The sequence below is a fragment of the Pinus tabuliformis genome, chromosome X (assembly GCF_031772625.1).
Source record: "Pinus tabuliformis cultivar Carrire ecotype Pingquan chromosome X, CPIR1, whole genome shotgun sequence".
Lineage (NCBI taxonomy): Eukaryota > Viridiplantae > Streptophyta > Pinopsida > Pinales > Pinaceae > Pinus > Pinus tabuliformis.
In genome coordinates, this window is record NC_142308.1 from 579,519,816 (window position 1) to 579,663,994 (window position 144,179).

Genomic DNA, 144,179 nt, shown 5'->3' on the forward strand with positions numbered 1-144,179 from the left:
TCTTTTATGGGCAATTAATCACATAATGACCCATCTCATTTTTTTATTTTTTTTTACTGTATGATATGAATTCGATTTGCACCTGTAGCCCCAAACTTCAAACTTCAAATTCTCTTCTCTGTATACTATTCATAGCTCCAATAAACTTGGCTTTGATACCATGTAGAATTTTCTCTATAGATCAGCTAGCTCTAATAACTTGTAGAAATTCTGCAAATTCTCTACAAATCTAGCTCTAAGACCATGTAGAAAAGTTGACTGTAGATTAACCCGATAATGCAATATAACTAAAGCAAAATACTTAATCTACTTCTACAATCAAACTTGTGGAAGCTTAATAGATTTGAGCAAGATCAAGTGGAACACATATAATAGAGAAGCAGAATCAATGCACATGACACACAAAAAAAATTCAGGGGAAAGCCTCAGCTAAATACCCCACTATTTGTATTATCATTACAGGTGGAAATACATCAGAATTATATAAATCCTTAGCTCTCACAGCTAGCCAGCTCTCAGTACAATCCTCATAGATGCTCATAGGTAAACAAGGCTTCTCACAAACCTTCTCCTCTGCCCTCCAAGCCTCCTATTTCCTTGTGATGTTTCTCCTGGGTGATCCTACTGTTACCAAGTGTAACACTGATCACTCACACTCATCTCACACCCTGTAAAATTGTGCAATCATCAAGGAACCTTGTTCCTTCTACATGGATGAGTTCCCTTTATAGGAAAACTCATGCAACTAATATTACAATGTCTCTATCTTTAATCTCAATTGGGTCTTTGTCTGAACTGACATGCATGAGTCATTTATGAGAGAATCCTCAGTTATTTGGAGTACACTAGTTGCATGCATGCATGCAATAACTAATTGAACTCACAATTAGTTCCTCAAACTATTTGGAACTAATTTAACTGGACTTAACTCAGTTAACTGAGCTAACTAATTATAACTCAAATACAACTCATCCTTATCTCCTTAATTAAGGGATAACTTCCTTAATTTAAGGGATAACTGTTGCATGACTTCACAAATACTTATAGCTTGAATTTTTCCAACTAATTAACTCAAGATGAATTAATTAATTATTTTTCAAGGAGCTGGTGTGACTAAATTCGAATTTTAATTCAAGGACAAATCAAAATTGGAATATTCTAAATGCTATTTTTAGCATTTCTTGTTGCTATTTTCAACATAAACCACCTCCACCCTCACGCTACTGTGATCTCACCTTAACTGGTCTTGAGATCACAAAACCAAACTAAGCTTGGATGCCTCAGTATTCCTTTACCATCCGTTGAAGAATTTTCATATCTCCACCCACCTGTTGAGGGATTCCCGAGAAAACCATCTTCACCCCCAACCCTTAGGATTTTCCTGATACCACCTCACTCGGATCCAAAACCTTATGACAATCTAAAGTTCAACCAAGAATGGATCCCATCACACCATAGCTATTCGGAAATGGAAAGGCAAGGATAAAACCATTGTTTAAACCTGACAAAACCCATGCCAATGAAAAATAATGAACCAAATATAGACATGCATGTACCATGCATTCCAAAACCAACTTGGAAATCATACATGCAACCTATTATCTACAATTATTCCCGCTGAAGTTGCTTGATCCAACTTTTCCTTTCTTTATCTTTGCTTTCCTTTGCTTTATTTTCCTTCCTTTGCTTTCCTTGTCCTTCCTTTGCTTGCTTACTTTCCTTCTCCTCTTGGTGATATTCTCCTCTCTGAGACTAATTCCAAAACTGAACTGAAAAAATGATCCCAAGTAATTCTCTGATATCTTTTTAATAATTATGCCTCTAATTTCTTCATTTTCCTTTATTTTCATTCAATTTCCTCCTCACATGCAACTTGCGACCTTTCAGCTCCCTTTTCTCCCATTTTCCTTTATTTTCATAAATAAAATAACAATAATTTCTTTTTTCCTTTTCAAATCCTTTGCCATTGACTTTGCCAATTTCCCCTTAGACATAATAAACAACAAGTCATGCTCACTAGAATAGTTTTCCCAACATTCAACTTGGAAGACATGTCCCATGACCTTGGTATTATTTCACCTTTATTAACTTTATTACATGAACTTTTAACCCGGGGTTGTTACACCAAGTGTTGAACCATGCTCTGATACCACTATGTAATGCTCCATCCCACCCCCTTGGACTATTCCTTACTCATAGGAGGTGTTATTTTTAAGTAACCAGCCTAACCTCCATGGTCTCATTATGAAGATTATGTTATTAAAATCCTTCCTTCCCAAAGATAGAATAATTAACTTTGGATAACACCATTGCCTCCAACTAATTGAGATTAGCTTTCCAACGATATCAATCTTATCTTGATCTGATGCCCGAATCAAAAGTTATGGCCATTTAAAGTTTGACCATTTAGCCCTTGCCATATAAGAAAGGATCTACCATGTGGCTCCTCTACTCACCCATGTGGTTCCACATCATCCATCCTTCATGCCAACATGGGTGTATCTAGGTCCACATAACCCTTGCCACTTAGTGAATCCTCTGGACCCCACTAAGTCTAACCTTCATGAGTAAAACCATTGTTTCACATTATATTAAGATTTTATGGAAATATGGTGTTCCCAAACATTATCATGTTCAAAATATGAGATCCCTAGATATATCCTGACCACCTTAATTGCATCCAATATTGTGTCGTATCCATATCGAGTCCTCGGATATATCCGAACTACCTCAATTTCATTTAGCATTGGATATTATCTAGTGCATCCAACACTCAAACCATTTATGCCAACCCAAATAGCTTCCATTGTGACCAATTATCTAGTCCCATTTTTTTTTCTCACTATACTAAGCCCACCTCAAATAGCGCCTCTCGAAGTATGAAATCTAGGCTTGGCCTGCATTCAGGCCTCACAATATTTACTCAAATTGGGCCCCACTCTATATTTCATTTATGAAATATAGCTTGAGACCAAAATCGGGCTCCAATGCCTCGAGAACCAAAATGGGCCCCACTCTGGATGGCCTTGACTTTAAATTATTTCTAGATGTATTCGACCTCATCCTTGTTTAGTTCTCCCGTGAATTTCATCATGAAAAATTTCCAAGATATCCAGATTCTTGGATATATCTATTTCACTCAATTGTATCATGCCTGGATACTCTTGGATACAAGACTATTTCCTGCACAATCTAGACTTATACAAGATTCTATGGTTTTCCTTTAGCATTTCATGGAATTGGCCAAGCTTCTCCTAAGGACTTGGCTTTGCCCAAAGCTTTCATATTCACAGGAATGCATCTTGATTTCAAGCATAACCAATCTAAGTGCTATCCATAGGAATTTCACACTCACAAAGATGTAGATTTTCTTATTAACACACATCATAACAAGCTAATCATGGATATCAACTCTTTATGATTATAGCTACAACTTTCTCCAAATCCTTCTATAGAATGGATCTAAACACATTACTATTAGGTGCCCTGATATATCACATATTAATTCAATATTAGACCATGAATAAAAAGGCAATGATCAATCATGTACAACAAAAATCCATATTAATTCCTACCATGCCATATTCAATACTTTAACAATAGAACTTCATAAATTCATAAACAACATAGACTCCTTAACAACTATAGCACTCAAACCCCATAATCTCAAACACCATAACAATATAACTGAGTTTATTAAATAGTCATACATAATCATATAAGTATCTTTGAAATTTAAGAAACTTATCAGCAAGTACATGGATTTGCAAGTCCCACAAACCATAAGAATAATCATATAAACCGTGTCATTGAAAATATATAGGAATAAATATTCCCTTATCAACAATGCATAATAGGTTAGCCGAAGCATATTAAAAAACCATGCGTATGCATGTGATGGAATCTTGATCACACAAAGGTCTCAATAACCTTCCTGAGGTAGGACTAATTCACACACCAACACATAGATTTAATTCCTAATAAGGTAACCTACCATCATGGTTATGGCAATAAATTGCCCAAACTAATAAATATATAATTAAATGGCTTAAACTTATGAAATCAGAGTTAGCCCTGAGTTATTCCAGATCACCATTCAGGAACATATCAAATGACCTAAAAATGACTGACAAGGCTACTCCTGAGCACCCTTGCTCCAGAGCAAACAACATAAACATTTGTGGTTCCAAACCATCAATCTGGGAAGACTATTGACATTGTATCAATGAAACCCTAAAATGTCGAGAATGTGTTGAAAAATGAACAAACATGGATATCATAGTGCAGCGGAATCTTGCTTGAATATGAAGCACGTACTGAGTTTGTCTGAGTTATCCTTGAAGCTCACTCCTTTTATTATGAAGCTCACACCATTTAGTTCTCTCTGAAACTTGTCTTTAGCTGGTTACAACATTATTAACACATTAAAATTGATACCGACATTATTTATGTAGCTCACACCATTTAGTTCTCTCTGAAACTTGTCTTTAGCTGGTTACAACATTATTAACACATTAAAATTGATACCGACATTATTTATGTAGTGCTGCAAAGTTGGCAGTATGACTGTTTTAAGTTTTGGAGTTTTTTTTTGTGGCCCAGAGGAACCCAACAGTAAGCCTAACAGGTAACTACTAGTAAACCTTGGGGGGTCTCCTACCTATCCTCGTCTTCGTAAATTGGGTCACAAACATGGGGATTTGATCCCGGGTCTCTCAAGTTTCAACGATTTCACATATCTTGGATAACCAATTGAGCTGCCCCTGGAGACAAGTTTTGGAGTTTTTTATTTATATGGTTATTTTCATTTTTGTTTAGGCATAAATTAATTTGTTTGAGTAAATATTTTTTAGGCCGACATTATTGGAAACGTGTCAAATCCACATTGAGAATGGACATACTTACACATCTCCCTCATATTGAGTTGTAGAATGCGCCTCTCGCCGCAATAATTCCTTTTATTACATGTATAATAATTATTTTTATCCAATCTATTGCATCTTTCTTGTTGCCATCTTTGTCCTATTGATGAGTGTTGTTTGTCCTATTCTTGAGATTCTTTCACCATTTTTTGATTTATCAATCTCTATGATTTTAATTATTCAAGTAATAAATTCTCTTTTTAATTTGATTTGAGAATTTCTTTGGATTCGTTTTGAAGATTTGTGTTCTCCTTCCTAATCACTTAGGTTTAGGTCTATAATACACAAGGAGAGGTATGTAGGCCTAACCACATAAGTAATTTTTTGTTGTTATTGTCTCATGCTACCATTCTTTTGGCTTCACACTTTCGTATACCAAGTTCTCTCCTGAGGCTGCTTCATGGAAACCAACATCCTCATTTGATTTCCATTTACATCAGCTTTGTTCTACTAAACCAATGATCTCCTGTTATCTTTAGGTGAATTGTCCATTCATTTCTCTTGACCCCTTTATGGCCTGAAAAAACACTATAGTTATTTCTTCACCAAGTGGAACTTCTTTTTGGCTTCATTTGGTTTTGATACCACTTGTTAATAGTGAAAATGATGTGAGAAGAGAAATAATAATAAAGAAACACACATGCATAACCCATGTAAGGATGATTTACATTGTAAAACCTCAACTAAGAAAAATTACCTAGCAATACATGTATTATTACTTTTCAATTAAATCTAACCAAACCAACAAATACCACGGGGATTCACTCGCGGAGCAATACTATACCATGTGTGTTCATATTAGGGGATATATATTGAGGGAAAAATGACATAATATATTGAGCCTATAATAGGAGGTAAAGGGTTTTTATATTTTGCGTATAAACAAGAGAGTTCAAAGTTAGTCAAAACATATTAAGGGGAATAAAAAATGTTAATGAAAAAATGGATACCCATAATATCTAGTGAAAGTAAGGGTTTTTAAAATCGAGAAGATGTATGGAGTTCCTATAGGTAGGGGGTTAAATAGAGTGATTTTTAGAGGTATTTTTCAATATGTAGTCAAATTAAGGGTATTGTTTAGTATGCCACGAACACATTCAGAGGTTCATTGAGTAAAGCCCCCGTGACAAATACATTGACCCTTAAGTGAGCCTTACACTAGACTTTGGCACAGTACAATGGAGAATCCCCAAACCTTTTAAAGACTTTTTCTGCCTGTAATTTAACATATGTTCATTACTAAACCACTACCATTGACCTAATAACCTTGACTCTTTCATTTACCAAACATTTAAAGAGCCAATCAAGGCATTCTCATTATTCTTTTCCATAAGAAAATATATAAAATTTCCTTTTAGAATGAATTATTTGAGAGTAAAGGAGCTTCCAAAAAAGATAGATTAACAATTTTGGAAGGCATAAATAGAATGGTTCTTCACTACGACTACACATGGTGTTAAATCCACAAGTTTTTATTTATAACCGTAGGAGACAAATCGCTCCCTCCACTTGTATGGGATGCTAGAATTTCTTTTTATTTAAATTTAATTGATTTATGTTTTGGTCTACATTAAAATTAGGTAATACAATATTTATTTTTATTTAAATTTAATTGATTTATGTTTTGGTCTACATTAAAATTAGGTAATACAATTAATTATTTTTATTTATTTAAAATGTATTTTTACAACCTTGAAAAATGTCCTCAAATGTGAAAATATTTAACTACTCTGATATATCATTTCAATGATATTGATCTGTTGCCGAAGACATATGGACACATCGATTAGTTCGAAGACATCCAAATTTCTGATCATTTATTCAAAAATAATCTTTTATTTATTTTCACAAACAATTCACGAATATCGATATTAGCGAATTGTCATACTTTTGTGGGCATCCCAGCACGTAAGGTCACGCATGGAAGCCATGCACGCACTGATGTGTCAATTGGTCTTCAGTGATACGCGTCTGTTGGTGCCTAACAGACATCAACATCACCTTCGCCATCACCACCAAACATCAACATCACCATGGGAAGAGAGAGAGCATTCGGCCCATCACCACCACGGGAAGAGAGAGAGCATTCGGCCAGGATCGGCCTCATGACGTTTAATGGTTTGGAATATGACGCAGCGGAAGTTATCGCACAGAAAGGTCAGGACTTCCCACATTCTACCACTCAATGTAACTTCTGTATTCTCTTATTAGCTGTAACAGCTCTTTGTAGCCGTATTATTTTTTTTAACCGTAACTTCGGTATATTTTTTATTTTTTAAAGCTTGCCTAGTTACAGTAATTTTTTTAAAGCTTGCACTGGCATTGGACTGATAATTCTTTCATCTCAAAATCTATTTCAAGTGTTTAAGTGCATTTCATGTACGAAATATAGCTTGAGACCAAAATCGGGCTCCAATGCCTCGAGAACCAAAATGGGCCCCACTCTGGATGGCCTTGACTTTAAATTATTTCTAGATGTATTCGACCTCATCCGTGTTTAGATCTCCCGTGAATTTCATCATGAAAAATTTCCGAGATATCTAGATTCTTGGATATATCCGTTTCACTCAATTGTATCATGCCTGGATACTCCTGGATACAAGTCTATTTCCTACACAATCTAGACTTATACAATATTCTATGGTTTTCCTTTAGCATTTCATGGAATTGGCCAAGGTTCTCCTAAGGCCCTGGCTTTGCCCAAAGCTTCCATATTTAGAGGAATGCATCTTGATTTCAAGCATAACCAATCTAAGTGCTATCCATAGGAATTTTACACTCACAAAGATGTAGATTTTCTTATTAACACACATCATAACAAGCCAATCATGGATATCAACTCTTTATGATTATAGCTACAACTTTCGCCAAATCCTTCTATAGAATGGATCTAAACACATTATTGTTTTATTGTTAGTTGCCCTGATATATCACGCATTAATTCAATATTAGACCATGAATAAAAAGGCAATGATCAATCATGTACAACAAAAATCCATATTAATTCCTACCATGCCATATTCAATACTTTAACAACAAAACTTCATAAATTCATAAACAACATAGACTCCTTAACAACTATAGCACTCAAACCCCAAAATCTCAAAAACCATAACAATATAACTGAGTTTATTAAATAGTCATACATAATCATATAAGTATCTTTGAAATTTAGGAAACTTATCAGCAAGTACATGGATTTGCAAGTCCCACAAACCATAAGAATAATCATATAAACCGTCTCATTGAAAATATATAGGAATACATATTCCCTTATCAACAATGCATAATAGATTAGCTGAAGCATATTAAAAAACCATGCATATGCATGTGTTGGAATCTTGATCACACAAAGGTCTCAATAACCTTCCTGAGGTAGGACTAATTCACACACCAACACATAGATTTAATTCCTAATAAGGTAACCTACCATAATGGTTATGGCAATAAATTGCCCAAACTAATAAATATATAATTAAATCGATGAAACGTATGAAATCAGAGTTAGCCCTGAGTTATTCCACACACCAACACATAGATTTAATTCCTAATAAGGTAACCTACCATCATGGTTATGGCAATAAATTGCCCAAACTAATAAATATATAATTAAATCGATGAAACGTATGAAATCAGAGTTAGCCCTGAGTTATTCCAGATCACCATTCAGGAACATATCAAATGACCTACAAATGACTGACAAGGCTAAAACCACATAACTCATTAGCTCAAAAACACCATAGATAGGCAATTTAGCTAGTCACCCATGACTAAATGTGAATCAAGTGTTATTTCATGAACAACATGAGTTTAATTGTTATCATAAGCATAATAGGCATCATATAGCGTGCAATTTTTCATGCATAACCAAGAAATACTTATATGAATATTTTAAAGATGGTTGGCAATTGAGGGAGGGAATTCGACTCTTCACCCAACCATAGACCAACTACACTGCAATATTTCTTGCAACTGACCAACCCCAAGTCGGATTCAAAGAATGGGGAGTTAAGTTCTCAAGGGTATTAACACCAATAATCATTAAAACTAGTAAACAAGAGGAGTCCATTATTCTGGTGGTTTACTAATTACTCCAAAGCAATGAACACCATAGTGACATTCAATTCTTAGAATTCAATCACAAGGACTTATACAAGATTCAAGAAAGGTTCTATTATTTCAGAAACTTGATCTCACTCTAAAGGATGTTTTCTTAGTCTCAAGGAAAGCACCAAGTGAATTAGTATTTCCTGGAGCCTCCTTGGTTAAATCAACACCAATACACATACTAGTCTCACTAGAAAATGTAGGGAATGATGTTCCAATCTCCCCAGAACTCTTTCTGCCTAGTGCTAATCTTGAGCACCCTTGCTCTTGAGCAAACGACATAAACATTTGTGGTTCCAAACCATCAATCTGGGAAGACTATTGACATTGTATCAATGAAACCCTAAAATGTCCAGAATGTGTCGAAAAATGAACAAACATGGATATCATAGTGGAATGGAAACTTGCTTGAATATGAAGCATGTACTGATTTTGTATGAGTTATCCTTGAAGGGTCTCTCAAGTTTCAAAGATTTCACATATCTTGGATAACCAATTGAGCTGCCCCTGGAGACAAGTTTTGGAGTTTTTTATTTATATGGTTATTTTCATTTTTGTTTAGGCATAAATTAATTTGTTCGACTAAATATTTTTTAGGCCAACATTATTGGACACGTGTCAAATCCACATTGAGAATGGACATACTTATACATCTCCCTCATATTGAGTTGTAGAATGAGCCTTTAGCCGCAATAATTCCTTTTATTACATGTATAATAATTATTTTTATCCAATCTATTGCATCTTTCTTGTTGCCATGTTTGTCTTATTGATGAGTGTTGTTTGTCCAATTGATGAGAGTCTTTCACCATTTTTTGATTTATCAATCTCTATTATTTTAATTATTCAAGTAATAAATTCTCTTTTTAATTTGATTTGAGAATTTCTTTGGATTCGTTTTGAAGATTTGTGTTCTCCTTCCCAATCACTTAGGTTTAGGTCTATAATACATAAGGAGAGGTATGTAGGCCTAACCCCACAAGTAATCTTTTGTTGTTATTGTCTCATGCTGCCATTCTTTTGGTTTCACACTTTCTTATACCAAGTTCTCTCCTCATGCCCGTCATGGAAACCAACATCCTCATTTGATTTCCATTTACATCGGCTTTGCTCTATTAAACCAATGATCTCCTGTTATCTTTAGGTGAATTGTCCATTCATTTCTCTTGACCCCTTTGTGGCTTGAAAAAAAACTATAGTTACTTCTTCACCAAGTGGAACTTCTTTCCGGTTTCATTTGGTTTTGATACCACTTGTTAATAGTGAAAATGATGTGAGAAGAGAAATAATAATAAAGAAACACACATGCATAACCCATGTAAGGATGATTGCATAACCCATGTAAGGATGATTTACGTTGTAAAAACTCAACTAAGAAAAATAATCTAGCAATACATCTATTTTTACTTTTGAAATAAATCTAGCCAAACCAACAAATACCATGGGGGATTCACTCACGGAGCAATACCATACCATGTGCATTCATATTAGGTGATATATATTGAGGAAAAAATGACATAATATATTGAGCCTATAATAGGGGGTAAAGGGTTCTTATATTTTGTTGAGCCTATAATAGGGGGTAAAGGGTTCTTATATTTTGTGTATAAACAAGAGAGTTCAAAGTTAATCGAAACATGGTAAGGGGAACAAAAAATGTTAATGAAAACATGGATACCTATAATATCTAGTGAAATTAAGGGTTGTTCAAATGGAGTCGGTCTATTGAGGTCGTATAGGTAGGGGGTTAAATAGAGTGATTTTTAGAGGTATTTTTCAATATGTGGTCAAATTAAGGGTATTGTTTAGTATGCCACGAACACATGTGCTCTGTCAGAGGTTCATTGAGTGAAGCCCCCATGACAAATACATTGACCCTTAAGTGAGCCTTACACTAGACTTTGGCACAATACAATGGAGAATCCCCAAACCTTTTAAAGACTTTCTTTGCGTGTAATTTACCATATGTTCAATACTAAACCACTACCATTGACCTAATAACCTTGACTCTTTCATTTACTAAACATTTAAAGAGCCAATCAAGGAATTCTGATTATTCCTTTCCATAAGAAAATATATAAAATTCCCTAGCTTTTCCTTTTAAAATGAATTATTTGAGAGTAGAGGAGCTTCGAAAAATGATAAATTAACAATCTCGGAAGGTATAAATAGAATGGTTCTTCACTATACCCACACATGGTGTTAAATCCACAATTTTTCTTATATAACCTTATGAGGGGAAATTTGAAGGATGGAAATTTATGTTAAAAGTTTAGAAAAATTGATGAATCTTACTAGTTCCTAATATGAAAATTGCAAAATGTTTAGGGATATTTTTTGTAAAAATACTTAGGTCTATAATAATTTTATAATATTTTATATAATTTTTTTGTGATTTTTTAGGTAAAATAATTTTATACTATAAACTGAAATTGAAGGATCTTTTGTTTTTTGGAAAAAACATGGAAAATTAGCCCACTTGTGAATAACCTTAAAAGACAATTCACTCAATCCACTTAGATGTGATGCTATAATTTCTTTTATTAAATTTAATTGGTTTATGCTTTTGTCTATTTTATTAAAATTAGGTAATGCAATCTTTGGTGACATACTTTTATTTATTTATTTGAAATATATTCTTATTGAGTATATAAACTAATTTACAACCTTGAAAAATGTCAAATGTGAAAATATTTAACTACTCAGATGTATCATTTCAATCATATTGATCTTTTTGGAAGACATATGGACACATCGATTAGCTCGAAGACATCTAAATTGCTGATCATTTATTCAAATCATCCAATAATCTTTTATTTATTTTCACAAGCAATTCACGAGTATCGATATTAGCGATTTGTCATACTTTTGTGGGCATCCCAGCACGTAAGGTCACGCATGGAAGCCATGCACGCACTGATGTGTCAATTGTTCGTCAGTGATACGCGTCTGTTGGTGCCTAAGAGACATCAACATCACCTTCGCCATCACGACCAAACATCAACATCACCTCCGCCATCACCACCATGGGAAGAGAAAGAGCATTCGGCCCATCACCACCATGGGAAGAGAGAGAGCATTCGGCAAGGATCGGCCTCATGACGTTTAATGGTTTGGAATATGACGCAGCGGAAGTTATCGCACAGAAAGGTCAGGACTTCCCACATTCTACCACTCAATGTAACTTCTGTATTCTCTTATTAGCTGTAACAGCTCTTTGTAGCCGTATTATTTTTTTTAACCGTAACTTCAGTATATTTTTTATTTTTTAAAGCTTGCCTAGTTACAGTAATTTTTTTAAAGCTTGCACTGGCATTGGACTGATAATTCTTTCATCTCAAAATCTATTTCAAGTGTTTAAGTGCACCTGTGTTTAATGCAATTAGCAGTTGCTAACATGGGTTCCTAAATTGTTCGTCAATCTAACATTAGATTTGGTCCTAAATCTAACTCTAGAATTTGGGCTTCAAATCTTAAATAAAATGGAATCTAGAAACCCAAGGAAGTAGGAGACAACTTGGCAAATGTTTGGAAGCTGACTAGGAAATAGGAGGGCCTGATTTTAATATTAATTTTAAGATATGCTGTTGCAGTGGAGTATTTCTCTCGTCACGTGGTGGTGGGCTGGCCTCAATATTCTCATACACATTGCTCTTCAATTTGATACCAATTCTTTCTTTCGGGCACACAGCTTATATACCATTATTAAATGGTCCATGCGTGCAAGCTACGGTGGCTCAGTCCGTATATGACAACTTGGACGACTTCTGAGCGGAAGGAGTTACTTCCTCCAGAGATCACACATAACTGCACTTCCCCTCAGAAGTAGTCCAAGTCGGATTGAGCCACCTTAGCTTGCACGCATGGACCATTTAATAATGGTATATAAGCTGTGTGCCTGAAAGAAAGAATTGGTATCAAATTGAAGAGTAGCTTCCATCTCGCCAAGATGATGCCTATTCCACTTCAGATCTCTCAATGCACTTGGCTGCCAATTCTGCTTTGTCTTTTCAATTCTGCTTTGCCTTTTCAATGCATTGTATGAAGATAATAAAATTATTAAAGATACGGTGATAAACAACAAAATATTACCAAGAAATTGCCATTAACCAATGTCCAGGATGGTTAATGACAACTTATGGGCATATTAGGATGTTTTATTGCCATATCAGACAATAGTTTTATTAACTTTCTACCATGACAGTCAAGGCCAAAGCTAGTTCTGGTGGCAAAAACCCAGGATTATACCAATAGGTTATGATTCCAGAGTTTTACACTTCATGCCCTATGCCTACAGAGCTATGATCCCCAGTATTACCTGCTAATCTGATTGCAATTGTCACATTTTCCAGGAAAATGTAGGAAATATTGTGGATGACTCAACCCATGCCTTTGTTGGTCTTGAGTCTCTAGATATTGATGACCGTGAGTAGTCATTGTTGGATCACATGGCAGTGTTTATTCAGACCTTGGAGCTGGAACCTTTGCCTACTATCAAATTCCTTCTGCTATCAAATTCCTTAAGCTTTAGTTTGCAAAGATTGTTTTATCACTGTCTTATAGATTCCCTCAGCTTGGGTGAATTGACCATGCCATAATAATCACTATGGCTACCACAGCATTATTTTGTCACTGGGCAGTGACATATATATCGATTTTCCTTTATAACTGAGGAAAATATTTATCATATATGTCACTGTGCTAATGTTGGAGCTAGGATCTTTGCCTGCTATCAAATTCCTTAAGCTTTATCATATATGTCACTGTGCTAATGTTGGAGCTAGAATTTTTGCCTGCTATCAAATTCCTTAATCTTTAGTTTGCAAAGACTGTTTTATCAGTGGCTTATAGATTCCCTCAGCTTGGGGTGAATTGACCATGCCATAATAATCACTATGGCTACTACAACATTATTATGTCACTGCCCAGTGACATATATGTCAATTTTCCTCTATAATGGAGGATAATGGAGGAAAATATTGATCATATACACAGCCCAATGACATAATAATGTTGTGGTAATGACTATCCAAATAGAAAAACTATTATTATTATCTCTCAATTCACTTTGTTGCCACTTCTTCGCCTTTTCAATGCATTGTGAAGATAATAAAATTATTAAAGATACTCAATAAACAACACAATGTGTACCACTAAATTGCCATTAACCAATGTCTAGGATGGTTGGTTAAAGACAACTTATGGGCATATAAGTACGTTTTGTTGCCATATCAGACAATAGTTTTATTAACTTTCTACCATGACAGTCAAGGCCAAAGCTAGTTCTCGTGGCAGAATTCTAGGATTATACCAATGGGTTATGATGCTAGAGTTTTACACTTCATGCCCTATTCTTGAGTCTCCAGATATTGATGACCATGAGTAGTCATTGTTGGCTCACATGGCAGTCTTCATCCAGACCTTGGAGCTGGAATATTTGCCCTGCTATCAAATTCCTTAAGCCTTAGTCTGCAAAGACTGTTTTATTACTGGCTAGAAAGTGTATTATAGATTCCCTCAACTCAGGGTGAATTGACCAAGTCATAATAATCACTATGTGTACCACAACATTGTTATGTCACTGCACAATGACATATATGATTGATTTTCCTCTATAATAGAGGAAAATATTGATCATATTCCCAATGACATAATAATGTTGGGGTAATGCATGTCCAAATAGAATTGTTATTATTATTATTATTATCTCTCAATGCACTTGGCTGCCACTTCTACTTTAACTTTTCAATGCATTGTGTGAAGATAATAAAATTATTAAAGATACTCAATAAACAACACAATATGTACCACGAAATTGCGTGTAACCAATGTCCAGGATGGTTGTTTAAAGACAACTTATGGCTATATAAGTATGTTCTATTTCCATATGAGACAATAGTTTTATTAACTTTCTACCATGAAAGTCAAGGCCAAAGCTAGTTCTAGTGGTAGAAGCCCGGGATTATACCAGTGGGTTATGATGACAAAGTTTTACACTTCATGCCCTATGTCTACAGAGCCATGATCCCCATATTACCAGTTGCCACATTTTCCAGGAAAGCGTAGGAAATATTGTGGATGAGTCAACCCCCCCCTTTCTTGGTCTTGAGTCTCAAGATATTGATGACCATGAGTAGTCATTATTGGCTCACATGGCAGCATCCAGACCTTGAAGTTGGAATCTTTACCCTACTATCAAATTCCTTAAGATTTAGGTTCAAAGACTATTTTACTACTGGCCAGAAAGTGTGTTAAAGATTCCCTCAGCTTGGGGTGAATTGATCATGTTGAAGAATCTAGGGAAAATAACTGTAGTGTGATTCTTCTTGACTTGATAACAATTTGTGGAGTCTTTCTATTTTTCTTGTTAACTTAATCTTCTTCTTCTTATTAATGCATGTGTGTGTACTTCATCAAAATGCTATAAAAAAGACATAAGAACAAGAACACAAGATGTTGGCTCTCTGGGCCAAAACCTCTCTCCTCTTGAGAGTAAAACCCTTTAGTAAGTTTCTCTTATAGAAGCTTCTTATTGATTAATGCCAAACCATAGACCCTTGACTAGAATGCCCTCCAAGCACAAGTCAAGTCCTTCCTCCTTTTTTCTCATTGTTTCCCGACACTTCCATCTTCGTTTCCCTTCGTCCTCCTTCCAACTATTGTTAGAGCTTGTTGCACTTTCTCTAGAATAGATTGCTTGATGAAACCCTTTTCCTTATGATGATCCCTTCCTTCTCTTCACCAACCAATGAAGTTGTATGACTGTAATGGGAGGGTTGTTATGAAAGAAGAAACAACCTCCTTACCTTCGCACGTGTGACTGTTTTCCTTGTGATGTTGATCTCCTCCTTCTTAGCTTGAGAGAGTTCCTTCTTCGCTTGAGTGAGGGACCTTATAGGCATACTTAGATTTCCCAACCAACTAAGTTATGTGACATTGATATTACTGCTGATATGACCGCAGACACTATCCTTCATCTTCTCGCAAGTGTGACTGTATTTACCCTAGAAGACATCCTCCAACCTTCGCTTATACTTTCCATTACTTGGTTGCACTAGAGGCTTCTCTTCTTCGCTTTCTCTTCACCTTAGATTCGTCTTCAGTACTTGCTAATATCAGAGGAGTAAAAGCATTTTGATGGAGTGGAAAACCTCTATATATAGAGGACTATAACTCCTTTTAGGATGACTAGAAGGCCGACTTGAGGACAATTTTCAGGCCGACTTGTTGAGCTTGCTTCAGATGGCTTCTTTGGTGGTGTAACATGCTTGAGGGAGTTTCTTTGATGGTGCCTTTGCATAGGAGGGGACTTGACTTTTCTGGGAGGTGACTTCTTTGACTCTTATACACAATGTAGCATATCTTTAACGTCTTTACCATAATTATTTTGACCTTTTGACTTACCTATAGTGCTTTAACACGAGCTAGACCTACTTCAATGAGAAAGAAACTCATTGACATATATTATAAAAATAATCTTTCTTTTCTTGAATAAATACAAATGTCAAAAGTACATTTATGAAGACCGAGCCTAGTTACATTTCCTTCAACACTCCCTCTTAACTAGGGAGGTATTCATACAATATTACAAGGTGTTTGGCTATCATCAATTTCTGAAAAATTTACATAAGAGAAACTGGATTTGAAATCCATCTATTATAGCATCATATCAATCAACATTGTCATAGCGCAAGGGCTTGATTAACAACCCCATCTCTTCATTAGATCATGAGCTACAATGCTAGCGAGACCAATGATTTATAGACACCTTCATCATTGTCTCTCAAGGTACATACCCACCCAGGTGTTCACTGAGTATGACCTTCTAGGACTATTCTTATCTTGGGTTCCCAACCCTCAAAGAATATCAGTCCTCTTGCCCACTCTTGTCTTGGATTCCCTACACATCCTCAAAGAGTATCAGATGCGTGATGATTACCCAATCCTCCCATTCTTTCTTCCCAAGTGAAGACAAGAATGTTTCGTCTATATTGTGTCTATATTTCCCTTCATTTAGACTCGTCTAGTGCATGACACTTGAGATGGAAGAACACAAATGCCACTCCTTTGTAATAAGGGGTGATCCAAAACTCCCTCTTGATTAAGGACTTGTTAGAGCTCCCTCTTAACTAGGGACTCTTTCATTCATCAACAACTTCTTCATGGGTCCTTGAGCTGCTTGATCTCCTTCCTTTCTTTGATATCATGAAGTCTTTGTTCAAACTTCTTCTAGGTAGGGCACCATCCACTGATAACTTTCCTTCCTAGTTTTTCATGTCATTTCTTCCTTAGTGGACAGTGTTGGGTAGCAGAGGCCTTGCATAACAATTTTGGGGCTTACAGCCTATAAGTTAGGACAATAATATTGTAAATCTCCGAAATGTAATAGTTCAAGTCAAAGGGTTGTCCACCGAGGAATAATATAGAATAATAGGAAGTAAGTTGGCCTACCCATGGTTCGCAAACCATGGGAATGTATAAATAGAGCGGGGCTCTGAGGGTAGAAGGAAGTTCTTGTTTTTGGGATGAATCTTAGTGCTATGGGTGTGTGAAGATAGTATTTTTTGCGTCTGTAAGTTCAAGTCAAGGGTGTTGGTAGGTAGATAGAGGATCTGTAGTTGTGTGCGGAGAGGCCTGCTAGAGTCCGAAATTGTGTGCACGGACCCCTGCAGGTGAGTGTGCAGGGCAGATCTGGTTGTATTGAAGAGAAGATCAATAAAGATAAGAATTTCTGAGTCATTGTGTGTTTTCTCGCAAATCTGTTTATTTCTTATGTTTTGAATTTATGCATCATCTATTATAATTGTGTACATGGGGTTTTAAGTTTAAATCTTTGCTTAAAGATGGTAATAAAAAGCTCAGATCTGTAATACTTTGGTTAGTAAGAAAGTGCATCAGCGTTGATCTACGTGAAAACCTGATAGCCACACCAAGTGGCACAAGGCCACAGAACGATTCGCAACCCCTCCAGACCACATCAAGACATCCCAAGGGTGCAGAAGCCTGGTTCCAGCACCCTCCCCTGCTACCTCCGGTGAGACCTTAGTCTGCGCTCCACGGGCTGTTGCCGAAAGGGCCACTAGTTGCGAGATTTGTTTCGCTAATAACTTTTCTGAACTTGGGCTAGGGCCCAATAAGCCAATAGACAATGTCTTTTTTCCGTACATGAGGTTTTCTTATCATCTAGCTACTCCTTTTTCATTTGTCCATGCTTCAGAATACTCTTGTCATGGATGTTGCATTGCATATTCTTATTTACATGCTTCGACCTAGTAGCCCATCATGACTTCATCCTGATATTTCTTCAACATTTCTTTTTCTTTTGCTTGATGGCTTCTTCATCACGACACCTTTATAGAGTAGAATCAGTTATCTACATACTAAATATATCCAAGGCCTTCATAAGTGTTAAGGGTCCTTCCTTCCTTTGTCAGTGTTGTCCTGCCTTCTTTAGGGAGATATATTCAAAGTATCTTGTCAGATAGTGATTCTTGGTGATCATGGTGTTCTTCACATGCTTGATCTTTTTCTTCATTTGCTTCTTCTTGGATAAATAGGTCAACCATCTTATTCTTCTTGTGAGAGCATTTCTCTATTGCTTTCTTCCTGGACCAGTCAACGTTTCTTCTTGCTTCATAGTCAACAATATTATACTCCTTATGTGAGCATATTCTTTTGTTGACCTTCATTGCATTGTAGTACATGCCTTCGAGCATGTCCCTCGTGAAAGAGAATCGTTCATACTTGATCATGTTATAGAAATATTACCATGACTCAATAATATACAAATGATAATATGAATAAACTTTGATGCATACATACCTCATCTTGATTCTCCTTTGATCATCTTAGCTTCACTTTGTTGTCCTTAGTGTGGCCCTTCTTGCTTCATCTTAGCTTGCCTGCATATCATCCTTTTCTTGAATCCCATGAATGGGATTCCCGATGAGACATCTGCTTTGGTTCATGAACCTTCTTTTGAAGATTCCATTATAGGATCTTAGAGACCCTTACCTTGCAAAATTTTCTTTTCTTTTGATGATGGAGGTTTTTTAAGATTCTTAATCATGATCAATCTTCTTTTATCATGGATGAGGTCCTATACTAGGTTTTCTCCTTCTATATGAATATCTTGAGCTATATATACCATGCTCTTATATTCTATAAGATATTTCTACCCATGCATTTTTATTCTCATTATAAATGTTACATCTTCATGGGTATCTAGAACTCTATGTACTTCATGTTTCTAGATTCTAGAAGACGTTTCTAGTAATGAAATTTTATTTTATTCCTACATGCTCCTATCCTACTCAAAACCTTCAAAGAAGAGTTGAAGTAAATATTTTGTCTTAGTCATAGTAGATATTAGACAGATCTTCCTTCTTTTGCTTCTTTTCTTCTTCTTTCACCTCTTGAGTGATGTGATTTGCTTCCCTCTTTCTTTTGTTGTTGTTGTTGTTGTCCTTCTTAAGCTTAGGAAAATTCCTTTTGTAGTGTCCATATTCTTGGCATCCAAAATAATGGATTTTGGACATGTCTTTGTTTCTTTTTCTTTGTGGACCAAGTGTGCCAAATTTTCAATTTCTCTTGGCCATGGTAGCAAATGCTTGCTCCTTTGATGCCACATCTTCCTTTCCTTTAAGTATTGTTTCCTTTGTCTTACATAGAGACCAAATTTCATTGGGTGTGGTTGCTTCCTTCTTGGAATATATGCTTCATGTGAAGTTGCCCCAATCCTCCTCGGCATATATGCTTCATGTGAAGTTGCCCAAATCCTTATGTAGAGCATTGAGTACTACAGTTGTCATTTCTCTATCAGACATGACTTCCCCAAGATCTTGAAGTTGATCTCTAATTTCAGAAATTTTCATGAACTAGGGAGTTATTCCTTCCTTTGTTATCTTCATCTTGTATAGTTCATTCCTTAGATATATTACTTCTCTGGTTATGGATACCGAGAACAGCTCTACTAGCTTATCATAAATTTCTTTTGATGTTTCAAATTTGAAGACATAAGGAATGAGAGAGTGTTTGATTGATTCTATTCGAATCATTTGAGCTCTTGTCTCATCCTTAGTGTACTTAGATAAGGCTTGAGTTTTTTCCTTAGTAGGGATAGTGATATTCCATTTGACATGTTCTAGAAGTTGCCCTTTGCTTGATGTGTCACCTTAGCTCTGATACCATGCTTAAGAATCTAGGGAAAATAAGTGTAGTGTGATTCTTCTTCACTTGATAACAATTTGTGGAGTCTTTTTATTTTTCTTGTTAGCTTAATATTCTTCTTCTTATTAATGCATGTGTGTGTACTTCATCAAAATGCTATAAAAAACATAAGAGGAAGAACACAAGATGTTGGCTCTCTGCCAGGGCCAAAACCTCTCTTCTCTTGAGAAGAAAACCCTTCAGTAAGTTTCTCTTATTGAAGCTGCTTATTGATCAATGCCAAAGCCTAGACCCTTGACTAGAATGTCCTCCAAGCACAAGTCAAGTCCATCCTCATTTCTACACTTTGTTTCTCGACACTTTTTTCTTTTGGCACTTCGCTTCCTGGCACTTCATCCTCCTTCCAACTGTTGTTGGATCTTGTTGCACTTGCTCTAGAAGATATTCCTTTATGAAACCCTTTTCCTTATGATGATCCCTTCCTTATCTTCACCAACAAATGAGCTTGTATGATTGTAATGGGAGTGTTATTATGACAACAGAGACGACCTCCTTACCTCCGCATGTTTCACTATTTTCCTTGTGATGTTGACCTCTTGCTTCTTCGCTTGAGTGAGGGGCCTTATAGGCCTACTTAGATTTCCAAACCAACTAAGGTATGTGACTGTGATCTTACTGCTGATATGACCAAAGAATGTCCCTCATCTTCTCTCACGTGTGACTATATTTACCGTAGAAGACAACTTACAACCTTCGCTTATACTTTCCCTTACTTCGTTGTACTAGAGGCTTCTGTTCTTCGCTTTCTCTTCACCTTAGATTCATCTTCCTTGCTCACTGATTTAAGAGGAAAGTCAATTTTGGTGGAGTGGACAACCTCTATATATAGAGGATTGCCCCTCCTTTTAGGCCGACTTGAGGACAATTTTCAATCCAACTTGTTGAGCTTGCCTCAGATGGCTTCTTTGGTGGTGTAATAACATTCAAAAACGTAAAAATTAGTATTTTTAAAAATACAATATTTATTTGAATAGATATAGAATTATGGAGTTTAGATAGATCTATTTAAATGTAAAACTAATAGAAGTTAGTTCTAATTCATAGTATAATTATCAATGAATGTCACAGTATAAATATCAAAGAAAAAATAAAATGGAAATGAAAACAATGGTTGCAAAAGAAACAAACTCACAAAAACCCACATTTTTATCCATTACACTCCATTGGGTTGAGACACATTCTACAGAGGCAATCCATGTATTTATCCATTACATTCCTTTGAACTAACACATTCTACATAGGCACATTCTACAACCTAGGTAGATATAGAAGTATCAATATGATTTAGTCACACCAAGTGGGTGTGAAAACTTTGAGATTTCTAACTTGAGGAATTTGATCATTTTTTAAGTATAACAGATTAGGGTCAATATGAATCTAAAATTACTTCACATTATTTTACAAAATACATCCATGTGATCTAACATTAGATCATATTTTGATGGACCTAAAAATCAATTTTGTAAAAAAAACATTAAAACATGAAAGCAAAAAAATATAGAAATCAAGAACATCCTGCATACCATCCCAAGAAGATAAAATTCATTAGCATAATCAAGGTGTGAAACCCAATCCCTACATTGAGATTATGAAACGCTACATAGTAAGCATTCCCATTCCTAGAGTCTATGATAGGGAGCCACACATATTGATGATTGAGCTTGGTGAGGTATCCAACCTCCTCCAGATAGGCCTTCATATTGGTCAATACCCTTCTCTTGGGAGTCCCAATGTGGATTAGAAACCTGGGAGAGATAAGGGAAGGAGTCCAAGGTGTCCTTCGAGTCCTAGGAGCCTTGAGCTAAGGGGACTTGAGCACAGAATGAAATACCAAGGACGAAGGATGACAAGTGTTGGTAAGTATCTGAGAAGATTTGTGGGATATCTGCCTAGGGCTAACAACATGAGAAAGAGAATTGGTAGAAATATGGTGGTGGGGAGAATGAGCATTAGGGGTGAAAGGGGGCGTGGCACCATCGACATGGGTGGTATTGAGACCAGTTCTCATTCTCCCTATGATTCCTCCATAGTCCCAGAAGGCACTTGCAACCTAAAGCTCCTCACAGAATCCTCAGATGAATTTTCTTCTTCCTTAAATTTTATGTTCTTTGTTATCATTCTCATAAAATAAAGCCTCCCCCAAGTAATCATCATATCCAATGCAGACAATTAATTGGGTATACAAACACATGCTACCCACATTCCTCACCTCACCATACATCTTTGTTCATGAGATTCTTCTTTTCCTACTTTGCATGGGCAGCTCCATTGTCATCGAGTATTGCAACACAATACATTGCCATCAATAGTAATGCGCTCAAAACAATGAAAAAGCTATACAAATGATGAAAAAAATGCATGAACCCATGACACCCCAAAATCTTATCCCATCTACCATATCTTATACTGGGAAGTTGGAACCCCATGGTTGTTGTAAGTATTTTTTTATGGTATATCTTATAGATATTTGCATGCAATCAAATGGTAATGATAGTATGAGCTCCTGCTATGCCTTCCACGTGTGACAAACGTGCAAGTCAAGAGGTACAAATTATTACTAATTCTATATGGTTGTATTTTCTTGCTATGGAGATGTTGTGAGCCTAAACTCCTGTGGTCTCCATGGACATAAAGAAATGGAGTCCTTGTTCTTAGATGCATGGCCATATCATTACTACATGTTTTTAAATTAATTTGTGAGGATTTCTGAAATGGTGGGTACCAAACACAAAAGGGAGTGACCAGCCTTGAATAAATTTATTGGTTTCGAAAGTAAAATAATGGTGGTCGCTACTCGTGAACAAATATATATATATATATATATATATATATATGTATGTACATATATACATATATACATACATATATATGTATGTATATATGTATATATGTATGTATATATGTATATATGTACATACATATATATATATATATATATATATATATATATATATAGATATATATATATATATATATATATATATATATATATATATATATATATATATAGATATATATATATATATATATATATATTTATATAATTTCAAACTTCTGATTTTCCTATATGCTCGTCATTATGACACTTTCCAAAATTATTTGAAAGTTACCAATGACGGGTTTATTTTAAAATAGACTATACTTTATGGCTAAAAAAATAAAAGACGTGTAAACGGGCATCAAATTTAACCCATGCAAGGGGTTCTCCAGTTTTCTTATTTTTTAAGCCTTATATATGTTCTAGTTGTACTCTGTTGACGGTTCTGGACCCACCAACATTCAGGGGATCACCCCAGTATGAAGTCCCAACTAGAACTCACATGGTTTTGTATGGGAGTCCCATCCGGTATGATGGCCCGGTTGCCATTATCTTAAGGATTTTCCTCAACTCTTGCTTGTCGGCATAGGAGAGTGGTTCACTTTGGCTTCGAGAAGTGAGGTTTGCGTGCTTGGTGAGTGTAAGTGTACTTGTGTCAATGGTTCTTTCACTGTGAGGCGAAGAAGGTGAAGATGAGTTCCAGGTTGAAAGGGATCAGTCCCAACTCGGCTAGGAACACACAACAGAAAGGAAATACGTAACTTATAGTGGAGCAGTCCACTCGGATGCGGTAGTCACAACATACAAGGTAAGATAACACGTACAATTCTCACGGATCAGTCTGAATGAGTGCAATGATTGTTACAAAAAGGTTCATGTGGAAGGTCTGTCTGATGTTCGGTAGAGCAGTCGACACGGACGGGACAACATTAACAGCATATACAACACATTTCCATTAATAGATTATCCATTACAACAAAATAATCAGTTTAGATGTAGAACACAAGTTAAAGATGTTGAAAATAATACTGAGAGGGGGGGTGAATCAGTATTATCAAGCAATTTAATAAATCTTCCTTATTTGATCTTTGAATTATTTTTGCATGTCAGTACCATAAAATAATGAGCATGAAAAACAGATAATCACACCAAAGAACACAAGATGTAAGGTGGAAACCCAATGTGGGTGAAAACCACCTGCTGCAATATGTCTCTATCTTCTTTCAATTTAGAAACTTCTTTTACAATGATTTTGTACTGGTGCAGTCCTTTACCAGTACGCAGGCTGCAACCTGCAGAGAGCTACAACTCTCTCTCTTTCTCGTTTTCCAGTCTACTCCTGGAAGGGAGCTACAACCCCCTACTTCTTTTCATAAAGCATCAGATGATCAACAAGTACATAACAGATATAGATTACTACAGATATCAGATCAGCAACAACAGAACTAACCCAGAACACCTTATCAATAGAGAAATTCAATCAACAGAACATCTTAAAACAGAGACGCAGTTTTCCTTTCTGTGGCCTGCGACCAGACGCTGTTAACCTTCTGCTACTCTGCGTCCACCCGCAGATATCCTTCTGCTCCGCTGCGTGCCCACGCACTGTTCCTTTGACTGCTCTGCGTTCTGTTGCTTCAGGGACGCACCCAAGGATACTATCGCGCCGCGTCTTTCGCTACAGAGACGCACCTGAAAACACTATCGCGCCGCGCCCTTCTGCTTCAGAGATGCACCTGAACCTTGATCGCCCTGCGTCCCCACACAGGTCTCTCTCTACTGTACTGCGTCTCGGTGCACTTGCCCTTTACAGTACCTGCGTCCCGGCGCACTTGCCCGTTACAGTATCAGCGTCCCGGCGCACTTTCCCTTCACTGAACCTGCGACCCTTCAGATGTAAATGATATGAAGACTTCAGAACAGACCCAAACAGTCAGATCTACAGATCTGATCATGCGCCATAGAGATCACAGTCCATTAGAAGATTCGCCCTCTTAGATCTGGACTAGATCTCACCAAATAAGATATTCAACCCAAGACACTTGCTCAATCCAAATGAACACCTTTGCTTTATATAGGCAAGCTCCTCCCCAAAACATGGAACAATACCACGAGCCGACACCATAGAAACACAAAACCGTCGGCTAGATACCACACAAGAAACCCCCACGTGCCTTGAAATGTGTGCACTGGGTAGACGCACCCCCTGAACGGCTGGCCGGCGTCCCTGGACGCGGGTTCTGCATGGTATACCTGCGGGGACGCACTTTCTGAACCGATTGTCTGCGTCCTTCTTAATTTTCAACAAACTGAGAGCCTTACCACTGGAGTTGCCATCAAGTACAACATCTGTAACATACAGTCATACCAGAAAACATAATGCCAACAAAAGAAACATGCATTACAAGTGTTAAAGATGAGTCTCACAACAAATACAATACATGTGTGAAAACGTATTGCCCTGTTGATAGGCTTCTGAATTAAGCAAAAGTTCCAAGACACATCATTACACCATACATCACTAACCTCGCCAGTAGGGCGTTGGAGCCACTACTTACTCAAAGAAAAGATTACAAGACTCTCTTAGCTATGTGGGAGGAGCTGAGGTGAAAATTCCTTTCATGTAGAAATGAGGGAGGTATTTATAGCCAAGGGTGAAACTGACCTTTGTGGTTCAACTACCTTCATGATCATTCGACTTCCATGACTTTTCGACTTACATGACTCTATGTTCGACAAGTAGGTCTCTTGGACTTCCAAGTTACATCACATTGATTGACAACAAGCCCATAGTGGAGATGTGGGCAACATGACTCATGACTTGACTCGAGATGACTTGACATGACAATGCTGGTACATTCATGCTGCTACCGGACTGCATGTCGAGCTACAATGCTGCTGAGTGATGGATGTCTTCATGGTGTATCATAGCTTCACCTCTGCATGGCGAAGTGTGCAAAGTCTTCGATGGTCCTTGGTTCACTTGATGAAGCATTTACATGGTGTTCCTTGCTTTCATGCTGGAAGCCTTCACAGGCTCACTTGTTCGCAAAGGCACATGTTCGTTGCATTCGTCCGCTTCACATGCTTCATTCGTTCGTCCATTGGTGAACCTGTCCATCTGCATGTGCTCCCTTCTTTCATCCCTTCATCGTCTTGGCATGTTTTTTGGTGTACATGTACCTGGAGTCACTCATTACGAGATGACATCAAATCCAAAACCTCCTAGTATACCATGACACATGATCATTTGAATGCCGGTGACTGGGAGAGGTAGTAGGGTTGTGATGCGGGATGATGGTTTAAGGGAAATACTGATGAAAATCGCATAAGAGTCACTCAGAGATGGAGATAGACAATCTGAGTTGACAGTGACAGTCTGCGAGGTCTCTCTCGGCTGGGAGGAAAAATTGCACAAACTTTGGGAAGGACTGTCTGGCTACAAGAGGGCAAGGTAGGCATGCTCTACGTATTTTCTGGAACGAACAACCAATAGGGGCTGGACATCCAAATTTACGCAATTTTCCAGAGGAATGGGTTGGGCTGAATGAAGGGTCAGCAGGAAGCGATTGCGAAGTTTTTCTAGGGAACTGCCTGGGAGACTAGCAGCCAAAACTGCTCAACTCCCAGAGGGAACTTACAGTTGGCTGCTGGGTCACTGGCAGCTAGAACTATGCAATTCCCAAATGGAACTATCAGTCGGCTGCTGGGGTCAATGGCAGCTAAAACTGCGTAATTCCCAAAGGGAATTGGCAGCAGAAACTGCACAATTCCTAGAGGGAATAGGCAGTTTGCTGCTAGGAGTTGTTGGCTGGGAAAATTGCACTTAGGACGAGAGGCCGACCTGCTGATCATCTGTGTGCAATTTCTAAGATGGGCTAGCTGATGGGAAGTGGAAGGCCTTCTCATGAGCACTGTGCAATTTCTGAGATGAACAATCAGTCGACTGTCTGGATGACTGACTCGAAAAACTACGTAATTTTTTGAAGGAGACAGGGATGGTCACTTGGTGTTTATTCGGCATGTCTGCGCAATTTCCTCAGTCAGTTGAATGGGGGAGGCCAATGGCCTCTATGCAAATTTTGAGGGGAGTTAGTCATGGGGTGACTGCTCGGTCTGACTGTCCGGGTGGCTAGCATGAGAGTTGATTGAGTTGCTTTCGGGCAGTGCAACTTGAAAGGATTAGGTTGGTGCTTCTGCATTGTTCTGGTTAACATTCAATCGAGTCAAAAGTAGGGTGATGGTCCAGTTGTTACTAAGGAGTCTAGTCATTAGAACTTCAGTAAAAATGACTAAGCGTGTGAATAGTCAAAAGATGCATAGGTGATCATACAAGCACACAGTCGCATGACTTGACGATGAAACGACCAAACCATTCAAATACATGTGTTCAACATGATTGACTGATGATGTAAGAGACAAGAACGACACTTGTGATTTATCATTCATGATCGAGGCGATACTTGCGCGACTGTGAATGTGACTCTGTGTGTGACTGTAACAGATTCTTTCATGGTGAACACAACAGACACATATGAAGCAAAGACTTTGAGCATAACCAGAACATGATCGCAAACATGACTTAGACATCAACATGTAGGGAATTGAATGCAATTAACAAGAAAGGTGAATGTAAAGACTCACACGAGCTCATGGAGTGAACCTGAGTGTGTGCAGTCATCAAGTGAAAATATTCAAGGGAGGCTCTGAAATTGGTGCAGGCCAAAATTTTGGACGGTGGTTGTAACCGCTACAACACTTGGAGACACACTGGTAGAACTCCAGCTTCTTTGTTTTAGTTCATTGCTAGCACAGGGCCTTGGTCTTTCAGGGAGTATTGAATTGTTGTGTAGGTTACTTTAGTTTCCCCAGTTACCCCATGGACATACATGGTTCATCCTTTGCCAACTTAGTCAAACACAATCAAAAGTTCAGCTTCGATCTCAATGTTTCGAATTTGGGAAGGGTAGTTTAGTTCACGAGTTGGAGATTTTCAGAGTATAAGTTTTCATCTCTGGTCTTGCTCCACTGCCAACAGGCCTCGACAGTACCTCGACAGAGTCATGCGGGAACACACATATTGCTCCATTGCCAGTGAGCCTGGTTAGTACCCTGTTGGAGTTGTATGCTTCCCCTCTTTGCGCATGAAGCCTTTTTCTTCTTTTTCCTTTGTATTTTTTAAGAGAACTGTGCATAGACTCTAATTTATTTTTGGGGCAGAAGAGGGATCCCGACTTATTGAGAGAAGAAGAGGTTGTTCCTTCAGAGAATCATGTAAGACCTCTGACATAGGTTTTCTCGTTTAGATTTTTCACCTTATCCATTTCTACTAGTTGGATTAGCTTAAAAACACAGAGAAAAAAGTTGAGTACAGGCATGGAGCTTCCCAGTGTGGACATAGGTTCACGGTTGGATCAAAGCTTCCCTTATAGACGGTTCATATTTTCTGTTAGGACTTCATTGACTGAAAGTTGTAACCAAGCACAAAGAAAATGGAAACAAGACGAGTCAAGTGCTATAGGGTCACAAGTTTCTTCAAATTTCAGCCACATACTCTATTCAAAAGCCATAATGTAGTAGTTGGCAGCACTTATTTCTGGAAACAAAAATAGTAATATATCAAACAAACGAAAAGAATTTGAATAAAAATAGTAATAATAATCAGATGAAATGAAAGCAAAGATAATAAGCAAAACAAACCAAATGAAACAAGCAACAAGCAAACTATGTACATGGCACGGGCATGGCCCAACCTACTAAAACTAGTGTTTGAGGACTTGGCCTTTGACAGGGAGATTATCAATCCTCCCATCAAGTGATTGCAAATGATATGTGTGTGAGCCAAGTTTCTCATGGACCAATGCTGGTCCACCGGGCTCCGCTACAGGAACCTGGTGGCATTCTAGAAGACCTTCAAGTGAAGGTAACACCACTGTTTCAAGTACTTTGTGCAACATGGGCTCGGATGATGGGATGATGGCATGGGGTAGTTGTTTTTATTCTGGGAAGGGTTCAAGTTTCTGAAGTCAATGCATAAGTGGATCTTCCCAAATTTCTTATGTCTAGGATTTAAATTAGCAAACCAAGTATGATGACAAACTTTGCAAGTAATCCAAACACTTAAAATGTTAGTCAATCTTTTCGGTGAAAGGAGTACAAATAACATGTATGTGTTACCTGTTCTTTGTTGTAATGGCTTGTCTTCTCCTTTACCTGGAATCTCATGTTGGATTGTTCGCATGTAGTGGGCACTCAGGTCATCATCTACTTGTGCAGACCCATCTCAGTATTGTTCGATCAAGTGGTAAACAATTAGTTGCTATTGTAGTGTGTAACTTGTACCGAGATTGGTCATCTTCGGATCATGGTGGGTTCCCAGGTTGCCCTATTCGTTCATGGTGTTGGTCGTTCATGTGTTCAACACGAGTGCTTTAGCATCATAGTTTGTGACTTCAGTATTCAAAAAACTTCAAATCATACATGGTTCATTGTTTTGGATGGTTGAGATACACCGGTCCTTGAGCCATTATGTGTTCCTAATTTGCCAAGACTCATGGCCCACAACTTGTCTGTATATGGACTGTTCGGCGTGCTAGTACTGCTACTACTACTGTTGTTTCTACTACTGCTACTATCAGAAAAACAAACTATACAAGTTTCATTATCATCAGTTGGGCAAGGAAGGAGTCCCATCTGCTTGTCTGATGAGGTTGGGGTTCATCATGTAAGATAACACTCCAATGTATTTTCCAAGAAGAAGTTGCCAAACATGAGTTTTTCAAAGGCCAATGGTTCCTTCTCACCATTAAGGGGAGTGACATTGTGTTTCATATACCTCTCCGATAACACTTGGATTTGGTTGCATCTGCCCTTGTACATAAGGCACATGTGAGTCTAGTCCGTGGAAAAGTATCCATCTAGCTTGATGGACTAATCTTTGCTCAGCAGCAGACCATATGCTTCCAATATGTCTACAACAACTATGTTGATGCACTGGTGGACTCGACTGTCATGGGATAGTTGGATGATAATGTCTCTAGTTCACCAATAACTGTTACTGATGTTCTATCAAGTTGGATGATTATCACGAATGTTTCACCCCATCGTGCATTGATCTTCTTAGCAATGGAGAGCGGCATGACATTGGCTTCCATGCCAGAATAAACTAAGCATTTATGGACATTATAATTGAAAACTTTGAATGAAAGCAGGAATGGGGGGCAACCTGAGTTTTCTTCTTCCATTCAGAGTGTATTGAGCACAGTGGATAGTGATCCAGGTGGTGTTATTTCTCCCTTGCTGGTGGAGGCTGCGTTGTCTATTGCTGTTTGTTCCAATGCGTGCAACAGGATATCTTGCTGACTCTGGACTTTGGCTAGCTCGAAAAAACTGATGTTTGCTCGATTTTTCTTCATGTCATCGACTATGTTGTAATCCAGAGGTGGTAGACTCACCGAGGTGTCCGGGGTGGAATGGATGTTCGTGTTGTCTGGCGGAGTGTTCTGCAACTTGCTGCCTATGGACGTACTCTTATCCACCACTGTCTTCCCAGACTTGCTTTGTGTTTGTTGCTTTGAGGCAGCCGGTGGGTCGACCTTCTTTATCAGTTGTCTCACCTTCTCTTGCATCTCCTCAAGTGTAGGGGGAGCCCCTTTACTCCTAAGATGGTAACAATCATTTTTCTTTTGGGGATGCTTCTTGGTGTTCATCTTCGAGACTACTTGCGAGCACTGGTATGCATACACCACATACCCAGAACTTGGTGCGTCATCAAGTACAACCGCTTCGTTATCATCAGTGTCTTCCAGATGCTCCTATATGTCACCATTGGCATCGAGTGTATGAGTACAAACAGAGGTAACAACTCACTTCCAATCTAAACAAGAGTTCTCAGGGTGAAATTCTTCATGGAAGGAACAGTACCTAGGATCATTGCATTGATCGATTTGGAACATAGGCTTTTGTACAAATTTGGAACCGAACCAGTTGTTGCTTGATGAGTCGGTTGATGAACTGCTTGCCTGTCTCTGTCTAGGCGGATGACTATTCGCGAATGTGTCTATCTTCCATTGCTTGAGTTCAGACATCTCAGTGGTCAAGTTCTTGACAAGGCGAGTGAGGGTCTCAGTGTCAATTTCTTCCTTGTCTCTGCCTTTTCTTGCCATTGCTTGGCGCTTTTTGCTTGCATCCTTAGAGTCTTTCATTGATTCGTCATCCTTGATGACTCTAGTGGTGCGAAAGTCTTTCTTAATGGCAATAGCCTCTTTGCAGCTTTCTAAAAATGTTGGCTTCGAAGCTCTCTTGAAAAACTGTGCAATGGTGGTTGGTAGTGCAGACGTGTAATAGTTGAAAGTGATGGATTCATGGGGTTTGTTGTCTGCTGCAAACTTGTATTTAATACGCATAAACCTCTTATTGAAATCTTTCACTTTCTCTTTTCCCTCCATCCTAAGGCTTCCCAATTCTTTGAGTAGCATGGTTGGGGTCCTTATCATCAAAAAACTTTTCAAGGAACATATGTTTGAAAGAACCCTAGTTCTGTATGGAGTTGGGTGGAAGGCTGTGATACTGAGCAGCTGTGTGACCATCCAAGGTACATGGAAACAATATACATGCAACGTCATCATAACATACCTCAAGGTTCTATAGCTATAGGTAGAAGTTGTCTAAATGGTCTTTTTCCTTCACCACACTGTCAGGGTTTAACTTGATGTTCATTCTCTCTGCTCACTTTGGCATGTTGTCTAGAACAGCTGGGAGAGCCAATGGTCCCTGAGTCATCCATTCAAGATTTGGGTCAACCATCTCTTCATCCTCTTCATCTTCTTCCTCTCCTTTGGAATCTAATGGTTTCGGATCTGAGTCTGTTGGCTCGTCTCCACATCCACTTCCTCCGTTTCCTTCCCCTTCGCCTCCTATACCAGAGTTTGATCCCAAGACCACAAGAGTGCCTTGTTCGTCTTCAAAGAATATTGGAGGTTCCTCTCTGTCTTCAATAGCTTCTTACAAACCTTCAAGAGTAGCAAGGACTGCTTCTTCCACCGATGATACAACAACCCCTGTGGGAATTTCTTTTGGCTTGTTAGATGCATGTGGAAGATACCGCACACCTAGGATTAGTTCGACAACTCTCGCGAATTGGTGAGTGATGGGACAAACGGAGAGAAGGTGTTGATATGAAATCTCATGTTAAATCTCGGAGGTGAGGAGTAACCAACTGCAGAGTCATGAGAAAGGGAGTGCGAGTTACTACCTTGACCAAATGGTTGATGAGTGAGTGTGAGGGGAATTTCAGCCATGTACAACTAGGTGCTCTCCTTCTAGCACTAGAAATGTTGACGGTATTCAACCTGCCAACATTCAGGGGATCACCCTGGTATGAAGTCCCAACTAGACCTCACACCATTTGGTGTGGTAGTACCATCTAGTATGATGGCCTGGTTGCCATTATCTTAAGGATTTGCCTCAACTCTTGCTTGTCAACACAGGAGAGTGGTTTGCTTTGTCTTCGAGAAGTGAGGTTCGATTGCCTGGTGAGTGTAAGTGTACTTGTGTCAATGGATCTTTCACTGTGAGGGGAAGAAGGTGAAGGTGAGTTCCAGGTTGATAGGGATCAGTCCCAACTTGGTTAGGAAAACACAACATAAAGGACACACATAGATTCCAGTGGAGCAGTCCACTCGGATGCGGTAGTCACAACATACAAGGTAAGATAACATGTACAACACTCACGAATCAGTCCAAACAAGTGCAATGATTGTTACAACAAGGTTCATGTGGAAGGTCTGTTTGATGTCCGGTAGAGTAGTCAATAGAGACGGGACAACATTAGCAACATGTACAACACATTTCCATTAATAGATTATGCATTACAACAAATGAATTAGTTCATATGTAGAACACATGTTAAAGAAACATGCATTGCAAGTGTTAAAGATGAGTCTTACAAAAAATACAATACATGTGTGAAAACGTGCTGGCCTATTGATAGGCTTATGAATTAAGCGAAAGTCCAAAGACACATCGTTACACCATACATCACTAACCCCGTCAGTGGGGCCTTGGAGCCACTACTTCTCAAAAAAAATATTACAGACTCTCTTGGCTACGTGGGAGGAGCTGAGGTGAAAAGCCCTTTCATGTACAAATGAGGGGGGCATTTATAGCCCAGGGTGACACTAACCTTTGTGGCTGTTCGACTACCCTCATGACCGTTTGGCTTCCATGACTTTTCAACTTATATGACTCTATGTTCAACAAGTGGTTCTCTTGGACTTCCAGGTTAGATCACATTGATTGAAAACAAGCCCATAGTGGAGATGTGGGCAACATGACTCATGACTTGACATGACATAACTTGACATGAAAATGCTAGTACATTTGTGCTGCTACTGGAGTGCATGTTGAGCTACAGTGCTGCTGAGTGATGGATGTCTTCATGGTGTATCATAGCTTCACCTCTGCATGGCGAAGTGCACAGAGTCTTCCATGGTCCTTGGTTCTCTTGATGAAGCTTTAGCATGGTGTTCCTTGCTTTCATGTTGGAAGGCTTGACATGCTCAATTGTTCGCGAAGGTGCATTTTCATTATGTTCGTCGCTTCGCATGCTTCGTTCATTCGTCCGTTGGTGAACCTGTCCATCTGCATGTGCTCCCTTCATTCATACTATTCATCATCTTAGCATGTTTTTTGGTGTACTTGTACTTGAAATAACTCATGACGAGACGACATCAAATCCAAAACCTCCTAGTATATCATGACACATGATCATTCGAATGCCGGTGACTGGGAGAGGCAGTAGAGCTATGATGCGAGATGATGGCTCCAGGAAACTACTACTGAAAACTACGTAAGAGTCACTCAGAAATGGAGACAGACAATCTGAGTCGACAGTGACTATCTGCGAGGTCTAGCTCGGCTCGGAGGCAAATTTGCCCAAATTTTTGGAGGGACAGTCCAGCTACAAGAGGGAAAGCTAGGCATGCTCTATGCATTTTCTGGAACGAACAATCAGCAGGGGTTGGACATTGTAACGACCTATCTATAATATAGAGAACACAAGAATATCATGCATATGATAGCTACATATGCATGTATCGCATGCACCGCAGTAGTATTTATATTCACCCATAAACACCCATATTGCTTAATGCATCATGATTAATGGCCAGATACCAATGATATAAATTTAAAATGTATAATGTAAAAATAATTATAAAGAGATAGATGTTAAAAATTAAGCTAATCTTAAAAGATGGTTATATAATTATATATCTTAGAATATTAATAAATTATATTAATAAAATAATAAAATGATAAAAAATAAATTAAAGATAAGGTACCTAGTATGAACCTAGGACCTTTATATTAAAAACAAACAAAAAAGAATATTAAACCAAAACTCATAATACGTATCAATATACCCTTAAAAACAAATACATATCACAGGACATGGGAAGGGTGTCACCATAAGGAGAAGTGGTGGGTTGCTGGTGGAGGGGGCAGCCACCGCAAAGAAACAACATATAGGGCGTAGGGAATAGTTTTGGAGGGGAGGGGGAGCAGAAGAAAGAACCAAGGGAAGAAGCATACTGAAGAGGGGCGAAATTTATAAACGAGGGTTACCAACAAAAGGAGAGCCTTGTTGTTCTGAGGTTTCTGGGCACGAGGGAATACTTTGCTTCAATTGAGAATCTTAATAGACTGAGTATCGAGGTTATGCCTAGTTTGGCTGGGTGGTTTCGGTCTTTTGGTAACAAAAGCGGGAGCAACTTGAGGCATCATAAACCACAGGAATATAGGTAGATACTCCATACCAAACTGAGTAATTTAGTTATATGAATGTTGGTTAAGTCATTTAAGCTGCAAGAAGATTTGAAGAAAACACATATTATGTATTAGAGCTTTACATTTCTGGTTAGATGACTCAGAGCCTTACATTTGGTATCAGAGTCTATGTGACGACCTATCTATAATATAGAGAACACAACAATATTAGCATGCATATGATTGATACATATGAATGTATCGCATGCACCGCACTAGTATTTATATACTAAATTAACTATAAGTATTAAATATCATGACACTCCAAATAGTAGTCACCCATCAACACCCATATTGCTTAATGCATCATGATTAATGGGCAAATACCAATGATATAAATTGAAAATGTATAACATAAAAATAATTATAAAGAGATAGATGTTAAAAATTAAGCTAATCTTAAAAGATGGTTATATAATTATATATCTTAGAATATTAATAAATTATATTAGTAAAATAATAAAATGATAAAAAATAAATTAAAGATAAGGTACCTAGTATGAACCTAGGAACTTTATATTAAAAACAAACAAAAAAGAATATTCAACCAAAAATCATAATACGTATCAATATACCTTTAAAAAGAAATACATATCACGTGACATGGGAAGGGTGTCACCATAAGGAGAAGTAGTGGGTTGGTGGTGGAGGGGGCGGCCATTGCCAAGAAGCGGCATATAGAGGGCAGGGAACAATTTTGGAGGGGAGGGGGAGCAGAAGAAAGAACCAAGGGAAGAAACATACTGAAGAGGGGCGAAATTTATAAACGGGAGTTACCAACAGAAGGAGATCCTTGTTGTTCTAAGGTTTCTGCATGGGGGAACAGTCTGCTTCAATTGAGAAGCTTACTGGACTGTGTATCGAGGTTATGCTCAGTTTGGCTGGGTGGTTTCTGTCTTTTGGTAACAGAAGCAGGAGCATCTTGAGGCATCATCAAGCATAGGAATACAGGTAGGTACTCCATACCAAACTGAGTAATTTAGTTATATGAATGTTGGTTCAGTCATTTAAGCTGCAAGCAGATTTGAAGAAAACACATATTATGTTTTAGAGCTTTACATTTCTGGTTAGATGGCATCAGTTATACTGACCTAACCATTCATAAAATCTAAGGATGGCAGCGTCGGCTATACCAACCTGATTCCCAGTAGGCATCCGACAATCATCATCACACGTCTATGGGAGTGTGATTCGCATAGCCCTCCCATGACTCCAGGGTTCGAAGGATAAATGGTGGGCAACAACTCCACCCCTCCCAGTGGGACCAGGGTTAACAACCTATCATGGAATCTCTTTGAGCCTTGATTTTTCTGAAGTTTCTGTCATCACGTGGTCATTTTGGTAACGGATATTATCTGCAATCATAAACACTTGTCCATGCATTTATAAAATGTGCATTAACATATTTAAAAACAAATAGCTTATGTATAATTCATACATGTCAACTACAGTATAACATACTTTGCCATATTCTATTGATGTCATTAGCTTTCATATTAAAATGTAATCATTCTTTGAATTTTATCTCATCAATCATATTGATATGCATAAATGAAACAAAATTATAATATCTTAATTTTCATCAACAACAAAATTAATCAAATATTTAAACTTTACCCTGATAACTATAATTGAGTAAGATCAATAACATATTCCGTCTTGGTATCCATGTACTAGTGGAATTAAACAAATATCATGTCATAAAAGTTCATGTTTATATATGGTCATTCTAAAATGGTTTTGAGTTTCTGATTTAAAGTAAAGTAAATATATAAAAAGCATGGTTTAAAGTTCTTCAAAATTGACACAAGTTGTGGTATTTTTGACATATGATCTCCGTATCTTCCCAAGTAGCTGACCCAGGACTATACTTGTCCCACTAGACCTTAACTTGGTCTATCAGACGATTCCTGAGCTGTCGAACCGTATGTTCCAGTATACGTGATGGTTCGACTGATATGATTCCTTCATCTGATACCTGTAGTTCCTTCCATTGAAGGTTATGAGATTGGTCAGCTATGTAATGCCTTAATACAGATACATGAAATACATTATGAACTTTATGCAAGTGAGGTGGCAGTGCAAGACGATAGGTGACAGGTCCAACTCTTTCCACAACTTTAAATGGTCCCCCTCTTCAGTATGTCTCTTCCCTTGGTTCTTTCTTCCGCTCTCGATACTTACCTAGGTGAGGTCAATCGATGATCCAGAAGCTTGATGGCCTAGGAAGGCCACCTCCATTGCACTTGGGAGGGGGGTTTACCTAGCATCTCCCATTGAGGAGAGTGCACGACATAATTTGTTGTAGCAGAGGCTCGCGTTCACACGGCCTCCATTTTTAATGTAAGGCTCTGAGTCATTTAACTAGAAATGTAAAGCTCTAAAACATAATATGTGTTTTCTTCAAATCTACTTGCAACTTAAATGACTTAACCAACATTCATATAACTAAATTACTCAGTTTGGTATGGAGTACCTGCCTGTATTCCTGTGGTTGATGATGCCTCAAGCTGCTCCTGCTTCTCTTAACAAAAGACTGAAACCACCCAGCCAAACTGAGCATAACCTCGATACTCAGTCCAGTAAGCTTCTCAATTGAAGCAGATTGTTCCCATGTGCCAGAAACCTTAGAAAAACAAGGCTCTCCTTCTGTTGGTAACTCCCGTTTATAAATTCTGCCCCTCTTCAGTATGTTTCTTCCCTTGGTTCTTTCTTTTACTCCCCTCCCCTCCAAAACTGTTCCCTGCCCCCTATATGTTATTTCTTTACAGTGGCCGCCCCCTTCACCAGCAACCCACCGCTTCTACTTATGGTGACACCCTTCCCATGTCACGTGATATGTATTTCTTTTTAAAGGTATATTGATACGTATTATGAGTTTTGGTTTAATATTCTTTTTTGTTTGTTTTTAATGTAAAGGTCCTAGGTTCATACGAGGTACCTTATCTTTAATTTATTTTTTATCATTTTATTATTTTATTAATATTCTAAGATATATAATTATATAACCATCTTTTAAGATTAGCTTAATTTTTAACATCTATCTCTTTATAATTATTTTTACGTTATACATTTTAAATTTATATCATTGGTATTTGCCCATTAATCATGATGCATTAAGCAATATGGGTGTTGATGGGTAAATATAACTTCTATTTGAAGGAGTGTCATGATACTTAATACTTATAGTTAATTCAGTATATAAATACTAGTGCGGTGCATGAAATACATGAATATGTAGCTATCATATGCACGCATCGTATGCATGCTAATATTCTTGTGTTCTCTATATTATAGATAGGTCGTTACATACACTCCCCCCAGAAAAATTCATCTCGAAGTTAGAGTTTTTATCTTATATGAATACTTATGATAGCAATTAGTACATTCTTCTTAGGATTGTGTATCGAGGTTAAATTATTACTTAATGTGAGGACACTATAAAATTGGTGTTTTGAATACTTCTAGGTTTATAACTTTAATGATCATGCCTTACTTCAATCAGGTTCCCCAGCTATTACAAAATCATCCTATCCTTCCTAATCTCTTCCACCCCCATCCTATCTGTTCTCCACTGGAGTATGCCATGGCATCAGTTATACTAACCTAACCATTCATAAACTCTAAGGATGGCAGCGTTGGCTATACTGACCTGATTCATAGTAGGCATTCGGCAATCATCATCACACGTCTAGGGGAGCATGATTTCGCACAGTCCTCCCATGACTCCAGGGTTCGGACGATAAACGGCGGGCAACACCTCCACCCCTTCCAGTGGGACCAGGGTCAACACCCTATCATGGAATCTCTTTGAGCCTTAATTGTTCTGAAGTTTCTGTCATCACGTGGTCATTTTGGTAATGGATATTATCTGCAATCATAAACACTTGTCCATGCATTTATAAAATGTGCATTAACATATTAAAAAACAAATAGCTTATGTATAATTCATACATGTCAACTACAGTATAACATACTTTCCCATATTCTATTGATGTCATTAGATTTCATATTAAAATGTAATCATTCTTTGATTTCTATCTTATCAATCATATTGATATGCATAAATGAAACAAAATTATAATATCTTAATTTTCATCAAAGCAAAATTAGTCAAATATTTAAACTTTACCCTGATAACTATAATTGAGTAAGATCAATAACATATTCCATCTTGGTATCCATGTACTAGGAGAATTAAACAGATATCATGTCACAAAAGTTTATGTCTATATATGGTCATTCTAAAATGGTTCTGAGTTTCTGATTTAAAGTAAAGTAAATATATACAAAGCATGGTTTAAAGTTCTTCAAAATTGACACAAGTTGTTGGGGTATTTTTGACATATGATCTCCATATCTTCCCAAGTAGCTGATCCAGGACTATACTTGTCCCACTAGACCTTAACTTGGTCTACCAGATGATTCTTGAGCTGTTGAACCCTACGTTCCAGTATACATAATGGTTCGACCAATATGATTCCTTCGTCCGATACCTGCAGTTCCTTCCATTGAAGGTTATGAGATTGGTCATCTATGTAATGCCTTAATACAGATACATGAAATACATTATGGACTTTATACAAGTGAGGTGGCAGTGCAAGACAATAGGCGACACGCCCAAGTCTTTCCATGACTTTAAATGGCCCCCCTCTTCAGTATGTCTCTTCCCTTAGTTCTTTCTTCTGCTCCCGATACTTACCTGGGTGAGGTCAATCGATAATCCGGAAGGTCAATGGCCTAGGAAGGCAACCTCCTTACACTTGGGAGGGGGGTTTACCTAGCATCTCCCACTGAGGAGAGTGCACGTCATAATTTGTGGCAGCGGAGCTTCGCGTTCGCGCGGCCTCCATTTTTAATGTAAGGCTCTAAGTCATATAACTAGAAATGTAAAGCTCTAAAACATAATATGTGTTTTCTTCAAATATGCTTGCATCTTAAATGACTTAACCAACATTCATATAACTAAATTACTCAGTTTGGTATGGAGTACCTACCTGTATTCATGTGGTTGATGATGCCTCAAGCTGCTCCTGGAGCAAAAGAACGAAACTACCCAGCCAAACTAAGCATAACCTCGATACTCAGTCTAGTAAGCTTCTCAATTGAAGCAGATTGTTCCCCCGTGCCTAGAAACCTTAGAACAATAAGGCTCTCCTTCTGTTGGTAACTCCCATTTATAAATTTCACCCCTCTTTAGTATGTTTCTTCCCTTGGTTCTTTCTTCTGCTCCCCCTCCCCTCCAAAAATATTCCCTGCCCCCTATATGTTGTTTCTTTGCTGTGGTCGCCCCCTCCACTAGCAACCCACCACTTCTCCTTATGATGACACCCTTCCCATGTCACGTGATATGTATTTCTTTTTAAAGGTATATTGATACGTATTATGAGTTTTGGTTTAATATTCTTTTTTGTTTGTTTTTAATATAAAGGTCCTAGGTTCATACTAGGTACCTTATCTTTAATTTATTTTTTATCATTTTATTATTTTATTAATATAATTTATTAATATTCTAAGATATATAATTTTATAACCATCTTTTAACATTAACTTAATTTTTAACATCTATCTCTTTATAATTATTTTTACGTTATATATTTTAAATTTATATCATTGGTATCTACCCATTAATCATGATGCATTAAGCAATATGGGTGTTGATGGGTGAATATAACTTCTATTTGAAGGAGTGTCATGATACTTAATACTTATAGTTAATTCAGTATATAAATACTAGTGCGGTGCATGCGATACATGCATATGTAGCTATCATATGCTTGCATTGTATGCATGCTAATATTCTTGTGTTCTCTATATTATAGATAGGTCGTTACAGAAATCCAGATTTGTACAATTTTCCAGAGGAATGGGCTGGGCTACATGAAGCGTCAGTAGGTAGGGATTGTGCAGTTTTTCTGGGGCACTGCGCGAGAGACTGGCAGCCAGATCTGTGCAATTCCTAGAGGGAACTTCCAGATGGCTACTGGCTCATTGGCAATCAAAAATACGAAATTCCCAAATGGAACTGCCAGTTGATTGCTGGGTTTAATGGCACCCAAAACTACACAATTCCTAGAGGGAACTCGCAATTGGCTACTCAGTCACTGGCAGCAGAAACTGCACAATTCCTGGAGGGAACAAGTTATCTATTGCTATGAGTTGCTGGTTGGAAAAAATGCACAGAGGCTGGGAGGCCGACCTGCTCATCATCTCTGTGCAATTTCTGAGATGAGATGACTGATGGGTAGTGGAATTCTTGCTCATGAGCACTGCGCAATTTCTGATATGAATATTCAGTCAATTGTCCAGATGATTGACTCAGAAAATTGCACAATTTTTTGAAGGAGACATGGATGGTCACTTGGTGGTTGTCCGACCTGTCTACGCAATTTCCTTAGTCAGTTGAACAGGGGAGGTCAATGGCCTCTGCACAAATTTTTAAGGGAGTTAGTCCTGGGGTGACTGTCGGGTCCGACTCTCCAAGTGGCTAGCATGAGAGTTGATTGAGTTACTTGAGGGAGGTACAGCTTGAAAGGACTAGCTTGGTGCTCCTGCATTGTTCTAGTTAACAGTCAATCGAGTCGAAAGTAGGGTGATGGTTCGACTATCAGTCAGGAGTCTGGTCATCAGAACTTCAGTAAAAATGGCTAAGCGTGTGAACATTCGAAACATGCATAGGTGATCATATGAACACACACTCGCATGACTTGACGACGAAACAACCAAACCATTTAGATACATATGTTCAACATGATTTACCAACGATGTAAGCGACAAGAGCGAAACTCGTGATTGATTGTTCATGATCGAGGCAATGCTTGCACGACAGTGAATGTGACTCCATGTGTGAGTGCGATAGATGATCTCATCGAGAACACAATAGACACATACGAAGAAAAGACTTTGAGCATAACCAGAACACGGTCACAAGCATGACTTAGACATCAACATGTAGGGACTTGAATGCAATAAACAAGCAAGGTGAATGTAAAGACTCACACGAGCTCAAGGAGTGAACCTGAGTGCATGCAGTCATCAAGTGAAACTCTTCAAGGGAGGTTCCGAAATTGGTGCAGGCCATAATTTTGGAGGGTGGTTGTAGCAGCTACAACCACTTGGTGGTTGTCCGACCTGTCTACGCAATTTCCTCAGTCAGTTGAACGGGGGAGGTCAATGGCCTCTGCGCAAATTTCGAAGGGAGTCAGTCCCGAGGTGACTGTCGGGTCCGACTGTCCGGGTGGCTAGCATGATAGTTGATTGAGTTTCTTGAGGGAGGTGCAGCTTGAAAGGACTAGCTTGGTGCTCCCGCATTGTTCTGGTTAACAGTCAATCGAGTCGAAAGTAGGGTGATGGTCCGACTATCAGTCAGGAGTCTGGTCATCAGAACTTCAGTAAAAATGACTAAGTGTGTGAACATTCGAAACATGCATAGGTGATCATATGAACATACACTCGCATGACACTCACATGACTTGACGACGAAACGACCAAACCATCTAGATACATATGTTCAACATGATTTACCAACGATGTAAGCGACAAGAGCGAAACTCGTGATTGATCGTTCATGATCGAGGCGATGCTTGCACGACAGTGAATGTGACTCCGATTGTGAGTGCGATAGATGCTCTCATCGAGAACACAATAGACACATATGAATCAAAGACTTTGAGCATAACCAGAACACGGTCACAAGCATGACTTAGACATCAACATGTAGGGGCTTGAATGCAATAAACAAGCAAGGTGAATGTAAAGACTCACATGAGCTCAAGGAGTGAACCTGAATGCATGTAGTCATCAAGTGAAACTCTTCAAGGGAGGGTTTGAAATTGGTGCAGGCCAAAATTTTGGAGGGTGGTTGTAGCAGCTACAACAAACTCATACAAATAGACATGATAAGCAACCAATTTCTCCTTCTTTTCACATGATTCATTTGGTTTTGCATGATCAATACTTATCATATGATATCTTTTTTTATACAAGCATGAGTGTCTGTATTTGCGCTTGTGGGGTGCGTAAGAGAAAGGAGGAGGAAAGGATACCCTTTGCAATCTGTGACCAAATTTGAGAAAAAATAAATCAGAGAGGAAATTTAAAACATAGATATGGAGAATATGTACATATATAAATAAATTGAGTTTACAGTATGAGGCAATCCTAGGTCATGGCTAAAATAAATCAAGTCTTATGACTAGGGCCAAAATTCGGGCCTTCTAGGGTTAGAGTTCAAAAACTAGTCCAATTTGGTGTTTGTTTAACATTGAGGATGGTGTGAACAAGATAGGTTACTAGGTTAGTCTACAGGCATATTTGTTTTATTTTGGAAATTGTGATGTTGTGTGCTAAAGTATCTGTTAAGCTTGGTGGTTACTATAACAGAGGATGTGTTTTTTGTGTGGTGAGTGGTGTGTGGTATGAAACATACCATTTGATAATTTGTAGAAAAAATGACCCCAATAGCCATCCTCATTATCCTCATTTTTGGAGACTTGATTTGCCTTAAGGTAGATACTTTCATCATTTGGTTTTCCTCCGAGGTCGTCCCCAATTTGAAATAGGTCACCATCTGCTCATCGGAAACCTAGTTTAACACAATTGTTGCAAACCCTTTTTCGACACTCGTTTACTAAAAAAAAGGAAAAACAAATAGCTATCAATATCATGTGATTAGGTGGACCAACAGCCATTCCCAGGCATTCCATGGGATGACACGAGGTGCATAAAGTGTAAAAAATAGGAAAAGAAAAGTAGCAAGAACCTTTAATGGGAAGATCCATTGCTGCAAAATTTAGGCAGAGTAGTAGGAGAAATAGTAGTACAGAGAAAACACACTTCCATTTCCAAAGAGAAGATATGGACTCCAATGAATATAGGTATTCTTCCGAACCTGGAAAGGTCATGACCACCTGCTCTCCTCCATCCAAATTGGGTCGACGTCAGATTTTTGGTATAGGAAATCATCGACGAGACACAGCGAGCGGGGTATCGAGTATGCCTGCAAACCAGCTTGACAACCATGGACTGATCAAATAGTCGGTCATCTCTAGAGAAAACGGAAGGTTCGATTGTTAATAGCACGATCACAACAAACAGTAAACTTGACGTAATGTCGGTTACCAAAACCAAAAATTTGCTGCTGCATTTTTTCTTTTCGCGTTCATACATGTCAACGTGCACATTGTAGTAAGGCCTCAACATCTTCAAGCCAATTCAGAGCTCTAGAATTATAGAACTCAACTGCAAGATTGCTGATGATTTTTTTAGAACTTAGATATTATATTAGAGTAGAGATTGCTACATCCAAGGCAGACGATGCAAGCGACCTGTTCTCACAGAATGTGATGAGTGAATTGGCTTGCCATGAAATGCTCTTATAGAATTTGCAAAGTCATTTGCAAAGAAGATTTCCATGGCGTTTAACCTTTGACCGCGTTTTCACATAAAGTTTCGGGCTTTAATTGTAGGAAGCATCGATGGCGATGGTGTCACTGCGTCTTTTCCATCGTTCTCCACACAATTGATGAGCTGGGTATTTGCTGAAACAATTTTTACCTGCCCCAACTTCTTATGTCGCCATACGCGTGCAAACCTTGTGCAACATTCATGGGTAATTTATGTTCCTCAGGCTTGAGACCCACATAAAAAAAAGGGACTCTAAGATGTTATTTATTTGGGTGGGGAAGCAGATAAGAAGGGGCCGGAACAGTACCCAAATGCTCAGATTTTAATTTATGAAGCGAATTTGAAGTGCTCACGAAGCGACAGCCTCCAGTCTCTTTCAGCTGATCGTATTGATGATGTAGGAAATGTGCCACGTTTTCACGGATGATCCTTTCTTTTTGGTTTTGGGTCCGTAAATATTTGCTCATAGAAAATCGGTTGACTCACTCCCATCATGAAGAAATAGTTCATGTCTTGATGGACGACTTGGATCCATCTACTATTACTAGTAGTAGTTACTGAGTCTTCAATTGTGTGTGTCTGTTCAACTAAATCGGGCTGGGGATTTGCGTCCCTTCCCCAAATAAATACTTGCTCATGCAGCCAACTCCAATTTGACCTTATCATTCCAAAATGTAAATCTTCTGTTTTCACATAAATGGATCCTGTCAACGGTTGATCTGCTCGCTTCATTAATACTCGAGTATTCTCGGAACTAATTTTTGTTGTGTAAAAGGTGGTCACAATTTTGTAATCAACTAAGATGCTGACATACCACGCAGGCAAGTAACGTGCGTTTTGATGCTGAAGAATTAGTCAGTAAGGGGATCATTTCGAGCCTTTTAACAGTATGCGATGGCGATTTGAAGAAAAAGAAAACTAGCGTTTTTGAGCTGTTTGACAGTGAAAACTAAATATTTCGACTCCCTTGATTCACAATCCAATTCTGCTGGTGCAATATCTATTCAGTGCTTTATATATGTGTTTGTGTTGTTTGGTTCATATAACACTGTTATGATCTTCCAGATTCATATTGACACATTGGCATTGCAAGTAATGTTGTTGTGACTCTTGCAAGGGTGGCAAATGTATTCCTGTATATCTCGTGTGGAAAACGTGCATGTTCCATGGTATGTTGAATGCAAAGTTGAATAGTTGAACGCAATATGCTGGTTATATGGTGTCAATACCTGCATTGAATGATCAAACCTGCTCTTTTTGCATTGGTCGTTGAGTATGTATGTTAGTTTGGCATAAGCGTTGGTTGGAGAAATATTGGTGGACATGCAGGCATAATTTTTCTCAGAATTTGATTCGAATTCTCTCTGAGCCTGAATACGTAGCATCCATAACGAATTGAACCGTTGGCTCCCAGTGTTGTTCGAAGAATGATGGCTTAATTCATTTGATACACAAACCCTCATCTCTGATGTATTGATATTGAGCTGGTCTCCAAGATTTGTCATAAAAAGGGTGTATTGGTTTGTATAGATTGTACTTTTGCAACGCCTGTTAGCACTCGGCGCAGATATTGTATTGCTTTTGGTAACTAAATATATTGCAGGTCATAATGATGTTCTTGCAGACAGTTTGAGTGGTTCAAACAAGGTTATTGGCACAGTACATGCTTTGCACAATGTCTTGGGAGGTGTATTAAGTCCAAATGCAGCGTACTTGTTTCTTCGTGGCATAAAGACCCTGCATCTTCGTGTACAGCAACAAAATTCAACAACTTCAAGGATTGCCCGCACTTTAAAGGCACATCCAAAGGTTTCTCATTTTCATTGGTATTTTGAAGATTTCCATCCTCATCCATTCCATCAAAGAACTGAGACATTTCTATTAAAGCTACCTAAATACGTTTGAGGCCTGAATGGTATACGATCCAATGGTATGGTGATTGGTTTCAAATACACTTTGAATAGTTCGAATTCCATTTGCAACCGAGATTCTGTGCTTCTGTCCCTATAGTTGGATCTGATTTAATTGCTAGTGCCATTCATATGTTTAAATGCTTTGCCGAGGTTGACCACTGTAAATTACAGTTAAAAGAATGCCCATGACATAGTGTTATAATTATTGAAGTTTTGATAACCATCATTTCTGAAGGATCCAAACAAGTTTGCAGTTGTTGCTGCCCCAATTGTGGCATTGTATATAAAACTCATTATAGTGCATTGATTCCTTGATTCCACTGCTGCATAAAGATTTTGGTGAGCTGATTGTAATCTTTTATGTTGCACACTGATCATTTGCTGACATTCATAAAGGATATTGCTGTGTACTGTGAGTAGATATTACTTTTCTGCATTGAGTAGTAGTTGTGATCAGTTTTTTAAGGTGTAAATCAGACCTTGAAGAAAAAAATGGCCAGAACCAGTGAAGTATTACAACTCCTTAAAACTCTAATATTATCTACTATTGATGACACATTACAAATCAGCAAAGGATCTCTCTCAGAAATTCAGACATGTCTACAAAATGCACAGGAAAAGATCGATTTTTTGCAGCTTGAATCACAGCTACAGCAAGAAGAGTGACATCAAAATAGACACCATTCTGAACCTATTTTTGTTCAAAAAATTGAGACAACCACCCATCAGCAGCATGTTAATAATATTACAGTTCATTCAAATAAAGCAGTAGTTGTATATGTAGATGCAGAAACTCAGTCTGCACTTCCCAAGCCCATCATCAGACCTTGGGAACAGCTTGTCCACAACAAGCACATAACTGGTCTTGGATATGACAAGGACTTGTCCTTTCATATTCCAGACTACACCAAGCCCATTCAGTTTCAGAGTGCTGGATTCATTCATGACAGTTCACCTGCTCTTCATGACAGTTCAGCTTCAGCTGTTCCAGATTCTGCCCCTCTTCCACAACAACAACAACAACAGATCGTGAAATGCCAACACTGTGACCGAGTTGGCCATTTGAAAGATCACTGTTTTGATCTTCATCCATGTAAGCATTGTCATAAAACCGGCCATTCTTCACACAGATGCTTCAGAAAAAAACGTCCTGCAAGAACAAAGATTCATCTTGGATGGATCGCTTCTTGGCAATGGGCATCAACAGCCAAGAAGACATTCCAAACACATGTCAGAACTTGTTCCAGAATATTGAACAGTCTTGCAGTTGAGTTTTCTCCATCATCTCACCTTGTATCGATAGAAATATCTCCCAACAAACTTCGTTTTTCTCAAATTGATAAAATATCAAAATTAAGAATGAGAAATATTTGTGCAAGACACTAAAGGTTGGAGTGCATTGCCTCAGAGACTCCTCAAACTCCTCTCCAACCTCAATAGAAATACTAGTAGTAGCATGAGAAACAACACTTTGCCTAGAAAAACTAGAAGCACAAGTTCATCAAGTTGCATAACTATTGCTTCCCTCATGAGTTACCATGTCCCATGTTTGGCCTTGTTGGTTCACTTCCTTCAACTCTTTGTTCAAATACCAGATCTGCATTGGGATCAACACCCCCAACTCCACTAGACAACTCCAAACTAGCTCCAAGATGACAAAGAACCTCCAAAATTATTGTTGTTGCTCCACAACTCAATGTTGTTGCAAAACTATCCAAGCTCTCATATGCACACAAAAACTAAAAATCAAATGTGTGAGGCAAATAGCATATTAGGCATTCTTTTATAATCTTAGAGGGGCATATTAAGAAGGGAACCTACCATGGATTACTAAAAAACACCTCCAAAAAACACATAGGAATCCCATCAACATGCCCAACCATGTGGATTTCTAACCCATCGATATTTTACAAAAATCGGTTGGTCAAGTATAAAATCGGCTGAACCGGTTGATTTGGCACCCTATCGGTCCTCACCAACCAATAGATCATATTTTTTAGGCTGGTTTGATATCTCAAGGAGATAACCGACTGGTTTGACCAATTAACCAATTTTCGGTGCACGCAAAAAGTAGAAATCAAATGTGTGAGGCAAATAGGAGATTAGGCATTCTTTTATAAGCTTAGGGGGGCATATTAAGAAGGGAAACTACCATGGATTGCCAAAATACACCTCCAAAAAGCACATATGAATCCCATCAACATGCCCAACCATGTGGATTTCTAACCAGTTGATTTTTTACAAAAATCGGTCGGTCAAGTAGAAAATCAGTCGAACCGGTCGATTTGGTACCCTATCGGTCCTCACCAACCAACAGATCAGATTTGTTAGGTTGGTTTGATATCTTAGGGAGCTAACCGACCAGTTTGACCAATTTTCGATTCAACTAGACTGATTTTTAAAACTAGGCATCAGACACATCAAACAAACAAAATAATCCATAACGTGGTGGTGAAGACTTCATCCTCCACTCTTATTGAGAGGAGAAAATCTATTTTTCTCTCATAGAGATACATTTTTATCATATACCTGAAATTATGACATGTCAAAGGATTTTTACCCTAAATAACAAAAAGTAAGTTATGATAATAATGAGTGTTATCGAAACTGGTGATAAGAAAAAACATAATTTCTTAGTTTTTGCAAATTTTTCCATTTTTGCCCCCTTTTTTCCCAACTTATTTTTCAAATCCTTGTTGATTTATTGTTGTACACTATTTTTGAAACATTGAAAATAAGTTAATAACCCACTCAACATCTGTGTCTCCCATAATGGGAAGAAAGGAATAAAGTGTGAGAAAATCATATATGTACAAGGTTAGCACACAATCCTGACTAATGGTCAAAATTACTCAATATATGTAAGATATTGTCCTAAATTTGTCGTAAATTAGTGTGAGTTTTCTTCAATTTCAATAGAAGAAAAGGGTGGTGTAGCCATACTCCCAACATTTCAAAAAGAAATGTTTTCACATCAGTAAGATATTGTCCTAAATTAATGTGAGTTTTGAGTTTTGTTCAATTTCAATAGTAGGGGGGCTTGTAACATTGAAAAGGGTCAAATTTCAAAATGGCTTAACAAATATAATATCATTTGGGTTTGTGAAGAAAGGTTGGGTATCCAATATTACCCACGTGTTGGTCCATTCACCGAAAATATTTCCTAAGGGCCACTAATATCCAATATAAAGGGCCTAAGTCATTTCATATAAAAGCTTATTTTAGTTTGTAGGTGAACTTATGATAGCCACACCACCAAAGCAAGCTAGAATGTTTGTCAAATAAATTATTTTGGTAAGATACTTCCCATTATCACTATGAAACAAACGTGCCCTTTCCCAATATGAGAATATCACAATGAAACTTCCCATTATCACTATGAAACAAACATGCCCTTTCCCAATATGAGAATATCACAATGAAATGTAATCTGGCAAGATACTTCCCATTATCACTATGAAACAAACATTCCCTTTCCCAATATGAGAATATCACAATGAAATGTAATCGGACTACATCACTCAAATATCACTATGAAACAAACATTCCCTTTCCCATTATGAGAATATCACAATGAAATGTAATCGGATTACATCACTCAAAAAATATCCATTTAGCGGAGAAAGACTTTGAACAAAGCAACAACAACTTAAGACAACCTAATTTCATAGGTAAGATGGCACTCGAGGAGAAAAATGTGTCCCTAGGGATTTGAACCTTATTGAGGATTGTGAAACATCCCTTATTTACCATCTATCCAAGAACAACTTAAGACAACCTAATTTCATAGGTAAGATGGCACTCGAGGAGAAAAATGTGTCCCTAGGGATTTGAACCTTATTGAGGATTGTGAAACATCCCTTATTTACCATCTATCCAAGAACCCATAGTGACACAATCTAAAATATTCACCATGAGGTAAATATAAATATGATATCCCTTATTTACCATCTATCCAAGAACCCATAGTGACACAATCTAAAATATTCACCATGAGGTAAATATAAATCTGATCTTGTTATGGGTCCCACAATTTATCATTGCATTTGTAATAACTTAGCCTTGTTTTAGTAAATGGTAAATGGAGACAGTTGTGAACAAACCTAACTATCCCAAGAAGTGGCCACCAAATAGTTAGATTTTGGACTAAAAGAGAGGCCTGAGATACTATCATTTAGATTTTGGACTAAAAGAGAGGCTTGAGATACTATCATTTGCGGGGCTAAAAGAGAGGCTTGAGATACTATCATTTGGGGGACTAAAAAGGAGGCTTGAGATACTATCATTTGGGGAGTAAAGAGAGGCTTGAGATACTATCATTTGGGGGTTGCATGATTTGAAAAACAAATAATTTGTGAAGATAATTGTCTTATCATGTTACTTGATTCATGAAGATGATGTAACACTATTTTGCAATAGAATACCATTAAAATAGTATAATATGACCCACACATAAAATACCCATATATAACAACAAAAATAAATACAATGTATAGAGTTTAGGAGATCAAAGACATTTTCTCATGCTTAAATCTACATGAACATAATGAAATTGGTTGCTATATAAAATATGAATCCCAAGAAACCCATGCATAAAATACCCATATATAACAACAACAAAAAAATACAATGTATAGAGTTTAGGAGATCAAAGACATATTCTCATGCTTACCTATAATAAATCTACATGAACATAGTGAAATTGGTTGCTATATAAAATATGAATCCCAAGAAACTCAATGGGATTGAGGTTGATAGCCCTTGCCAAGCATCCTAGAATAGCCATGGCACACATGGAGGTAGGGGTTGGACTTGTGGCTCCCAAAGATGAATATGACCCATGCATAAAATACCCATATATAACAACAAAAAGAAATACAATGTATAGAGTTTAGGAGATCAAAGACATTTTCTCATGCTTACCTATAATAAATCTACATGAACATAATGAAATTGGTTGTTATATAAAATATGAATGCCAAGAAACTCAATGGGGTTGAGGTTGATAGCCCTTGCCAGGCATCCTAAAATAGCCATGGCACACATGGAGGTAGGGGTTGGACTTGTGGCTCCCAAAGATGAATATTTAGTGCTCATTTTACAAACCAAACCAAACCCATGTTCTCCTTAAGGCCTAGGAAGCAGTGATTTTAAACCATTGGCCAAGGTTCCATTCCCAAGGGCTTTACCAGGAATCTGTAGGGGATCTTGGAGGTAGATGTTGAACTTCTGGCACATGGAGATGAATACCAAGTGCAGTGTTACAAGCCCAATCCCACTCCTTAATTCTAACTTCTCCTTGAAGCTTGGGAAGCAAAGAGCTCAACAACATTGGCCAAAGTTTCATTCCCAAATGCTTTACCAGAAAATAATGAAGGCACATGGAGGTAGGAGTTTCATTCCCAAATGCTTTACCAGAAAATAATGAAGGCACATGGAGGTAGGAGTTAAAATTAGGGCACGTATTTCATATTACATACCCTACCCCACCCCAATGTTCCCCTTAAGGCCTATGGAGTGGGAGCTTAGGCCTGTGGAGTGGGAGCTTGACAACAACTACCTAGGTTCTGTTCCCAAGGGCTTTACCCAACACCTTAGGGTAGCCTTAGGAAACCTTGCGGTAAGGATCAAAATCATGGCAACTCGATATCAGGGCCATGTGTGTTTATTAAAAATTCAAGCCCACCTTCACATTGTGGTTTTTCATGAAATGGTAATTCAATTGCACTTGATTCTACCTGAGTTCAATTGTTTTAAAAAACATGTTAACACAACCAATTATTGTGCTATATTGTCATATGTATCAGGCAGAGACAGTGTTTTGTGCATTGTGTAGGTCATAAAGAAAGCCCCTCCCTTGATAAAGTTCCATTGATATAATTCTATATCAACCAAATGGAGGCATAAAGACAATTTTGTTCTAAACACCCACCCAGAGATAATTGAGAAATTATATATTACCTCTAATGTGAGTAAATTATCTCTCGAAAAAACATCTTTGAAGGACTTACAACCAAATTGTGATCTTGATTAAAGTCTTGTGCTGTAAATTATTTATTTGAATGGATCAGTTCACCTTAAGAAAGTGAAGCCAGCCTAAGTCAGCTGCACTAAAACATGGTGCAGAATTTGAAAGTAAAAGGGATAGTCAATAATAGGCTCAAAACCATGGAATTGTACATTAGGCGTGTTTCTGGAGGTTGTGACATACTCCATATTTAAAGGAAGAAAATACTGGCAAAATAAATGCATACCTGGAAGGATTTGTTGGGATTGTGAGTACTTGTGGTAGTACTAATGGTGTTAAAGGTAGCAATCATTGAAGAAACTCTTTGATAATTGACTTTTTGAATATGACGAAGTGTGATAAAATGCCTAAAGTTACACTTACGACAATATAGAATCCCTCAATTCTGCCTCATTTAAAAGGTCGCAGAAACTATCACTGTACAAAATCTATCAAAACATGTTTTAGCAGAAATTTTTAATAGTCAAAACCCTCAAATATCCAAAAACCATAAGTTGTGTGATTTTTCATGTACAATTTTCCCTAGGCTTGTGCCTTACCTTTTCCTCCAAATGATAACCCTCCAAAGTTCAAATGTTTAACATACATCCATCTTGCTTCTCAATCTTTTAACATATGTTTTAACATATGTTTTGCAATGGTCAAGGCTCTAGATCATTATGTCCATTTCCTTGGGGCCAAGTCAGGGGCAGAGGCTTCTTGCAATAGCCCTAGTAGCCTCAATGTTGGCCTTTTGAGCATTTAATGCCCTTATTCAGGTTTTATGCTCCTACTCATAAAAAAAATGGATTTTGAACCACGACTACATAAAAAATAGTGGATTTTGAACCAGAGACTGGAGGTGCATGTACTCTTCTCTATGTGGAACACAGAATGTGGGCAAGAGCTAACCAGCCATACATTGGGTATTAAATGCCCCTATGTAGGCTGGCCCATCTATGTAGGCAAGAGCTAACTAGCCATACATTGGGTATTAAATGCCCCTATGTAGGCTGGCCCATCTATGTAGGCAAGAGCTAACCAGCCATACATTGGGTATTAAATGCCCCTATGTAGGTTGGCCCATCTATGTATGTCGAGCGGGTCATGGGGGCGCATCCATGTAACTCCGGCGGCCACCTTTGCCTTTCCGGCAACGAATGCGGGACCCACCAACCGCGAGCCCGGGCCCAAAACGCTATTGACTCCAAAACGACCTCGCGCCAAAACGCTATTGACTCCCGTTCGAAAATACTCTGCAACCCGCCTGGATACTCTGCAACCCGCCTGGACGAAACGCAAGAGCTCTGTTCAACCGAGGAATCTGCTTCCCCTCGCAGGCTGGTTCCCGGGCTCCTGGTACATTCCTGGTAAAGATTTTCTTATATGTATATGAAGGATATGCGGAGCATAAATCCATTTAAAATTGTTTTTGGTGCGTTTTTGGCTTCACAAATAATATTAATGAAATTTTGCTGAACATATTCGTATGCAATATTTTACGCCCAGTTACCAAAAAAAATTTTAAACATATAAGAAAATCTTTACCAGGAATGTACCAGGAGCCTGGGAACCAGCCTGTGAGGGGAAGCAGTGTCCTCGGTTGAACAGAGCTCTTGCGTTTCGTCCAGGCAGGTTGCAGAGTATCCAGGCGGGTTGCAGAGTATTTTCAAACGGGAGTCAATAGCGTTTTGGCGCGAGGTCGTTTTGGAGTCAATAGCATTTTGGGCCCGGGCTCGCGGTTGGTGGGTCCCGCATTCGTTGCCGGAAAGGCAAAGGTGGCCGCCGGAGTTACATGGATGCGCCCTCATGACCCGCTCGACATACATAGATGGGCCAGCCTACATAGGGGCATTTAATACCCAATGTATGGTTGGTTAGCTCTTGCCTTAGGTATACTACTACGATAAAACCAAAGCCCTCCCTGCCCCTCGCCCCTTTCTTCATTCGTTTGTGACCTTTCCAACCAAAATGGAGAATCATCTGGTTGTTCCTTGAAATCTTGTTTTTGCTCCCGCCCTACGAAAAGAAAATAGATACTACATTCTCGTTGGAGGAATTTTGTAAACAAAATTAAAACTTAATTTTTTCGAAATGTTAAACTTTTCATGGTAAAAAAAAAGGAATTTTGTAAACAAAATTAAAACTTAATTTTTCGAAATGTTAAAATTCCCTTGTAAAAAAAAATATACGATATTTTAAATTTTCGTGGTGAAAAACAAAATTTTAAAATTTTATTTTCACCTACATTGTATTAATAGTTGTATTTGAGAAACTAATGGGATCTTATAAGTTTTTAGGGGTTGTAAAAAACTATATACAATATTTTAAATATTCATGGTGAAAAAATATTCAATATTTTATTTTGACTTGCATCACATTATAGTTGTATTTGAGAAACTAATGCGTTGTATTTGAAAACTAAAAATTTTTAGTGGTGTATTATACAATATTTGTATTTGAGAAACTAATGGGTTGTATTTGAAAACTAAAAGTTTTTAGTGGTGTAATATACAATATTTTAAATATTCATGGTGAAAAACAATATATTATTTTAAATATTCATGGTGAAAAACAATATTCGATAGATTGTTTTTCACTTACATATTATAGTTGTATTTGAGAAACTAATGGGCTGTATTTGAAAAACTAAAAGTTTTTAGTGGTGTAATATACAATATTTAAATGTTTTTCACTTATATCATATTATAGTTGTATTTGAGAAACTAATGGGTTGTATTTGAAAAACTAAAAGTTTTTAGTGGAGTAATATACAATATTTTAATTATTCATGGTGAAAAACAATATTCGATATATTGTTTTTCACTTATATCATATTATAGTTGTATTTGAGAAACTAAAAGTTTTTAGTGGTATTTAAAAACATTTTAAAAACATTTATGGTTGGCATTTATCATAATAATAAAAATTTAATTTTAAGGTTGTTGTTTCTATACAATAATTTTGTTGTTAAATTTTATGAAGGTAGTGTTTGAGATGTGGGAAGGAAACAAGTGTTCTTAACTTGGTTGCATTGAAAACATTTAATTGTTTTTGTACATTAAGTTGGTACAAATAAAATATAGTATATAGTAAGTAGATTTAATAGTTAAAATAAAGTGTTAGTTTTTTAGAAGTCATATGTCAAATTTTGAAGGAGTATGGTATGTATCCTTGTTTAGGTTAAATATATTCAAATTGTTGAATGAATGGGGTTGTAAGACCCTATGTTTTGAACTTGAGAAAAATGAGTCTTGTCCTAGTCACTTGCATATTTTAGGTTGTCATAAGCAAAGTACATGCTTTTCCTTGAGATGTGAACATTTCATTTTAAGCAATGTGATAAGGTTCTTTCAAAGAGGAATTAAAATAGGGAATGAACATGCACATTTGGGATGCTAGTGTTATGTTCTGCTTCAGGCATGAGTGCACATCTAAGAAGACTCTAACAAGGGCTGAAGAGGTCAAATAATTAGAGAGATTTGGGGGTTGTAGTGTCACTTAGAGGTGTAGACAAGTAAGTTAAGTACCATGACCAGCTGTGAAGCAAAATTAGTACATTTGACAAGCTACATGAAGGAAACTTGGTAGTGGTACTAAGTGAACATTCATTGATTGAAGTTGATACCCTCTCCTTGGCATTACCACTTTGCAAGACAAAAAATAATGTTAGTAAGATGTGTATAGATATGCATGAAAATTTAAGTCTCTAACTAAAGGAAATGTGTCCTCTACTAATTAACTAACACTTCTCCTTACACTTCTCCTTATGTTATTTTTCATAATGTATTTGACCCAGTTGTACCATTTTGGATAATTTTTCAACCTTTCTCATGCACATCTAAGAAGACTCTAACAAGGGCTCAAGAGGTCAAATAATTAGAGAGATTTGGGGGTTGTAGTGTCACTTAGAGGTGTAGACAAGTAAGTTAAGTACCATGACCAGCTGTGAAGCAAAATTAGTACATTTTACAAGCTACATGAAGGAAACTTGGTAGTGGTACTAAGTGAACATTCATTGATTGAAGTTGATACCCTCTCCTTGGCGTTACCACTTTGCAAGACAAAAAATAATGTTAAATAGATGTGCATAGATATGCATGAAAATTTAAGTCTTTAACTAAAGGAAATGTGTCCTCTACTAATTAACTAACACTTCTCCTTACACTTCTCCTTACGTTATTTTTCATAATGTATTTGACCCAGTTGTACCATTTTGGATCATTTTTCAACCTTTGAATTGGATTCCCTATGTATGTGATCAAAGGATATAACCTTGAATATTCTAATTAACTCTATAACTCTAATCATCCACTAATTCAATAAAGAAGTGTTTAAGGAAGTTGAATAATCTAATTAACTCTATAACTCTAATCATCCACTAATTCAATAAAGAATTGTTTAAGGAAGTATAATATTTCAGTTAATCTTTGAATTGAATTCCGTATGTATGTGATAAAAGGATATAGCATATTCTAATTCCTTAAATTCCTTCTGCTATCAAATTCCTTAAGATTTAGTTTGCAAACACTGTTTTATCACTGGCTTATAGATTCCTTCAGCTTGGGGTGAATTGACCATGCCATAATAATCATTATGGCTACCACAACATTGCTTGGAGTGAATTGGCCATGCCATAATAATCACTATTGCTACCACAACATTTCTTGGGGTGAATTGGCCATGCCATAATAATCACTATGGCTACCACAACATTATTATGTCACTATTCAATGACATATATATTGATTTTCCTCTATAAGGGAGGAAAATATTGATCATATATGTCACTGCGCAGTGACGTAATAATGTTGGAGTTGGAATCTTTGCTTGCTATCAAATTCCTTAAGCTTTAGTTTGCAAAGACTGTTTTATCACTGGCTTATAGATTCCCTCAGCTTGGGTTGAATTGACCATGCCATAATAATCATTATGGCTACCACAACATTATTATGTCACTGCGTAGTGACATATATATCGATTTTCATCTATAAGGGAGGAAAATATTGATCATATACATCACTACGCAGTGACATAATAATGTTGGAGCCGGAATCTTTGCCTGCTATAAAATTCCTTAAGATTTAGTTTGCAAAGAATGTTTTATCACTGGCTTATAGATTCCCTCAGCTTGGGGTGAATTGACCATGCCATAATAATCACTATGGCTACTACAACATTATTGTGTTACTGCCAAGTGACATATATATCGATTTTCCTCTATAATGGAGGAAAATATTGATCATATACATCACTACGCAGTGACATAATAATGTTGTGGTAATGACTATCCAAATATAATTATTATTATTACTATCTCTCAATTCACTTGGTTTCCACTTCTATGCCTTCTCAATGCATTGTGAAGATAATAAAATTATTAAAGATAATAAAAAACACAGTGTGTACCACGAAATTTCCATTAACCAATGTCTAGGATGGTTGGTGAAAGACAACTTATGGGTATATAAGTACATTTTATTGCCATATCAGACAATAGTTTTATTAACTTTCTACCATGACAATCAAGGCCAAAGCTAGTTCTAGTGGCAGAATACCAGGATTATACCAATGGGTTATGATGCCGAAGTTTTACACTTCATGGCCTATTCTTGAGTCTTCAGATATTGATGACCATGAGTAGTCATTGTTGGCTCACGTGGCAGTCTTCATCCAAACCTTGGAGCTGGAATATTTGCCCTGCTATCAAATTCCTTAAGCCTTGGTTTGCAAAGACTATTTTATTACTGGCCAGAAAGTGTGTTATAGATTCCCTCAACTTGGGGTGAATTGACCAAGCCATAATAATCACTATGTGTACCACAACATTGTTATGTCACTGCGCAATGACATATATGATTGATTTTCCTCTATAATAGGGGAAAATATCGATCATATACGTCATTGCCCAGTGACATAATAATGTTGGGTAATGCATGTCCAAATAGAATTATTATTATTATTATTATCTCTCAATGCGTTTAGTTGCCACTTCTACTTTACCTTTTCAACGCATTGTATGAAGATAATAAAATTATTAACGATACTCAATAAACAACGCAATATGTACCATGAAATTCCCATTAACCAATGCCCAAGATGGTTGGTTAAAGACAACTTATAGGCATATAAGTATGTTTTATTTCCATATGAGACAATAGTTTTATCAACTTTCTACCATGACAATCAAAGCCAAAGTTAGTTCTGGTGGTAGAAACCTGGGATTATACCAATGGGTTATGATGCCAAAGTTTTACACTTCATGCCCTGTGTCTACAGAGCCATGATCCCTAATATTACCTGTGAATTTGATTGCAGTTGTCACATTTTCCAGGAAAATGTAGGAAATAATGTGGATGAATCAACCCCCGCCTTTGTTGGTCTTGAGTCTCAAGATATTGACGACCATGAGTAGTCATTGTTGGCTCACATGGCAGTCTACACCTAGACCTTGGAGCTGGAATCTTTACCTTGCTATCAAATTCCTTAAGATTTAGTCTACAAAGACTATTTTACTACTGGCTAGAAAGTGTGTTAAATATTCCATCAGTTTGGGGTGAATTGACCATGTTAAAGAATCTAGGGAAAATAACTGTAGTCTGATTCTTTTTGACCTAATAACAATTTTTGGAGTCTTTCTATTTTTCTTGTTAACTTAATCTTCTTCTTCTTATTAATGCATGTGTGTGTACTTCATCAAACTGCTGTAAAAAACATAAGAACAAGAACAAAAGATGTTGGCTCTCTGCAAGGGCGAAAACCTCTCTTCTCTTGAGAGGAAAACCCTTTAGTAAGTTTCTCTTATTGAAGCTTCTTATTGATCAATGCCACACCATAGACCCTTGACTAGAAAGTCCTCCAAGCACAAGTCAAGTCCTTCCTCCGTTTTGCACTTTGTTTCTCGACACTTCTTTCTTCCGACACTTCATTTCCCTTTGTCCTCCTTCCAACTATTGTTAGAGCTTGTTGCACTTTCTCTAGAAGAGATTGCTTGATGAAACCCTTTTCCTTATGATGATCCCTTCCTTCTCTTCACCAACCAATGAAGTTGTATGAATGTAATGGGAGGGTTGTTATGAAATAAGAGATAGCCTCCTTACCTTCACACGTGTGACTGTTTTCCTTGTGATGTTGACCTCTTAATTCTTCGCTTGAGAGAGTTCCTTCTTCACTTGAGTGAGGGGTCTTATATGCATACTTAGATTTCCCAACCAACTAAGTTATGTGACTGTGATCTTACTACAGATATGACCGCAGACTGTCCTTAATCTTCTCGCAAGTGTGACTATATTTACCCTAGAAGACATCCTCAACCTTCGCTTATACTTTCTGTTACTTCGCTACACTAGAGGTTGACTAGAAGGCTGACTTGAGGACAATTTGCAGGTTGACTTGTTGAGCTTGCTTCAGATGGCTTCTTTGGTGGTGTAACATGCTTGAGGGAGTTTCTTTGATGGTGCCTTTGCATAGGAGGGGACTTGACTTTGTTGGGAGGTGACTTCTTTGACCATTATACACAATGTAACATACCTTTAAGGTCTTTACCATAATTCTTTTGACCTTTTGACTTACCTATAGCGCTTTAACATGAGCTAGACCTACTTCAATGAGAAAGAAACTCATTGACATATATTATAAAAATAATCTTTCTTTTCTTGAATAAATACAAATGTCAAAATTACATTTATGAAGACAAAACCTAATTACATTTCCTTCAACACTCCCTCTTAACTAGGGAGGTATTCATACAATATTACATGGTGTTTGGCTATTATCAATTTCTGAAGAATTCACATAAGAGAAACTGGATTTGAAATCCATCTGCTATAGCATCATATCAATCAACATTGTCATAGTTCAAGACCTGAACTAACAAATCCATCTCTTCATTATATCATGAGCTACAATTCTAGCAAGACCAATGATTTATAGACACCTTCATCATTGTCTCTCAAGGTACATACCCGACCAGGTGTTCACTGAGTATGACCTTCTAGGACTATTCTTATCTTGGGTTCCCAACTCTCAAAGAATATTGGTCCTCTTTCCTACACTTGTCTTGGATTACCTATGCATACTCAAAGAATATAGGATGCCAGATGATTACCCAATCCTCCCATTCTTTCTTCCTAAGTGAAGACAAGAATGTTGTGTCTATCTTGTGTCCATATTTCCATTCATGGCCTTCATTTAGACTTACGGTTGTTAGTCTTGGTCGAGTGCATGACACATGAGATGGAAAAACACAAATGTCACTCCTTTGTAATAAGGGGTGATCCAAAACTCCCTCTTGATTAGGGTCTTGTCAGAGCTCCCTCTTAACTAGGGACTCTTTCATTCATCAACAACTTCTTCTTCATGGGTCCTTCAATTGTTTGATCTCCTTCCTTTCTTTGATATCACAAAGTCTTTGTTCGAACTTCTTCTAGGTCGGGCACCATCCATCGTTCACTTTCCTTCCTGGTTTGTCATGTCATTGCTTCCTTCGCGGAAAGTGTCTTTTTGGCCGTACATAAGGTTGTATTGTCATCTGGCTACTCCTTTGTCATTTGTCCATGCTTTGGAGTACTCTTGTCATGGATGCTTCATTTCTTTTGCTTATTTACATGCTTCGATCTAGTAGCCATCATGAATTCATCCCGATATTGCTTCAACATTGCTTTTTCTTTTGTTGGATGGCTTCTTCATCATGATATATTTGTAGAGTAGAATTAGTTATCTTCATATTTCATATCTCCAAGGCCTTCATAGGTGTTAAGGGTCCTTCCTTCCTTAGTCAGAGTTTTCCTCCCTTCTTTAGGGATATATATTCAAAGTATCTTGTGAGATAGTGATTCTTGGTGATCATGGTGTTCTTAACATGCTTGATCTCTTTCTTTGTTTGCTTCTTCTTAGATATATAGGTCAACCATATTATGCTTCTTGTGAGAGCATTTCTATATTTCTTTCTTCCTGGACTGGTCAATATTTCTTCTTGCTTCATAGTTAGCAATATTATACTCCTTTTGTGAGCATATTCTTTTTTTGACCTTCATTGCATTGTAGTAGGCATGTCCTTGGTGAAAGAGATTCGTTCATACTTGATCATGTTATAGAACTATTTCCATGACTCAATGATATACAAATGATAACATGACTAAACTTTGATGCATACATACCTCATCTTGATTCTCCTTTGATCATCTTAGCTTCACTTGGTTGTCCTTGGTGTGGCCCTTCTTGATTCATCTTAGCTGGTCTGCATATCATCCTTTTCTTGAATCCCATGAATGGGATTCCTGATGAGACATTTGCTTTGGTTCATAAACCTTCTTTTGAAGATTCCATTATACGATCTTAAAGACCCTTTCCTTGCAAATGTTTCTTTTCTTTTGATGTTGGAGGTCTTCTAAGATTCTTAATCATGATCAATCTTCTTTTATCATGGATGAGGTCCTATACTAGGTTTTCCCCTTCCATATGAATATCTTGAGCTATATCTACCATGCTCTTATATTCTATAAGATATTTCTACCCATGCATTTTTATTTTCATTATAAATGCTACATATTCATGAGTATCTAGAGCTCTATGTACTTCATGTTTCTAGATTATAGAATATGTTTCTAGTAATGCAATTTTATTTTATTCCTACATGCTCCTATCCTACTCAAAACCTTAAAATAAGAGTTGAAACCTTAAAATAAGAGTTGAAGTAAATATTTTGTCTTAGTCATAGTAGATATCTGATGTATATTCCTTCTTTTTCTTCTTCTTTCACCTCTTGATTGATGTGAGCCACTTCCCTCTTTCTTTTGTTGTTATTGTCCTTCTTAAGCTTAGGAAAATTCCTTTTGTAGAGTCCATATTCTTGGCATCCAAAACAATGGATTTTGGACATGTCTTTGTTGTTTGTTCTTTATGGACCAAATTTTCCAATTCAATTTCTCTTGGCCATGGTAGCAAATGCTTGCTCCTCTGATCCCACATCTTCCTTTCCTTTAAGTCTAGTTTCCTCTCTCTTGCATAGAGACCACATTTCACTGAGTGTGGTTGATTCCTTCTTAGCATATATGCTTGATGTGAAGTTGCCCCAATCCTCAGGTAGAGCATTGAGTACTACAATTGTCATTTATCTATCAGACATGAATTCCCCAAGCTCTTGAAGTTGATCTCTCATTTTAGAAATTTTCATGAAGTAGGGAGTTATTCCTTCCTTTGTTATCTTCATCTTGTATAGTTCATTCCTTAGAGATATTACTTCTCCGATTGTGGATACCGAGGATAGCTCTACTAGCCTATCATAAATTTCTTTTGATGTTTCAAAGCTGAAGACATAAGGAATGAGAGAGTGTTTGATTGATTCTATTAGAATCCTTTGAGCTCTTGTCTCATCCTTATTGTACTTATCTAAGGCTTGAGTTTGTTCCTTAGCAGAGATAGTGATATTCCCTTTGACATGTTCTAGAAGTTCATTCTCCTTGAGAAGTAAATCAGTCCTCTTCTTCAATGCAAGAAATTTATTGGTACCTACCAAGTTATTGCTTTCCTTCCAAAAAGACATTGATGTATATTCAGAAGGGGGGACATGTACTTACTTGATAGATTTTGAGATGTATTGGACTTTATTTCTCCTTAAGACTTTATGGCTTGCCTTCCTAGGATCTTGATGTTCTTCAAGTTGCCTTCTCCAATTGGACTTGCTTGATGATGAGATTTGCTTCATGACCTGTAGCTTGATGTAGGTCCTGCTTCAATCTCCTTTTCTTTGTAGGTGCCTTTATGTAAGGCTCTTCTTCTTGCTATGTAGTCTTCCTTGGTGAATGCTAGGTGATAGGCATTCTTTTCCTTGAGTACACTTGGCTTGATGCTTCAACCTTGTAGATGAATTTCCTTAATGAGTGTTCTTGAGTTGCCCTATCCTTGATGTGTCACCTTAGATCTAATACCATGTTGAAGAATCTAGGGCAAATAAGTGTAGTGTGATTCTTCTTGAATTGATAACAATTTGTGGAGTATTTTTATTTTTCTTTATAGTTTAATATTCTTCTTCTTATTAATGCATGTGTTTGTACTTCATCAAACTGCTATAAAAAAAAAATAAGAACAAGAACACAAGATGTGGACTCTATGTTAGGGCCAAAACCTTTCTTCTCTTGAGAAGGAAACCCTTTACTAAGTTTCTCTTGTTGAAGATTTTTATTGATCAATGCCAAACCCTAAACCCTTGACTAGAATGTCCTCCAAGCACAAGTCAAGTCCTTCCTCCTTTTTGCACTTTGTTTCCTGACACTTCCTTCTTTCAGCACTTTGTTTCCTGGCACTTCATCCACCTTCCAACTGTTGTTAGATCTTGTTGCACTTGCTCTAGAAGAGATTCCTCGATGAAACCCTTTTCCTTATGATGATCCCTTCCTTCTCTTCACTAACCAATGAGCTTGTATGATTGTAATGGGAAGGTTGTTATGACAACATAGACAACCTCCTTACCTCCGAACGTGTGACTATTTTCCTTGTGATGTTGATCTCTTCCTTCTTCATTTGAGTGAGGGTCCTTATAGGCCTACTTAGATTTCCCAACCAACTAAGTTATGTGACTGTGATCTTACTGCTGATATGACCGTAGATATTGTCCTTCATCTTCTCTCATGTGTGATTATATTTACCCTGGAAGACAAATTCCAACCTTCGCTTATACTTTCCCTTCACTGCACTAGAGGCTTCTCTTTGCTTTCTCTTCACCTTAGGTTTGTCTTCCTTGCTCGCTGATTTCATGGGAGAGTGCATTTTGGTGGAGTGGAAAACCTCTATATATAGAGGATTTCCCTTCCTTTTAGGCCAACTTGTGGACATTTTGTAGCCCGACTTGTTGAGCTTGCCTCAGACGGCTTCTTTGGTGGTGTAATAACATGCAAAAACATAAAAATTATTATTTTTAAAAATACAATATTATTTGAATAGATATAGAATTATGGAGTTTAGATAGATCTATTTAAATGTAAAACTAATAGAAATTAGTTCTAAGTCATAGTGCAATTACCAACGAATGTCATAGTAAAAATATCAAAGAAAAAATAAAATTCAAATGAAAACAATGGTTGCAGAAGAAACAAACTCACAACAACCCACATTTTATCCATTACACTCCATTAGATTGAGACACATTCTATAGAGGCAACCATGTATTTATCCATTACATTCCTTTGAACTAACACATTATACATAGGCACATTCTACAACCTAGGTAGATATAGAAGTATCAATATGATTTAATCACACCAAGTGGGTGTGAAAACTTTGAGATTTCTAAAACTTTGAGATTTCTAACCTGAGGAATTTGATTATTTTTTAAGTATGACATATTAGGGTCAATATGAATCTAAAATCACTTCACATTATTTTAAAAAATACATCCATGTGATCTAACATTAGATCATATTTTGATTGACCTAAAAATCAATTTAAAAAAAAAAAAAAAACATTGAAACATGAAAGCAAAAAAATAGAGAAATTAAGCACATCCTGCATACCATCCCAAGAAGATAAAATTCATTGGCAGAATCAAGGCATGAAACCCAATCCATGCATTGAGAATATGAAATGCTACATAGTAAGTGTTCCCATTCCTAGAGTCTATGATGGGGAGCCACACATATTGAGGATTTAGCTTGGTGAGGTGCCCAAAATCCTCCAGATAGGTCTTCATATTGGTCAATACCCTTCTCTTGGGAGTCCCAATGTGGCTCAGAAACTTGGGAGAGATAAGGGAAGTGTTGCACAAAATATTGTCACCATGACATTCTACAATCGGTGTGAGTCTATCACCACTAATACTTTCCTCCTTTGCAAGTCTTAAACCTCAGTTCTTCATGTCAAGCCTTGAAAAATAAGAGAAAGCCCTTAAAAATCTCTAAAACTCTGGTTCCACACTTTATCTTAGCATTACATGTGGTCCCGCACCTATTGATCATGTCCCCTACGTACCTGACCGCTCTGTCTCTGTGTAATGGGTGCGGACCCCTGTAAAAGTCAAAAAGGCACAAGTACATTCTTAAAAACTCACTTTGGGTTATTTCTGGAAGCTTCTAGAGGGAATCTTGAGGTGGCAAGTTCGCTCCTTTAAGGTTCATGCATCCCATACCTTAAGGAGCTAACCCCTTGATGTGAGAAGCTTATCCCTTTGAAGGAGGACTCTATCCCTTCATAGGTGGACCTGTAACTTCCTTCCTTTGCACTATAAAATGGGGCATTGGGCTGGTTACTGAGGAGGTTGAAAACTGAATATTTTTGAGGTGAAATGCTATTGGAATTTAGTCTTCCCAATTGAGCTTGAGAGGAGAGATTACATACCTTTTTTGATCTTATTGGGAAGAGTGTGAGGCTTGTCAAAGTAGAGGAGATTCCTGCTTGGACCCTGGGAGGAGCTTGTACAACATCAAGGCACCAAAGGTTGTAAAGTTCTTCTATTCTTAAAGTTAATACAATCAAGTTTATTTTTATCAATAAGCTATGTTTTATGGTTTATTTCATGGATTCTTTGATCACCATGATGAATATGATTTACTATATTAGCTATGCAGGTGTTATTTGATGTGTGCTTGTTTGTTTTTGTAGGTTCTTGAAAGGAAACTATTTTGGACGATTGGTGCGTGGCTGCTACAAACTAGCATTGGACTTAAGGTAGGGTCTAAAACACCTCTTAGTTTTTATTAATAAATCGCAATATATTTAGAGAAAGGTAGATTTGCTTGTCGCTAGATATTTGTTGATACTAGGGAGATCATTCTTGTCCGCAAGAACGATTTATTCGGCCGAAAAATTGGCAACTCCACTGGGGAAAGAAGGATTCTTGAGCATAGTTCCTTGTCTTGTGTCAAGCTCATTAAAAAATGAATCAAGGATTTTAGAGCATAGTTCCTTGTCTTGTGTCAAGCTCGTTAAAAAAAATGAATCAAGGATTTTCGAGCATAGTTCCTTGTCTTGTGTCAAGCTCGTTTAAAAGTGAAACAAGGGTTTTGAGGATAGTTCCTTTCTTGTGTCAACCTCATGAAAAAATGAAAAAACTCCCTTTTCGAGTCGAGTCTTTCTAAGATCTCAAAAGTAAACCTTCATTCCATCCACCAAGTTGAATGCAATGAAGCTTGGGGAGGCATGTACCTCGTTTTGCGTCATTATGCTGGTGGCATGCGAACCTATAACAAGCATAGTTTGTTTCAAGAATGTGTAAACATGAAACCGAATCCAAGCACAGTTCTCTATGGTTCAAGCTTGTGTAAAAATGAATCTATACCCGATTTACATCTCGTGATTTCCATTTTTATCTGCTAAATTCTGTTAGATGAGCCTTGGTTGTTTTCATTCCATTGCTACCATCTCTTTGGCTGATCATATGCTTTCACTTGGTTGTTTACCCTTCCTGAGGGACCGCATCTATGACTGGTTTTGTTAGCCAGCTTCTTAACCATTACATGTTTTGAGCAGTTCCTCCATTGTCGGAACCAGTTGCTACCCTTTATACCACTCTTTCCTCTAGGACGAGTCCTCTTTAAGCTCTTTTCTGACTCATAAAATATGAAAAGATTGTCGAGTTTTTTCTTTTTAAACTCGTTAAAACGGAATTAAAAGGACGGTCCACTTATAGCTCTTTTCTGAGCACATAAACATGAAAAGATTTTCGGATTTTTGTCATTTCAAGTTCGATATTGGTTATAAAATGACGTGTCTTTGATCTCTTTTTTACTTTTTTAGATTAGGGACACTAATTATGAAAAGTACTCCTTGATCGTAATGGTCAAGCGGTTCTCTCAAGTATTATTTTATACTTTTTCAGACTTGGGGGACACAAATTTATGAAAAAGGACAACCATGGAGTTTTCTTAAGTTTTTCTTCTGACTGCCTAAAATTGAAAAATGCCAAGTTTCTCCTATACTGGACTTGTTAAAATTTAACAGTAAAGGACCTGTTCAATTTTAAACAGGAACGAACCAATCCTTCTTAGGGTTCAAATTTTAAAATAAGTTGGACTCATCCGAAGGATGAGCTTATACCCAAGCAAATGTTATCCTCCTCAAGCCTGTCAAAAATAAAGAAGTACTTACCAGAAATGGTGGGGGAAAAGAGAGAAAAATGAACCTGTTTGTTATACTTTGTGTTTTAGAAAAGCATTTAACCACTCTTGAACACGACACCTTTTTTCACTTGGGTTGGGAAATCCTTTGCCTAACAGTTAATCAAACCATATTGAAAGTCTTCAGCTGGTTTCTGGGTATTAGCTTTGCGTCAATTGTCACCAAACCATCTGCAGTGTCGTTATGTGTTCAAGAGGTCAGTTCGAATAAACCATTCATCTGCAAAATATTTGTCATCCATCTTGATCATCCCTGAGTTAGTCCTTGCCAAATATATTTCTTCAAACTTGATCTATGATTTCGTGTTGTGGGCTTGCCTACGACGGATCTCTTTCTATCGACTTCAACTCATTATCTAGAAAGATGATCTAGAAATCGTCAGTACCTTGGAATTTTCATGCCTCAATGGCAGGTTTCTTTCCTTCAACGATAGGTTGCATCATTGACCTTCGATCAAAGGATTTTATGACATGTTCGACATCAGCTCATCTATTCACATTTCATGGATTGCACTAAGTACTTTGAGAGCCATTGACATTACTGGTGGTTTCTCTCACACTTGTTAATAGTTTACATCATTGACTGGTAATCAAGTGGTTTCTACCATGTTCGACTTCGACACATTCATTCACATGGATAGAATCGTACTAGTTCGGGAGGTAGAAATCAAGACCCTGGATCTAGTTTCCACCATCCAGGCTACGAGGAATTTTGTTATTCATTATAGAGTGGACTATTCATAAATAGATGGCTGCACCTATACTGTGTCTATATATGTCTATACTTGTGATGTATTACAAAATCATTCCTATATTAGAGCAGTTTAGTATGTTTTCTAGTCAGTTTTGATCTGAGTATGGGAATGCCTACCTCAGCGATAATATGTTCACATATATATATATTTTGTATTGAATGTTTTTACAGGTTCCAACCAGGGTGTCCACAGCATGATTTTTGAAATGATAAAGTACTTCACTCTTCTTAGACGAAAAATGCTATCCTCATCTATTACGAACTTCGCACTTTAGGGGGCAATCTGTTGCACAAAATATTGTCACCATGACATTCTGCAATCAGTGTGAGTCTATCAACACTCATACTTTACTCCTTTGCAAGTCTTAAACCTCAGTTATTCATGTCAAGCCTTGAAAAATGAGAGAAAGGCCTTAAAAATCTCTAAAACTCTAGTTTCGCACTTTCTCTTAGCATTACCTGCGGTCCCGCACCTATTGGTCATGTCCCTTGCATACCTGACCGCTCTGTCTCTGTGTAATGGGTGTGAACCCCTGTAAAAGTCAAAAAGGCGCAAGTACATTCTTAAAAACTCACTTTGGGTTATTTTTGGAAGCTTCTAGAGGGAATCTTGAGGTGGAAAGTTCGCTCCTTTAAGGTTCACGCATCCCATACTTTAAGGAGCTAACCCCTTCATGTGAGGAGCTTATCCCTTTGAAGGAGGAATCTATCCCTTCATAGGTGGACCTGTAACTTCCTTCCTCTGCACTATAAAATGGGCATTGGGCTGGTTACTGAGGAGGTTGAAAGCTGAATATTTTTGAGGTGAAATCTGTTAGAATTTAGTCTTCCTAATTTAGCTTGAGAGGAGAGATTACATACATTTTTTGATCTCATTGGGGAGAGTGTGAGGCTTGTCAAAGTAGAGGAGATTCCTGCTTGGACCCTGGGAGGAGTTTGTACAACATCAAGGCACCAAAGGTTGTAAAGTTCTTCTATTCTGAAAGTTAATACAATCAAGTTTATTTTTCTCAATAAGCTATGTTTTATGGTTTATTTCATGGATTCCTTGATCACCATGATGAATATGATTTACTATATTAGCTATGCAGGTGTTATTTGATGTGTGCTTGTTTGTGTTTGTAGGTTCTTGAAAGGAAACTCTTTTGGACGATCGGAGTGTGGCTGCCACAAACTAGCGTTGGACTTAAGGTAGGGTCTAAAACACTTCTTAGTTTTTATTAATAAATCGCAATATATTTAGAGAAAGGTAGATTTGCTTGTCTTGCTTGTCGCTAGATATCTGTTGATACTAGGGAGATTGTTCTTGTCCGCAAGAATGATTTATCCGGCCGACAGGAAGGATTCCATGGTGTCCTTGGAGTCATGGGAGTCTTGATCTGAGGGGACATAAGCAGAGAATGAAACACCAAGGACGAAGGAGGGAAAGTGTTGGCAGGTGTCTGAGAAGATTTGTGAGATATTTTCCTAGGGCTAACAACATGAGAAGGAGAATTGGTAGAAATATGGTGGTGGGGAGAATGAGCACCAGGGGTGAAAGGGGGTGTGGTACCCATCGGCATGGGTGGTATTGAGACCAGTTCTCATTCTCCCCATGATTCTTCCATAGCCCCAGAAGGAACTTGCAACCTGAAGTTCCTCACAGAATCCTCAGATGAATTTTCTTCTTCCTTAATTTTTATGTTCTCTGTTCCCATTCTCATAAAAATAAAACCACCCCCAAGTAATCATCATATCCAATGTGGACAACTAATTGAGTATACAAACACATGCTACCCACATTCCTCACCTCACCATACATCTTTGTTCATGATATTCTCCTCTTCCTACTTCGCATGGGCAGCTCCACTGTCATCAAGTACTGCAACACAATACATTTCCATCAATAGTAATGTGATCAAAAGAATGGAAAAGCTATACAAATTCTGAAAAAAATGCATGAACCCATGAGCCCCAAAATCTCATCCCATCTACCATATCTTATACTCGGAAGTTGGAACCCCATGGTTGTTGTAAGTATTTTGTTATGGTATATCTTATAGATATTTGCATGGAGTCAAATGGTAATGATAGTATGAGCTCCTTCTATGCCTTCCAAGTGTGACAAACATGCAATTCAAGAGGCCCAGATTTTTTTTTTTTGTAAGCTGGGGTGAGACTCTCCGATTTACATGTCCATTATGTACCCCTCTACGGGGGAAGGGTAGCCCAAGATTTGAACCCAAGACTTCCGGTTCGGTGAGACTTCATTTCCACGGCCCTTGCCGCTTGAGCTACCCCATGTGGACAAGAGGCCCAGATTATTACTAATTATATATGGTTGTATTTTCTTGCTATGGAGATGATGTGAGCCTAGACACCTGCAGTCTCCATGGATAGAAAGAAATGGAGTCCTTGTCCTTGGACACTTGTCCATATCATGACTACATGTTTTTAAATTAATTTGTCAGGATTTCTGAAATGGTGGGTACCAAACACAAAAGGGAGTGACCAACCTTGAATACATTTATTGATTTTGGAAGTAAAATAATGGTGGTCGCTACTCGTGAACAAATATATATATATATATATATATATATATATATATATATATATATATATATATATATATATATATATATATATATATATATATATATATATATATATATATATATATATATATATATAATTTCAAACTTCTGATTTTCCTATATGCTTGTCATTATGACACTTTTCAAAATTTTGAAAGTTGCCAATGACGGGTTTAATTTATAATGGACTATATTTGATGAGTAAAAAAATTAAAAACATGGCATGAAATTTAACCCCCGCACGGTGTTCTCCATTTTTCTTATGTTTTAAGCCTTATCCATATTCTAGTTGTACTCTGTTAACGGTGTTGGATCCGCCAACATTCAGGGGATCACCCTGGTATGAAGTCCGAACTAGACCTCACACCGTTTGGTGTGGGAGTCCCATCCGGTATGATGGTCCGGTTGCCATTATCTTAAGGATTTGCCTCAACTCTTGCTTGTTAGCACAGGAGAGTGGTTCACTTTGTCTTCGAGAAGTGAGGTTTGCATGCCTGGTGAGTGTAAGTGTACTTGTGTCAATGGTTCTTTCACTGTGAGGGGAAGAAGGTGAAGGTAAGTTCCATGTTGAAAGGGATCAGTCCCAACTCAGTTAGGAACACACAACACAAAGTACATAGACAGCTTCTAGAATAGCAGTCCACTCAGATGCGGTAGTCACAACATACAAGGTAAGATAACACGTACAACACTCACGGATCAATCCGAACGAGTGCAATGGTTGTTACAACAAGGTTCATGTGGAAGGTCTGTCTGATGTCTAGCAGAGTAGTCGACACAGACATGACATCATTAGTAGCATAGACAACACATTTCCATTAATAGATTATGCATTACAACAAATAAATCAGTTCAAATGCAGAACATAGGTTAAAGAAACATGCATTACAAGTGTTAAAGATGAGTCTTACAACAAATACAATACATGTGTGAAAACGTGCTGGCCTGTTAACAGGCTTCTGAATTAAGCGAAAGTTCCAAGACACATCATTACACCATACATTACTAACCCCATCAGCAGGGTGTTGGAGCCACTACTTACTCCTCAAAGAAAAGATTACAGACTCTCTTCGCTATGTGGGAGGAGTTGAGGTGAAAAGTCCTTTCATGTACAAATGAGGGGGGTATTTATAGCGAAAGGTGAAACTGACCCTTGTGGTTATTTGACTACTCTCTTGACCGTTCGGCTTCCGTGACTTTTTGACTTACATGACTCTATGTTCAACAAGTGTGTCTCTTGGAATTCCACCTTACATCACATTGATTGACAACAATCCCATAGTGGAGATGCAGGAAACATGACTCACAAATTGACTCGACATGACTTCTATGGTCCTTCGATGGTCCTTGGTTCACTTGATGAAGGTTTAACACAGTGTTCCTTGCTTTCATGCTGGAAGGCTTGACATGCTCACTTATTCACGAAGGTACATGTTCATATGTTCGTCCGCTTCACATGCTTCGTTCGTTTGTTCGTTGGTGAACCTATCCTTCTACATGTGCTCCCTTCGTTCATCCCGTTCATTGTCTTGGAATGTTTTTTGGTGTACCTATACCTGCAGTCACTCATGACGAGACGCCATCAAATTCAAAACCTCCTAGTCTACCATGACACATGATCATTCAAATGTCGGTGATCGGGAGAGGCAGTAGGGCTGTGATGTAGGATGATGGTTATGGGAAACTACTGATGAAAACTGCACAATAGTCACTAAGAGATGGAGACAAAAAATTTGAGTAGACAGTGACTATATGTGAGGTCTGGCTCAGCTGGGAGGCAAAATTGCACAAATTTTGGGGGGGACAGTCTGGGTTGTAGGAGGGAAAGGTAGGCATGCTCTGCGCATTTTCTGGAACAAACAGTTAGTAGGGGTTGGATAGCCAGATTTGCACAATTTTCTAGAGGAACGAGCTAGGTTGCATGAAGGGTCAATAGGTAGGGATTGTACAGTTTTTCTGGGGGACTTCCAGGAAGACTGGCAGCTAGAACTACGCAATTCCCTAGAGGGAACTGCCAGAAAGACTGGTAGCTAAAACTACGCAATTCCCTAGAGGGAACTACCAGTTGGCTGCTAGGTCACTGGTAGCCAGAACTACACAATTCCCAGAGGGAACTACCAGTCGGCTGCTGGGGTCACTGGTAGCCTTAACCGCGCAATTCCCAGAAGGAACTCGCAGCTGGCTGCTCAGTCACTGGCAGCAAAAAATGTGCAATTCCTGGAGGGAATAGGAATTCTACTGCTAGGAGTTGCTAGCTAGGAAAACCACGATAAGGCCAGGATGTCAGCTTGCTGATCATCTTTTCACAATCTCTAAGATGGGCTGACTGATGGGCAGCGGAAGGCCTACTCATGAGCACTGCACAATTTCTAAGATGACCAGTCGGTCGAGTGTCTGGATGACTGATTGGAAAACTGTGAAATTTTCTGAAGGAGACAGGGATGGGAACTTGGTGTATGTCTGACCTGTCTGCACAATTTCCTCAGTTAGTTGAACGGGGGAGGTCAATGGCCTCTATGAAAATTTTGAGAGGAGTCAGTCCCGGGTAACTGTCGGGTCCAACTGTCTGGGGGCCAACATGAGAATTGATTGAGTTGCTTGAAGAAAACACAACTTGAAAGGACTAGCTTGGTGCTTCTGTGTTATTCTGGTTGACAGTTGATCGAGTCGAAAGTAAGGTGATGGTCTCGTTATCAGTGAGGAGTTTGGTCGTCAAAACTTCACTAAAAATGACTAAGCGTGTGAACAGTCAAAAGATGCATAAGTGATCATACAAACACACATTCGCATGAATTGACGATGAAATGACCAAACCATCCAGATACATATGTTCAACACAACTGACCGATGGTGCAAGCGACAAGTGTGACACTCGTGATTAACCATTCATGATCGAGGCGAGGCTTGCTACAGTGAATGTGACTCTGTGTGTGAGTGCGACAGATGCTTTCATGGTGAACACAACAGACACATACGAAGCAAAGACTTTGAGCATAACCAAAACACAGTCGCAAGCATGACTTAGACATCAACATGTAGGGACTTGAATGCAATAAACAAGAAAGGTGAATGTGAAGACTTGCACGAGCTCACAGAGTGAACCCAAGTGTGAGCAGTCATCAAGTGAAACTATTTAAGGTAGGCTCCGAAATTGGTGCAGGCCAAAATTTTGGAGGGTGGTTGTAACCGCTACAACTCTTGGTGACACACTGGTAGAACTCTAGCTTCTCTATTTCGGTTCATTGCTAGCACAGGGCCTTGGTATTTTGGGGAGTATTGAATCATTGTGCAGGTTACTTCAGTTTCCCCACTTACCCCATGGACATACATGGCTCATCCTTTGCCAACTCATTCAAACACAATCAAAAGTTCATCTTAGATCTCAGTGTTTTGAATCCAGGAAGGGTAGTTTAGTTCGCAAGTTGGAGATTTTCAAAGTATAATTTTTCATCTCTGGTGTTGCTCCGCTTCCAACAAGCCTAGACAGTACCCCGGTGGAGTCACGCAGGAGCACACACATTTCTCCACTGCTAGTGAGCCTAGTCAGACCCGATAGAGTTGCATGCTTCACTTCTCTATGCAGAAAGCCTTTCTCTTCATTCGCCTTTGTATTTTTTAAGAGAACTGTGCATAGGAACTCATTTATTTTTGGGGTGGAAGAGGGATCCTGAGTTATTGAGAGAAGAAGAGGTTGTTCCTTCAGAGAAGCATTTAATACCTCTAACATAAGTTTTCTCGTTTAGATTTTTCCCCTTCTCAATTTCTACTAGTTGGATTAGCTTAAACACAAAGAGAAAAAAGCTCAATACAAGCATGGGGCTTCCCAGTGTGGACATAGGTTCATAGTTGGACCAAATCTTCCCTTACAGATGATTCGTGTTTTTCGTCAGGACTTCATCAGCCGAAGGTTATAACCAAGCACAGAGAAAATGGACACAAGACAAGCCAAGCGCTGCAGTGTCGGAAGTTTCTTCAAATTTCAGCCACATACTATTTAAAAGCCAGAATGTAGTAGTTGGAAACACTTATTTCTGGAAACAAAAATAGTAATATATCAAACAAAAAAACAACATGAACAAAAATAGTAAGTAGAATCAGGTAAAGAGAAAGAAAAGATAATAAGAAAAACAAACCAAATGAAACAACAAGCAACAAGAAGACTATGTACATGGCACAGGCATGGCCTGACCTACTAAAACTAGTGTTTGAGGACTTGGCCTTTGAAAGGAATATTATCAATCCTCCCGTTAAGTGATTGCAAATGATACGTGTGTGACCCAAGTTTCTCATGGACCAATTTCAGTCCACCGGGCTGCACAACTGGAACCTGGTGGCATTCTAAAAGACCTTTAAGTGAAGACAACACCACCGTTTCAGGTACTATGTGCAACATGGGCTTAGATGATGACATGGGGTAGTTTTTTTTATTCCGGGAAGGGTTCAAGTTTCTGAAGTCAATGCATAAGTGGATCTTCCCAGATTTCTTATGTGCATGATTTAAACTAAAAAACCAAGTATGATGACTAACTTTGCAAGTAATCCAAACACTTAGAATGTTAGTCAATCTTTTTGGTGAAAGGAATACAAACAACATGTATGTGTTACATGTTCTTTGTTGTAATGACTTGTCTTATCCTTTACCTGGAATCTCATGTTGGATAGTTCTCATGTAGTGGGCACTCAAGTCATCATCTACTCATGCATGTCCATCTCGGTACTATTTGATCAAGTGGTCAACATTTGGTTGCTGCTGCAGTGTGTAAGTTGTACCGAGATTGGCCATCTTCAGATCATGGTGGGTTCCCAGGTTGCTCTGTTAGTTCATGGTGTTGGTCCTTCATGTGTTTAGCACGAGCGCTTCAGCATCATAGTTTGTGACTTCGGTCTTAAAAAAACTTGAAATCACACATGGTCCATTGTTTTGGATGGCTGAGATACACTCGATCCTTGAGCCATTATGTGTTATTGATTTTACAAGACTCATGGCCCACAATTTGTTTGTATATGGACCGTTTGGTGAGCTGGTACTGCTACTACTATCACTATTGCTACTACTACTACTATCAGAAATACAAATTGTATAAATTTCATTATCATCAGTTGGGTGAGGAAGGAGTCCCAACTACTTATTTGATGAGGTTGGGGTTGGCCGTGTAAGATAACACTCCAATGTATTTTCCAGGAAGCAGTTTCCAAACATGAGTTTTGGGATGGCCAATGGTTCGTTCTCTCCATTAAGGGGAGTGAAATTATGTTTCATATACCTCTTTGATAACACTCGGATTTGGCTGCATCTGCCCTTGTACGGAAGCCACATGTGAGACCAGTCTATGGCAAAGTATCCATCTATCTTGCTGGACCAGTCTCCGCTGAGCAGCAGACCATATGCTTCAGGTATGTCTACAACAACTATGTTGATGCATTGGTGGACTCGACTATCATGGGATAGTCGAATGATCATGTCTCGTAGTTCACCAATGGATGGTACTAACTTTCTATCAAATTGGATGATTCTCACAAATGTTTCACTCCATCGTACATTGATCTTCTTAGCAATGGAGAGCAACATGAGAATGGTTGCTGCGCCAGAATCAACCAAGCAGTTGTGAACATTATAGTTGAAAACTTTGAATGAGAAGGAATGGGGGGAAAACTGAGTTTGCTTCTTCCATTTAGAGCATATTGAGCAGAGTGGATAGTGATCCAGGAGGTGTGCTTGCTCGCTTGCTGGTGGAGGTCGCGCTGTCTATTGTTGTTTGTCCCAATGCGTGCAGGAGGATATCTTGATGACTATGGACTTTGGCTAGCTCGAAAAAACTGATGTTCACTTGAGTTTTCTTCCTATCATTGACTATGTTGTAATCCAAAGGTGGTAGACTCACCGAGGTGTCCGGGGTGGAACTGATGTTCATGCTATTTGGCAGAGTGTTCTGTAATTGTTGCTTATGGATGTACTCTTATTCACCATTGTCTTCCTGAACCTACTTTGTGTTTGTTGCTTTGAGGTAGCTGGTGGGTCGACCTTCTTTATCAGCTATCTCACCTTCTCTTGCATCTCCTCAAGTGTAGGGGGAGCCCCTTTACTCCTAATATGGTAATGATCATTTTTCTTTTGGGGCTAATTCTCGGTGTTCTTCCTCGAGACTACTTGTGATCACTAGTATGTGTTCACCACATGCCCAAAACTTGGTGCTTGATCAGGTGCAACCTCTTTGTTATCATCAGTGTCTTCCAGCTGCTCTTGTATGTCACCATCCACATCAAGTGTATGAGTACATACATAGGTAACAACTCGCTTCCAATTTGAACAAGAGTTCTCGGGTGAAATTCTTCATGGAAGGAACTTTACTTAGGATTAGTGCATTGATCGAGTTGGAACATAGGCTTCTACGAAAATTTGGAACCGAACCGACTGTTGCTTGATGAGCCGGTTGATGAATTGCTTGTCTGTCTTTGTTTGGGCGGATGACTATTCGCGAATGTGTCCATCTTCCATTTCTTGAGTTCGAACATTTCGGTGGTGAAGTTCTTGACAAGGCAAGTGAGGGTCTCAATATCACTTGCTTCCTTGTCTCTACCTTTGCTTGTCGTTGCTTTGGGGATTTCTTCTCGCATCCTTGGAGTCTTTCAATGTTGATGATTCCAATGGCATACAAGTCTTTCTCAACAACAATAGCCTCTTCTCAGCTTTCTAAAACTGTTGGCTCCGCAGCTCGCTTGACGAACTGCTGAATGGTGGTTGGGAGTGTAGACATGCAATAGTCGATAGTGATGGAGTCATGGGGTTTGGTGTCTACTGCAAACTTGTTTAAAATATGCATAAACCTCTCATTGAAATCTTTCACTTTCTCTTTTCCCTCCATCCTGAGGCTTCCCCCCAGTTCTGTATGGAGTTGGGTGGAAGGCTATGATACCAAGCAACTGCACGACCGTCCAAGGTACATGGAAACAATGTACATGCTACGTCGTCATAAGGTACCTCAAGGGTCTGTAGCTATAGGTAGAAGTTGTATAAATGGTCTTCTACCTTCACCACGCTATCAAGGTTGAACTTGATGTTCATTCTCTCTACTCGCTTTTGCATCTTGTGCAGAACAACCGGGAGAGCCAATGGTACCTGAGTCATCCATTCAAGATTTGGGTCAGCCATCTCTTCATCCTCTTCATCTTATTCCTATCATTAGGAATATGATGGTTCTAGATCTGAGTCTGTCGGCTCGTCTCCACCTCCACTTCCTTTGCTGCCTTCCCCTCTACCTCATATACTCGAGTTTGATCCCAAGACCACAAGAGTGCCTTGCTCGTCTTCAAATAAGATTGGAGGTTCCTCTCCATCTTCAATAGCTTCTTCCAAACCTTCAAGAGTAGCAAGGACTGCTTCTTCCATCGATGATACAACAACCCATGTGGGAGTGGCTTTTGGCTTCTTAGATGCGTGTGGAAGATATTGTACGACTGGGATAAGTTCGACTGCTTTCGCAAACTAGTGAGTGATGGGACGAACGAAGTGAAGGTGTTGATATGAAATCTTGTGTTCAATTTTGGGAGGTGAGGAGTAATCAACTGTTGAGTCATGAGAGAGGGAGTGCGAGTTACTACCTTAAACAGATGATTGATGAGTGAGTGTGAGGGGAATTTCAGCCATGTACAACTGCTTGCCCTCCTTCTAGCGCCAAAAATGTTGATGGTGTTGGACCCGCCAAAATTCAGGGGATCACCTCGGTATGAAGTCCCAACTAGACCTCACACCATTTGGTGTGGGAGTTCCATCTGATATGATTGTCTGGTTGCCATTATCTGAAGGATTTTCCTCAATTCTTGCTTGTCATCATAGGAGAGTGGTTTGCATTATCTTCGAGAAGTTAGGTTCGTGTGCCTGGTGAGTGTAAGTGTACTTGTGTCAATGGTTCTTTCACCTCGAGGGGAAGAAGGTGAAGGTGAGTTCCAGGTTGAAAGGGATCAGTCCCAACTCGGCTAGGAACACATAACACAGAGGACATACACAACTTTCGGCTGAGCAGTCCACTCAGATGTGGCAATCACAACGTACAAGGTAATATAACATGTAAAACACTCACAGATCAGTCCGAACGAGTGCAACATTTGTTACAACAAGGTTCATGTGGAAGGTATGCCTGATGTCCGACAGAGAAGTCGACACAGACGAGACAACATTAGCAGCATATACAACACATTTCCATTAATATATTATGCATTACAACAAATGAGTCAGTTCATATGTAGAACACATGTTAAAGCAACATGCATTAAAAGTGTTAAAGATGAGTCTTACAAAAAATACAATACATGTGTGAAAATATGTTGGCCTATTGATAGAATTCTGAATTAAGCGAAAGTTCCAAGACACATCGTTACACCATTCATCACTGACACCGTCAGTGTGGCGTTGGATCCACTACTTACTCCTCAAATAAAATATTACAAACTCTCTTGGCTATGTGGGAGGAGATGAGGTAAAAAGTCCTTTCATTTACAAATTAGGGGGGTATTTATAGCCAAGTGTAAAACTCACCCTTGTGGTGGTTCGACTACCCTCATGACCGTTCGGCTTTCATGACTTTTCAACTTACATGACTCTATGTTCAACAAGTGGGTCTCTTGGACTTCCACGTTACATCACATTGATTGACAACAAGACCATAGTGGAGATGTGGGCAACATGACTCATGACTTGACTCGACATGACTTGACATGACAATGCTGGTACATTCATGTTGCTGCTGGAGTGCATGTCGAGCTACAGTGCTGCTGAGTGATGGATGTCTTCATGGTGTATCATAGCTTCAGCTCCACATGGTGAAGTGCGCGGATTCTTCTATGGTCATTGCTTCGCTTGATGAAGCTTTAGCATGGTATTCCTTGATTTCATGCTAGAAGGCTTGACAGGCTCACTTTTTCATGAAGGTGCATGTTCATCGCGTTCATTCGCTTCGTATGCTTCATTCATTCATCCGTTGTTGAACATGTCCATCTGCATGTGCTCCCTTCGTTCATCCCGTTTGTCATCTTAGCATGTTTGTTGGTGTACCTGTACCTGCAGTCACTCATGATGAGACAACATCAAATCCAAAACCTCCTAGTCTACCATGACACATGATCATTCGAATGTCGGTGACTGGGAGAGGCAACAGGGTTGTGATGCAGGAAGATGGTTCCGGGCAACTTCTAATGAAAACTGCGCAAGAGTCACTGAGATATGGAGATAGACAATCTGAGTCCACATTGAATGTCTGCGAGGTCTGGCTCGACTGGGAGGAAAATTTGGGCAAATTTTGGGAGGGACAGTCTAGACTGCAGGAGGGCAAGGCAAGCATGCTCTATGATTTTTCCAAAATCAACAATTAATAGGGGATGGACAGCTAGATTTGCGCAATTTTCTAGAGGAACGGGCTGGGCTGCATGCAAGGTCAGTAGGAAGGGATTGCGCAGTTTTTCTGGGGAACTACCGGGAGACTGGTAGCCAGAACTAAGCAATTCCCAGAGGGAATTGCCAGTTGGCTGCTGGGTCACTGGCAGCTAGAACCGCACAATTCCCAGAGGGAACTGCCAGTCGGCTGTTGGGGTCACTGGTAGCCAAAACTTCATAATTCCCAGAGGGAATTGGAAGTTGGCTGCTCAGTCACTGGTAGCAGAAACTGCGCAATTCCTAGAGGGAACACGTAGTCCTCTGCTAGGAGCTGCTCACTGGGAAAAATCTACCGAGGCCGAGAGGCCGGCCTGCTGATCATCTCTACACAATTTCTGAGACGAGATGACTGATGGGCAGTGGAAGGCCTTCTCATGAGCACTATGAAATTTTTGAGATCAACAGTCAGTCGACTGTCTTGATGACTGACTGGGAAAACTACACAATTTTCTAAAGGAGACAGGGAAGGGCACTTAGTGTTTGTCTAGCTTGTCTATGTAATTTCATCAGTCAGTTGAACAGGGGAGGTCAATGGCCTCTATGAAAATTTTGAGGGGAGTTAGTCCCTGGTGACTGTTGGGTCCGACTGTTCGGGGGCTAGCATGAGGATTGATTGAGTTGCTTGCAGACAACACAACTTGAAAGGACTAGCTTGGTGCTTTTGCACCGTTGTGGTTGACAGTCGAAAGTAGGGTGATGGTCCGATTGCTAGTGAGGATTCTGGTCGTCAGAACTTCAGTAAAAATTACTAAGCATGTGAACAGTCGAAAGAAGCATAGGTGATCATACGAAAACACACTCGCATGACTTGACCCTGAAACTACCAAACCATCCCGATACATATGTTCAACATGACTGACTGATGGTGCAAGCGATAAGCGCGACACTCGTGATTGATTGTTCATGATTGAGGCAATGTTGGCATGACATTGAATGTGACTCCGTGTGGAGTGCGATAGATGCTTTCATGGCAAACACAACAGACACATACGAACCAAAGACTTTGAGCATAACTAGAACACGTTGCGAGGATGACTTAGACACCAACATGCAGGGACTTGAATGCAATAAACGAGCAAGGCGAATGTAAAGACACACACAAGCTCACGGAGTGAACCTGAGTGCATACATTCATCAAGTGAAACTCTTTAAGGGAGGCTTTGAATTTGGTGGGGGAAAAAATTTTGGAGGGTGGTTTTAGTCGCTATAACATACTCATACAAACAAACATGATAAGCAACGAATTTCACTTGATTTTCACATGATTTATTTGGTTTTGCTTGATCAATACTTGTCGTATGATATCTTTGTTTATGCAAGCACGAGTGTCTGTATTTGTGCTTGTGGGGTGTGTAAGAGAAAGAGGGAGGAAATGATACCCTTTGCAATCTGTGACCAAATCTGAGAAAAAAGAAAATCGAGAGGAAATTTAAAACATAGATTTGGAGAATATGTACATATATACATAAATTGAGTTTACAAAATGAGGCAATCCAAGGTCATGGCTAAAATAAATCAAGTGTTATGACTAGGGCCAAAATTCGGGCCTTCTAGGGTTAGAGTTCAAAAACTAGTCCAATTTGGTGTTTTTTAACATTGAGAATGGTGTGAAAAAGATAGGTTATTAGGTTAGTCTACAGGCATATTTGTTTTATTTTTGAAATTGTGATGTTGTGTGCTAAAGCATCCGTTAAGCTTGGTCGTTACCATAATGGAGGATGTGTTTTTTTGTGGTGAGTGGTGTGTGGTATGCAACATACCATTTGACAATTTCTAGGAAAAATTGACCTGAATAGCCATCCTCATTTTTGGAGACTTGATTTGCCTTAAGGTGGATACTTTCATCATTTGGTTTTCCTTTGAGGTTGTCCCCAATTTTAAATAGGTCACCATCTACTCATCAGAACCTAGTTGACACAATTTTTTTTTGGAAACTTGGTTTGCCTTAAGGTGGATACTTTCATCATTTGGATTTCCTTTGAGGTTGTCCCCAATTTTAAATAGGTCACCATCTAAGAACCTAGTTGACACAATTTTTGCAAACCCTTGTTCGACACTCATTTACTCGAAAACAAAAAAGAAAAACAAACTCGAAAACAAAAAATAAAAACAAATAGCTATCAGTATCATGCGATGAGGTGGACCAGCAACCATTCCCAGGTGTTCCATGCAACCATTCCCACGTGTTCCATGGGATGACACGAGGTGCATGAAGTGGAAAAAAGAGGAAAAGGAAAGTAGCAAGAACCTTTAATGGGAAGATTTGTTGCTGCAAAATTTAGGCAAAGTAGCTGGAGAAATAGTAGTACAGAGAAAACACACTTCCACTTCCAAAGAGAAGATATGGACTCCATTGAATATTTGTTCTTCCGAAACTGGAAAGGTCACGACCACCTGCTCTCCTCCATCCAAATTGGGTCTCTTTGCCTTCCTGCCTGCATTATACTTAACAAGTTGTAATCCCATTTGATGGCCATAAATTAACCCTAATTACTCTGCACAAGTAAGCAGCGGATGCATTTTCCAGGTGTCAGGAAAACTAGTAATTCAAGCCAAGTATATAAATAGTATTCCAAACATAGCTACTTTTTTGATAGAAATTTCGCCCAACAAACTTCGTTTTTCTCAAATTGATAAAAAAATAAAAATTAAGAATGAGAAATATTTGTGCAAGACACTAAAGGTTGGAGTGCATTGCCTCAGAGAATCCTCAAAATCCTCTCCAGCCTCACTAGAAATACTAATAGTAGCATGAGAAACAACACTATGTATGGCAAAACTAGAAGCACAAATTCATCAAGTTGAATGACTATTGTTTCCCTCACGAGTTACCATGTCCCATGTTTGGCCTTGCTCGTTCACTTCCTTCAACTCTTAGTTCAAATACTAGATCTGTATTTGGATCAACACCCCCAACTCCACTAGACAACTCCAAACTAGCTCCAAGATGACAAAGAACCTCCAAAATTGTTTTTGTTGCTCCAAAACTCAATGTTGGTGCAAAACTATCCAAGCTCTCATATGCACACAAAAACTAGAATTCAAATGTGTGAGGCCAATAGGAGATTAGGCATTCTTTTATAAGCTTAGGGCGGCATATTAAGAAGGGAACCTACCATGGATTGCTAAAAAGCACCTCCAAAAAGCACATAAGAGTCCCATCAACATGCCCAACCATGTGGCTTTCTAATAGGTCAATTTTTTAACAAAAATTTGTTGGTCAAGTAGAAAATCGGCCGAATGATCGATTTGGTACCCTATCAGTCCTAACCAAACAATAGATCAAATTTGTTAGGCTGGTTTGATATCTCAGTGAGCTAACCGGCGAATTTGACCAATTTTCGGTTCAACTAGACCGATTTTTAAAAGTAGGCATCAGACACATCAAACAAACAAAATAATCCATATTGTGATGGTGAAGAATTCATCCTCCACTCTTATTGAGAGGAGAAAATCTATTTTATCTCATAGAGATACATTTTTATCATAGACATGAAATTATGACATGTCAAAGGATTTTTACCCTAAATAACAAAAATTAAGTTGTGATAATAACCAGTGTTATCGAAATTGGTGATTCAAAAAAACATAATTTCTTAGTTTTGGCAAATTTTGCCATTTTTGCGCTTTTTTTCCTAACTTATTTTTCATATCCTTGTTGAGTTATTGTTGTACACTATTTTTGAAACGTCGAAAATAAGTTAATAACCCACTCAATGTCTATGTCTCCCGTAATGGGAAGAAAGGAATAAAGTGTGAACAAATGTCTATTTCTCCCATAATGGGAAGAAAGGAATAAAGTGTGAACAAATCATATATGTACAAGGTTAGCAACTTACCACAATCCTGACTAATGGTCAAAAGACAATCAATCTTTACATATCCTAAGTTTGTGAAAAGTTAAACTCAATTTTAACACAACGACAATGCTTGGAGTCACATGAGCTAGAATCAATGAAGAAAAGGGTGGTGTAGCCATACTCCCAGTCTTTCAAAAAGAATATTTTCATGTCAGTAAGATATTGTCCTAAATTAGTGTGAGTTTTGTTTAATTTCAATAGCAGGGGGGCTTGTAACATTGAAAAGGGTTAAATTTCAAAATGGCTTAAAAAATATAATATCATTTGGGTTTGTGAAGAAAGGTTGGATATCTAATATTAGCCAAGTGTTGGTCCATTCACCAAAAATATTTCCTAAGGGCCACTAATATCCAATATAAAGGGCCTAAGTCATTTCATATAAAAGCTTATTTTAGTTTGTAGGTGAACTTATGATAGCCATAACAACCAAAGCTTATTTTAGTTTGTAGGTGAACTTATGATAGCCATAACACCAAAGCAAACTAGAATGTTTGTTAAATAAATTATTTTGGCAAGATACTGCCCATTATCACTATGAAACAAAGATGCCCTTTCCCAATATGAGAATATCACAATGAAATGTAATTGAGAATATCACAATGAAATGTAATTGGATTACTTCACTCAAAAAAATATCCCTTTAGCTGAGAAGTCATGGTTGAGGATTATTGACTTTGGAACAGAGCACCAACAACTTAAGACAACCTAATTGCACATGTAAGATGGCACCGGAGGAGAAAAATGTGTCCCTAGGGGATTTGAACCTTGTTGAGGATTGTGAAACATCCTTTATTTACCATCTATCTAAGAACCCATAGTGACACATTCTAAAATATTCACCATGAAGTAAATATAAATCCAATCTTATTATTGGTCCCACAATTTATCATTACATTTGTAATAACTTAGCCTTGTTTTAGTAAATGGTAAATGGAGACAGTTGTGAACAAACCTGATTATCCAAAGAAGTGGCCACCAAATAGTTAGATTTTGGACTAAAAGAGAGGCTTGAGATACTATCATCTGGGGGTTGCATGATTTGAGAAACAAAGATAATCGATCTAAAGAGAGGCTTTAGATACTATCATCTGGGGTTGCATGATTTGAAAAACAAATAATTTGTGAAGATAATCGTCTTATCATGTTACTTGATTCATGAAGATGATGTAACACTATTCTGCAATAGAATACTAATAAAATAGTATAATATGACCCATGCATGAAATAACCATATATAACAACAAAAAGAAATACAATGTATAGACTTTAGTATAATATGACCCATGCATAAAATAACCATATATAACAACAAAAGGAAATACAATGTATAGACTTTAGGAGATCAGAGACATTTTCTCATGCTTACCTATAATAAATCTACATGAACATATTGAAATTGGTTGCTATATAAAATATGAATCCCAAGAAACTCAATGGGATTGAGGTTGATGGCCCTTGCTAGGCATCCTAAAATAGCCATGGCACACATGGAGGTAGGGGTTGGACTTGTGGCCATGCATAAAATAACCATATATAACAACAAAAATAAATACAATGTATAGACTTTAGGAGATAGAGACATTTTCTCATGCTTACCTATAATAAATCTACATGAACATATTGAAATTGGTTGCTATATAAAATATGAATCCCAAGAAATCCCAAGAAATGGGATTGAGGTTGATGGCCCTTGCTAGGCATCCTAAAATAGCCATGGCACACATGGAGGTAGGGCTACATGAACATATTGAAATTGGTTGCTATATAAAATATGAATCCCAAGAAATGGGATTGAGGTTGATGGCCCTGGCTAGGCATCCTAAAATAGCCATGGCACACATGGAGGTAGGGGTTGGACTTGTGGCTCCCAGAGATGAATATTTAGGGTTGATTTTAAAAACCAAACCAAACTCATGTTCTCCCTAAGGCCTAGGGCCAAGGTTCCATTTCCAAGGGCTTTACAAGGAATCTGTAGGGGATCTTGGAGGTAGATGTTGAACTTTCGGCACATGGAGATGAATACCAAGTGCAAATTTACAAGCCCAAGCCCACTCCTTAATTCTAACTTCTCCTTAAAGCTTGGGAAGAAAAGAGCTCAACACCATTAGCCAAAGTTTCATTCCCAAATGCTTTACTAGAAAATAATGAAGGCACATGGAAGTAGGAGTTAAAGTTAAGGGTACACCCCAATGTTCCCCCCATGTTCCCCTTAAGGCCTGTGGAGTGGGAGCTTGACAAAAACTACCTAGGTTCCATTCCCAAGGGCTTTACCCAACACCTTAGGGTAGCCTTAGGGCACCTTGAGGTAAGGATCAAAATCATGGCAACTTGATCTCACGGCCATGTGTGTATATTAAAAATTCAAGCCCACCTTCGCGTTGTGGTTTTTCATGAAATGGTAATTCAATTGCACTTGATTCTACCTGAGTTCAATTGTTTTAAAAAACATGTTAACACAACCAATTATTGTGCTATGTGTTTTGTGCAGGTCATGAATAAAGCCCCTCCCTTGATAAATTTCCATTTGTATAATTCTATATCAACCAAACGGGGGCATAAAGACAATTTTGTTCTAAACACCTACCAAAAGATAATTGAGAAATTATATATTAATTCAAATGTGAGTAAATTATCTCTCGAAAAAACATCTTTAAAGGACTTACAACCAAATTGTGATCTTGATTAAAGTCTTGTGCTGTAAATTATTTATTGGAATGGACCAATTCACCTTAAGAAAGTGAAGCCAACCTAAGTCAACTACACTGAAACATGGTGCAGAATTTGAAAGTAAAAGGGATAGTCAGTAATAGGCTCAAAACCATGGAATTGTACATTAGGCGTGTTTCTAGAGGCTGTGACATACTCCATATTTACAAGAAGAAAATACCGGCAAAATAAATGCATACCTGGAAGGATTTGTTGGGATTGTGAGGTCTGAGAAACTATCATTGTACAAAATATGTCAAAACATGTTTCTGAAAGGTCTGAGAAACTATCATTGTACAAAATATGTCAAAACATGTTTTAGTAGATTTTTAATAGTCAAAACCCTCAAATATCCAGAAACCATAGGCTATGTTATTTTTCATGTACAATTTTCCCTAGGCTTGTGCCTGGGCTTTTCCTCCAAATGATAAACCTCCAAAGTTAAAATGTTTAACATACATCCATCTTTCTTCTCAATTTTTTAACATCCATTTTGCAATGGTGAGGGCTCTAGATCATTATGTCCATTTCCTTGGGGCCAAGTGAGGTGCGGATGCTTCTCGCAATAACCCTGGTATCCTCAGTGTTGGCCTTTTGAGCATTTAATCCCCTTATTCAGGTTTTACGCTCCTACTCATAAAAATGGTGGATTTTGAACCATGGCTACATAGAAAACAATGGATTTTGAACCAGAGACAGGAGGTGCGTGTACTCTTATCTATGTGGAACACTAAATGTGGGGCCAATATGCGTTGAAGTTAAAAATGGAACATAGCACCGTCAATGGACTGAAGATCTGAAGTTGGCATATCAGGTATACTACTACGGTAAACCAAAGCCCTCCCCGCTCCTCGCCCCTTCATTCATTTGTGGCCTCTCCAACCAGAATAGAGAATCATCTCGTTGTTCCTTGAAATCTTGTTTTTGCTCCCACCCTATGAAGTTTCTGCTCCCACTCTATGAAAAGAAACTAAAATAGATATGGAATTCTCGTTGGAGGGATTTTGTAAACAAAATTAAAACTTAAATTTTTCAAAATGTTAAAATTTTGATTGTAAAAAGAATATACAATATTTTAAATTTTTTCAAAATGTTAAAATTTTGATTGTAAAAAGAATATACAATATTTTAAATTTTCATGGTGAAAAAAAATTCAATATTTTATTTTCACCTACATCGTATTATAGTTGTATTTGAGAAAAGTTGTATTCGAAAAGCTAATGGGATTTTATAAGTTTTTAGGGGTGGTAAAAAACAATATACAATATTTTAAATATTCATGGTGAAAAACAATATTCATATTTTATTTTCACTTACATCATATTAGTTGTATTTGATAAACCAATGGGTTGTATTCGATAAACTAAAAGTTCCTTAAAAACATTTAAACAATATTCAATATTTTATCTTTAAACATTATTCAATATTTTATTTTCACTTACATCCTAATATAGTTGTATTTGAGAAACTCATATTCAATATTTTATTTTCACTTACATCATATTATAGTTGTATTTGAGAAACTAATGGGTTGTATTTGAGAAACTGAATGCTTCTAGTGGTCTTTAAAAACATTTATGGTTGGCATTTATCATAATAATAAAAAATTAATTTTAAGGCTATGGTTTTGTTCTTAAATTAATTTTATTAAGGTAGAGTATGAGATATGGCAAGGAAACAAGTGTTTTTAACGTCGCATTGAATTATAACTTGGTCGCATTGAAAACATTTAATTGTTCTTGTATATTAAGTTGCTGCAAACAAAGTATAGTATATAGTAAGCAGATTTAGCACTTAAAATAAAGTGTTAGTTTTTTAAAAGTCATATGTCAAATTTCGAAGGAGTATGGTATGTTTTTTTATTTAGGTTAAATATATTCAAATTGTTGTGTGATTAATCTTGAGAAAATGGAGTCTTGTCCTAGTCACTTGCATAGTTTAGTTTGTCATAAGCAAAATACATGCTTTGCCTTAAGATGTGAACATTTCATTGTAAGCAATGTGATAAGGTTCTTTCAAAGAGGCATTAAAAGAGGGAATGAACATGCACATTTGGAATGTTAGTGTTATGTTCTTCTTATGTTCTTCTTTAGGCATGAGTGCACATCTAAGAAGACTCTTACAAGCTTTGAAGAGGTCAAATAATTAGAGAGGTTTGGGGGTTGTAGTGTCACTTAGAGGTGTAGACAAGTAAGTTAAGCACCATGATCAGTTGTGAAGCAAAATTAATACATTTGACAAGAGACATGAAGGAAACTTGGTAGTGGTACTAAGTGAACATTCATTGATTGAAGTTGATATCCTCTCCTTGGCGCTACCACTTTGCAAGACAAAAAATAAATGTTAAATAGATGTGTATAGATATGCATGAAAAGTTAAGTCTTTAACTAAAGGAAATGTGTCCTCTACTAATTAACTAACACTTCTCCTTATAGTTATTTTTCATAATGTATTTGACCCAGTTGTAAGCCCACTCCCATTTTGGATAATTTGTGAGCCTTTGAATTGAATTCACTATGTATGTGATCAAAGGATATAACCTTGAATATTCTAATTAACTCTATAACTCTAGTCATCCACTAATTCAATAAAGAAGTATTTTTCATAATGTATTTGACCCAGTTGTAAGCCCACTCCCATTTTGGATAATTTGTGAGCCTTTGAATTGAATTCACTATGTATGTGATCAAAGGATATAACCTTGAATATTCTAATTAACTCTATAACTCTAATCATCCACTAATTCAATAAAGAAGTGTTTAAGGAAGTATAATATTTCAGTCAATCTACAACAACCTTTGAATCCCCTATCACTTGTAAGTTTAGATTGTCAAAGTGACACAATTAAAACGACTAACATAAACGACTACTTTGTATTATTGGAGTACTTGTTATGTAGTTGTATTTTTGTTCCTAGACTAAATTAGTCATTAATGTTAGTCATTTTTAATTGTATTACTTATTTGTTATTCATATATTTTAACCGAGGTCTAAATTAGTCATTTATGTTAGTTGTTTTTAGTTCAGTCACTTAAGATCATTTAAGATTGCTCATTCTTAGTAGTATTTCACTCAGAAAAACACAGAAAAGCGATGATGACTAACGTTTTTAGTCACCTAGTCACCACTTTCATCATTTTCTACTACTTTCATCATTTTCTACTAGTAATGTTACAATAGTTTACATTACCTTCTTTAAGGTGAGTGGTGAGTGACTACCATTACCAGTGACTACCATTATGGTTAATATTACTTATCATCTAGAACATTGAGGAGGGAGGAAATATCAAATCATTAGAAAGGTACCAACTTTCCCAGACTGAATGCTTAATATGTGAGATTAATATTACTTATCATCTAGAACATTGGGGAGGGAGAAAATATTGCTCATTCGGAATAGTATTTCACTTGGAAAAGCTACAATGACTAACGTTTTGAGTCACCTAGTCACCAATTTCGTCATTTTCTACTAGTGATTTCGTCATTTTCTACTAGTGATGTTACAATAGTTTACATTAAGTTCTTTAAGGCACAAGTGATGTGACAATAGTTTACATTAAGTTCTTTAAGGCGAGTGGCGAGTGACTACCATTATGGTTAATATTACTTATAATCTAGAACATTAAATAGTTTACATTAAGTTCTTTAAGGCGAGTGGCGAGTGACTACCATTATGGTTAATATTACTTATAATCTAGAACATTAAGGAGGGAGGAAATATCAAGTCATTAGAAAGGTACCAACTTCATTATTAATATGTGAAGTTAATATTACTTATCATCTAGAACATTGGTGAGCGAGGAAATATCAAATCATTAGAAAGGTACCAACTTCCTCAGGCTGAATGCCTAATATGTGAGGGGAATTTATTTCTCTTGAATATCATGCCCACAAATATACACCTCGAATATTTATCAAAACCCCTTGATTCTATATCAAAGTTGAGGTGTATTTAATTATAAAAACAATGCTAATTAAATGTTGCATAAAGAAGCAATTATTAAATTAATAACAAGTTCTTCTTTGTAAATTAAGTATGTGTTTAAATTATAGATTAAGTATGTGTGCTAAATTATAGCAATTTAATCATACATTTTGGAAAAGAAGTATCAATGAATTGAGCACCACAATCCATTTTTTTCGCAAGTTCCCCATTTGTGAGGGTACACCATGGAGGGCTATGGAGGGCTATGTCCAGAATAACACTCGAATAGGGCTAGGGTTGTGAAGACTTTACATCTAGGGGAGGGCACATCACTCGAATAGGGCTAGGGTTGTGAAGACTTTACATCTAGGGGAGGGCACATGATCGCTATTCAAGACCCCGTAGATCACTACAGTGCATTTATAATTTCAATTCAATTTATATTTAAATATTTAAGTATGAAACTATTCACTCGACATCTAGGGATACCTTGAGAGGGCACATGATCGCTATTCAAGACCCCGTAGATCACTACAATCCATTCATAATTTCAATTCAATTTATATTTAAATGTTTAAGTATGAAACTATTCACTCCTCAAATAGAATGATTAAAAATAATTGAAATAAAACGTTAATTGTGGTAATACCATTCCATTAAGTATTCAATTCAATTTATATTTAAATGTTTAAGGATGAAACCATTCATTCATTCACTCCTCAAATAGAATGATTAAAAATAATTGAAATAAAACATTAATTGTGGTATACCATTTCACTAAATATTTATTTTTAAAAAATTTAATACAATTCAATTTTCATAATACTGTATTTAAACATAAATTGAAATAATAATTTACATTTTTAGATATTTTTAATAAAAATACTTCATATATATATATATATATATATATATATATATATATATATATATATATATATATATATATATATTATTTAAAAATATTTATTTAAATAATAATTAAAAAATATTAATCCATTTTTTTCATTAATCATGAAATTTTTAAAATAATAAAAATAAAATTATTTTAATAATAAATAAAATAGGAGAAGAAATAATAAACTTGTAATAATATAGTTATAACAAAATTGAGATTACGTATTAACGCATTATAAAACATGCATGAGTAATATTATTCTGAAACTTATTTGTTATTAAATTTTGAAGAATACATTATAAAACATATTTATTTTATTCAACCATGTTTATTTTAGGGTTTCTAATATTTATTTTAGAGTTTGTATACCTTGAGATTATAATATTAATCTCTTGGATATAATATCTATGGTTAATCAGGTTGCATCATCACATTGTGAAAAATATTGTCTCAATATAAAATCAACCATGGTCAACAATGATATTTATGTTAGGGTTTATTTATCTTGGGTTTATAATATTAATTCCTTGGGTTTAATATTTTTCACTTGGGTTTGTAATCCTTTGGGATTTTAGTATTAACACCTTGGGTTTATTATTCTCTTGGGTTTATAATATAAATATATTGGGTTTATTAATCTAAGGGTTCATATACATAGGGTATAATATTATTCATAGGGTTTATAATATTATACATAGGGTTTAATATAAATCCCTTGGGTTTATAATCATTTTCAACCGTAGTCCAACATCACATTATGACAAATATTGTCTCAATATAAAAATCAACCATGGTCAACCATATTCAACTATGATCAACATTGGTAAACTATTGGGTTTATTCATACCTTAGGTTTAATATAAATCCCCTAGGATTATAATCATGGTAAACCTTAGTCAACCATGGTCCAATGCCACATTGTGACAAGGATCGTCTCAATAAGAAAATGAACCATTGTCAATCATCGTTAACCATGGTCGACAATGGTAAACCATTGTCAATCATCATAGACCATGGTAAATCATGGTTAGGCATCGTCCTATGTTACATTGTGACAATATCAAAATCAATCATCGTCCAATGTCGCATTGTGACAAAGATTTTCTCAATATGAAAATCAACCTTGGTAAACCTTAGTCAACCATGTTTATTTGAGGGTTTATAATATTTATTTTAGGGTTTATTTACCTTCGGTTTATAATATTAATATCTTGCGCTTATTAATCCATGGGTTCATATTCCTAGGTTATAATATTAATCCTAGTGTTTGATAAAAATCTTTTGGGTTTATAATCATTGTCAACGATGGTCATCCATGGCCCAATGTGTTATTGTGAGAAGGATTGTGTAAATATAAAAATCAACCATGGTCCAACATCACATTTTGACAAAGATTGTCTCAATATGGAAATCAACCATGGTCAATGATGGACCAACGTCACATTGGGGCAAAGATTAACTCAATATGAAAATCAACCATGGTAAACCATAGTTAACCATGTTTATTTTAGGGTTTATAATATTTATCTTAGTGCTTATATACCTTGGGTTTATAATATTAATCCCTTGAGTTTAATAATATTCCCTTGGGGTTTTAGTATTAAGCCCTTCGACTTATAATATCAATCCCTTAGGTTTATTAATTTAAGGGTTCATATTCCTAGACAAAGATTATCTTAATATGAAATTGAACCATGGTAAGTTGTTGTCAACAATGGTAAACCATTCTGAATCGTCGTCAACCATGGTCAAATGTCACATTTGTCTGAAATTTTTTCAAGCATTGCATTGTGTTAAACATTGTTTCAATGTGATAATAAATCTAATAATGTTTGTTGCAATGTTATATTTCATTGAAATTTATTCAATGTTGTAATGTGACATTAGAAAATTGTGGTTTAATATTAGGTTTCTAATATTGTGTTTAATATTAGATTTATAATTTTAGAGTTTAATATTATGATTATAATATTAGGGTTTTTATTATTGGGTTTAATATTAATCCTAGGGTTTGTAATATTAATCCTACTATTTATATCAATCCCTTGGGTTTATTAATCCCCTAGGTTTATAATACTAATACCTTAGGTTTATTAATATCTTAGGTTTATTAGGATGATTAATTGCTTGGGTTTATGATATTGAGACAATCTCTTAGGTTTATTAATCTCTTACGTTTATTAATCGCTTAGGTTCATTAATTGCTTCGGTTTATTATATTGATCACGTGGGTTTATTATATTGAGACAATATTTCTCATTGTGAGAAAGATTTGTCTAAATATGAAAATCAACCATGGTCTACCATCATGCAAAGTCACATTATGAAAACGATTGTCTCAATATGAAAACCAACCATGATCAACCATGGACAGTGATGGTCCAATGTCGCATTGTGGAAAAGATTAGCTCAATATGAAAATCAACCATGGTAAACGATAATTAACCATGTTTTTTATAATATTTATCTTAGTGTCTATATACCTTGGGTTTATAATATTAATCCATTAGGTTTAATATTATTCCCTTGGGGTTTTAATATTAATCCCTTGGTTTTATAATATCAATCCCTTGGGTTTATTAATTTAAGGGTTCATATTCCTAGACAAAGATTGTCTTAATATGAAAATGGATCATGGTCAAGTGTTTAAAATAATCAACCATGGTCTACCATGGTCAACGATGGTGCAACATCACATTATGACAAAGAATGTCTCAATATGAAAGCCAACCATGATCAGCCATGGACAATGATGGTCCAACATCGCATTGTGGCAAAGATTAGCTCAATATGAAAATCAACCATGGTAAACGACAATTAACCATGTCGTTTATTAAATTTATCTTAGTGTCTATATACCTTGGGTTTATAATATTAATCCCTTGGGTTTAATATTATTTTGTTGGGTTTATAATCCCTTGGGTTTTTAATATTAATTCCTTGGGTTTATAATATCAATCCCTTGGGTTTATTAATTTAAGGGTTCATATTCCTAGAGGAAGATTGTCTTCATATGAACTATGGTCAATTATTGTAAATAATGGTAAACCATTGTTAGTCGTCGTCAACCATATTCAATCATGGTCAACAATGGTTGAATGTCACATTTGTCTAAAAATTTGTTAAGCATTGCATCGTCGCAAACATTTTCTCAATGTGATAATCATTCCAATAATAATGCGATATTCAATGTTGTAATGTGACATTGGAAAAATGGGGTTTGATATTAGGGTTTCAAATATTTGGTTTCTAATATTGTGTTTAATATTAGATTTATTATTTTAGAGTTTAATATTGGGATTATAGCATTAGGTATTTTATTATTGGGTTTAATATTATTCGTGGGGTTTTAGTATAAATCCCTTAGGTTTATTGTTCCTTTGGGTTTATAATATCAATTGCTTGGTTGTATTATTCCCCGACCAACCATGGTTTGTTATGAAGTCAACCATGGTCCAATATGGAATTGTGATAAAGATTGTCTCAATATGAAAATCAACGATGGTCAATCATGTTTATTTTAGCGTTTATAATATTTGTCTTAGGGTTTATATACATTGGGTTTATAATATTAGTCCCTTGGGTTTAGTTTTATTCCCTTGGGTTCATAATCCCTTAGGGTTTTAGTATTAATCCCTTGGGTTTATTATTCCTTTGGGTTTATAATATCAATCCCTTGGGTTTATTTTTCCCTTAGGTTTATAATATCAATCATGATCAACCATTGCCAATAATATCCAACCATGGTTGAATGTCGCATTGTGACAAGGATTGTCTCACCATGAAAATAAACCATGTTTATTTTAGAGTTTGTAATATTTATATTAGGGTTTCAAATATTAGGTTTCTAATATTGTGTTTAATATTAGATTTATTATTTTAGAGTTTAAAATTGGGATTATAATATTAGGGTTTTTATTATTGGCTTTAATATTAATCCTTAGGTTTTAGTATAAATCCCTTGGGTTTATTGTTCCTTTGTGTTTATAATATCAATTGCTTGGGTGTATTATTCCTTGGCCAACCATGGTTTGTTATTAAGTCAACCATGGTCCAATATGGAATTGTGATAAAGATTGTCTCAATATGAAAATCAACGATGGTCAAACATGTTTATTTTAGTGTTTATAATAATTATCTTAGGGTTTATATATGTTGGGTTTATAATATTAGTCCCTTGGGTTTAATATTACTCCCTTGGGTTCATAATCCCTTGGGGTTTTAGTATTAATCCCTTGGGTTTATTATTCCTTTGGGTCTATAATATCAATCCCTTGGGTTTATTTTTCCCTTAGGTTTATAATATCAATCATGATGAGACATTGCCAATTATATCTAACCATGTCCAGCCATGGTTGAATGTCGCATTGTGATAAATATTGTCTCACCATGAAAATAAACCGTGTTTATTTTAGAGTTTGTAATATTTATATTAGGGTTTAACAATGTTGGGTTTATAATATTACTGTATTGGGTTTAATATTATCGCCTTGGGTTCATAATCCCTTGGGGTTTTAGTATTAATCTCTTAGGTTTATTATTAACTTGGGTTTATAATATCAATCATGGTAAGCTTTATTAATCTCTTGGGTTTGTAATATCGATCACTTGCGCTTCTTGATCCCTTAGGTTTTTAATATTTATTCCTTGGGCTCACTAACTCCTTGGGTTTATATTATAATATTGAAGAGTTGAGTTTATTATTATTCCTAAGGTTTATAATATTAATAATCCCTTTGGTTTACTAATCCTTGGAGTTTAAAATATTAATTCTTAGGGTTTATTAATTCAACCATCTTTATTTTTGTATTAATCCCTTGGATTTATTACTCCTTTGGGTTTATAATATCAATCCTTTTCGTTTATTATTCTCTTAGGTTTATAATATCAATCATGGTCAACCATTGTCAATCATAGCCAACCATGGTCAACCATGGTTGAATGTCGTGTTGTGATAAGGATTGTGTGACTATGAAAATAAACCATGTTTATTTTAGTGTTTGTAATATTTATATTAGGGTTTACCAATGTTGGGTTTATAATATTAGTTCCTTCAATTTAATATCATTCCCTTGCGTTCATAATCCCTCAGGGTTTTAGTATTAATCCTTTAAGTTCATAATATCAATCCCTTGGGTTTATTATTAAGTTGGGTTTATAATATCAATCATGGCCAACCATGGTCAATTGTGGTAAATCATGGTCGAATCTCACATTATGACAAAAATTGTCTCCACATAGGGTTTATATACCTTGGATTTATAATATTAGTCCCTTGGGTTTAATATTATTCCTTTAGGTTCATAATCCCTTGGGGTTGTAGTATTAATCCCTTGGCTTTATTGTTGATTTGGGTTTATTATTCTCTCGTCAACTAGGGTCAACCATGGTCCAACATGGAATTGTGATAAGGATTGTCTCAATATAAAAATCAACGATGGTGAATCATGTTTATTTTAGTGTTTATAATATTTATCTCAGGGTTTATATACATTGGATTTATAATATTAGTCCCTTGGGTTTAATATTGTTCTATTGGGTTTTAGTATTCATCCCTTGGGTTTATTATTCACTTATCACAATTCTAATTATTATTGGACCATGGGTTGTTATTATGAGTTAACAATAGTAATAATAATAATAATTATTATTATTAATATAATAATTATGATATTATTATTACAAATAATATAATAATAATTATATTATATTATTATTATAATATAATGATAATATAATATTATTATCTATTATTATTATTACTAATTAATATTAATATTATAATATTAATACAATAATCATAAGAATATGGTTGTCATTATCTATAAAAATTAAGATGGTGAATCATGTTTATTTTAGTGTTTATAATATTTATCTTAAGGTTTATAATATTAATCTCCTGGGTTTAATATTATTCCATTGGGTTGTAGTATTAATCCTTCTGGTTTATTATTCACTTATCATAATTCTAATTATTATTGGACCATGGGTTGTTATTATGAGTTAATAATAATAATAATAATAATATTATTATTATTATTATTATTATAATATAATAATAATTATATTATATTATTATTATTACTAATTAATATTAATATTATAATATTAATAAAATAATCATAAGAATATAGTTGTTATTATTTATATAGTTATTATAGTTATTAATAATTCCCAACTCACGATAGATATGCTAAGGAAATTGAGGGGTGGCAAAAGCTGGGACCATGTTGCGAAGAGTTGGCGGACAGTAGGGATTATACAGGACATAGAAGGGTTGATGAGGACGATTGAATATATAACGATAAATCATGTTTTGAGGCATGGTAATAGAGGAGCTGATTTCTTAGCCAATTGGGGAAGTGGACAGCCGAAAAGGGTAATGGATGGCAGTTGGTTATCATTTCAGGAGGATCCACGGTGGAATGATTTAAAATCTATATTAAGGCAGGATAATGATGAAGCGATTGCGCATGAAAGGATTGATTAGCTGCCTCCTCATTATGGATAGGAGGGGAAAAGACAAGATAATTAATGCTCGCTCAGGGTGTATGAAGACGAGAGTAGATCAAATTAAAGTCAGGAATGGTGAGTATACTCGAACAATGGGAGGAATGATCATCCCAAGAAGGAACGGGGGTAAGGTACCGAGGAGGAGAGGTGGAAGCGTCAGACGGACAGTGTACGTCTCACATCATGATCCAGGAAATGAGACGTGTATTAATGAGGAGGATAGGCAGCAACGAAGTATCAAGGAGGAAAGGTGGCCGAGCAGGATTATATTTCTGTTTGCATGCAGTCGACCGGAGACAAGGATAAATTTGGGAGTGAATAGCAGCCAAGTGAGGGGGAGAGTTACGAATTTACTGTTTGCATGCAGTCGACTGGAGACAAGGACGAATTTGGGAGCGAATAGCAGCAAAGTGAGGGGGAGAGCTACGAATTTGCCGATAAGCAATATGGCAGCGAACCCAGAAAGGGGAGAAGGCAGGCGGACGCAAAGCCAGGGGGCGAATTTGGATAAGAAAGGGAAGAGTGCGGTTGAGGAAACATCGCAGAAGATTTACCTTGACATACCGGAGGAATCGGAGGAAGAATTCGATATACGAGATTATATTGCAGAGGAGGAGCAACGTCCAACATCGGGTGGAAAAGTTGGTAAATGGAAGCAGTGTAGCACTCAAATGGGAGACAGGGGAGATACGGATGAGGGTTCAGAAGAAGACGAAGAGGAAGCAGGGGGGCAGGCGCGGAAGGAGCAGAGGACTGAGGGGACGTGGTAACCAGAGGGGTAGAGGGAGGCCTAAAGCATGTGGAGGTCGAGGGAGTCGAGCTCAAGGATCTGCATATGAGGAAGGATCAGCCAGTGAGGTCAGAGGCAGGAAGAGAGGGAAAAAAGATATGAGTAAAAAATTGCAGGAGGCAGAGGAAGCTTATCTTCATGAAACCAACCCGAATATCCGAAGAATTATTTACCACTTAGAGGAAGATGTTATGCAGGACATCTCAGATCCTGAAATGGAAGATTGGGAGAGGTTTCTCCCTGACCCGGGGCACACAAGAGGAAGAATGTCCTTATACAAGCAGTCATTACATGTCTATTGGGGCATGAAGAGATTATTAGCCAAGGCTATGGAACAAGTGGCCATGGAAATGGTGGAGCTGGCTCAAGGAATTCCCACCGTCAAAAGGGAGCTGAAGAATATCCAAGTAACTCTTCTTATGCAGGACAGAAAGATGGACAAGCTGCTGCAGATGTTTAAAGTGAGTGGAATGGAGGTCAAGGTAGAAAGTGAGGCCAAGCGAGATACAATGAATCAGTAGAATATGCAGTTGCTGCAAGGAGGTTTTCTATACTTCTTTTTGTCTTTTTGCAATATTAGATGGTACTGCTTTCAGTCAAGAACAGTTTGTTTGTAGTAAGAATAGAGGGGTTTTTTGCATGGTTAGATCGACTGGTCATATACTTTTTTTGGATGGCTGTTAAAAACTTTCAATTGTCACCTGGTTTCCCTTCTGGGCGGGTGGAGACCTGCCTATGTATGTAATATCTCTTTTTAGTAATAGAATATCGCCTCAGTTTACAAAAAAAAAATAATCATAAATAGTTGGTCTTTAAAAAAATACATATAATAAGTCCCTTATCACAATTCCAATTATTATTGGAATATGGTTGTGCTTGGTGTTTAAACTATTATATTATTATTATTATTATAATAATATAGTAATAATCATATTATTATAATAATATAATATTATTATGAGTTAATATTTTTATTATAATATTAATATAATAATCATATAATAATATATGCTAAATATAGAATATGGTTGTTATTATTTATATAGTTATTAATAATCAACAATAGTTGGTGTTTAAAAAAATACACATAATAAGTATTAATGTCCTTGATACAAGTCTATCGGCGTATATCAACCACATTGGAAAATGTGGTTGTATATATGCTTCATATACGCCTATTAGCATATATCAACCATATTGGTAAATATGGTTGTGCTAGTTCTAAAACCTATTTGTTATTAAATGCATCCTGTCTACGCTTTGGAAAAGGTATGTAGATGACACCAATGTCATCTGGTCTCATGGCCAAAAGGAGTTAGATCTCTTCTTCAATCATCCCAACAATCAATCCTTGGCCATTAAGTTCACAAAGGAAGAAGAGGTCGATGGTTTCCTCCCTTTCCTTGATATTCTTATTTCTGAGAATAGTGATGGTTCCCTCTCCCACCAAGTGTTTCGAAAGAAAACACATATGGAGCAGTATCTTCATGTTAGTTCCCACCATTTCCCGGCTCAGAAGATGGGTGTTCTCAACACCCTTACTATTCATGCCGTAAGGATCTTTGATGAAAAGAGTTTCGAGAAGGAGAAATCCAATCTCCTTAATGTCTTTGTTGAGAATGATTATAGTAGATACATGGGTCAAAAAGCTTTCCTCAAAGCTGCCAAGAATTTGTTAACTAAAAGAGAACTGAAGGAGCGGATTCCACGTGTCCATCTTCCATTTGTTTAGGGGACCATTGATAAGATTGTGAGGATTTTTAAGAAGCATAATGTCCCCGCAACCTTTAGGTCCCTTAACACCATTCGTAAGTCCCTCAGATCAGTAAAGGATCCTATCGACCCTAAGGAGATGAAAGGGGTATATATTATCTCTTATTCTTGTGGGACCCCCCATATTCGTGAGACTAGTCGCTCCATTAATCAAAGGATTAGTGAGCACGCAGCTGACCTTAAACATAGGAGAACCAAGTCTTCTGCTTTAGCAGAGCATGCAGAGAAAACCAAACATCATGTTTGTATTGAGGAGGCTAGTGTTATTGCTAGAGTTTCGCAGTTCCATCATCGGAAATTTAGGGAAGCCCTTGAGATTGAAAAAAGGCCGAGCAATCTCAATAGAGAGGATGGCTGGAAGATCAATAGTTGTTGGGTCCCAGCACTCTCTTCCTAGTCGTTTTCTTCCCTTCCTCCCCTCCCTTGTTTATAGCTTGTTCTTGTTATCTCGTATCCTTTGGCCTTTGTTCTTTGTTGAGTTGTTGATATAGTATGAGGTTTTTTAATAACATTTAGTTTATGCTTTTAGTTATATACTAATAATTTTAACTAATAAAAGAAAAATAATTACTTTAATATTGAAATTGATCTATGATAATATGTTAATTTAACAATTAAATAAACAATTAATTAAATCTTTAAAATATTATAGTTTTATTCTTTCTAACACTTGAATTACTCTAATATTTATATATCTATATATGTTTATTAAATAGTTAATACCTTTTATAACTAACTATTAATTTAATAATCATTTATATATATATATATATATATATATATAAATTTTATAAAATAGTTAAAACCTCTATGTAAATTCATATGTCCCTTTGACTTTTAATTTAAGAATAATATAACTAATTATCAATTTAATAATTAATTAAACTAACTTATTTTTACCTCCGTGGTCTAGTCCAACTAACCGTTTCCCAGTCAAATTTAGTCGTTAGTCAATATAGCCGTTGCCTCGTCAAGTATTATAGCCGTTGAAGGTTCTGCTTTGACTATTTAACATGCAAACCTCGATCTGATTCTTCAACTTGTCTTGACGATGAACCACACTAGTTGGTTTGAAACACGTCGATAAATGAAATATCATGTGATCTACGCCGAAAAATCTCTCATAAACTTCATTTAACTTTTTGAAGAATACATTATAAAACATTCATGGGGAATAATTTTATTATTTTAAACACAAACAAAGTTTTTGTTTTTAAATTTTATTTAATTTTTTCTCAATGCATTGATAGAAATTTCTATTTGACAAAGCTTCTCTCATAGAAAAACCATAGTGTCTCTTAATTAACTTTTTTAATTAAAAATGAGATAACACTTTTGGGTTTTAAATTGTAATAGGACAATAATTGTTTAATTTTAATTTATAGCTACATGTATAATTATTATTCTATTTTTCTTTTTTCTTTTAAGAGTTTTTTACCTTTTTATTTAATTGTTTTAATTTTTTTTATTATTCAATTTACTTAATGATCTTTTTTAGTTTGGGAAATTATTTGGATTCAATTCAAAAACCTTAATATTCTCTTTCTCTATCACTTAAGTCTAATTATAAAGCAACACCAACACACAAGCATAAACCACCTACACATGATTACTTGGTAAAAATTCATAAACTACACGTGATTACTTGGTAAAACTACCAAACTTCATAAACTACACAGGATTACTTAGTAAAACTTCATAAAACTTAACCATAATACTCTCTTTCTCTATCACTTAAGTCTAATTATAAAGCAACACTAACGCACAAGCATAAACCACCTACACATGATTACTTGGTAAAACTTCATAAACTACACATGATTACTTAGTAAAACTTCATAAAACTTAACCTTAATACTCTCTTTCTCTATCACTTAAGTCTAATTAGAAAGCAACACTAACACACAAGCATAAACCACCACATGATTACTTGGTAAAATTTCATGAAATTTCTTAAAACTTTAACTAGAAAAAACCATTTAACAATATATCTATTATTATTCTTGATTTAAATGCAACCAAGCCAATAAATACATTACGCCATTTAACAATATATCTATTATTATTCTTGACTTAAATACAACCAAGCCAATGAATACCTTAGGCCCTTTAGTGAGTTTAACACTCAATTTTGAAACATTAGAAGGGAGAATCCCAAATCTTTTAAAAGTTTTTTCTACATGCGCGTTCAATACTACATGTCATAATACTAAGTGTTCAAAAACCACTATCATTGACCTAATAACCTTAACCTTGACTCTTTCTAACATTTAGAAAGTCAATCAAGTAATTCTATAAATTCTTCTTTTCCATAAGATATATATAGAATTCCCTAACTTTTCCTTTTCCAATGAATTACTTTTCCATTTCCAATGAATTACTTGAGAGTAGAGGAGCTTTTAAAAGGATAAATTGAAGCAGTTGAATGAATTACTTTTTCCTTTTCCAATGAATTACTTTTTCCTTTTCCAATGAATTACTTTTCCATTTCCAATGAATTACTTGAGAGTAGAGGAGCTTTTAAAAGGATAGATTGAAGCAGTTGAATGAATTACTTGAGAGTAAAAGGATAGATTGAAGCAGTTGAATGAATTACTTGAGAGTAGAGGAGCTTTTAAAAGGATAGATTGAAGCAGTTGAATGAGCACTTGGAAGGAACAAATAGAATGGTTCGTAGTTACAATCTCAATGAGCATACTTGAGAGTAGAGGAGTTTTTAAAAAGGATAGATTGAAACAGTTGAATGAGCACTTGGAAGGAACAAATAGAATGGTTCTTAGTTACAATCTCAATGAGCAATCTTGGAATGAACAAATAGAATGATTCTTAGATACAACCTGAGATGGTGTTAAATCCACAACTTTTCATATATAAGCTTATGAGACAAATTAGAATGATTCTTAGATACAACCTGAGATGGTGTTAAATCCACAACTTTTCATATATAAGCTTATGAGACAAATCACTTTCCAATTGAATGGGAGGCTAGAATTTCCTTGTGTAGAATAAGTTTAATTTTTCTATATTTTGGTTTGTTTTATTAAAATTAGGTGGTACAATTTTTAGTCAAATAATTATATATATTTATTTGAAATTTATTTTTAAATGTATAAACTAAGTTACTTTGTAGGGACCTCAAGTCTACCAATAATTAACAACTTAAATATATCATTTCAATCTTATTAATCTATTTTACCTTATTAATCTATTTTATCATTGGTGTATTGAGGCTTCTGTGATCCATATTGAGTTTAAGAGAGATTATTTTGGCGTAAATCACATGATGTTTCATTTGTCGATGCGTTTCGAACCAACTAGTGTGGTTCATCGTAAGTACATGTCTCTACATTCAACTTGTCCTGACCATGAACCACACTAGTTGGTTAGAAAACAAATGAAACATCATGTCATTTACGCTGAAAGAATCTCTCTTAAACTATTTTATCATTTCAATCCTATTAATCCATTTTATCAAAATTCAACGAGAGATTCTTTCGGCGTAAATCGCATGATGTTTCATTTGGCGTAAATCGCATGATGTTTCATTTGTCGATGCGTTTCGAACCAACTAGTGTGGTTCATCCAGTACAAGTCTCTACATTCAACTTGTCTTGACTATGAACCACACTAGTTGGTTAGAAATGCATCCACAAATGAAACATCATGTAATTTAAGCCGAAAGAATCTCTCTTAAACTATTTTATCATTTCAATCCTATTAATCCATTTTATCAAAATTCAATGATATAATTTTTTAAGGAATCATTCAACAAAGTGAAAACTCTAAAACACTCAATCTATACATATTTATAGATATATAAACACCTATAAACTTTTATTTATTCACATTAATTAGTTTGGTCTTTTCATTCATCCATCTCACAATGTTTACAGTTTGAAAAACCAGCTAGGAATCTGTTTTCAAATTATTAAATTAAATTTATATTACAACTTTACATATCAATATTGTTTATAGCCAAATATCGAGATTTATGGTCATGAAAATGCTATCAGGTAAATAGGCGTAGTTGTTACACGAACTATAACTGTACTAGGTTTAACATTTTTACGTTATGGTTTTCCTTAAGTTGGTTCTTGTGTGGAAATTAGCATCCCTCGGCTTTTACGATTCATCCTTTTCACATTGTATCTAAGTAAGGTTTCAATTTTTGACCATCAAATATTTCAGTTTTATGCGGGTCCACTCGGCCTTGGGATCACTTGGGCATACGCTTTTTGTGCAACGGAGGCTGTAGCCTATAGTTACAAAGGGTGTGATAAGTGTACCCATTTCAAATATTGTGTTAGGCTGTGTTAGGATTGCAGGAAACATGTATTAAACATGTATTTACACTGTGACCAGAATTATTTTATACAGTGATATGGAGTTTAACTGTGAGTTTCCTTAGGTAAAACCTATGAGATGAGGGTTCAAATCTCATTGAGTATATTTCTGACCTGTTGTGTCTTGGCTAGAAGAGTAGGTGGCCTCATAGAAGACCTCTGGCTCTTGTTGAGGCATAAGTTTCCTGTTATTGTGCAGCTTGCAGGTTGTTTTAGATAGGCTAGATTGATTCAAAAAAATATAAATAACCACTGTCATACATATGCTTAGAGAACAACATTATTGGTTCGGGTTCCATATCCTTTTTAGAAATACTTCAACTTTCCAGGTTGTTTCAGGTAGCCTAGATTGATTCAAAAAAATATAAATAACCACTGTCATACAGATGCTTAGAGAACAACATTATTGGTTCGGGTTCCATATCCTTTTTAGAAATACTTCAACTTTCCTCTGGCGGATAGGAATTGTAATGTGTGTTGTGTTTGTAATTGCATCTATGGATTCAATTGGTTCATAACACGTAACACATCGCTACTAGTTGTATCAAAGGCGGCACCACCTACGGTTGTGAGTAGAAGTATTGGTTTGGATGGCTTAACAACCATCTTTGCAGGACTTTGGGATACGGTAACAGGTGCAACAACTCTCACTGAAAAGGTTCATACCTTCGCTATTACAAATATGGGAAGAAGAATGGCCGTGGCACTTGGTGCTGGATTGTTAATCCCCATTTCACTTGTTGCTAAAGTGGGAGCCATTTTAGCTTCCATTCCACAAGCCATGGTTGCTTCTCTTAATCTATGTTCTAAGTGGGCTATGTTTGTGACACTGGGTTTATCAAATTTATGATACAGTGAAATTTGGAGCTCAAAGAATGTTATTATTGTAGGTCTCTCTCTTTTCCTTTGGTTATCAATACCTTCTTACTTCCAATGCTATGGAGTTTCACCAAATGGAAACACTCTTGTACCAAACTATATCCACCCTACATAGTGGCTTCACATAGATCCTTCCATAGTAATAACAATGGACTGAATTAGATATTAAACATTCTATTCTCACCTCACATGGTGATTTCATTCTCCATGGATTTTATCTAAGACAATATTGTTCCGCGCAACAGACAAGAACGGGGAGCTTATATATGGTGTCGTTCAAAAGCATTGTATCGATATTGAATTTCTACAAGCTATTGAGCCTGACATTTACAATAATGAAAATTTGATGGAGACTTTAACCCTTTATGAAAAGTGAACGAGGGCTGAGATCGTTCCTACAAGAGTTTTTGATATTCATCGAGATAGACAACACGTTTATGTGGTCGATGCTGTAGCATATTCATATGATGATGAGGTCATCAAGAAAGCTGAGGCAATGGAAAAGCTAGGGCTTGTGAGCATTAATTCTAAAGACGACAGTTTTATATTCACTATTGAATCCACAATCCACTGGAGAACTCAAATCTTCGCAGATGCTTCTTAATGCTATTGATATATATTTTATTTTCAGAGGAAAAAAACACAGTCTTTATTAAAAATAAAGGCGTTGACATACATCAATTCTTGATCAATCAACAACATTAGCATACCGCGTTTAAATAAGTTCAGAAGCATCAATTCTTAATGATCGCTCAACAAAATTAGCATACCATGTTTAAATAAATTCAGAAATAAATCCATAAGATGCAACAATCAATGAGAGGGTCATCACTTTCCCCAGAGACAATCTAACTAAGAATACAAAAAGATCAAAGAGGGCAGAATGCAACAAAATGCCATGCAATCAACTAGAAATACAGAGAACATAAACAAAAACAGAGCCTCCTTTGAAGTACCGCCAAAAATGCGTGACCTGAGGTAGGCCAACATGCCTATACCTCAAAAAAACCTTCACCACGAATAATGTTATGGACCACATGCTCATAAAAAGTTAGCCCAGGAAAGATAGATAAGCCACAAATAATGTTATGGACCACATGCTCATAAAAAAAAATAGCCCAGGAAAGATAGAGAAGCCACACTTGGACAGAGCATCTACAATCTGATTTTTCTCTCTCTGTTAACATGCTCGAACGAGATGCCAGCAAAAGAGGGGAGAAGCCACCGAGTTTTCTCCATCGAGTGACTCAAGAAGGGGACCTTGAGAGCATTGACCCCCTTCATCCATTGGATGATAGTCAATGTCTCTCCAACAAAAAGAATCTTGTATATTACAAGCCATAGGGCACACTGTAGTACCCGCGAAAAGGAAACCAATTATGACATGCAATTAGACCCAACAACTCTATACTAGCAAAAACTATACACTTCTGGAGGGTTGATACCGATATGAGCCCCACATCCACAACAACCCCCGAAAAGGGCCCGCCCCATCAAAAAATTCTATAGGGAATTTGTCCTCCGAGTCTAGGTAGGAAACTGACCGAGAATGAGCCCTGGAGTCCATGCACCCATCTCCAGGAAATATGAAATAATCCGGAGACAAGAGGATATAATGTCAGACCATCTTCCCTCAAAAATAAAATCATAGTGAATACCTTAAATCCCCGAGATGATGTACACGACTAAAGATCTATATAACTCTGACATGTTGACGAGGAGATGAGGCATGAAAGGATAAAGGAACGATTCATTAGAGCTTTGATCTTCAGGTATCTAAGGACTTCCTCCCAAATGGACACTGCAAAGGGTAGAGTAGAAAGAGATGTGAACAGTCTTCATAGGCTACATACAAAGTGATCATCTACCTTACCCTTGAAAGTTGTGTTTCTTCAAGTTCTCCCAAGTTAGTATATGGTTATGAAGTGATCATCTACCTTACCTTTGAAAGTTGTCTTTCTTCAAGTTCTCCCAAGTTAGTACCCAAGTTAGTATATGGTTATGAATTGTCAACCAAATGAAACATTTAAGCTTGAGAGGGACCTCCCATTTCCACATTTGTGTAGTCCAATCACTCACCAGATTGGGAGGAGGTATGTTCATGGAGATATAAGAGTAAGCTTCATTGGTAGAAATGCATCTTTTATCCACATGGCCATCCCAAACAAGCTTGTCCTGTTTTTGGGATAGGGAGATTCCAGCTTCACCCAATTTGCAATAGTATGGTTCCCATTCAGCGAGGAAATGCCCCACTAGGGAAATCTCCCATGCATGGGGCCAAGAAGTTCAAGAAAGAAAAGAAAATCACCTACCGCCCATACTGGCAGTGAATCGAAGCCGAGCTTGTTGAGACTTTGTATTAATGGAACAGGGAGAATATGATTTGCTTCAAAACCTTTCACCACATCCATGCCAATGGTCACCTTAGTCTCATCACCCACTTACCAACGAATGTAGATTGGAACAAAGACAAAGGACGTGTTGCCATTAAGATGTGCCAAATATAAGATTATGCGTAGATTGGAACAAAACAAGGAACGTGTTGCCATTAAGATGTGCCAAATATAAGATTATATAAAATGAAAAGGTGACCCTGCAACGATCCATTCTTCTAGACAAGCCGTGAACCAAAGCCAGTTGAAAGCTAACCCCAAATTATCCAGCAGAAGCTTCCCAAAAACTGACCACCACCACACACTAGCCAACTACCGCACACTAGCTAGGAGGGAGGCGTGGACCAAAAAAACCACCACACACTAGCTAACTACCACACACTAGCTACTAGCTAGACACTGATGTCTCTTCCACTCCACACTCCACTGATAGGGAAAGCACCTCGGAACAGAGCCCCGGAAAATGGATTTGACACAAGAGCTCAGAGAATTGGGAGACAAGAGATTAGATAATTGGGAGAAAAACCCAAGCCAATTAAGAGATTATACTAACTCCACGAGACCTCCCTACAAACTTCGAGACCAATTGTTGCTCACCGAGTGATGCATCTCAGAATTCCAGGGTAAAACCACAAAGAGAGAAAAAACCAAAATATTTGGAGGGGACAAAAGACCTAGGCACCATCCCAAACACAGAAAACACTAAGGAAAAAGATATAGAGCAAAGTAGGTATGGACACTAAGAGTGACCATGAAAATTTCCCTAAATATACTGAAAAATAACTTAAAGCTTTTGTTGACCTTTCAAGATAGACGAAGTAGGTGCCACATGATTTTCTGAGCCCCTGAAAGCAAGAGAACCCAGACAAATTAACACTGCTCAAACCAAAATCTTCCATCCTCCACACTACAAATTAACACTGCTCAAACCAAAATCTTCCATCCTCCACACTACCAACCCAATATAACATTCCATAACCGTCAAGTTAGTCATTAACCAACTTACCTTTCCAACACACATTCCGGAATAAGATTAATGAAGGCTTGCATGTTACACCAATTCCTTCACCAATTAGAGCAATCTGGCCTCCTTCCCATCAGGCTTATATATATAGTTAAATGTGATTTGATGCATTCCTTTATATATGGATAGAAATTAACAAAATTTCAAACAATTTTTACATATTTCTGATTATAAAGAATGGTTTTTACATAAATTGAATTAGTTATATTATTTATAATCTAATATAAAAATAACAATTTTCCAATTTCAATTTCATTTTATTTACATTATTTTAGATTAGTATATTAAACAATTTATATTTTTTTAATTTATAAATATAATTTTATCTTTCATAAATTTACATAAATGATTATAAAATTGGAAAATTTGAAAGTATATAAACTATCTTAACATATTAGCATAAAAAATCAACAATTATTATTTATCAATTTTAATGTTGATTTAGGAATGTTTTATTTTCCTCTTTTCTGTAAGTAAAGTTGTAATTTAATCTATTATTTTAAGTATTGATTTTTTTTTGTTTCTTTAGTTAAAAAATTAGTAAAAATTTGTTAAAATTACAAAGTGAAGTTGTGAAGTTTTCAAAATACTAATGTTTCAAAGTTTTTTTAAGATGATTAATCTATTCTACTTATCTCAAAGATTGTTGATTGAATAGTTGACTAATGTATTAAAGAATGGAACAAGTGAGTTTATTGATATCCATCAATATAACTTGTGGTCAAAATTTAGGGTATATTTTGTTTTCAATTACAATATAATGACACTCAATTTGAGTTTAACCTAGTTTGATTTTGCAGGTTTGCCCAAATTCCATGGGCCTAGGTTCATTTGTGCAAGTTCAATGTGCCTAGGTCCAATTTCATTTTTCACTTACTTGGTGCAGGATGGGGAGGTCCAATTTTGCACGTTAGGTTTGCCCAAGGAAGATTGAAATCTTACTTGGGAAATCCTAAAACATGTCAAAAATAGTATAAAAGTACCAATAACAACAACATTTACCTATACTTATGGTCTACAAAAGTCTCTAGTTTATCCTCCCCTCTTTGAAGTTGGAATGAGGGGAAAGGTAATCTAATCTAATGTGATTAGTTGCATGTGTAAGTTGAGCCTTCTTAGCATATTCATGAATATAGCTCCAAGAATGAGTTATAAGCATGCTATAATTTAGCCTTAAATGTATCATCACTCACTCGTGTGTTGAGCTTCCAATATATTTTTTTGATCATTCAATGAGCAATGAGTTAATAATAATATGCTCTCTCCATATAATATTAAGTCCCTCAAAGAATAAAGGAGTTGTAATGGTGGACATGTACACTCAAATGAGAATATAGAAAGTGGAGCATTGAATTAATAATAATACCCCGTCTCCATATAATATTAAGTCTCTCAAAGATGAATTGTAATAGTGGACATGTACACTTAAATGAGAATATAGAAAGTGTTAGGGTGGTTTGGGTGAGTAGCTCCAAGTTTATGAGAACCATGGATTTTCCCATGATATTCAATTGGAATATAGCTAGCATATTTAAAAGTGGAAAGACTACAATTAAATTTTCCTTATCTATGACTAATGAGAACCCAACAACAATGTCTTTAGACACAATCACTTCTCTCACTGTTTCTTAATCCTAACAAAAATAACTTGGGTTACCTAAACAAGAAGTATCATTGGTACAAAATGTAAGGAAAGCAACCTATTTACAAAATCTAAGAAACTATTATAACCCAATAAAAACAAATAAAAAATAAAAAATACCTATAAGATATATATGATTTAGTTAGAGGAAAATATGGATATTTACAATATGCATTCTCTTTCTTCTTGTATGGAATGCGATGTAGCCTGATACCCTCAATTTAGAGGGAGGAAAAGAATGATAAAATGATATATCTTGGCAGCAAAATGGTATAGTTTGTTGATGCACATGGATTTAGCTGTCCAACATTATTTTAACTTAATTAAATTGATCTTGGGAGTAGGTTTGATTTAGATATTAGTTTAGATCCCATTATATTCCAATTTTACAACTGAATTTTTTAATAGATCTAAATTTAAAAGCAATTTAAAGTAAAATGTAATCATATTTTTTAATTAATAATTTTTCAATTATATATTTTTTAATTAATAAATTTTCAAATATATATTTTTTAATTAATAATTTTTCAAATATATATTTTTTAATTAATAATTTTTCAATTATATATTTAAGGGTAATGACTAATAATGTATTTTGATAATAACTTCATTCCATCATTCAAAGTGCACAAAATCAATTGAAAATCCAAACCCTTATCATAAACAAAATATTCAATATATAATTTATATTCAATATCATAATCTAGACAAAACTAAAAAACTTGATACATTATTTTGGATTACCTCAGAATTTCAAAACTCTGGTGTCCAGGATTATTTTCCATTTCCATAGAATTTCAAAACTCTGGCCATAGTGCAAGTATGTTGGTTAAACATGTTTAGGTAAATCATTAAACCAAATCATTATACAAATGACAACATGCAATTTGTAAAATAAGTAAATGTAACACTAAAATATGACCGAATGTGTAGTATTATTTTAGAGGAGATTCAAAAATAAAGATTAAAACAAACAACATAGACAGGCATCGTCATGATGTGTTTTACAAATGGATGGGAAAACAATTATTTTGATGAGATACATTGGAGTTTCTAATCCATTTATATATTGGGATTGGATAGATAATTTAACGTCACTTTTATCTATTTCATTCTATAACATTATTCCAATAATTAAGTAAAATAAATATAATTATATATAGATTTTAAAACACTTTTTAGGTTTAAAAAAAATGGTCATCTTATTAAAAATTCAGATACAAATCATTTTATAAATAATAATAATAATATAAATGATAACAGCATGCACTTTATAAAATATATATTTGTAACCATAAAAATAAACCGTGATAATTATTCCAGGAATGTTTTATCATATTTTAAAGGAGATTTGCCAATAAACGATAAAACAAATATTGGCTACAAATATTTACTTTCACAAGCAATTCACGAATATCGATATTGGCTACTTGTCATAGTTGTGTGGGCATGACAGGACGTAAGGTCATGCATGGAAGCCATGCACGCACTGTTGTGTCAATTGATAGTTAGTAATACATCAACCTCCCATAACATCATCTTCGCCATCACCGCCAGATTACAGTTTCACCACGGGAAGCGAGTATTCAGGAAGGATCGACCTCTCTATGTTTATTGGAAGAAAATCGCATTCAGGTCAGAAATCCCCGGATTCTACAACTATATGCAGCTTCACTATTCTTTTAGCTGTAACTACTCTATGTAGCTTCATTATTTATTTAACTGTAAACTTCAGTATTTATTTTTAAAGCTTGCACTGGCATTGCACTGATATTAATTCTGATCATTCTTTCAAGTTCAAAATTTATTTCAAGTGTTTAAGAGTATGCTTGTACCTGTAAACATATAGGGCAATTAGCAGTTGCTAACTACAGTTATATAAATGCTAGTCGTTTTTTTCCCTCTGTTGCCTGGAAAACAAATCAATACACATTAGCATGTATCCACCCATGATGTATGCACTGGTGGATGTTGTCACCAGGATGTCTGGTTTGCCCTCTCAGGATGTCCTCTGGTGTGACCTATGTTTTCTGCTCATGAGAGTTGGGAGTTGAATCAGTTACTGTGACTAGAGTGGAATCTTTGTAAAAACTAATGAAGTGTAAAACCCAACTGGTTTACACCTCCTGGGTTCCCAAACCTAACATTGGGTTCCTGAATTTAACATAAAATTAAATGGAATCTGAATTTTGGATTCAAGGTTAAAATGAAATGGAACCTTGGAGTACCTTATGAAATGGAATCTTGGAGTACCTTATGAACAATTTGATTAGTGAGATAAATATAGATCTAAAGTTTTCAACCTAACTGAAATTGAATATCAAGAATACTCACACATGTGTGCTCTAGGGATTACCAGAATATTAATAGTCAAGATTAAAACGTTGTAACCACTCTAGATCACATTGATCACATCCCAGATGAGAGCTGTGAGAGCTGTCAGGCCTGGGTGGAGATAGAACCTTATGCTTATGATAAGAAATGGGTGGATGTAAAACCTTATGCTTATAATAAGAAATGGGTGGAGGTATTTTGTCCACTCCTCAGTCCAAGGCTGAGATCTGCATTATAGCTTCAATGGCCTGAAGGTGCTGCATTATAGCTTCCATTGCTTGAAGGTGCTCCTTGCTGTTATTATTCATATCTCTCAATGCACTTAGCTGCCACTTCTGCTTTGCCTTGTCATTGCAGTGTATGCAGATAGTAAAATTATTAAAGATACTTAATACAATAAGTACCACGAAATTGTCATTAACCAATGTCCAGGATGGTTTATGAAAACTTATGGGCATATGAGAATGTTTTATTGCCAAATCAGACAATAGTTTTATTAACTTTGTACAATGAAAGTCAAGGCCAGAGCGAGTTTTGGTGGCAGAAGCCGAGGATTGTACCATTGAGTTTTGATGCCATAGTTCCATTTTTCATTCCGGGTGTAGGACTGCTTGGACTGCCTTTTAAACAGATCTCCAAATACAGTCAGTAAATGATTTTCTGCTTGGGCTGCCTTTTAAACAGATCTTTCATAGATCATGTTTGATACTTCAGCGGTCGCTGTGGGCCTTCTGCGAATTTCAGGTACAAGATGGACTAGTTCCTGAAGATTTGGATGTAAGATTTGAGTACTATGAAGTTGCCAGATGGGTTTCCACTCCATCTTGTATCCATGTTTTCACGAATCTTTCTGAATTGTCCTTGTTCATTGGCCCATTCTACCATAATTACTACACAGTGGTCGCTTAAAATATTTGACCACGGTCACCTGAATACAGGCTCCCTTGCCTTTTCCAGTTCCTTTGATTTCAATTTTTCCAGCTAGCAAGCTCGCCTTGATTTCAAATTTTCAGGCTAGCTTGATTTGAATTTTTCTTGCTGGCTTGTGCCTTGCCATGGTTTCTATAGATGTTCTCTACTTAAAAAATCAGGAATGGAATTTTTCTTTCCTTTAAAGTGTTGAGAATCAAAATCAAAGTTTACAAATAATGCCTACCATCTTGCAAATTATTTAAGGTCACTAGCCTTCTTCACTTCCTTTGTAAGAACCTTCTTCATGGTTGCAACATCAGTTCTTAACAAGAATTTCTTGTTAATTAGAAATATTTCAAATTTGTCTAATGCTTTATCCCTAGAATCAAACTCAAAAATAAAAAATAAATACATTAAATGGAAATAGCAAGTTGGTAGTAGATATTAATAGGTGAACAAACTTACCCTTTCCTGTCAATCTAATTTTTTTCTTGGTCTTTCACTATTTGGTTTTCATATTCTCATTTTCTTTCTTTCACTAAAGAAAAATATTATTCCATTGGAGTATGATTGTAAAATGACATCAAATTGTGTTTACATTTATGGCCATCCTATCACTCTCCTCCGCCTTTTCTTAACATCAGTTACAAAATAGACACGAACTTGTGCCTTATTTTGGGTATTTAAAAGAAAAAATTGTCCTTTCAATGGACATTGTATTTGTGATAATGAGTCATAAATACAATCTCTATAATATATGGGTGAGCCATGTCATTACTAGGTGTTCTACATTGAAGGTACAAATGTCAAAGAGAGGTATCATTTGTGATAATGAGCCATAACTGCAATCTCTATAATATATCTGTGAGTCATGTCTTTACTAGGTGTTTTACATTGAAGGTATAAATGTCAAAGAGAGGTATCAACAAAAAGCACAATCATTACTAGTTTGTCTACATTGAAGGTACAAATAACAAAAATGGGTTTTAACAAAGAGCCCCATATTGTCAAGGCATGTCATTACATTAGGCTATATATGCACAATACAAGTCACCAATCATTGCTTTAAGAAAATCTCTTCAAAAGTGTTTTCTAATTGCATTATGGTAAGGTAGTGATTGACTAAGTGCATGTTGCATAATTTTCTAGTTCTTTTGCACTCAACCTGCAAATATTAAAGTGAACTCTTAACAAAGAGTCATAGATTAGTGAGATGTCATTACAACAGGCCATATGCACCATACAAGTGGTCAATCATTTTGTTAAGATAGTGCAATGAGAAAAAACTTTTAAAGGGGTTTTCTTAATGCATGGCATTACAATAGGCATACTTAGTTAAACATAATTTTCCTAGAAGATGGATTAAGGAATTCAAACATCCACCCACTACACTTTTATGAAAACTTCATTCAAAATTATCTAATATAAATGGATTGTTTCCACCTTAATTACTTTTGAAACTTGTTTGTGTTGAGAAATCTAGGGCAATATATAAATTAATTTTCTTATCTTGATTTCTCTTATAATCTTGACAAGTTCCTGTGATTATATTAGTTTTTCATATATTCTTTTTATCCTGGAGACAAATCCCAAACAAGAAGATCACAAAGACACTAGAGATAGGCTCTAAGCCAAGGAAAAACTTGTCTTTCACGAAAACTAGTAAAACATCTTCTTCAATAGAATCAAGTCAAGTTGAGAAATATCCAAGATTATTTGACTAATACTTCCCTCCATCAAGTCAACCTTCCAAATAGATCAAACATCTTGTCCTTCATTTCTTCACAAATCAAGGTCAAGTAGCTCTTCAAGAAACTTGGCCCTTTTTGTCCTCTTGTACCTTCGGCTTTTGCAATCAAACTAGTAGGGCTTTGGTCCTACAATTCATCTTGGAAAACTTTGATCATGTAATGCTAATCAAACTTTGAGTATAGTTTTTCCTTTTATTTTTCCCATGAACTCCTTTTTTCTATTGAAATTGTAGATCAAAAATGGATTATGGTTGTGTGTTCCTACAGAAGGTGGAATGCTCCTATATATATATATATATATATATATATATATATATATATATATATATATATTCTTTATTTTTCCCATGAACTCCTTTTTTCTATTAAAATTGTAGCTCAAAAATGGATGATGGCTAGGTGCTCCTTCACAAGGTGGAATGATCCTATATATATATATATATATATATATATATATATATATATATATATATATATATATATATATATATCTGTGTGTGTGTGTGTGTGTGTATGTGTCCTTTTATAAGGTCTACTTACCTATTAAAGAGGCCAACTTGCAAGGTTGACATGATGGAGGAGAAAGAAGACCTAATTTTTGACATAAAAATATTTTTCTTTCTTTGTCTTAATGAGCCCAAGAAAGGTCTTTCACATAATCATTTTGATTTTGACTTAATACAAGAATGGTAGAGCACACAATGGGTGTTTTAACCTATTGACCAATGACCCAAACATGAAACTCATACTTTAATAAGTCAATTTTAGTTTACAATAAAAAAATTCTTTTCTTTTGTCAAATACATTACATCATTATTCAATTATGAAGATCGACACTAGTTACATTTTTCAACACTCCCTCTTAACTACTTAACACCAAACTATGGATCTAGGTATCCTATCCAAAGTCCTAGCTCCACAAGACCAACGATACCTTCCCTACTTTGGGATCAAGGCATCATCACAAGCTGATGAGATGTCCTCCCAAGCATCTTGTCACCCCAATATGCTTCATCTCTCCCTATCAAGTAAATTAGATATATCCACCAGGCCAAGCATGTTTTAAAATGTTTAACCTTCTTATGGAGAGATACACGTGTACAATCACAACCCCAATTAGTAACAAACTTTCCATATATATGTGTGTGTGTGTGTGTAGATAAATATATATAGCATAAACCTTAAGGGTCCTCAATCATTTTGATGTTGCTTAGATTATCATCATAAAGCACATTTAGTCAGAATATTCCCACTTTAACATTTCTAGCAGCACTAAACTAAGCCTCAACACTCCTCCACATATCCACTTCTTGTTGGTATCTTCATCAATGTTTAGCCATTTTCTCATCTCATTCTTTCTTCAAGGTTACTATAGTTGTCACAATATGCACCCCCTCTCAACTCGAGAGATATACATTTTTCTTCAAACTTTAACTAATGGATAAATTCATCAACAACTTTATTCCTTCCTATCACATAGGATCCTTCTTTTGCATCATCATGTTGTTGCATAATTTTGACCTTCCAAAAACTTCACTCTTTCAGGAAAATTAATCCTTCTAACTTCTCATGGAAACCAGGTTATTTAGCAATCTTTAATGCCATCACAATTCTTACACCTCCCTCTTTCCATCATGCTCAACATCATCATCAAGTTATCGTGAGGGAAGAATCTTCAATATATTGAAGATTATGTACGTGAAAATATTCAATAACAAGTACAACCAAACACAAATATAAAGAGCATAAAATTAAATTTAACAATATAGAGTTAGCAAGTCATTACAATGGGAGCATCTCGGGTTATCAAAACAATAAAACTTTTAGATATCCAAAACCAAAAACTAGTTAGGATAACAAGGGTTAGATATTTCATACCCTAGACTTTCACATCTATTTATGCTAGCATTTCTATCATAAACCCTATATTCCATTCAACTAATATATCAACAACTATAATAGGATAGAATTCCAATCGTAGCGAAAGCATTTTATATATAGGGTTTCATTAACAAGCCCTATAAACTTATATCAAACTCTACTAGGGTTTTTGTTGTAAACTCAGTCATCAAAATTTCAAAGTTAGGCATACAACAAGTTGACCAAGCTAGGGTTTCTATCAAGCAAAAGCATACACACGTAGGGTTTCATTCTAGGATCTTTTGTTAATTATTACAAGGCTTTTGTCATAATCCCAAATTCATCAAACCCTAAAAATCTAGGGTTTCATCATATAACCTATACATTAATAAAAAACCCTAGAAGGCTAGGGTTTTACCATAACATTATCAAAACCCTAAACATTAAGAGAATAAGATTTCATTATGAGTTCTAAACACTATCAAGACTAGGGTTTCATCATTAACATACCCTAAGCACCAAAATGTTAGAGTTTTGTAGTGAACCCTAAATATTAGGGTTTTACCAAAGTAAACAAAAAATAGTAAAGAGAGGGCTCATTTAATTTAGATATTAATCACCCAAAAATATATAATCTTAATGATTCTATAGCAAATCCTAGACATGAAATAGTTATTAAAGCAAATTTCAAAACGATTGCACCTTTTAATGAAAAGGCTTACTACAAATCTTTTACATACCTTGAGTTGCTTATTGTACAAACCTTGTAGGGTTTATTCATTGAAAGCTTCTTTTGAATCAATACATAATTCTTTTTGCAAGCTTCCTCTTAATCTTTAGAGTATACCCACAAAATTTTCTTTTAAAGAAAATACTTGGGCAAAAATATTGAGGAAATCAAAATACAATAATTATCTCTTATGACAAGGGTTTCCTTTTGCATAAGATCATCTTTTATATATTTGCAACATTTGCTTGACAAGTACCCTTAAAAATATTCAAGAGTATAATCTAGGGTTTCCATTATGCTTTTAGAAAAATGAATTCTTAGGATTCTTTTTTACTACAAACGCTAAAGAGCAATATGTCAAAATCATTAGAAAGGATTCTACAAACCCTAGATATCATGAGTTTAGGGATTCTTTAAAGGAAACAAGAGAAATAGTATAAATGGTTTCCAATATTTATTATAATGAAAACTAGCCAATCCTTGAATCATGTAACTAAACCTTAGACATTTTATGCTTGACTCAAGTGAACAATCATACATACCTCATACCTTTGACTTCTATTGAATTTACTACTCTCCTTGCAATCTGAAGACATATTGCTAAATTTGAGATATAAAGAACAAAACGAATACTTACTTAGATAACTTCAAGTTGGTCTGCTTTCTCTCAACTATGAGTTTAGCTTTTCTTTTGTAACTAGGTTCATTCCAGCAAGCTTCCAAATTGGGCTACTAATCATCATATACTTCTTGAATGACTCAATGTGTGATGTAAGAGAGCTACTATGTATGCCCTTTACTTCAAAATAACAACCCTTGTAGGATAAAATACTTCCAAAAACAATGTATATATGTGTTCTCTTGTCAATCACTGTGGAGGTTTCATAAGTCTTGAATTTTGTATATAAGTCTCAGGATTGTGTCCTCTTACCAAAAATTCTAAATAGTAAAGGTACAGGTGACTCTATATAGGTGATAAATCAATAAAAATTACTTGGCCTTGAGACTAATATTTGCACAGATATTTGGCTCCTTTTTGTGGGTGATGGAGGTTATAGTTTATGTTGAAGAAAATGTAACTAGGTTTGGTTTTCATTATGACTTTTAATTATAATGTTATGTAAAAGAAGAAAAACAAATTATTATTCCTTGCATCATGGGTTTCATGAGAAATATGTGTTTACCATAGGTCAAAGACTTCTTGATGTCTTTAGGATTTTATGTTTCATTATAAGTATTATAAAAGTCATAAGGTCAAAGGTTTACGCTCCAAGAACAATGTCACTATCCTTGTGCAAGTCGGCTCTACAAAAAGACAGTGATATCCTTGATGATATGTCGGCCCAACTTTAAGGCACTCACATCGGCTCAATGCACCGTCGTGGACCCATATATATAAGGAGTGACATTGAGTAAAATGAAACAAGTCTTTTGATCATTCTTCATACGATCATCGAAGAAAAGATACATATACACAGTAAGCTTGGGTCATATCTCAGGAAGTCTGCCTACTATACATATATCGTGTAAAGGTCTTGGAAGTCTGTATCTATATGTTGTGATAGATCTTAGAAGTCATCAAAGGACTATGTATATATACACAGTGTCTACGTTCTTCTTTTGGTGGTGGAGTGTATAAGATATATACAATGACAATGTTTTGCTTTCGGTGGTGGACCATATAAGATATATACAACAACAAAGTTCAAGTCTCGGTGGTGGCATGTCTTATTAGTGTCATAACTAGCAAAGAGCATGAATGATTGTCTCACAACAACAAAAAAAACAAAGAATTGTGCTAGCCGAGAAAATAAGGAATTGAAAACAGTGACTCAACAAAGAAGACATAAGGAGAAGGAGTACAATGAATGTTGGGCATGGAATCTCCCCAAGGCATGTTTTGCGGCTTAAAGCCCAAGTTTTGACCAAATCTTGTTGTAAAGCTCTGCGAACTGTGGGCGCGGGGCGCGAAAGTATGTTAGAGTCACAGGGTTGTCCACCCTAGTTTTGTAATGTAATGTGAGCTCGATAAACCTACCCATGGTCTACGGACCATGGGATTGTATAAATAGAGCGAGGGTCTAAGTGTAAAAGAGAAAAAACTAATAATGAAGGAACAAGGAAGTCTAAGTGACTGAATTGCAATGTGAAGTGTGTCTTTGGGTTGTAGAGTAGGAGAAGGCTTTGCAGCTGTGTGCGCAGAGGACTAGTAGTCCGCAGCTGAGTGTGCGGACCCCTGCAGTTGAATGCACAAGGCGAGTCGAGTCTATAACAGTTGGAGAATCAATAAAGAGAAGTTTTGCCATAATTCCATGTATATGTTCTTGGGTTAATTCATGATTGATATAATTTGTAATTATACTGTTCATTTACTGCTCGCACCTGTATGAATGTTTTGTATTGTTAAGTATAAATTAAGACATTTAAGTAGGTAAAGGGGCTTAACTAATGCCAAAGGATAAATAAGATCTCGGGTAATAATGCAGATCACGTCACAACACTTGGTTAAGGCTGCGTGAGGGCAGGGTATTAGGCCGTGAGGCACGGAAGGTGCACAAAGCCACCTGCACGAAGGAACAGACAAAGGACCTGTCGAACTCATCAGACATCTCCGGGGTGCAGAAACCTGGTTCTAGCACCCTCCCATACTACTTCAGGTGAGACCTCAGTTTGTGCTCTGCAGATTGTTGCTGAAAGGGCCAATGGTACCGGGATTTGTTTGGCTAATTAACTTCAAACCTAGGTCAGGCCCCAACAAGCCAACAAATGGTTCCATTGTCGGGACCGGGATCTGCATAGAGATGTCTGATGTCGTATCACTAGAATCTGACCAAGAAAGGAATTGAAGAGTGGTTGGACAAAAATATTCACGAGTTCGCGGCGCAGGAAAATAGGAATCCACGACTATCAAAGGAAGAGTGGTTAGATTGCTACTTGTATACAGAGATCCATGAAATTTTCTTTGCATCCTTCCCTATTGAGTTGTACAAGTGGATCGTGAAGCTAGCAGATAGCCAAGGAAGGTGTAAACTCTACAAACCTATTATGTGGACTCTAGAATTGGTGTGTAGACTAGAAGCATCAGAAGGTAAGATCATGTGCGCTGTCGATCACTGGCTGGATCGAATCATAGGAAGATTCATCACTGAATTCGCGGTAGATACTTTAGTCAATTATATTGAGGTAGAAAGACGCTTCCTTAAGGGACCGCGAGGTAAGTACGTTAATCTTTGAACACTTGGACTAAAATGATACTGTTTGAAAAGTGGGTTATGCAAATAAATTGATGTTTGGGGTTACGCAAAGTGGGAGAATCTATAGAAACAAAGGTAGCACAGAACTAGAAACTAGCCCCTTGATATCACCTCCCTGAGGGGGCGAAGAAGAGCTCGCGAAGGTTTCACCAAGAAGTGTGATCAACCTGATAAGGTAGAGAATTCCGCACATACCACCCCCACCCACACCACCAGCAGTTTGACCATCTTCACCCCCGACTTCATGCATACCACCTTTGCCACCACCGTGAAGCAGTATGGCCAGCGCGATAAAGCTACCAGTGTTCAAGGGAGTAAGGAATGAAGATCCAGACTAGTTTTGGTTCGTGATAAAAGTTGTATGGGAAGCACAGGTTGTCACAGAAAACAATATAAGGAAGGCAGCGTTGGTTAGCACGCTCTTCAAGATCACGCGCTAACTTAGTACATTAAGAATTCCAGAATGAGGGGATAGTGGATATCCAGACTGCACTAAACAAAGAATATAGTAGGTAAAATTCAGAGGCACAGTCGATCATTGGATTCAAGGAAATTTCAATGCTACCAGGCGAAACCTCATGGGAGTTGGATCAAGGACTGAAGTGCATAATTCATGAAGCGAACATGACCTTAATAGATGGGAAACACTGCGAATGGTTTGTAGCCTTGTTAACACCGCATCTACGGAACACGCTATCACAACAAAAGCTAACCAATCAGGTTGAGGCTTTGGAGGTCGCGATGAGACTCTGATACAAGATCCTAACCTAGGAGTCCAGCAAATTCATGTGTAGTTGAAAAACTTGTGCCTTGAGATGCAGAGTTTGAAACAACATAGGATAGCTTGTCCAGAAGTGTGTGATGAGGTATGGTGTGTAAAGTGTAAGGGCTAGGGGCACGACAAGGACCACTGCTCGGTGTTCGCGAATTACCTCGCAGGAGGAGGACCAATTCCATTGAGAACAGAGGCACAAGTAGGACCAAGCGCAGCGCCTGCATTGTGGTGCACGATTTTTTAGATAGGAGGGAAGCATGCTACAGATAACTATCATCTATTACAGAAGTATACGTAGAATTCGTAGTAGTTGTACTGTAATTTCTGCACGTCAGTAGGACATGATGAGCGCACTTGTAGAAGTTATGAAATGATGATGGATCGGACTCCTACCTACAGAATTCAGGCCGAAACACAGGCCCTCAATCAAAATGTAGGAATGGTGCGCACTGGATTTCAGGGGTGCACACGAGGCTGAGGTGGAATGGGGCCACGAAGAGGTCACAGACAACTGATATGTTACAATTGTGAAGGACCGTGGCATTATGCTTGTGACTGTACAAATCCAACGAGACCATCATGCTTATATTGTACACAGTTTGATCATGAGATAGAGGATTGTACCACATTGATAGCAAGGTTGCGCGATAACGGAGCACTCAAGCCTCCCCCGACTCAGAACCTTCAAATGATGAAGTCTGAGCCGTGTGAGGAAGACCCTAATGTAAATATCGTTCTCCAAAGTGGTGTTACGATAGGGGATGACAAAGGAAAGAAGCTTGAAGAAAGTACCCGGGTTCGCAAGGCTCCAATAAAGGAACTAGAATTTTATTTGGAGCGTGCTAAGGAGACATTCATGGAAGATAAGAAGAGTTTCGCGGATGCCTCCACTTCGGAAGTAAAGACAGACTAGAGACAGAAATGGACCCATCGATGCTCACTACATTGTTGGAGACATGCATGAAGCTGCTGCACGATAGCAAGGTTGTGAAGGGGTTGCAATAACTCATAACTAGATGTGCCAGGAGAACCGTGTAGAGCTATAAACAGGGTCTCTTTCACCTCTAATTACCTCACATTAATATGTCAATCCGGGAGAATTTTGTTATTTCAAAGAGTGTCTCAGTTTGAGGCTATCATTTGCCAGAGTAATGCTAATAGTACAACATTCAGAAATACAAGAGTAAATGGATGCTTGTCTACAACTAAGCTACTTCAAAAGAGTAAATCACACACTCTGAAAACTAGGCAACTTATCAGTCAAGGGTTCGGCAGCGATAACCCATCCCTTTGGAAACTAATGGAAAGGAAATTAGAGAACAGACCACGGGTCTGGGAATTAAACAGTAAATGCCGAGGCTCACTACACCCTTAGACCATCTCCCACACCAAAACAACAAATGCTAGTAAATGGAACGGTAGATAAGAAAATCGAACAACAAATCTGGAATGGAACAACAATTCTGAAATGGAACAACAATTCTTAAAAGGAACAGCAGCTAAACAGCTAAGTTTCTCAAGCAGTAATCAAACTTAATCTATCAAACCAAATGCATTAATCGTAATCAGACAACAATCTTTCACTCTTAAGGCAGATCAAACAACACACACTAATGGAACAACACTGATTACTGATAAGTTAAGGAGCAACGCTTGAAAACCATACACGCACACAACACACTTAAATAGTAATCTGATCTAAGCATCAATCTCAAATAAAAGGAATACGACTATGTTTAGAAATAGAACAGTGTTACTTCTGAATCTAACAATCGTAAGGAACATAATTATCAAGATGAATCCTGTAACACGAATGTTCAGCACAAAAGCTCTGTAATAAAATAGTAAAAATATTCGGTTAAGACTAATAATATTCAATCAACTCTGAAAAGAACAGTAATATAATGCAGAGTCAATACAACAGTTTTGTCTGTGGAGACCTTAATGAACTAAACATAACAGAGCATGGGATGTAAACTTATAAAGCATATCAGATTACCAAATAACGAAGATAAGCAAACCACGCAGAAATCAAATCGTAATAATACAGGAGCAAGTGTCCTCCAGGGCCGGACCCTTAGCCTCCAGGGGTACACCTCTTTAGATTAATCCAGACGCAAAGATGAAATAATCACCAAGTTTGTATTAATGCATGAAACAAAATTACAACGAACCAGTTCTTATCGAGACTCGATGATCAAAGTTTTGATCTGAACAGAAATTACATAAAAGCATAATCATGTCGAACTCCCCAAAGCTAACAATGTTGTTCCTTTTTATAAGGGTGATGGCGCAGATGTCTAAGTAACAAGATAGATAAAGCAGCGATCCCTCAGGATCAAGGATCCTAAGGGATTCACCAAACCGTTAATCCTTAATCATCTCTTTTCCCTCCTGCGCCGAGCTGGTGTCTTCTCCTCCTTTTCAGGGCTGATTTGCTTTGATCTGCTTAGCCTTGTTTGCATTCGGTCTCCCGTCAAAGGGACAACAGTTATCTCGTCCTTGTGATTTCTTTTGGAACAGTGACTCCTCGTTTTCACCCCTTCCTGCACGAGGGAATGACAATTGTTAGCGGTTAAGTCTTGCATATTAATCTCACATGTTTTGTTATAATTCTTTATCGTTTTCCAAGTTCATGATGCAAAAATGTTTACAAGTTCTACTGAAAATCCACTGAAATGATCATCAAAAACATACCTTTTTAGTACTCCACACACCCCCCTACTTACCCTGTTTCATGCCCTCATGAAAACATTGTAGTTGATATGCAAGGCAGTGAGAGAATAGGCTGGAGAAGGAATCTCATGCAGAGGCCTACAGCCATGATGAGTAACTAAGTAGTCAAAGAAATGGCCTGTTTGACCCTCAGGCATCTCATACAGGGCTTGGTATCCGGGTGCAGGGTGACAAATAATGGGATTGCGGAACCTATATCCTAACCAGGATGGCCTTGCTCTCAAAATGCTTTCGCCATAAAGGTGCAAACGATTGGCAGCTAATTTAAAATTCTCATACTTAAACGGTTCCCTGAGCTGGATATTCGGATTAGAGATTTGATATCGAAATTTAGCTACATCAATGGCAAGGTCTTTGATAGAAGGAAAGTATTCTAATCCTTGTTGAATGAGTGCCTCATGCATGGGTACTAATGTTTCAATGACACCCAGAGTCTTCATGAGGTTTCTATGTGCTTTCCACAACTGTACTATGTTCCTAGGCTCAACCCTTACCCACAAATCTAGGCCATTTTCTTACCTCTGGAAAGTATTATAGGCTTTGACCCATTTAATTTGATTAACCCCGAATGAGATGAATGCCTGCAATTGGATGTCTCCAACAAAAGGGCCAGGGTTCAGCTCAGTTTCTTGGTCTAGTACAAGGTTATGCAAATAGAATTCGCACAGTAGTCTCTGGACCTTCACCCTGTAGTGTTTACAGTAGTCTATAAAGTCATTGACAATGTTAATTTGTATGGGAGCACCTGCTTTAACAACTTTTATTTTTAATTGCAAATACCGTTCCAGTAAAAACAGGGCATAATTTTTGGCACGGGCCCTACATGCTAAGACGTCATTGTATAAAGAACACAAGGTATCCATCTGCTTGATAACAATATCTAGCCTACGAGTTACCTTTGCAACTTTCTCTTGTTCCTTCCACCAACCTTCAAAGGCCTGGCTTTCGGATTGATTGACGTTCCTAAGTTTCCGTTGTAGCTCTTCATACTTTTCGCGAGGGACCGTTTGCTCTCTAAGATTTTATGCTTCTTGCTGAGCTTGTTTCAACCCCTTGCGCAAGGTTACTGTTTTTGGATCTCTTCTCCATGCAGCAGTGGAGGCCGGGAGTTTTACCTGAACTTTCTTATTGCGTTGCTTTGAGTTCAGAACCCTTATCACCCCTGAGGGTGGTGCCTCCATCTGAATTTTCTTGTCATAGGTCATCATATCATCCATTTCTATTTTAACGTGGATATCAGTCAGTTGCTGTTCCTTTTCAAATGGAACAACAGTTTGTTCTTCAACATCATTTGGAACAGCAGCTGGATTTTCAACAGGGTTTTGAACAGCAGGACGAATTCTGATCCTCCGCCTTTTTGCCTTGCGGGGTTTTGCTGGAGTGGTCACCTTTTTCTTCCCTGCAGTCTTTCTTACCCTCTGCCTTGCTTTCAGGATCCTAATCTGCTGGTGGAGCTGGGCTATTATGTTAAATAATCTCTGCTATTCCTTTTGCAATTCTTTAATTTCCAAAATTTCATTAGAAGGAACAGCAGGCTGTCTGCTGCGGCCTGGGCTGTGACTAGTCCCTGGATCTTCCTCCTGGGGTGTTTCTTCATTGTTCTGCTCTGGCTGTTCTGGGGTAGGAACCCTAATTGGTTCTGTCAATTCTTGGGCAACTTCTTTTTCTGCCCCTACTTCCTCCGGAATTTCTTCTGGTGCCTTAGGAACGGATTATTCCTGTTTAGTATCTCTTATTTTTCTTCATCATGAACATGCAGATTTTCTTCTTCTGCCTCTTTTGCATGTGGTTTTTGAGGTGCATTTTCCTCTTGGGGTTTTTCCTGGAGGTCTGATGGACTGGAAGGTTGGCCATATTCACCCATACTGGCCAAGACTGCAGCCAATTCGTCTTCTCCCACTGGGTCTTGCAGTGGGCTACCTTCCTGCTGTTCCATTTCCCCCTCCTGTTTGGATTGTTCAGCTTCTGATTCTGAATGCTCAGCGTTTGTTTCAGAATGCTCAGCTTCTGTTTCAGATTGCTCGACTCCTTCCTCATTTTCTTCTTCGGATTGTTCGGCCTCCTCTTCAGATTGCTCGACCTCTTCTTTCTCTTCTCCTTCAGATTGCTCTTCTTCTTCTTCTGGCCGTGAGGATTGCTCGTCTTTGATTTCTACTGGCTGGCTTGTGTTTTCCTGGAGCTTTTCCAGCCTTCCTCGTATTCGAGCTAACCAGGCTGATTTCCTGTGTTTTTCTAGCTGTTCGGGTGTACCGGTGGCATGCTTACGCTTTTCCGATTCGTTGCGTGTTTTTGGACGTTCGGATGTACTAGTGACATGTTTTTGTTTTGCTAATTCTCTGCGTTTTTCTGGACGTTCTGGTGTGCTGGTAGCATGCTTACGTTTTGGGGATGGTGCTGTCAACCCCCCTTCAATCATTGCAATAAGCTCTTCCCAGCTGCTTTGCTACTGGGTGAGGCTATGACTAACAATTAATCGAATTAACCCATGATGACTAACAACTGACTCTACATGATGTGCCTTTTTTAAGCTTCGTGCAACGTCATGAAGTAACGAATTCAAAAGTGCAGGCAGATTTACAGAGCATTTATTCTTTAGAACAGCTAAGAGTTTAAGATGTCGTGGTCTTACCATGTCTTTTCTACCCTTGTAGGTGATGTAGCTTTGCACGATTCTTGCCAATTTTGCCCAGGGCTCTCCTAGCGTTGCTGGTAGAACTCCCTTCCCTTTAATTGTCAAGCTCTAGCCTTCGTCCTCGGAGATTTCTATAATCTTTTGTAATCTCTCCTTTTTTAATGTCCATACAGGTCGGTGGCTGGTAGTCCCGAGACTTCTGCGATTATGTCATTGGTGACTGCTATCTGTCCCCCCCTTATTGTGGAGTAATCCTCCTGCAGATTCTGCAGGAATTCAATTGCCAATGTCTCGTTAGACTCCTTCAAATGGTTGAGATAAGTCAGCCACCCTGCTCTTGCCAGGATTTCCCGGGCAGCAGCGGAGACTGTCAACACCTGCGGTTCCCTTCGGATCACTCTTCCCCCCATGGTTTCACTGTGAATTCTCAATGGAACAGCAGTTGTTCGTGCCGTTGAAACACAGAGAGGGTAATAGACGCAAGATTTGTTTGAAAAAACAGAGTATGAAACAAAAATGGCTTATGAACAGCAATTCATGTAACAAAAATAGAAATAGCATGTCGTTAAGCCGTGCCATACCCCAGTACACAACTTTCCCGAATAGTGAGCTGACATGTAATCCAGGGAATAATGAGGTTAACCTCCCCCCCAGCAATGTGATAGGCTGTGCCAGCCATCAAATAAAGGAGCAGCACCTGATTTGTAACAGAGTCATAAAGGAACAACGTATGAAAATATGCCATGTTTAGAAAAACAACAAATTACCGAAATCGAGGCGTAAAGTTGGATCGCGTATTACGTAAGAGGCTGTTGTGATATGATGCGAGGCTGGGGGGATAGGACATCTGTTGTACTTGCCAAATCTCATGTGGTCATTGTCACTTACTCTGCCATGATTGGTGGTAATAAATTTTCATGCGATATATAAGTCGGGAAATGATATATGATTAGTTACTAGGATATAAGAAACAAAATAGTATTAGTATCTTACCTATTGGTGTAACCAATGTGACTTCAATACGATTAACAGTGCTATGCTGCCGACAGGTGTCCATAACCTTAGCAGAGTTGTTTATTTCACCCCTAGAACCATGATCCTTTGTGTAGACTTAGGAACATTGTGATGTCAAAGTGTAGGCCATTATGCTGGCTTGGTAACCAGTTAACCATAATGCCATTCACGAGGAAGGAACGAAAAGTGAGCAGGTCGGCTCGGATGAGACCCCCTGTTCCAAGGGTTTTTTATTTGATATACCTTTTGGACCATATCCCTGGTGTGGTGGCCATAGTGGGAATGCCACTTCACTTCCATCCTCATGATCATGGTAGGCTGGCTCTTGATGAGACCCCCTATCCTACATTTGACAACTTATAAGTCATGTTTACTTTTTTTTTTTCATAGAGTACTTTTCCTTATTTATACACAAAGGGTGGTTCAAAACTCCTTAAGAGTAGGAATGGTGGAAGAAGTTTTATCATCTCAATAGGAAGATATAAACCCTTTGCTCTTGTTCCTAAATAATAATCAAAGAGGATTAAAGGGATCGTCATGATAAAGATAACCAATCAGAGCAAAATTAGTAGAACAATGACAGCAAAAGATGATAAGTAAGTGTGTCCTTCCTTTTGTCCTCTTTATCAATGCAGAGCCTTATAAAGATAGCGATTTCTGATTTGCAGATTTCAGTATGTTGTGATTTTGTATTCATTGCATAATTGCATAGCTATATCTTAAAGACTTGAAAGAACAGGAGCAAGAAGCATCCTCAATTTAGATCAGCAAAAGGAATAAGCTGTTTCACAAGGGGAGCAAAAGCATTCTAGTGGTGTTCCTTTTGGAAAAAGGAACAACAAAAGACCCTAGATAGCAGAAATGCAAATGTCGTTCCTTTGAACAAGGAACAACAGAACACACCAATGTCGTTCCTTTGAAAAAGGAACAACAAAAATAAAAAAAAAATTCTATTCCCTTGGAAAAGGGGCAGCAAAATACTCGAAATGCCATTCCTTTGAAAAAGGAACAACAACAACCAAAAATGTTGTTCCTTTGAAAAAGGAACAACAACAACCAAAAATGTTGTTCCTTTGAAAAAGGAACAACAAAAGACGCAAAGATGTCATTCCTTTGGAAAAGGAACAACAAAAATCAAAAAAAGAAAAAGTATGATGTTCCTTTGGAAAAGGAACAACAAAACATGCCAAAATGTTGTTCCTCTGGAAAAGGAACAGCTGAAGTCGAAAATGTTGTTCCTAGCAAAAGACGCAGGTATGTCATTCCTTTGAAAAAGGAACAAAAAAATAAAATCGAAATGCTGTTCCTTTAGAAAGGGAATAGCAGAACAAACGAATGCCATTCCTTTAGAAAAGGAACAACAAAAATAAAGGATGTTGTTCCTTTGGAAAAGGAACAACAGCAACACACAAATGCCATTCCTTTTGAAAAGGAACGACAAAAATAAAAAAATGCTATTCCTTTGGGAAAGGAACAACAAATCACAAAAAAATAAGGAAAAGATCCTAATGACGGCTGATCCTAAAGGATTTGCTTTTTTAAACAAGGAACAGCCGGAAGAAGTGCTGTTCTTTTGAAAAAGGAACAACAAAAATGATAGCAAAACATTAATTCAAAAATATGTACAAAAAATGATTCAAAGAAAAAGAACTTATGTACAAACTGTGAAAAGAAATGAATTCCCTAATGAATTACAGGTGAGGAAGACTTCTCTTCCTCTCCCAAAATCTCCATATCAGTGTCTCGACGTAGCTGCTGGCAGAAGGACTCCCGAGTGAGTGGTTTGCGATAGAGACGAGCTCGGTGGCCGTTTACTTTGAAGGCATATACAGAACCATCAATAGTGGTTAGAGTAAGGGTTCCATTGTCATGTACTTTCTGGATTTCGTATGGTCCCAACCAACGAGTCTGGAGTTTTCCAGGGAACTCCTGAAACCTGGAGTCGTACATCAGAGCCCAGTCTCCCTCGTGGAAGACTTTGTTTTTAATGAGAGCATCATGCCATTTAGCTCGCTGCTATTGAATCAGGGCTATATTTTGAAGTGCAGAGAGCCTAATTTCGTCCAACTCATTGATCTGCTGTAGTCGATTAATCTGTGCCTCACTTAGATCTAAGCCAACTTCCTGTGTTGTTCGTAATGTTTGGATTTCGAATTCTATGGGGAAAATGGGTTGTTTTCCAAACACTAATTGATAAGGTGAGTAACCAGTGGTGCTTCCCCATGTTGTTATGTAAGCCCACAGTGCTTCAAGTAGTCTGGCAGCCCAATCATGCCTGTGTGACGCAATGGTTTTCGTTAGGATTGATTCTATTACCTTATTGCTGCTTTCTACCTGCCCATTTGCCTGTGGGTGGTAAGGAGTAGTGATTTTATGTTGGATGTGATAGTTGTTAAGTGTTGCAGCTATTCTGTTCCCAACGAACTGTGGTCCACCATCTGTAATTATTTCTCTTGGAAAGCCATAACGTACAAATAGATGGAACAGGAACTGTATGACAGAGTCCTCTGTGGCCCTTGGCAATGCCTCTGCTTCCACCCATTTGGTGACATATTCTGTTGCCACCAAAATATAGGTTTTCTGATTTGATGATGGGTTGATAGGTCCAACGAAATCAAGAGCCCATCGCTCGAATGGTTCAATGACTAACTGTGGCTTCAGAGGCATCTCATCAGATTGACCAGGACGTCCTGCTCGCTGGCAACTGTCACAGGCTTGGACAAATTTCTTTGCATCTTTGAAAATCGTGGGCCAATAATACCCTGTCTGCAGCACTTTATGTCCAGTTCTGTGCTCAGCAAAATGTCCACCACATGGTCCATCATGACAGGATTTTAGGATGTCAAAGATTTCATCTTCTCGAACACATCTCCTGATATGCATGTCTGCCCCTGTGTGAAACTAATAGCCCCCAATCCACGAGAATCGAGCACTCTTCTGAACAATCTGTTTGCGCTCATTAGGGGTTAGGTGTTTTGGTACTTTACCTACTGCGAGGTAATTGGCAACATCAACATACCAGGGTGTTTGAACAGCAACAGCAAATAGATGTTCGTCCGTAAATTGATCTTCAACTACTGCTACATCGATTGGCTTTGGCATTCTTGAGAGAAAATCGGCTACAGGGTTTTCTTTGCCAGGTCGATCCTTGATTGTGATATCAAATTCCTGCAATAAAATCAACCATCTAGTTATTCTGGCATTTGTGACAGGCTTATTTGCTAAATATTTTATGGCAGAATGATCTGTATACAAGATAACAGGATATCCAGTAATGTAATGTCTAAACTTATTGACAGCATGTATTACAGCTAGGAATTCGTTTTCAGTAACAATGTAATTTAACTCAGCAGGGGATAAGTTTTTGCTGATGTAATAAATAGCATATGGTTTTTTATCCTCTTCCTGCCCAAGGACTGCGCCAATGGCTGTATCTGAGGCATCAGATGATATCTGGAATGGAAAATCCCAGTTTCGTCCTCGAAGGACTGGGGTTGTGGATACGAGCTTCTTTAAATCCTTGAAAGCACACTCACATTTTTCTGTCCAAAGAAAATCAACATTACCAGTTAGTGCATATAAAGGTGCAGCAATGTGCGAATAATGTTCTATAAATCGCCTATAATAACCAGAAAATCCAAGAAAGTTGTGTACCTCTGTTTGAGTAGTAGGAGCGGGAATAAGCAAAAGTATTTGGATTTTAGCCGGGTCTACCTGAATGCCAACTGCAGAAACATAGTGTCCTAGGATAAGTCCTTCAGTCATCATCATATAACATTTTTCGTGGCTTAAGCAAAGCCTGGTAGCAATGCAACGTTGTAGGACTTTTTCTAGGGTATCCAATGCTGGATCAAAATCATCTCCATATGGTGTAAATTCATCCATGTATACTTCAAGTCCATCATTTATTTAATCTGCAAAAATACTAAGGATAGCCCTTTGGAATGTGGCAGGAGCATTGCATAAGCCAAAAGGTAAAACTCGGTAGGCAAATGTTCCCCAAGGATAAGTAAAATTAGTTTTGTCCTGGTCTTCAGGGGCAATCTGAATCTGATTGTATCCACTGAAGCCATCTAGGAAAGAAAAGAATTTCCTTCCTTCTAAAGTATCTAATACTTCGTCTATGAATGGGAGAGGAAAGTGGTCTTTTTGTGTTTCTATATTTAGCTCCCTGTAATCCACACAGATTCTCCATTTCCCATTCTTTTTTGGTACCACCACAAGCGGAGAGACCCATTTACTATCAGAGATAGGATAGATAAAATTGACATCTAAAAGTTTCTGAAGTTCAGCTTTTACCACATCTTTTAGATGAGGATTAAGTCTCCTTTGAGGTTGACGAACAGGTCTGGCATCCTTTTCTATATAAATGTGGTGTGTACATAATTGGGGGTCAATTCCTTTCATATCAGGGTAATCCCATGCAAATACTTCTTGATATTTTCTTAACAAATGGATGAGATTCGTTTATTGTTTAGGTGTGAGGTTGGCATTAATGTTTAAGGTTTTTCCTGGTTCAATTTCCACAATTTTACTATTTGCAACAGAAGTAACCGGTATTGTTTGATCATGTGTATCTTTCAGAGGATCTTCTTCTAATTCATTATCAAATGCTGCTTCTATCATGTGACACTGTGTGCAGGATCCGGATTCAGTTTGACTAATGAAGTTATTAATGGCATCATCTTCTATTTGGTCTTTAAAATCAAGTGCCTCTTGTATAGTTAATGGAGATCTAATGTTATCAGTAAGGTATGATACAGGGTGCTTATTAGTTTTAATTATTGTGACACTTGGCTGCGTTGGATGATATAAAACTAAATTCTTGATATTTGGTCCTTTGGTTATGGTCATATTTCCTTGCCGGCAGCCAATGTAAGCATCGGCAGTGGAAAGCCAAGGTCTACCTAAAATCAGCGAGTGTCCATCAAGTCGGGTTTTTGGATTAGTTATCAGGAAATCGGTTGGATATTCCCACGAATCTACAGAGACCATGACATCATGTAGAGTACCCTCTGGCCCAAGCACAGATTGGTCAGCCAATTCTAGCAAGGTAGAGGTGGGTTCTACAGATGTAATGCCGAGCTTTTGGCAAGTAGTGTTTGTTAAAATATTAATTGCAGCTCCTAAATCAACTAAGGCATTAGACAGGGTCTGACCATAAATTTGAACAGTTACAATCAGATTCCCTGGGTCTTCATATTTAATAGGTGTTTCTTTCCCTGATAGTAAATCAGATAAAGTGCCGACTACTTGGACTCTTGGATTATTTGTTATATTCCTCCTTGGTTTCTTTATGCACAATTCTTTGATAGTTTTTGCATATATAGGAATGTCTTGAATGGCTTGGAGGAATGGAATTTTTATGTACAGATTTTGTAATTCTCCCAGAATGTCAAAATCAGGATATTGTAAAGGTCGAGGTATGACTAATCGTTCTGGGAACAGAGGAGAGGATGTGGTTGCTTGATTATGAGTCTGCTGCTTATTCACATCCTCTTGTTGCAACAAATGTTCTCTTGGTAACTGATCTTCAATATGAACTGTTTTATCTCCCTCAGTTTCAATAATACGTCCAGATCTTAACTGAAGATCATTACACTCCCTCAGGTCGGGTCCTATTTCTGGTGATTCTATAATTTGGAGAGATTGGACCGGTCTGTTATTTGGATTGGGGTTGGGTTGGGCTGGGAGTTGCAGTCTCAGATTAGACTGGGGATTTTGTTGTAAGGCTGGCAGTGTAGGTTGAGGGAGCGGAATAGTTCCTACTGGCTGATGCATCGGTCTTTGCCAATTTGTCTGCCAGGCTGAACTTTGTGAAGTAGGGGGAGTCCATTGTGGAGGATATGGGCTACCTTGCCAATATGGTGGAGTGTAAGGGAAATTCGGCCAACCAGATTGGCTTGCCTGATTCAGCCACGGGTTTGAAGAAGGAAACGACTGTGATGACTAGTTTGAAAATGGGGGTTGGGACTGACTTTGCCACATACTATATTGTTGAGCATTATATTGTGGAGGCTGAAAAGAAGAAGTTGGGTCTGGAAACATACCAGATTGTCTCGGCTGCCACTGACGGCGCTAGTTGATCAAGTACACTGATTCTGGTTCTTCTTACGCTTCCTTATATATCGCTTTCAATTCAAGAAGTGAGGGGTAGCTCTCCATAAGGTGATCTTTTGTACAGATGGCGCATGTTTGGACTGTATCCATTGGACATTCCTTGTGACTATGCTTTTTCCTGCATCAGGGACAGAAGATCGCCAAATTCTGTTCTGCCTCCATTTGCTTCTGTTTAGCCTGCATAATATCAAGTTGTGTAGCTAGTGTCCCTAGAATATCAGTTTTAAAATTTTCCAATAAATTTCCAATTTCTACATGTGTTACTCCTTCTGTTGAAATTTTGTTATCTCTTACAAACCGATCATGTTCTGCCGGTTTTACTCTTGTGCTGCCTCTCGAACTCCTGATACATAAATCAATAATGTCAGCAAAATTCTCTTGATAAATATCCCCTTTTCCCATGATGTTTAATGTTTCGATCCATTGTTCCTTCATGCCCCTTATCAATGCAGTTTTTAACACATTATCAGGTAAAGGTAGTGATGCATAAGGAGATCTTTGCAGATTATACTGGAAACGTTCCACATACTCCTCTAATGTTTCATTCGGTCTAGCTACCATTTGGAATATTTCGTCCTTCAATTCTCTAGACCTGCAATAATCCTGATATTTTTTTAAGAAAGATTCTTTCATTTGATCCCAGTTATTTATAACCCCACCACCTAATCCCATAAACCATCTTAAAGCAGCCCCTTTTAATGTGGAGGGAAATAATTTCAATTTCTGAGGGTCGGTGGTGTAATCATATCCCCTGCACAACACATCAAATTCAAATAAAAATGCATCCGGGTCTTCCGATGTGAGATCGTGTAATGTAGGGATATGTTGAAGAGGGATTGCTTTCACAGGCGCATTTGCTGCAGAATCCACTATAGGGTATTGTAATGTAGAGGTTTGAGTGTTTGACTGATTCTGAGCCATAGGGTCGAATATATGCCAATAACCTTCTAGGATATCTAGGAGGGTATTCCTAGGTTGAGAGGGAATGGCTTTAACAGGGATAGTTTTAATAGCGCTTCCTCTATCTGGGATAATGAGAATGCCTGATGTCTGAGGAGATTAGGTTCCTTCAACAATGATTTTTGCAGCACTGCCCTTATCTGGGCTATTTAATTGCTGATTTGTTCCAATAGGAGATCTTGGTTCCTCGATTTCCCCTGTTTCTCCTTCTCCTTCACAAAGATTGCTGAAATTCCCTTCCTGCAATAGTTCTGGAGTAGAATTTTCAATTTCTTGAAAGTCCTGCTCTTCAGTCTGACTATGCACCTCAGTGAAGGCTACAGATGGTGATCCTGTGGCCTGAAGGGAACTAGTAGGCTGTTTAGAAATGATTTTCCTGGGTCCTTCTGATGGCCGAGATTCTGTTTTCTTATAGATTTCGTCTATGAAGGTCGTTCGGCCAATGGTCACCGGCCCCTTAGCTTTTTCTAGCTTGGGTGGAGGTTTGATATTTTTTTCCGGTTTTTTTGCTTAGTCATGCACTCAAATGAACTACTAAATTCTAAACAAAGCAACAGAAAATATGTTAGGAAAGCGGACAGGGGAGCAGGGCTTTTACATGCTCCGTACATAGGTTCTTACCTTCCATTTTTAAAATCCAACTCTTCCCTAGTAGGTTCGTACACCACTCTTAAAAAAAAAACAAATGGCTACACTCTTTCCCCAACAACGATGCCAAAATGTAGAGCTATAAAAAGGGTATCTTTCTCCTCTAATTACCTCACATTAATATGTCAATCCAGGAGCGTTTTGTTATTTCAAAGAGTGTCTCAGTCTAAGGCTATCATTTGTCAAAGTAATGCTAGTAGTACAGCGTTCAGAAATACAAGAGTAAACGTATGCTTGTCTACAACTAAGCTACTTCAAAAGAGTAAATCACACACTCTGAAAACTAGGCAACTTATCAGTCAAGGGTTCGGCAGCGATAACCCATCCCTTTGGAAACTGATGGAAAGGAAATTAGAGAACAGACCACGAGTCTGGGAACCAGACAGTAAATGCTGAGGCTCACTATAGCCTTAGACCGTCTCTCACACCAAAACAACAAATGTTAGTAAATGGAACAGTAGATAAGAAAATAGAACAACAAATCTAGAATGGAACAACAATTCTGAAATGGAACAACAATTCTTAAAAGGAACAGCAGCTAAACAGCTAAGTTTCTCAAGCAGTAATCAAACTTAATCTATCAAACCAAATGCATTAATCGTAATCAAACAACAATCTTTCACTCTTAAGGCAGATCAAACAACACACACTAATGGAACAACACTGATTACTGATAAGTTAAGGAACAACGCTTGGAAACCATATACGCACACAACACGCTTAAATAGTAATCTGATCTAAGCATCAATCTCAATTAAAAGGAATACGACTGTGTTTCGAAATAGAACAGTGTTACTTCTGAATCCAACAATCGTAAGGAACATAACTCTCAAGATGAATCCTGTAACATGAATGTACAACACAAAAGCTCTGTAATAAAATAGTAACAATATTCGGTTAAGACTAATAATATTCAATCAACTCTGAAAAGAACAGTAATATAATGCAGAGTCAATACAACAGTTTTGTCTGTGGAAACCTTAATGAACTAAACATAACAGAGCATGTGATGTAAACTTATAAAGCATATCAGATTACCAAATAACGACGATAAGCAAACCACGCAGAAATCAAATCGTAATAATACAGGAGCAAGTGTCCTCCAGGGCCAGGCCCTTAGCCTCCAGGGGTACATCGCTTTAGGTTAATCCAGACGCAAAGATGAAATAATCACCAAGTTTGTATTAATGCATGAAACAAAATTACAACGAACCAGTTCTTATCGAGACTCGATGATCAAAGTTTTGATCTTAACAGAAATTACATAAAAGCATAATCATGTCGAACTCCCCAAAGCTAACAATGTTGTCCCTTTTTATAAGGGTGACGGCGGAGATGTCTAAGTAACAAGATAGATAAAGCAGCGATCCCTTAGGATCAAGGATTCTGAGGGATTCGCCAAACCGTTAATCCTTAATCATCTCTTTTCCCTCCTGCGCCGAGTTGGTGTCTTCTCCTCCTTTTCATGGCCGATTTGCTTTGATTTGCTTAGCCTTGTTTGCATTCGGTCTCCCATCAAAGGGACAGTGGTTATCTTGTCCTTGTCCTTTCTTTTGGAATAGAAACTCCTAGTTTTCACCCCTTCCTGCACACGGGAATGACAATTGTTAGCGGTTAAGTCTTGCATATTAATCTTGCATGTTTTGTTATAATTCTTTATCGTTTTCCAAGTTCATGATGCAAAAAGGTTTACAAGTTCTACTGAAAAGCCACTGAAATGATCATAAAAAACATACCTTTTTAGTACTCCACAAACCTCACATAGTCCAGAAGCTCGAGAAGCACACGACGTGAATAGGAAGGGAGATGAGATTGACCGTGCAGATCGGGGAATACGAGATGGATCAAGTGATTATGGATCTAGGATCAGACATGAACATCCTGCCAAAGAAGACATGGGAATGCATGGGCAAGCCTACGTTGCAATGGTCTCTTATCCAACTGTGAATGGCGAACCAACAAAAGATCTTACCTATGGGGAGATTGTAGGGAATCACAATAGATATCGAAGGAGCCAGCACGTTAGTAGATTTCGAAGTGATAGAGATTGTTGATGACAACAATCCCTATCCCGCGCTACTAGGAATAGATTGGGCCACTGACATGAGTGGAGTGATAAATATAAAGAAGCGTAAGACGATTTTTGAAAAAAAAGTCACTGTGCGTGGTGGTACCTTTAGACCTTGCAGAAGTCACTCCGTGTAGTGGTACCTTTAGACCTTGCGGAAGGATCATACTACACAGAGCCAGTGAATGACTACGCCATCAATGATGATCTAGATTGTATCTACAAGATAACTACGTGTGAGAAAGACTGGGTAAATCCAACTGCGGATGGCCGAATCTCATGGGAGCGTGAAAGCTCTTGTACATCAGATTCTGACGAAGAGATAGAACGATGGCAGAACTGGTTACACGAGGTAATCACGCTCAACTATAACATGATGACAAGGTTGTTGCATTGCGTAGCAACAAAGGTAATAGATCTACCTACGTATGACGGATTAGGTGAAGTGGAGGAGTTCCTGAACAAATTTGAAGAAGAAGTGTTGGAACAACAACATTTAGGCACTCTAAAATGGGTATTGCACGCTACACCCGCAAGATGGTGGGGTACGCACAAAGAAATTTTGAGGACTGGCGTGACTATCGAAGGATGATGCACCGATGATTTGGGAAGCCTCAGATGTGGTTAAAAGACAAGTATGGCGAACGAAACAGCCCGCGCACCGACCTTTCCAGATGGGTACAAGAATATGGTACGAAACTTACAGGAATACACACAGTACTCGTGGTAGGAGACATGATCGAGACGCAGGTGTGGGCAAGACAATGGCGCGAACGACCCCTCCATTTGGGACCAGGAAGTATGGTAAGACCAAGTGCGTAGAAACATATTGACACATAGGCTTTTGACAAAGTACACAGAGCATTGAACACGGTCCACCATGTGAAGCAGGCTGATTGGGACCTGCACGTACCAGTGATTCTCTGGGCATATAGGACGATGTGAAAAACCCTGACCGCGTAGGCATCTCCAAGGTTGAAGTATGAAGCAATTGAAGTAAGCCCTATAATACTTGGAATACTTAGACCGCACATGATCACACCAACAGATACGACGGTCCATGGAACCTTGGAAGCAAAACTCCAACTAGGAAATTTTAGGCTCCAAGAACTGGAAAAAGAAAGGGTGTGATTAAGGAAGAAAAGCACTTTGGTAGAAGCAGAAGTCAAGAACTTGGAAGACGAGATAAGGGACGATTTTCTCGATAAGAAGACCACAGTGATAAAACAGGGTGTGCATGATCATGCTGACAAGTTTGAGCACTATCGTCATGAATTGATCAGTCTGATGCCTTGGCTTGGACCACATATTACTAAGAGAATTAACCAGGGTGATGCGCTGTAGATGATAAGGTGTGTGACACCGCTAGTAATGGTAAAAGGTAGGTATTTCCCAGGAAGAATGCTGGATGACCAGAGGAAACCGCACACAAGTGGCACAACCACCTGACTAGCCAAGGGAGGAACAGTCTTAGCACTGCAAGCAGTTGAAGGAATCGCAGGACTATAAACTACTCTGCCCAGAAGTTGTGTGAGATTGGAGTTGTGCGTAGAAACAAAAAGTCACAAGGTCTGCGACCACACATGGGGGGTTGTGCTACCATGCGGGTTCTCCAGAAAGTGACCTTTGGAGTCACTATTCACAATGGGATGCTCGACTTGAGGCCAAGTGGAGCAGGTGGCAAGCATTTAAGACACGATTTATGGGTAAGATTTCGAAAAATCTCCACCAAGGGAGCATTACTGAACCGGATTTGGGGGGGGAATGATCGAATTCAAATTAAAAAAGTGCTATAAAATACAAAGGGCTACCCAGAAAATGAGACTTGGTCATTTGTGAATTGAGCGATTGAGTAGAGCCTGATTGTTGTGAGATGAGCATTGATTGATTCCCTGAGTTCGCGAGTGCTAGATTTCCGGACGAATCTGGCAACATCTAAGGACATTATGGAGATAACTGAAATGACCGCCGAAGAGATCACGCAGACCCTGGCTATAGGAGATGCTCCAGAAGGAGCCAGGATTGGGGCAGAAATCCCGAAATCACCACACACGCCAAGACCTAAGAAGGACAAACAAGCAATGGTTCTCGTACATGTGTCCCCGCGGAACCTGCTACACATCAAGCTGTTAATGGAGGAGAAGAGGAAATCCGTCACCATAGAGACAGATGAAGAAGAATAATATCTGGAGGATCTTATCATCGCAGAAGACAAAGATGAAGGCAAGGAGGGGGTCACTCACCTTGCACACCTCGCAACAAAATTGCCTACCTATGTCCCCCTGCGAAAAGGGAAGGTGAAAGTGCCCAAGGACCTAGACAAGAACAAGACCCCGCTCCAAACCCCGCTCCTCCTAGACAACATTATGTTTGAGGGAACGCACCTGGAATGGGTGCCGAGCCTAAAATTCAAAGATTGGGACCTCGCTGATGACGAGAAGTTCCCCCACCTTGAGACCAGGAACCTCATGAATCCCAAGTAGAATACCGTGGTGGGGGTGACAGAATTAGAGCCGCAGAAGTGGTTGCGCGAAGTGGAAAACACTGGGCTACTGAACCTGCTCTGGGTGCCGCACTTCCACTGTGCCCAATAACCATTTTCGTCATCAGGCAGCTGCTTTTCCTGGTGCATGATGGGTGTTTGTGACTGGAGGATCCCATCCCCATCACGGTAGACTTGATTCACCACATCTCTCGGTTTCCATGCAAAGGAGAGTACCCTGCGGACATATCGGAAGGAAAGAGTAGTGACTTGCCTGTCACGAAGGCCATGAAGAAAAAGTACAAGATGGAAAATAAGAAGAGGGGCTATGCCATCTCCAGCATCAAGGAGAAAGCAGTATGCAATGACTGAAATCTTGGTAGGAAAGGTCATGCGCAAATGCTGCGCAGACGAATTACCCGCACTGGTGGTAGCACTGGCTGAGCAGTGCACAGAGGGGGTCTAGTTTAACTAGTCTGAGTTCCTCTGCAAGGAGTTTTTAGAAAATTTCCGTGAAGCTCAGGAATAGGGAAAAACGTTCCACTATGCATGGCTTCTGTTGTCAATAGTGCTCGTGACTGGGGAATTGCTGGAGGATAGTCAATTCTCATTAATTGACAGGGATTTACAGGAGGCTGGGAAGTACGCTTCGCTCTGGGCAACAAAGGATGCTAAGAGAATCCATGACAGTAAAATCTTCTAGGTGTTCATGGAGATGAACCTCAGAATGGGGATCAACCGTAAGCCATGGTTATCACCCTTTGTTTACAACAGTCTCCAGAGTTTTGTAAAATTCAAAGCAGACATGCATAACATTTACATCAGGGCGCGTAAGGACCCGACTAAATACTGGACCAAGCTACCCTTTGTAGCCACATACGATGCCATTTTCAATGTACTGGAGGCATGGCCGTTGGAGTGGTGCGCCCCAGACATCGCAGAGATCAAGAAGTTGGTGGCGCAAAGAAAGAAAGAAGAGGCCAAGCTTCACATCGCATAGTTGGTAGAAAAGCGAAGGAAGGAAGCAGCAACAGCAGAAGTACGGACAACACGGGACGCTGCACAAAAAGAAATTGAGCAAGAAAAGGCCACAACAGTAGCAGCATAGGAAGTAGCTGCGAAGGCAGGCGAGGGCCAAATGACACATTCACAGGGGTAGGAAGCACAGGAAGCACAGACATAAGAGGGACGCACAGACCCACGAACCACGTCGATACAGCTAAAGCACCAGCACCCAATAGAGCAGGCAGGGTCACGTAAGAAGTTCAAGGCATCGAAATTTTCTATTGACCTGATCACCCTAACCGAGGGTGATCTGCATGAAATTGACGAGACAGTGTGTGATGTCACCTCTGAGGTTCTCCATGATTTTATGCAAGAGAACTAGATTGTGTTGGGGGCCCTCAGAGTGTAGCTATAGGAATTACAGGCGCACCCCCTCAGGTTGGTACCCTTTCAAACAACCTCACAGTTGGCTCCACGACAATAGAGCAGATGTTGTGTGCGCGGATGATGAACACCATAGTGCTACTAGAAGGGGCACTGGTGACATCAAATGAAGTCGACAGGCCTTCGGTTAACACGTTGAAAGGTCTCAGTATCAATCTAGCTGCACTCCCGCGAGGGACCCTATATGTGTTGTACATGGGATAACTGTAGAGCTGCGAGCTAGGGAGATTCATGCACTGCAAGTCCTCAGTGAGAAGAAAGAAATATGGAACAACTGAGATTGTAAGGCGATGAAGTGGCATTGCAGAATCAACAGCTGGTATAGGTGATATATGACGCTTACCAAACCGTCCCAGAGCTGGCCATCCCCGCAAACATACTAGCAGAGGCTCAGATCCACATGTTAGCTACAGGGGTCTGTGAGGTGAGCGAAGAAATGACAAAGTTTTAGCTAGAGCTAAACCTTCAGATCGCCGAGTTGCGGTTAAAGGTGCAGCCATCCACCCCTCCAGAATTCAGAGAAGAGTGCGCTAGCACTATTACAGCGGGATTGGAGGAAATTGGAGGTGCAGTGTGAGACTACACCAGTATGTTGGAAGAATCACTTGAGGCCCTCTCAAATTTGCAGGAGGACCCCAACATCCAGCGCTTAGAGACAGAGGCGCAAGAACACCAACAACAGTATGACAGTGTCTAAGGAACTATGCAGGTGATGGTCCTCGCACAAAGGCTTGTGCAGCTGCAGCAGGCTAAAGCGCTAAAAGAGCAAGTAGACATGGCATGACATAAGGAAGTAGTCCTGAAGGCGTGCGCTCAACCTTGGATCGATGAGGCCTTCACCAACATGGCAGAAATCGAAGGAAAGCTCACACACATGCAGGGGATGCACGTACTGATGCAGAGAAGAACTCCTGATAGAGAGGTCTCTGAAAAATGAATGCAATAGCTCTAGCAAGTAGTAGCTCAGTGTGTTGCTGACCTTTCCACAATTTGAGAACAGTCGGAGGGAATCCGTGTCGATAGAGTGACTCGAGGGTGAGTCACGATGTTTGTGTTAGGGGCCTGTTGGGCATGGAATCCCCCCAAGGCATGTTTTTGGGCTTAAAGCCCAAGTTTTGACTGAATCTTGTTGTAAAGCTCCGGGAATTGCGGGCGCGGGGCAGGAAAGTATGTTAGAGTCATAGGGTTGTCCGAGCTATTTTTATAATGTAATTTCAGTTTGATAGACCTATCCATGGTCCACAGACCATGGGATTGTATAAATAGAGTGAGGCTCTAAGTGCAAAAGAGAACTAACTAATAATGAAGGAATAAGGAAGTCTAAGTGATTGAGTCATAGTGTGAAGTGTGTCTTTGGGTCGTAGAGTAGGAGAAGACTCTGCAGTTGAGTGCGCAGAGGCCTAGTAGTTCACAATTGTGTGCGTGGACCCCTGTAGCTAAGTGCATAGGGTGAGTCGAGTCTGCAACCATTGGAGAATCAATAGAGAGAAGTTTTGCTATAATTCTGTGCATTTGTTCTTGGGTTAATGCATGATTGATATAATTTGTAAATATAATGTTTATTTACTACGTGCACCTATATGAATGTTTTGTATTATTAAGTATAACTTAAGACATTTA

General features: G+C 37.5%; 1 long non-coding RNA gene, 2 other non-coding genes and 1 pseudogene across 3 annotated transcripts; all 4 read left to right on the forward strand.

Moving 5' to 3' along the window:
* The first annotated feature begins 12,052 nt into the window (after positions 1-12,052).
* Positions 12,053-110,215, forward strand: LOC149141335 (uncharacterized). Its single transcript, XR_016265283.1, has 2 exons — positions 12,053-12,179; positions 109,993-110,215. It is a non-coding gene; the product is annotated as an uncharacterized LOC149141335 (long non-coding RNA).
* Positions 37,079-37,238, forward strand: LOC149141336 (U1 spliceosomal RNA). Its single transcript, XR_016265428.1, has one exon. It is a non-coding gene; the product is annotated as a U1 spliceosomal RNA (small nuclear RNA).
* Positions 39,597-39,755, forward strand: LOC149141337 (U1 spliceosomal RNA). The gene has a single exon (XR_016265327.1). It is a non-coding gene; the product is annotated as a U1 spliceosomal RNA (small nuclear RNA).
* Positions 98,879-106,075, forward strand: LOC149141338 (nucleobase-ascorbate transporter 12 pseudogene; annotated as a pseudogene).
* Positions 110,216-144,179: the final 33,964 nt, after the last annotated feature.